A 144,179-nucleotide genomic window follows, 5' to 3' on the forward strand; every position below is an offset into this window, starting at 1 on the left:
CTTTACAAAATTTAAAATGTTTTTAAGTTGTGGCTGCAGTAGGACAGTCAAAATCAGGAGAATAGGAAAAAATTCTGCATTCTTTTTGTTTCTTTGTTTTTTTTTTGTAACAAAATAGCAGATAAGCACTGTAGTAAAAAAAATATAAGAAATTAAAAAAGACAGTGCTCCTCTGAAGCAACAGCAGGGGTGAGGTGCACAAAACAAAAAGAAGCAATGTTAGAAACACTGAATCTTAAAATGGCTCTGTGTAATCAGACTGTCACTTAGATAAAGGTACATGAAAACTCTGTAAACACAAAAGAAATAGTTACACCTTATGTAAAAATTGATATGGATAATGTTATGGAAGTTAAACTATGGAAGGAATGTGCATTTGCCTCAGAACATGTGTAATGTATATTGTAGAAGGAGTGAAAGAAATGCAAACCATACCATGCTACTTAATTAAAATCCTATTAGGGCTCCAAAGGGAGCCACAATAGGTTGTGTTTTCTTTTTCAGATTGCTGTGTGTTTTGGGAGCAGGAGTTAAAAGTGAAAAGTAATCAGAACTCTGGTAAAAGTTGATTGTGTCCCATTTAAGACAAAGTCTCTGAGCTGCTAATGGCTTTAAATCCAAAAACAAGCCAGAAAGCATCTGTGAAAATGCAAATTACCTAACTGATAAAGAAAGCAGCACAAAGGAGCTGCAGATAAAGGACATACCTGGTCAGCAAACAAATTGTCTAAATAAAAGGCATGGTATAACAAGATAACTTTAATAAATTTAATGATAATAAGTACCCCTGTAACAATGTATAGTGTGTACAATTTTTGGAAAAATCCTTTAATGTCATATGGTAATTATGCTTCTCAGTTATTACCTGTAAATAAACTTAAAGCTTAACACAGCAGTAAAAACATTATAAACTTGGTCTGCTGTATAAGAAGGGAAACTGAGGTACCCCACCTCATGGATTTAATGACTAAACAGTGGGATAATTTCCCCATAACCCTTAAAAGATAGAAGTCATTGAAACCTGGCCTGCCTATAGAATAAACACAGGAAAATATGGGGGTAATTCCTCTGTTTTGCCTGCAATCAGCAAGGGTATTTGTAAAAGAAATATTTTAAGCAATAATCTGCCATCCCAAAAGGGGTAGAAACATGTTCTTTTTGTCTTTCAGAAAATCAGGAAAAGCTGATGCCAGCTGAAGAGCAACCCAATACCATGAATCTACTGTCACAATAGAAATTATGTTTTATGTTCTATGTTTGTTTTGTCTTGTTGCTAGCATTGTCGTGTGTTTAAAAAAATACTGCAGACATGCAGGTAATTAAGACTAAATTAAGCTCTCTGACCCAGCTATAGGACGGCCTAATACAAAAACAAAGAAAAAAAAAAAAAAGATCACTGTTTGATACTTATCAGTACAAATGGATGCAATATGTTTCTAGCATTGTAAAACCAGACCTATTAATTGGGGAAATTGTTGTCAAAATTTCTGGAGGCAAAGGTATGGAAGGTTAGCCCACTCCCCATATTACACATGGGATCCTTCTGGCTACCCTGGATCTCGAGCCAGTGGGCTGGGGAGGGAGGGAAGCTATTGGACACTAGAGGTTGTACTGACTGAATGGACTCCTCAAAAGTGAGTGTGCCTCACCTTGCCTGTTGCCCCAGAATCTTGTAGTAAAGATATATCACTAGGATCATGTATGTGGGATGAATTGGAATCACAAACTCAAATTCTCACACAGTACCTTCTCTTGAATAGGCTACATAGAAAGTGACACTGATGATGATAAATCTTAGTGTCAAAAGGGGGATTATGTTGGATCATATTAAAGAAGTTCTGTATTAAAATCACAAATGAGTTTGATTCCCCATAGTTTAAATTCCAGGGTAGCACTAATTAAGAGGTCTCTTGGTTTTTGGTCTCTTGTTTTTACTGTTTCTCTCCCTCTCTGTGTGAAATTTGCAAGCTGCTAATTGTGTTAGTACATCCTAAAACAGAGTCTGTTCTCAAAGCAATACTTTGTAACAACAACTACTCACACAGAGAGAGACTCAAAGCGATACTTTGTAACAACAGAAACAGCACCCAGAGACTCCCCGCCCTTTTGTTGTATTTATCTCGCTTTGTTAACCATTGTGATTAAAATAGAGATAGAGGATGTATGTGATGGATGCTTGGTGTGGACAATAAATGAACGATCAGGGAGGTGCCAGCCTAAGAATCCAGTGTCGATCGGCCGAAGAAGGCGTCAATTGGAAACAACCAGAGGACCCCCGGAGGGCAGACTGGAATCCACCCAACAGCCTCAAGAATGGGAGAACCGAAGAACAAGATAACATCTGGCAGCACGGAGCCGTCAGGAATGTGCCATCTGCTGATTGATTCAGCAACAGTATGATGAAGCTATTCCTATAGACTGGCATAGGAAGAAATTCCTATAAAAATGGACTCTAGAAAGTGAGAACTTTGGGGTCTGATTCTGCAAACCAAATTCCAGGAGCACCAGATGTGCATCTGACAAGGCCCTGCTCCCTCCTCGTGTCCAGGCCACCTGGCCAGTGGCTTGGCACGAGCAACTCTAAGGCTGGTAACTATGATAACAACCTTGCAGAACCTGTGTGTGTGTGTTTGTATGAATGAATGGAATGTTATAGCTATAACTAACTGCTTACTATGATTCTTTCTGTATTCACAATAAATGTGGCATTTTGCCTTATCCCCTTTAATAAGATCCTGCTGTTTTTTAATTTATTGGTATAACACTGTTTGGTGCAGGGACTGTCTGTTGGTTCTGTGTTTGTACAGTGCTTAACACATAGTGATCCATGACTGGAGCTCCCAGGCCCTATCATACAAATAAATAATAATACTAAAGATACGTACAGTACACTATAGATACTGAACACAGGGAAACATCCATTGGCATTCTCAACAGATGGTAATATCACCAATTTTTTTACAAGCTTGTACTTAAAGTATGACACCACTTAAGCACAAATGTTTAAATTCAGACACACATGCCAAAAAGATCATAGTTAGTTTAATAAAGCACCAAGAAGGGTTCTTTCTGCACAGGCATTCCCATTCCATCAGCACAGCCAACCAAGAATTTAACTGAGCAAGGCAGCACAAGCATTTCATTTTAATTTGATAGTTTTAATCATATGCTGCTTTGAAAGGTTCCATGAATGGATGGCACAGTGGTTAAAGCATAGCATTGGGCATCAGGAGAAATGGGCTTGATTCTGGACTCTGCCAGAGACTTTCTTTGGGACTTTGGTCAACCCATTTAATCTTTGTGCCTCAGTTTCCCATCTGTAAAACAAGCAGTATAATACTTTGCTTCTGTACAGGATTAGTCTTAATGATTAGTGTTAGTGCTTTAGAGCTCCTGAGATGGCCGGTGCTACAGAAGTGCAAAGGCTTATCAGTAATTAAAATGGGTTAAAAACACTGTGGCTTTTTAACATACATAATCTTCCTTTTAGTGAGCTCTCCTGAACAGGGCAGGAGCATGCTGCCAGTTTGCCTTACTTTAGCAGCACAGAAGGCCTGAGCAAAGATTTTGTTTTCCTCTTCTTTCTCCAGCATTGCAAAATGGATACTACTAAATTAGAACCTCCCTGCCTTAGTAATAATAAAACCAGGAGGTCAGATTTAAAGTGCTCTGTTTGCCCTTGTGGTTCTTGGAAGAACTCCCAGTCTCTAAATCGACAGTGCAGCTGTTCACAGAAAATTATTCAGAAAGATTAATAAATTCTGTAGCTGGTTCTCAGAATATATAGCGAGTCAGACAGTTTGAAGTACCATATGGATCAAGCTGTTCAGCTGAAACAGAGACTAGGCACCTTTTTACCGTGCTGCTGTAATATTTAATGTATCAAATGTAGGTAGGAAACTATACTGGAATGTAAAGGAAAGAAATTTCAGCCCTATCCAGAATGATTTTCCCCCTAGTGTCCTAAAATGATCTAAGGGGCTGGGGATTATAGATTGTGACTGTCATCATGCAACAAAAATGCTATCACACATTTCAGAACTATTGGCTGCCCTCACTCAAATACACACAGAGCTTTAGCATGCATAGAGGTGAAAACAGAATGGCCCCTTTCAAACCATACAATAGGCACAGGCAAGGCAGTAAGGTGAAACCAGCAGGGCCAACCCACACAGAGCTGCCAGTATTAAATCCACCCTATAAACAAAATGCCTTCTATACTTAAAACCTCCAGAAGCCCTGAGGTTTTCAGATGCACCATTACCACTTATGTTGGTCTTGTGGTTGTTAGAGGGTTCAGAAATGGAATTGATCCTTTAGTGATTTAGACTTGGTCAAATGTGATGTTACTCTTTTATCTTTGGGGAAGAAAAACTTTGGCAACAGTTCACGGCAGCCCCAAAATGAAAAGTCTGATTTATTACCTACACAGCACTCAGTGACATGGGAAGAAATGATACAAGTTAGACGAATACTGGTTCTGTAACAATCACAATCTTGAGCAGGAGGGAATCATCCTCACCAAGGACTTTGTGTGCAATACAAGTTTAAACCTCAACTTCTGATACTGTCAATCATACTAAGGCACATCTGGTATGGTGGGTGGGGACATGAACTGCTACAGAATCCAGAGAGTCCATTTCACTTATAAGCAGGCAGGATTAGCACTGGTTCTATAACTGAAAGCCAAAAACGTGGTTCACAGAAACTGTGTGCTTACATGTAATTCAGTAAAACTGAATGCACTGGGAAATGTACTGCAACTGGCTCTCCAGGGTTCTGCTCATGCAGGAAAGTTGGGAGAAGAGATTTTGAAAATGTCAGAAAATGAAAGTAAAAAGTTTAACAGGTCAAAGTGGCCTGACTCAGGAGCTAATGTTTGCTCTTCCAGCCTTAGGTTTCTAAGTTACTGGACACCCAACAAACTGATTTGAGCATGACGTAGTATTTACAGATCTGGATAATGTAACTGCCCAGTTTAACCACATGGTTTGGCCCCCTGCAGTGCTTCGAGGTGCCTAGAAATAATTGCTGCTTCTGAGAACGAGACCCAGTAGCGAGAAAGAACAAAAACATTAGGTAAGATCCATTCTATGAATAAACGTGTTTAAGGTTAATGAAATCAGATTTTTTTTAAATGTAATCCCCTTACCACAGTATCTGAGTGTCTCTCAGCCTAATGTATTTATCAGCACCCATTATGCATCACTTCCGATTAAGTACTGTTATAACCATTTTACAGATGAGAAACTGAGGCACAGAGCAGCGTAAGGGCTTGTCTACATAGTGCTACAGTGAGCTCCAGCGGAGGTGTGAATTGTAATGCACACCAGTGTCTCACACACTAAATGGCTCAAGTGGGCCCTGCTGGCGTGCACTAAAAATTTCAAACAGTCCTGCATTAATGCACACTAGGGAACTTTCAATGCATGCCAGCAGGCCTGCACAGGCCACTTAGTGTGCAACACACTGGTGTGCATGAGAGTTTACCCGTCCTGATGGTGCGCATTAAAGTACCATGTAGACAAGTCCTAAATGACTTGCCCAAGGTAATATAGGTAATCTGTGGCAGAGCAGGAAACGTGAACTTTGGTCTCTCGAGTCCTAAACTGGTGCTCTAACCACCAGACCATTCTTCCTCTAGGATAGCCAGAGGAGTCAGCAACTTCAGATACATGGGGCTCACGGCAACTCAGTTCAACTCTTGAGACATTCGTTATGGAATTACAATTAAAGGCATAGTGCTGATTTATGCCATATAGGCACAGTCCTTGGCAAGGGGCTGTGCAGAGATGCACCACCCCGATTTTGTACCTGGAGACATTCTGTCTGAAGAAGACAACATGCTTGACGCCAATGCACAAAAGAGCAGCTCACTTCCTCCCTCCCCATGCCAGTCATGCTCTGCAGGCCAGTGTGAAAGGGGATGCGGACATGGCATAGAGTCAAATTCAGCCTGCCTTTTCTAAGGACCACAGGGGCAGGAGGAGAAGGCTCTCCTTATGACTTTGTCCCCCTTCCCTCACACATTGCATATACATAGAAGGGACTTGCAAAGTCTGGCCCTTAATGTGCATGCCATGTGGCAGGGCTAGGGTTGATGAGGGAAGAAATGGTTACCTACCTTACAGTGACTGTGGGTCTTCAAGATGCATCGTCTTTACCTATATTCTATTGCTGGTACTTGAGTTTGGATTCTTTTGCCCAGCAGTGGTTGTTGAGGGTCACTTCTGCACCTTGAGTGTCTTCATGCTTCCAACCAGGGCATAAAAAGCAGAGCAACCCAACCACTTCTCAGTTCCTTCACCAGCAGACTCCATGACTTATCAGATTCTGTAATAGCAGGCAGGAAATGCTATGCACATGGACAACACATCTCAAAGAACCAGTTACTGTAAGGTAAGTAACAGCTTCTTCTTCAAGTGCGTCACATGGATTCCACTGCTGGTGACTCACAAGCAGTGAGTGGTAGGAGTCTACCTAAACAATGATTGTAGCACAGCTCTACCAAAATGAGCATCAGATCTTGACACTTGGAATAATGCTGGGTAAATGTGCACTGAACCCCAAGCAGCTGCCTACATAGCTCTAGTGTTGGAACATTTCTCAAAGAAATTCAGAAGCTGCTTGCACTCTCACAGACTGAACTGTCATTCTCCCTGCTGGGTCTATGTTGGCTAATTCATAGTAGAGGAGAACCTCAGAGTTACGAACTCCAGAGTTACCAAAACTTACTGGTCAACCACACACCTCATTTGGAACTGGAAGTACGCAATCATATAGTAGCAGAGACAAAGAAACCAAAATAAAACAAATACAGTACAGTGCTGTGTTAAATGTAAACTACTAAAAAATAAAGGGGAGGGTTAAAAAAATATTTGACAAGGTAAGGAAACTGTTTCTGTGCTTGTTTCATTTAAATTAAGATGGCTAAAAGCAGCATTTTTCTTCTGCATAGTAAAGTTTCAAAGCTGAAGTATGAAGTCAATGTTCAGTTGGTAATTTTTGAAAGAACCACCTTTGTTCAGAGTTACAAACAAGACGCTTTGTTCAGAGTTACGAACATTTCAGAATTATGAATAACCTCCATTCCTAAGGTGTCTGTAACTCTGTGGTTCTGCTGTACAGAGTCTCTGTGTTGATATGGCCTGATCTTTTATAACTATCCCTATAACTGATGACCAATCTTGGGGACATCCTAAATGGCTTAGTTCTATCTGAATAGAAAGAGTGTTCTCTCAGAACACCTTGGGTGTGAAGCTCATTATTAGTTATTTGAATTACCAATGTACCTATGTGCTAGAGAAACTTAAAAGACACTGGCTTTATGGCTTATTACAACCATCTAACCCACTAACTGCTTTTTTGTCCTAGGACTGCAGAGGTGTGAACAAGGTATTAGTGGGACACTTCATTTTGAATAGTCTCTCACAATATGAGTTACTTATACTGATCAAACGTTCCACCTTGTATTCAAGCTGTGACCGAGTACTTTTCCCAGACCCGACAAAGAGGTCTGTGTAGCTCAAAAGTTTGTCTCTTTCACCAACAGAAGTTGTCCCAATAAAAGATATTACCTCACCCACCTTGTGTCTCTAATATCCTGGGACCACCATGGTTACATCACCACAATTAAAACTCAGCCTCAGCTCATGAGTTCCTCTAAGCGGTCTACTGAGGAAACCTCCCTACTGGCCTTAGAGGCTGGAGATGAGAATGAACAGTCCTCCTCAAGAGGATCTGTACCAGATGGTGTGCTGGGAGCATCCTGAAGCTGCTCTCTGGTTGGTGTCACTTATGTTGCTCTTTACTGGTGTTGAAACATACCACCGATGGAGATACCTTAGCTATTGCTGCTGGTGGGGAGGCCGGTACCCAACAAAGCAGTAGGTCCTTTGATGCATATAGGAATTTGGTGCTGAATATGTCTGTGCCTAAGTCAGATGAGTGGATGACGTCAGTACCAGAGTAGTGTACCGGGAGCCTTGGAGCCAAGAGGCAATTTTTGTAGTATCATGGAACATGGTCTAGAGGCACAGTCACTGGCAACTGACTGGGTATCAGAGACCCATGCTGGGCCTTGTGCTATCCTTTTCAACCAAGGATTGAGAGGATTTGTGGCTCTTCAAGGAAGGAGCCTTTGCAGGAGACTTTGATCTCTTCTCTTTCTAGTCTGGGTGCCCTTCTCCCACAGCAGGTGCACCTATTGCTCAGAAGTTTCTGCCTAAGGCATTCCAAAGTCTGCAGTGACCTCTCCAGGAGAAGAAACACGCATCTGATGAACTGAGCTGTAGCTCATGAAAGCTTATGCTCAAATAAATTCGTTAGTCTCTAAGGTGCCACAAATACTCCTTTTCTATTTCCACACTAGACTCCCTAGCTCTTTCAGTTATCCTAGAAAAGGATTTATATATGGCACATCTTTCAGCTATGTGCCCTTAACCCAGACACACTAAACATCTAGTGTGACCATCATTAAGAGGCATTACTGACTGACATTAAGGACAACTCTTAAAGCCTGGAGATTTGTGTTTAGTTATTGTGACTGATCCCATTACCAGAACAGACTTTCAGGGAAAATAAAAAAGATTTCTACTTATGAAGAAAGGAAATTAATTGCTAAGTCTCAGGTTACAAAACAATGGTAAACTACACAGCAAGAGAAGAGGCTTGGAGACTGCAAGGTTCAACTCTCACACTGGCAGTGAGCAGCAACTGAGAGCACTTGGGATCACCCAGCCCTTTACGCCCTTGGCTGGAAGGGAGAGAACAATCAGGCTGCAGCTGTGGTCCTCAACGGACACGGCTGGCCAAAAGAACCCAAACTTGAGCACGTTGGGCACAGGGATACAGACAATGGAATATATATGAACATATATATGGACAAGTCAACTGAGATTTTCATGTACAGAAGTAAACATGGTTGTTTGCATTTTCTTTACGGTGGAGTGAGGTAGTGGAAAAGGAAACTTCAGTACAAGAAAGTGATCAGCACTTGAAGGAAATCTAAATACTTCAGGAGGTTCTGCTTTCAAGAGATGGTATTCTTCTGATTTCTACTGAACCACTACCCTGCCTAGTAAGCAGTTGGGAAAATGAAAGGTTGGAAATGCCATTGTTCAGATGGATTGCAAAACTCAAGACCCAGAGATTCCTATTCATTACAGAACTTTGATATGAAGGTGTCCCCCTTAATATTCTAGCTAAATTGCAGTTCGGTAAGAAATTGTCCACTTACAATTCCAGTTACATACAATACCATGATTATAAACTCTTGTGTAGCATTGCACCAAGCTGTTGTGAAGCTGGCAGGCCTCACGCGACACCCTTTTAGGAATAAACTGCATCTCCATTGTATTTATCACCTTAAGAGTATTTGGGGATATCATCTTATGCACTACTGCACATTCTCATCACATTTATCCTTTTGAAGTTACACACTCCAGACCATGCTGCATCCTACAACCTGTAAACTGAAAATTGTAATTCGTAACCACCAATATTTCCCCCTCATTATATTTTCCCAACTTAGCAAGGAAGTCCTTAGAAATGCCTCCCATCCCCCTGCCCAAATGCAAGGTTAGGATCCAAACGGTTTGATTCATGACTATCAAAATAGGCAGTCAAGCAGGGGGGGAGGGAAGGATGATTTTCTTAAGTCTTCTATACGGTCATTAAAACAACAAGGAGTACGGTGTCACCTTAAAGACTTTAAAGAATAAAGCCTTTAAGGTGCCACCAGACTCCTTGTTGTTTTTGTGGACACAGACTAACACGGCTACTCCCTGAGACTTTACACAGTCATTGCTTCCCTGAGCAATTTCAGCCCAAGATGTACGTTTTGGGACAGTTATACACCATTGACAATAGTGGCTTTGAATGAAACCAGAGTCTCAACTTTAGCTATTACTAGCGTAGTTGCAGCACTTACTGAGTGCATAATGCTTTATAAACATTAAGCCTCAACATGTCCGAAAGGTCTATATTATTCCCCATTTTAGGGAAAGGTAAAAGTGAGGAATGGAGGCTTTGCAAGTTACCCAAGTCCACACATGCAGCAGGCTAGTTGAGGAGAAAGCAAGTGTCCTGACCCACCACAGAGGTCCTCTACCTACTAGGCTACTCTGCAAATGCCTGTAAAATTCAGCACAAGAGTCTTTTATACAGAAAAAACTCCAGCTATGCTCAATTTCTTGACAATGAAGCAGTGAAATAAGCAGAATGTGTAATGTTTCTATTTTACCCTCAATTTTCTTGTTACTTTCAAATCTCTGCTTATAAAACATCCATGAAGCAACCTGACTGAATACAGTCAGCTGCTGATTATATTGTAAAGTAGCATATACTGATGAAGTTTATTACCTCTTCTCCTTAGTGAAGAGCTTTTCTTTTAGTAAGCCTCCTCATCTACGTAAACATGCTCAGAAATACTAAACACATAGTCAGAATATAAAGCAAGGTTGATACCAGTGTTTCACCATTGAATTTAATGAAAACTGCAGTTCAAATTCTATTCTTACTTTCCTAGCCTCAATCCTCTCCTTTCTCCCTTCCCCTGCCACCCTACTGCAAGCCTCAGAAAGGAAACTAAAACATTAGCTTAACCTTTTCTTGTGATGTTATAACATGACAGTGTCCTATTGTGGGGAAAAAAGAATAAAAAATAACCAAGTGTTAATTTCTCCCAAACATTCCTGAAACAATTTTTTGCTGTACTATAAATAAGACTATCACTGTACTTGAACTTCAGGAACTTTACTAACTAGGCCAGGAATTCCTCTGACGATTAGATAAAAGCTGTTATGATGAAAAGGCAACAGTATAAAAACCCCAAGACTCCTACACACATTTCATTCTTGAAAGTAACCCTAGTGAAGATTGTCATTCAATATAAAAAACATTTTTATTTCTCAATATTAACTAAATTGAGAGAATGTTAACATTAGTATGTTGTTTTTAAAATACATACACTAGTAACTTGAATTGACCTTGCCCTACACTTAGGATTGTTGGGAGATATTTTGGATCTCCAAGTTTAGGAATGGAGATGTTTAGATTACAGCAGAGAAAGGTGCAAGACTTTGCAAACATGGGAGGATAAGGATTCAATTAATAGTTTATAAAAGGTCCCAAACTCTTTTTACTTGCTTTTTGGGATAAGAAGTGGTCCTCTAAAATTCCAACATTGCAATATTAGGTACAAAGTTTGGATTTACATTGAGAAAAGTGTGTCAAAGTACATACAATACTTGTGACAACAAGCTCAAATGTTTGGGGATTATTTGGGAATGCTGGCTAGTCAGGCCACAACTGTTTGACCTTGAAGTGTTAATGCATTATTGCACTTGTCTGTAGCAGCGCTTGTTTCCAGGGGAGCTGCTGAGCAGCTGTCCCATTTGCCAGCAGGACGGGATGTTACGATGAGTAAGAGAATGTGTTTAGTCAGTGGCACAATCCAACTTTCCAGACATGAGAACTATTCGGATTTGAGGGCACTATTTACTGCTTTGTGGTCCTGTGGTCCAAAAGTTGAAATTACTTTTAAAGTGTGTAATCAAGACGTAGAGCTATTTTAAAAGCTGGGCTACAGTTAGCACTTCAAACAAACTACACGATTTTACACTATTTGGGTCAAATTAATTTTATTATGCTCGATGATGGATTGCCACCAGTGCAACATCCTATTCACTGTACATTTCAAAAATTCACATACTAAAAATTTCAATTTGATAAATGGAAAACTGAATGATTGAGAAGTTCTTATGAATTCCATACGTACAATAAGTGGCTAGCTGATATTGCCTATGCACATAGTGTCGAGATAACTAGCATGAGGCTTTTAGTAATTGCTAAGGCTATCTGGACGCAGTCATTTAACTAGAGTATATAGAGAGGCCTTCATTACAATGTTTAGCGATAGTGAATCAATGCCATGAAACACTATCTTCTGCCCACAGTGCAAGTGGTGGAGCACTGAAACATGCAGCCATGACATTATTTTAGCTTAATTGCAGTTGCAGTCTTCATGCCTAGATTTAACCATACATATGCAATTTTAAGCAGATATTAATTTGGACTTTGTGCAATAAAGTGGATATATTTATAGAAGAACAGAATCAAATGCCTTCTTTGCTTAGTGATCCATGGATCAAACAGTTATCCCAAGTATACAGTGTTTAACTTCCAGCTCTCCCAACACAGGGAATGGAGATTTCTTGATGAATGCTAATTATGTATTAAAGTACAGAAATCCCAACTCTATATAGGTTAAACATACCCTATTAAGCAATGTATTAGGAGAGCATCTGGGCCTTGTCCACTTAACTTTAAAATGCCCTTAATGCTATAAAAGAAAAAATGCTTGAAGTTATATCAAAGTCGTAGAATATTCTCCATATGCACATTCTTAAACCCACTGGGCAGTAGCTTCCCAGGCCTCACCCATAGTCAACGCAGAATGCTCAAGCCATTACAGCAGCAAAGCCAGTAGAAGTATTTCTGGCAGCAGAGGGCAATGTGAATATTACTGGAAGAAAATGAGACCACTTGGAAGAGACTTCCAAAGTTACATGCTTAAGTTACACTTGGAAGGGAGTTAGCATCGCTGGAATAATTTAACTCCTCTCACACCAGTTTTCGGCAACATAACCTTTTAAATTCTTTTCTTCTCACCCGATTAAGTAATTGATTACTAGAGACTAGATAGCTGGGTTAGAAATCCCAAGCCACATCATGCAGGTCCAGCCTGTCAAGATCAGGCCAACACTGGGTTTCAGTCAATACAACTCTGGATAACTTAAATGTAGTTTGGTACCTTGACTATAGTCAGAAAGTCTCAGGATTTTATGTGTTAACTATACTCCAAATATGACTGACTTATCTAAACATTCTGTATCAGTGAGATAACGTGGTTCTGTAAAAAGATTTTCTACCTAAATCTTACTGCAAGTGCAATAATTAGTGCTGCAGACATTAAATACTCAGGCTAGAGCAGAGTAGTGTATTTTAATAGGCAGATACTCCAATTTTTACCTCACTATTAAGTACATCTTATATAAAGGTGAAACCTGTGAAACAAGAAACCCATTTTCCAGTTATGTACTCAAACACTATTCTTATGAATAGGCCCTTGATCTTTATCACAACTCTTGGTCTTCAAGCCAACGTATGCAGACAGAATATTGCCATAATAAAGTTCAGTACATATTTAAAATGTATAATCTGATTTATATGCTTTTAAACTTTTTTTTTTTTTTAAATGTAGGACTGGTGTCTTAGTGTTTGGTATTACCATAACCCATAAAGACTGCAAAGTAACACCACGTAAGTTTACTTTATTAGTATACCAGTGCCCTACACATTTAAAAATGAATTTAAACCCAACATTATTGAAGCAAGCATTAAACGCAGCCCTTCAGCCCAAAAAATACATAAAATTGATTTTAAAAATAAATCAAATGACTGTAGCAACAGCCAGATTACAGTATAGCCCCAGAAATTTAGACTCTTCCTCATTCTGAAAGACAGCTGGCAACAAGGACAAAACTGGTTTGTATCAAAGATGCCTTCACCATTGCTATAGCAAAAAGCCATCCTGTTTAATCTCAGGCAGAGAGTTTCCTAATTAAAGCCTTCAAATATCACTGCTATCCAATATCAGACAATATTGCTACCGTATAATGGTAAGTTATTAATTTTTATAACTAGCTGTGTATTTTTGTAGTTTTATGAAAAGCATACTGCTAAGATTTGAACAACCACAATGTTGTGATGTATTGAAAACCGTGCAATATTATAATCAGCCTCAACATTCATGTAGCATTGTATTCGAAGTGAAGGGGCTCAATAAACTAAGAGCTGCATCACTTAAAGAATGTAGTACTATACTAGGTTTTAATAAGAAAATTTAGATACAGAAAAGTAGGGTATGAAAATAGTGTTTTCCTTCTTGCATTATAACTAAATTACATTAAGGTTTTTGTCAGTCTCACATATTACATTTAAACTCCCTTATTGATGGAATGGAAAGTATTCACATGTACACTGAGCATCAAGATGTAAACTTGCACACATTAACAGGGAGTAGCTTTGTAGAGGATTATGACAAACCTTTACAGATTAAATGAGGTATTGCACAGATTAATAAAAAAGCAAAGGCAACAAAAATATACAGCAAATTGGTAGAACATTTACATGATAATTTTACAGAATCCATAGACAGAAAGTAGTGTTTAGTATTTCATTCACCTTAAAAAATATATATATATATAATATAATATATTGATCAATCATCCCATTCGTCATCATCCTCAAAGTCTTCTTCATCATCTTCATCCTCATCTTCATCTAGAAAAGGAGCAACAGTCATTTGAGTATACAGAATTTACATGACAAAAAATATTACCTTTCCATTAGAAATCAATCCAGTAGCTGCATAGCTGAAATATGGTTACTAGCATCACAAGAAATGAAATTCACAACTCTAAGTTGCTCTTACTATCAATACCTAATATACAAGGTTCCAGTTCTGGGTGTTTTCTTCTCCAGGGAAGAAAAACAAACACAAAACAAAAAACAGTTTTTAGATATAGTGGTAAAAACGTACTTTCCAATACTCCTGCCCACCTGAGTATTGAGTGAGGCAGGGTGAAAAACATGTTCTAGATTAGGTTTTCTACTTGTGCAAAGAGGAAAAAACAAAGTTAGATGTTTGCCTCTCCAAATTTAAACTCCTACCAAAGGGGTTTCTTCTCCCTTCAAAAACAGACAAAAGTATTTCTATCGTGTCCACGGAGCACTTGTGGTTTATGGAATAGTTCTAACTTGTGTGTAGAGCTATATCTGCCTATGCATGAAGTACGTATCAGTCTTCAAATAGTATTGATTGCTGCTCATGGTAGTGCAGTCCAGAATTGCTAAAATTTCTAGAATCGTTCTTTGACTTTGGCCAATCGCAGCTCCCACTGGCCACAGTTCGTGGCTCCAGGCCAATGGGGGCTGTGGGAAGTGGCGCAGGCCAAGGGATGTGCTGGCCGCCCTTCCCGCAGCCCCCATTGGCCTGGAGCGGCAAATCATGGCCAGTGGGAGCAGCGATCGGCCGAACCTGTGGACGTGGCAGGTAAACAATCCGGTCCGACCCACCAGGGGCTTTCCCTGAACAAGCAGTGGACCGGCTTTGAGAACCACTGTGCTAGAGTACTGCAGGTGGTCCAGTGGCTTGGTCTTGTATATTCTGTTTCACTATACATCTAGAATTCAATATAGTCATCAGGAAAAAAACAAATGTAATTAATGTTTCATGTTCCACTGTATGTTAACAACTACCCTTTGACAAACCAAAGCAAAAGTTCCCACAAACCTACCTGAAGAATGAATGGCTTTGCTCCTTTTCTGCATAACCTCCATTAATGCACCCACAATTCCTGAGGTGGGTGCAGCTGTGGGTGGCAAGGGCTCTTGGCCATCAGATACCTTGAAAGAAGAATACAATGCTATGATATAATTAAACAGAGAACCTTTATATTTCCAGGCAAATCCTCTTTTAGAAAACTGAATATTTTTCAATTATGGAGGGAGATTAGACGTTTGTTGAAACTACAACCTCCGATATAGCTAGAGCTAAGAAAACTAAGAAAAAAGAAAGCTCGGAAACTCCATGTTTTCTAAATGTAAGTTCTTCCACTGTTTTTTGCACAACACAGTTCCAGTTAGTCAGTACTCTGACACAGTGATGATTAAATACATACAACTAAACTCAGCAAGCCTTATCATCATCAGGAAGAGACCCCACACGGCTGAGGGAAAGTTCCATAATGTATCGGAATAGGCAAGCCTTGTTCAGTTGCATAATGGTCTATGTTCAAGATAACTGAAAACTTATTACATTTTTTTGCTAAAGTTTGTTGACTAGGTCTAGTCTAGGCAGATAAATCCTGCATCTCCCTAGTAGGGATTTATAAAATTGCATACTGCACCCATGTATTAACAAGTCTATTAATATTTATACATCTCCATACTTCTGGACGGTACTTTACAGAAAGACCTAGTCTGTCTCAAAGAGCTGAGAACATGCTCAGAAAAACCTAGAAGCAGACCAGGCAAGGATCCGGGGTAAGGAAAGAAACAAAAATAATGTGAGTATTGCACTATTAACAAATGTTACAAATTCAGGTGTTTTTGTTTTTTTAAAGACTGCGACGGCAAGACGAGAGATGGTGCAGAGCGGGTTTGAGAAGGGATCTGACAAGAATGAGTATGCCTGCCGCACTGGAAGAGGGACTGTAGGAGCTAAAGATTGAGAAAAGTGGTCAGAACGAAGGGTGTTTGTATACATGCATTAGGAGAGGAGTTGAAAGCTGGGCAGACCTGTGAGGATGTGGAGTCTGAAACTCATGAGTAAAGATAGGGAAACAGTGAAGAGAAGTGGAGCATAAGGAGAAATCCAGATGGTGTCTCCCATGGAACTCATCCTCTACAGTTCTTCAGAAAATTTTATTAAAGCACGGATGCTCCTGGCAAAGGTCACCATAACCTCATGTGCCACACTAACATTACTAAACCAACATTTAATAAAAATGTAATTTGATTGCAGCGTCAGAGGTGTAGGGCTGCACGTTGAGTCTATACTAGATAATTCCAATAAATTAAATTTTAATCTGTTTTCAAACTAAAATCTAGAAGATTATTATTATTACTATTATTATTATTATTACTACTAAGATTATTATTTAAAAGTCACTGAAAAAGAGATTTGATTTGCCTAAAAAATAATGGAAAAACCTCCTGTAAAGATTTCAGAGGTGGGCCAAAAGTCATAAATATTGAAAATGGAGAATCAATTTTAATTATGGTGTGACAACAGCCAAGACATAACATTAAAGAAAGGTGGCTTAGGATTTATCAAAAAACAAACAAAAAAAATATACAACATGTCAATTCCCTACAACTCCCACCAAAAACAAACAAAACAAAACAAAACAAAAAACAACCCATTGGCTATTGCTCTAAATTAGTTTTGGAAATTTAGAAGACAAAGAGTAGATACTTACAGACTTCAGCTGTATACCCTGTCGTATCTGGTCTAAGAGCGCATCTCTTCCTGAGCTGGACACAGGTCGACTGTTCTGTTCTACTTTCTTTAACTGGGCACCTTCTCTGATTTGATCTAAGAGTGCTGCTTTGTTTCCTGCAGGAGCTGGAAATTGGTTATCAACCTCTGAAGCGAAGCCAGGTGGTGGAGGAGGACCAGGAGGGGGAGGTGGAGGAGGAGGTGGCGGAGGTACATATGAACCACTTGCTGATGGTGGAGGCGGTGGAGGTGGCCCAGATGGTGCAGATGATGAGTGCACTGGAGGTGGAGGAGGATACATCCTGTTTGGAGGAGGAGGGGGCACTCCTGCACCTGGTCTAGATGGAGGTGGGGGTGGAGGTGCTGCTGTGGGAGCTCTTGAAGGAGGAGGAGGTGGAGCTCCTCTTCCCCTTGCAGGAGGAGGAGGAGGACCTGAGCTATGTGGAGGTGGTGGTGGTGGAGGAGGAGGGGGTCCTCCTCTGGATGGTGGCGGCGGCGGCGGAGCTGAAATAAAACATATAAGATAGTGCCTAGTTATATACTACACAAAATTCTTATCCCACGTCATTCCATCTGAGATGCATGGGAAGGAGTAAAACATAATGCCAAAACACCTTTGTCATGTCTCTAACAAGGATCTCTGTGCCTATACAAAGTTTACTAGTCCTGATCTTGGTACGCTGAAAATGTGTCTTCTTTCTCATGTATTTTACAAGAAAAGAACTGATATAATACTAGCTATCAGCACTGCACTATGTTTGTAAAAAAAAAAACCAAATAAGTCATAAACCATAAGCTGGGTCTTGATGAGTGGCTTGTGTTATCATTGGGTAGGAATTTCCCTGAATATCCATAGTCCTTTTTGTATAGGGAAATATTTTAGGACGTTAACATTAAACTTTCCAAGACATTCTCCTCAGATACACAGGTATGATTTCAGGAATATTTAGTTTTTGCTAAATTAAGGGTGAGCAGGTAGAAAATACTCATTAAATGGAAACCTAGTCATTTCTACAAAATATAAAAAAAATGCACTATTGCCCATGTGATGTTTCAACTCTTACAGTTTGAGCTTCACCACTCTAAGTGAAGCTGAAATTATAATTAACTTGTAGATGCTGATTTGTTTTTTTGAACTGCCTTTCATCTTGCTCAGATCATGAACAATTTATTCTTTATAACAATATCCTAATGTGAAAGAATGACAGAATGAAATGACTTCTTAGATGTCCACCTGAATACATTTTTGATAACTTTAACTTAACTGAATTTTGTATCAAAATGAGTTTATTTGGACAACAGTTATCTTCCAAAGCATAGTTTCACTTTACTTTCAACTGGGCTTCTTCTAATAGCTTGTGTGATATTATAGTTTGTGTACTTTATTTAAATACTTAGCTATATGGATGATCTTTAGGTTGTTTGAGAAGCGTGTGCATTCTTTTAATTTGTTATGCTTTGGAAGAAGGCATGGGGCTCTGGATGAAGTCTGTGAAGTCCTGGGGCTCTGGATGAGGGACGTACAAGAGGAGGAGTTGAAGGTGTAAACTCAGCTCCTCTGTTCTGCGAAATGCAGAGCTAGAGCTCCCTCCCTGCCTCGCAAGAAGGGGGAGTTCATGATAAGAGTTTCCTAAAGTTTATGACCAGAAGGGCCATTATTAATTCTATATTACAAGGAAAGGTGAAAAAATTAGGGCTGTCAAGCGATTAAAAAAATTAATCGCGATTAATAGCGCTGTTAAACAATAATAGAATCTCACTTATTTAAATATTTTTGGACGTTTTCTACATTTTCAACTATATTGATTTCAATTACTACAGAATACAAAGTGTACAGTGCTCATTTTATATTTATTTTTATTACAAATATTTGCACTGTAAAAAACAAAATAAATAGTATTTTTCAATTCTCCCATTACAAGTACTATAGTGCAATCTCTTTTTATCACGAAAGTTGAACTTACAAATGTAGAATTATGTACAAAAATAACTGCATTCAAAAACAAAACTGTGTCAAACTTTAGAGCCTATAAGTCCACTCAGCCCTACTTCTTGGTCAGCCAATCGCTCAAATTCACAAGATATTTACGTGCCAAATGCTCTACGGATTCATATGTCCTTTGATGCTTCAACCACCATCCAGAGGACATGCATCCATGCTGATGACAGGTTTTGCATGTCCTCTGGAATGGTGGTTGAAGCATCAAGGGACATACAAATCTTTAGAGCATCTGGCACATAAATATCCTGTGATGCAAGCTACAACAGTGCCATGAGAATGTCTGTTCTCAGTTTAAGGTGATATTGTAAACAAAAAGCGGGCAGCATTATCTCCTGCAAATGTAAACAAACTTGTTTGAGCGATTGGCTGAATAAGAAGTAGGACTGAGTGGACTTGTAGGCTCCAAAGTTTTACACTGTTTTGTTTTTGAGTGCAATTATGTAATAAATAAATAAATAAATTTGTAAGTTACATTTTCACAACAAAGAGATTGCACTACAGTACTTTTATGAGGTGAATTGAAAAATATGTTTCTTTTGTTTATAGTTTTTACAGCCCAAATATTTGTAATCAAAAATAATACAAGGCGAGCAGTGTACATTTTGTATTCTGTGTTGTAATTGAAACAGATACATTGGAAAATGTAGAAAAACATCCAAAATATTTAATAAATTTCAATTGGTATTCTATTGTTTAAACACTGCGATTAATTTTTTTAATCACGATTATTTTTTTTTTTGAGTTAATCGCGTGAGTTAACTGCAATTAATCGACAGCTCTAGAAAAAACCTAATGTCCCTGCCAATATGAGCTGTGAGAAATTCCTTCCAGACCCCACATCTGCTGACCTTTTTCCTTTGAGCATGTGAGCAAGACACACCAGCCAGGCATCTAAGAAAGATCATTATCTGTACCTCCTCAGAGCACTGGTCCATCCCATCTCGTCTCCAGAGTTCAGATGTGGCCAATTCCCAATGCTCCAAAGGAAAAACTACCAGAACACATCTGACCAGTTATGCACAGGGGGTGGGGTTGGGGCTTCCTGATCCCTGTGTGTGACTGGCTGATGCCCTGAAGAATGAGGTTTGATTATAGTCAAATAACCAGGAAGAGGAATTTGAAGTAGGAACTGCAGGAGACACAGGTGCCTCACAGGGTAGATTCAGGGGCTCCCAGCCATTCCTCCTGTAGGTGAAGCAGGAACAGCATTGACAAGAAAATGTGTGCGCCAACCAAGTTCAACATTCACTTCCCCTCCTCCACAAGGAAGGAGGATCTCTCCTTGCTATTACCTCCCCCTTCCTTCCAAAAAGGGAGAAGGAGGATATTCTACTCCCTGCCCAAACCTCAGTTTCATAGATTTTTTTTGCAGCAGAAATCAATGCTGCAAACATTCTTGGTATTATGAGAATGGGCTTTATTGGGGAAATTTTCCCCTTTGGCCGCTAGAGGTCACTGTCACCATATGTAACATCTTCAGTAAGAGCTATGTATATTTTTCTGGATTACTGAAAAAATATAGGTTTCAGAGTAACAGCCGTGTTAGTCTGCAGTCGCAAAAAGAAAAGGAAGACTTGTGGCACCTTAGAGACTAACCAATTTATTTGAGCATGAGCTTTCGTGAGCTACAGCTCACTTCATCGGATGCAATGAAGTGAGCTGTAGCTCACGAAAGCTCATGCTCAAATAAACTGGTTAGTCGCTAAGGTGCCACAAGTCCTCCTTTTCTTTTTTTGAAAAAATATACAACTTTGCCATGCTTCAGAATTTGTGCTGCCGCCATCACTTGTTGCAGTCCACTTTCCTTGACAGAGTGGTGTTAAAATTTGACTTACAGAGAAAACTTTTATCTATGTGCATTAGATTCATATCTAGAGGGGGAAAAAACATGCCATATCCCCGACAACACAGTGAAAGCACCAACCTGATGACTGTGGAAATAAGAGTCTGAAGTTTTGAGGCTCACTTGCACGCAAAGAAAGAAACTTGTTGAACAAATGTTACATACTACCAAGTGAATGGCTGAATGCCTTATGGATTTTCAAAACTGTACAACTCAAAGAGCGAGAGTAACCTCACACCAGAAAACAGAATGACAGAGTATCTGAGTTTTATGAGGAAGAAAAGTGAGTAAGTGAAACATTCCAAGCAAAAGATAGCTTTTATCAAGACTGATATAACTGAACTAAATTACTCTATTTTTGCCAATAGTTATGTTCAAAGTTTCTTAAAACCTTCTAATGAAAACAGCCTTGCTAAAAAAAACCCCATCAATTCTGCAAGAGTTAGAAATGAAACCTAAGACAGATGACTTCTATTTCAAAATCAGCTAGCAGCAGAATGGACTCAAACTCTACCCAGCATCCTGTCAGGCCTAATGCCATCGATAAGCACAGAAAATCTTGCAATAAAACACAGAAAATGAAAAATTCCAGGGGGGGGGGTGGAGGGGGAGAAGGAGGTGGTTTTGCAGTGAAAATCACAAAGCACTTCAAACCGCAGTCAAGGTTAAACATTACCTTGTATATTATATATAACCATTACAGATAAAAGCATTCTAGCTGACAAAGTTAAGACCTTTAGGACTATTGAACTACTTCTAACACAAAGGAGGCCCCCACCTTATTTGTCATGCATGCTAACACGAGGCAGCAGCTTTTTGTTTGACTACACCCATGCAAAGTGGTGGAACTTTAAGTTAATGCACACGTAGTAAAAGCTAGTATTATACGCTATCTGTAAAACACCAAGGACAAGTAAAGAAACACCTCAAAGATTAACATGGCCAGGCAGTTTCAAAATTTGGTTCTTCATACATATTTTAAGTTTAAAAGAGAATCAAACTTTTAGAGGAGAGAAATACAATTGGAAATTTGCAAATCCAATGTTTTGATATAAAAAGTCCTAATCCAAGCCAAATTTCAATAGTAAACCAACACTGAAGGGTAGTTTTTGATTATATTTTTTTAGTGTCACAATTACTGTGTATTTTATTGTTAATAAATGAGTTTTTGCCTAACACTTCTTATCCATTAAGTAAGGGTCACACAGTCACAACATACATATTTTTTTAGTGACAGATGCGTAAATGACAGCTCAGTACATACCACTCCAACGTGGGGGACCTAGAGAATAAATGTAACAAGTTACCATACTCTGAACCTGTAACTGGCGAACAAATATGAAGCAATTTACCAAGCACCCTGAAACTGCTATAATTCCAACAGCGTTAATACCGGTACTCCTTGAAAAATAATCAGGAAATTATTTTGAATTTTGATATCATCAATCTATTTTTAGCAGAATGACATGTCACATTACATCCTCCCACCACTACCTGATCACCCTCTACAGTGTGTATGGTAACAACCACTGTTTCATGTACTCTGTGTATATAAAATCTCCCCACTGTATTTTCCACTGCATGCATCTGATGAAGTGAGCTGTAGCTCACGAAAGCTTATGCTCAAATAAATGTGTTCGTCTCTAAGGTGCCACAAGTACTCCTTTTCTTTCCACCACTAGTAGTTACATTAAGATGTTATGAAAAACAGCAGAAAAATATGATGGCAACAAATATTTGAATGGAGAGAGGTAAATAGTGGTGTTCCTCTGGGGCCTGTACTGGGACCAGTCCTATTCAACATATTTATAAATGATATGGAAAAAGGGGTAAACAGTGAGGTGGCAAAATTTGCCGATAACGACCATGAGTAGTTTTGTAAGTCCAAAGCAGACTGCGAAGAGCTACAAAAGGATCTCACAAAACAGAGTGACTGGGCAACAAAATGGCAGATGAAATTCAAGGTTCATAAATGCAAAGTAATGCACACTGGAAAACATAATCCCAACTCTCTCTCTATATATAAAATGATGGGGTCTAAATTAGCTGTTACCACTCGAGAAAGAGATCTTGGAGTCATTGTGGATAGTTTTCTGAAAACATCCACTCAATGTGCAGCAGCAGTCAAAAAAGCAAACAGAATGTTGGGAATCATTAAGAAAGGAATAGATAACAAGACAGAAAATATCATATTGCCTCTATATAAATCCATGGTAGCCCACACCTTGAATACTGCATGCAGACGTGATCGCCCCAACTCAAAAAAGATATATTGGAATTGGAAAAGGTTCAGAAAAGGGGCAACAAAAATGTGTACAGGTATCTTCCGTATGGGGAGAGATTAATAAAACTGACTTTTCAGCTTGGAAAAGAGATTATGGGGGGGAATATGATAGAGGTCTAGAAAATCATGACTGATGTGGAAAAGTAAATAAGGAAGCGTTATTTACTTCTCATAATACAAGAATGAGGGGTCACCAAATGAAATTAACAGGTAGCAGGTTTAAAACAAACAAAAGGAAGGATTTTTTCACACAACAGACAGTCAACCCATGGAACTCCTTCCCAGAGGACATTGTGAAGGCCAAGATATAAGAGGGTTCAAAAAAGAACTAGGTAAGTTCATGGAGGATAGGTCCATCAATGGCTATTAGCCAGGATGGGCAAGGATGGTGTCCCTAGTCTCTGTTCATTCAGGGAAAAATTCTGTTCATTCCCTCAGGGGCACCCAGCACTGACCACTGTCAGAAGACAGGATACTGGGCTAGATGGAACTCTGGTCTGACCCAGTATGGCCATTCTTGAATACATTAAGTAGTATTATGCTGGAAATGGCTCATTTATGAATAAAGTTCCAGTAGAAACTTAACTCCAAGACCCTTTGATTACCAAGCAATAGTTCCACTACTTGAGTTAAAAGGAGAACAATCTGCAGGCCTCTGTATATTAGAAGGTACATTACTTACTGTACTAGTAAGCTTAAGTTTGCAGACGCACATCTGTCTTACATTTGATGATTCAACCATGTTCTTTACCTTGAAGTGACAGCAGCAATGGATTTCTTGAATCATATCTTTAAATATTTATGATTTTGCAAGACCATAAATATGCAATGGAAACTACTTTAAAAATTCAGATGGGAGATATTGCATAGCTTTGCAGTCAGTGAAAGTGTTACTGAAAATTACTTATGACATGCAAAACATTTTGAGGATAAAGAGAAATATTTTGGAACTATACTCATGGATGACACTGGGACACTTATGTAGTGTTCTGTAATGCACAGAAATCTCAGACTCAATGTCAATGCAAAAGCATGAGAAGACTTCCAGAAACTGCTTCACATCAGTAACATTTTTTAATCCTTAAGTCAAATAGCTCAGTCTGATGCATTAGTAGCAGACGACTTACCTTGCCTACGCAGCTCATTTTTAACAGCTTCTACTCCTCCTGTTTTTTCAATGAAATCATAGATCACCTTCGACGTTTCTTTGTCTTTTAATTGAGCCTCTGAAATTCCACACAAATCAAATAGTTTTTTCAGTTCTGGGTCCAAGTTGTTCACCTGCAAATCAGACATGTTAGTACTATAATTTATTTATGGACACTGTTTTCTCACCTGAAGTAAACAAATTGAAAAAATATTCTTATTTTACTTATAAACCATTTTGGGGGGTTAAAAATCCCATTTAGCTAAGAGGAACAGCTAAACAAAAAATGAGACTCAAGCACAGATTTCTGTGCTGAATTCCTTAAGAAGAACAGACTTTTCTTGGTGCAGAAAGAAAATATTAAGCACAAAATTTAAGGATTAGCTAGCCTTCTACAAATATCCCCCCCCCCCCCCCCAAATCCTTTTAGTATTTTCCCTCCACATAGAATTTTTCCAGAGTGCATCATTCTGTAGCATCCCAGTAGCCATGATTTGCATGGTTTGCGATGGAACTTATAGTTTTTGATGCCATTCTTGGACAATTTAGTCAAAAACATGATGCCTTTAACCATCTGATGTTATGTACAATACTGAAGTTACTTACATCAAAACCTGTGTTTGGATCCCAACCAACGTGCCCAATGTGTCTAAAAAAGCAAAATTAAAGAAATACATTTAATCCATGTTAGGGAAATGACAGTCTTGTGGTTAGAACACTGGACTAGGACTCCAGGAGCTCTGGGTTCAATACCGGGTTATGCCATAGTCTTTTTGTGAAACACTGGGTAAGTCAACAGTCAACACCTCTCAGTGCTTCAGCTCTCTATTTGTATTATGCACTATAAAATAATTTTCCTCTCACCTGTTTTCTTGTTCACCCAGATCGCAAGTCACACTCATTTGGTGGAGAGGACCGAATTCCACTACTTTTGGTTACTGAGTGTGGCATAAATTTATGACTCTATACCCCAGCATAATACAATGGTGTTAACTGGAGGCTTGCACAAACATCAAGGACAGATTTTAGCTTTTATACAGTAACTACACTTCTGGCTACTATTAAAGTTATTTATTGTCACATTCAATACCACACAGTGGGAAAGTATGCCGGCCCTCCTTCTTTGGGCCACCACCATTTTTGCTCTGTTTCTTTTCCTCACCAACAGCTCCTTTCTCCATTTCTCTCCTTTTCCTTCTCTTAGTGCTTCTGTTCTATGCTGCATTTCCTTCCCTAAGCAATTCCCAGTTCCTATCAGCCCAGGCTTCTCTCCCACACCCCTACATCCACTAATACAGTTCATGTTGACATTTACGTGCCAGCATTTTATTTAACATTCCCAAGAGATTAATAGGAGACAAGAGTTCACACTTCTCCAAGCCACTGTTTCAGGCTGCCTGCAGAATCAGGAAGGCAGCACTACATTAGTTTACAAGCATTTCATGTTTGGAATGTCTTCTGACAAAAGCAAGGGTTTAAAAACACCTTTTTAAAAATCAAGCTGAGATTCTGCACAATCTGAGTAAGTCATGACAGTCACAAAAATACATCAGGTGGGATATCCAATTGAGAAACAGCATACTTCAGATTAAGTTCATCAAGACAGGGACTGCCTTCATATATGCCTAGCGCACTGGGGTCCCAATCTTGGTTAGGGCTTCTAAGTGCTACCCTAATACAAATATTCCCTTACAAGAATGATACTTTTTGGTCTTAAAGCCTGTTTTTAAGCAGCAAAATTAGAAGTCTTTTACATAAGATGGGCAAAATGAACAAAAGTCTCGTCTAAAAAAAACCCCTTATTAATCATGCTATTATTCTAAACATTCATATGAAGTGACATGAGCTATCTCTAGCTAAATCATTTTATAAGTGTTTACATAAACTTATTGTCTCATATAGCAATATGAAATATAATTACATATACAATTTACTCCTAATACTTATTGTACAAAGTCAGATGAAATTAACAGAGAAATTAAACATTTAAGCTAATTCCATATTTCACACTGCTCCTCAAAAGTCTTACAGATGGTGGACAGAACATCATGACAGACACTAAATTAACATGTGTATGCTCATTTGTTTCTTAAATATTCATAGTCACTGCTAGTGGTATTAAAAACAATTAAAAAAAATCTTTGGAAAAACAAACATGGAGAAATATCACACAGATTACCTTTATGTATTGACCAAATTTATTTTGGAAAATGCTATATTACTCTTTCCAATAAACAAACAAAAATAAATTAGTATGAAAATGCTAAAATATTTCACATACAAGTTTTATGATTGTGTGTAAGGTAAGGCCTTGTCTACATAAGAAAGTTTCAACGGTATAATTAAGGGTTGTTTTTTTAAACCAATTTAGTTAACTCATGGATGCACAACTAACTAAATTGGTTTCAAACAACATCTTTAGTTAGCCAGGTTCAACGTTGATTTATACAAGGTATACGTAACATGAATTATGCTTAGAGTTGGCAGAGAAGCCAAATTTTAGGTTTGTGAAATTTAAGTTTCAGGAAATATTTTTTGGCCTGATGAAAATGTGGCATTTCCAAAACAAAATATATACCCTGAGATCCCCGGCTGCCTGCCTGGCAGGTTGAAGTAGAACCAAGGACCCTGAAAGCCTTCACAGGTGTTGACTGAAACGGACATGATTCTTATCACTTCAGTGCTGCTCACCATCAAATAACAGTGATGAAACCGACCAGATTCTGGCTAGTGTGACAAGACACTGTTTCATTTTTGATGAATCAGCAAATTCTGATGAAAAAACGTTTCATTGGAATTTTTCCAACCAGCTCTGATGCTCAATAGTTCAGTACTTTAACCACAGTACTTATTTATATCTATACTGGACCAAATTATGCAACATCTACTGTGCTGTCTTGACAATATCAAGCATTAGAACTTCCCTATGTTTGTAACAAAAGCAGATATTAAACATTTATCCCACAATACTAAGTCACTTTAAACAGGGAAACTTATGTATGTATGTATGTACACGTACACACCCCCACACAACACACCCCCACACACTACACACCCCCCCACACTCCAGAATAAGACCATGTCCCACCCAAGTAAAAAACAATGGAAACATTTTATAAATTAAATTTCTTCACTAGGAATTTTGCCTTTGTTACAGATATCTGTGATTAGCCACCGGTTTGGCCACACTAGTGCACAGTCAGTGTTGGTTTAAGCAACGATAAACTCCACTAGTGCAATTGATAATTTATTGTAATTTTGCTTATCTATGCTATGGATCTGCATCAGCGGAGCACCATCATTAGTGGGCCACAGATAGCTGAAATCTCCAGTGTAGACCAGGCCTGATGGTCATTTGAGTTTTTCCTTCTTTTAGGTTACGCAGTTCAGTTTTTCCCTATTGTCTCGTTTTCTGGCAGTAGTGCTTCTTTTATTGTTTATATTCTGGTCGGGCCAAGGAGCCTCAGTCACAGACTAGGGCCCCATTGTACTAAGCACTGTACAAACAGATAAAATGATTCCTGCCTCAAAGAACTTAAGCATCACATTTGGTAAAAGGATACATTTTATCTTCTCTTTCCTCACCTTCACTGAGCTCTCACTATATTCCACATTCTTTCCAAACACTATTAAATGAGATTGCTATAACGTTAGTACTACTAGTTCCATGGAAAAGTTTACCAGGCTATCCCAGCGTGCTAGTGATGGAGGATGAGGGTTCAACAAAACAGGATTGCTCGACAAGGGCATAATCCCACATTGAAGAAAACCTTGATTTTGCATTAAGGGAATTGAAGGGGATGCTTTCCGTAGCTAACCCAGGGTCTTTAAATTCTCATTGCTATAATATGACTATGAAACCTAGTGGATAATCATAGAAACACAGGGCTGGAAGAGACCTTGAGAGGTCACCTAGTCCACCACCTAGTCCCCTGGGTTTTTGTTTGTCTAACCTCTTAAAAATCTCTAATGACAGAGATTACACAACATCCCTTGGTAATCTATTTGAGTACTTACCTATCTTTATAGTAAGATTTATTTTCCCTAATATTTAACCTAAATATTCCTCCCTGAAGATTAAGCATCATCCTCTTCATAACAACCTTTTACATATTTGAAGACTATTACCAAGTCCTCCCCCATCCTGCAATCTTCTTTTCTCAAGACTAAAAACTGCACATTTTTGTTTATTAAAAGGTTTCCTCACAGGTTATGTTTTCTAAACTTTTTATCATTTGTATTACTCTCCTCTGGATCTCTCCAATTTGCCCACATCTGTCTTTAAGTGTAGTACCCACAATTCAAGCTGAGACCTCACCAATGCTGAGTAGAGCTGAGAAATTACCTCCCATGTCTTACATACAATGTTCTTGTTAAACACATCCCAGAATGACATTTGCCTTTTGTGCAACAGAATCACCACTGTTGACTGATGTTCTGTTTGTGATCCACTACAATGCTCAGATTCTTTTTTGCAGTACTGCCTAGCCAGTTATTCCCCATTTTGTATTTGGGTAATTTGATTTTTTTTCTTCCTTAGTGTAGTACTTTGCACTTGTATCTATTGAATTTCATCTTGCTTATTTCAGACCAATTCGTCAAGGTCATTTTGAATTCCAATCTGCTTGCAACCCCTCCCAGCTTGGTGTCATCTGAAAATTTCATAAGTATACTTTCCACTCCATTACCCAAATATTAACTAGTACCAGACCAAAGATGGATCTTTGCAAGACTACTAGATATTCCCTCCCAGAGTGACAGTAAACCATTGATAACTATGGAGTACTTTTTTTTAAACCAATTGTACACTCATCTTATAGTAATTTCATCTAGACCCCATTTCCCTAATTGCTTATAAGAATGTAATGTGGGACTGGGTCAAAAGCCTTACTAAAAATCAAAATATATCACCTCTACGGCTTCCCCTACATTAGGCCAGTAAACCTGTCAAAGAAGGAAATTAGGTTGGTTTTGGTATGCTTTGTTCTTAACAAATCCATGTTGGCTACCACTATTACCTTAGGTTTCAGAGTAGCAGCCATGTTAGTCTGTATTCAGAAAAAGAAAAGGAGCACTTGTGGCACCTTAGAGACTAACAAATTTGAGCATGATGCTCAAATATATTTGTTAGTCTCTAAGGTGCCACAAGTGCTCCTTTTCTTTTTACTATTACCTTATTATCTTCTCGTTGACTAACAATTTATTCAGATGTCTTTCTGAGTACGAAAGTTAAGCTGACTGGTCTATAATCTCGGGTCCTCTCTGTTCCACTTTGTAAAGATAGGTTTCAGAGTAACAGCCGTGTTAGTCTGTATTCGCAAAAAGAAAAGGAGTACTTGTGGCACCTTAGAGACTAACCAATTTATCTGAGCATAAACTTTTGTGAGCTACAGCTCACTTCATCATTTGTTAGTCTCTAAGGTGCCACAAGTACTCCTTTTCTTTTTGTAAAGATAGCTTCCATATTTGCCCGTCTCCAGTCCTTTGAGACTCTCACCAGTCCTCCATGAGTTCTCAGAGAATCACTAATAATTCTGAATTTGAGCTAGTTCCTTAAGTACCCTAGAGTGAAATTCATCAGGCTCTACAAACTTGAACACACCTAACTTATTTAAATATTCTTTAACCTGTTCTTTCCTTACTCTAGCTTGTGCTCCTTTCCCCCTTATTGTTAATATTGTGGTAAGCATCTGGGTCACAATGAAGTTTTTGGGGAAGACTGAAGCACAACAGGCATTAAACCCCTCAGTCTTCTTGGTGTTATCTGTCATTACTTCTCCTTCCCTGCTAACAAGTGAACAATGCACACTTACTTTTCAAAAAGCATTGAGATTAAATCTTGTTAAATTACAATTCAGGAAACAGATAAGAATTAATCTAAAATGGTATGAATGTGAAATTTTTAAAAAATAATATAAGTGAAATAGGATCTAACATATTTCATGTGTAAAAAGAAATGAAATTAGAAAAGAACCGTTAAGCTATATAAAAAGATACGACACCTAACAAAATGTTAAGAGGAGGCTCTGTTGGCTAAGCAGTCAGTTTGAAATTTAGGGCTAATTTGCTAACAACCTTTTAAATAAACCATATTTATGTGGCTGAACTGTTTTTCTAAGCGGGAAACAAACAGTAATACAAGTGTCCTTACTGGAAGTTGCTTGGAGTTCCAATATCTGCCTTTGTCAATTTCTTCTTTTTCACTTTTCCTTTTTTCTTGATCTCTTTGGTATATGAAACATTGTTGACTTGTGAATTATAAAATCTGTTAGTTGTAATTTCTGGATTTTTGATATCAACAGTTGCCATTGGTAGATTTGGACCTATGAAGAGAGGACACGGATTTCACTACTGTACTATACTTAACCAAAGTGGATTACACGTTTAACCTACCAACTGGATCATTCTGCATTGCTGACATACACATATTGCACCCATTTGCTCCCCAAATGTGGTACTCTGCTTGAGTTCTGAGTGTAAGTAGATTAGGAATCAGTAGAGATGCTCAAGATAAATTATTCATTATTCAGGACTGAACTTTAGTCTGATTTGGGGTACTGCCGTAACAATTTCACAAGCAGGACATTTGTTTTATGTCATTTTTGTGTAGAAGAAATCAAACAAAATCAGAGTAAGAAAGCTCGTTCATTCCATGATTTTCACTGAAGCATAACAGTAAGATTTGCTTGCACATAGATCTGTGTTTGAAATATGGAACACTAAACCCTACGTAGTCAGTAGCAGTGTACTACCACCATCATCTCATCATATGGCCAACAATGATGTCTAGAGACAAGAAACCTCAGACTACCAGAGTGTCAGCCTGTGATTGAAATATTTATGATGGATGCCTGTGATGTTCACTGGACCCTAAACAATCTGTTTTTAAAAAAGACAGTAGCTAGCCAGATAGCTACTCTGTTTCTGAGATTGACAGCAGCCAAAAATTAAACAACTCTCCCAAAGCCAATTCCAACTTACTTTACTCATGTAAGCGGCCCTGTTGACATGAGTAAGGCGAGTAGGATTTGGTCCTCTGACTCATCCAGTCAATATTTCCATTAATAATAAAGAGGATACTAATGTAGAGGAGTGTAATGACATGTGGGACACTACTGGGCAAATTCTCAGATGGTGTAAGCTGTCATCTCTTTATTGAAGTCAATGGTGCTATGAGAATTTACCGACTGAGGATACACCTGTACATCAGTACAAACCAATTCTGTTAGTGAGTCATTCGTTTGTACTATTCATTCAAGAGGAAATATTAATGTAGTAGTTCAACTGATTATATGGGAGAGTTTTATGCTTATTTCCATGGGTAGTCCCATTGATTTTGAAACATTTACTCCCACAGTTCAGCAATCCACATGAAATTTTTTTGGAAGGGACATTAAAACTCATGCTTCAAGGCCCAAGTTAATCTACAACTATTAGAGACCAGAACAAGACTTAACATCACAGACAGATTATCCCACATCTACCTCTTACAGGGTTTTTACACCTTCCTCTGAATTTTCTGTTGTTGGCCATTGTCAGAGACTGGATTAGATGAGCCTCAAGTCTGATTAAGTATGACAATTCCTAGATTCCAGGATAAGTGTTCATAGGATTGGGCTTTAATGTTGTATGTATATGGCAGCTGCAAGGATCATTCTATCTGGTCCCTGCTCAAGCTCAGGAAGGTACGTCACTGGTGGATCAACTGACTGTCAACCGAATATAACCTAAAGTATCAGATATCCTTAAAAATCCTTTATAGTCTTAACAATGCTTCCATTTTAAAATTTTGTTTGAACCATGGGCAATTTCACATCATATGATAAAGACTGAATAATGAAGGTATGGAAACAAAGGTAAATCTGCAGTCTTGAAAAAGGAAAAAAAATAATTTTTAGCTTGTTTTTCTAGAATATCTCAATGTAGAAAAAAGTCATCTTCCAAATACACCTGTCTGTGTTTCTAGAAGTCATTATTATTTCTCTCCATCTTCAATTATTCATAGGTGGAGCTGACAGCAATGCCGAAAGTTAAGGCTGCTCAACACTTTGCATTATGAGACCCTATTTTCAGTTGCTTATAACTTTAGAAAACTTTCATCTTTTGGGCTGAAACCGCATATGCCTCAGGCAGACGTGCTTTTGAAAAGTTTTGGCTAAAACAGTTCCATCATTTCAGAAAACAAAATTTGGGAAAAAATCATTGGTCTTACCCATGTTAAATTCCTACAACTTTTCATTGACACACACTAAAACCTCTGTGCTTTGAAGCAGGAGCTTGAAGTTTGGCAGGGGATTGTCATAGTACCAGGGATGTGCATTTTACAGTCCCCATGAAAGTCTCCCCAAATTTATCCAAGCTATAAGCCACTGAAAAGTCAGTTTGCACATGTTCAGTATAGAGGTTTGTTAGAGGCTGGTAGCCAAAATCCATCCCCCACTGCTCCTGCGCCATCTCCAGAGTGGCTGAGCATATTCCATCCTGAGGCTGCAGGAGTGGGTAGGACTTTCTCAAGAACTGGATCTCACAGCAACTGAGGGCTGTTGTGGTATTGGCACCAGAAATGAGAGCAAGACTTCCTTCTGTTCAATGCCCCTCCTGCTGGCTCCCAGACTGCATGGAGAAAGAAGCAGCCTCACTGGAATGCAGATAGATGAGGAAAGAGGGTGGGGGAATAGAAAGAGGACTGGACAAGCTGGCAGGGAAGAGGGTAGAAGGGGCCAAGCCAGAGGAAGAAAAGAGTGACAAACAGAAAGGTGTGTAGCCACTACAGGATATTCCCCTCCAAAATTTAGAACTGAACTGAGGATCTCAACATTCCTTGTCTATCTAGCAAATACAATCACACCATTAAAGACAAAGCATACACACAAGGTGACTGATTAAAGTTGTACAAGCAACCTTAATTCTGGTATTTCTTAACTTTTGGGTACTTGACTTTGCAACTTTAGCATACGTTCTTCTAACAGTTGTTTTGGATGTCATATTAAATATCAATTGAACATCTGACTTTGATAAGCTGAAAAAATAGAGCACTATGTACTAACAACTAGAAATTTTTTTCTGAAGGCAACTGACTATATTCAAATACGGATATTCCTAATACTAATGAATTCAGGAATTATTTATCTTACATTTTCCTTAATATAAGAAGGTTATTAAAACGTATTTTTGGTAGTATTAGCTAATAGGTCTCCTTTTTTAGTTGCCTGTTTTTTTAGTGGACTTTCCTTAACAGGGAACGATTTTTCTCTGCACAGCCTTGAATACGTTAAGTATTGTTTGACTCCTGAAATTTGTCCTTTGAAAGAATGCTTGTGTATTATTTTTTCAGAGACTTACTAAATATAAATGAAAAAAAGATAAAATTCAAACTAATTGTATGCTCAGTGGTTACTGGGGCAGTGAGTACATATTACTATAGCTGACAGGATTTTGTAGAGGCACTGCATATCACATTTAAAAACTGTACTTTAAAAGCTTACTGACTCACAGCCAAATCTTAAAGCTGAACTTATATATAATCTTGAGTTCTGTAATAAAATTTTGAAACAAAATGAAATTACATTTATATTTACATGATGCATTAACAATTACATGCTTCCAAACTGAAGTCACTACAGAAATATTACTTAACTATTGATTTTACTCTTAGTTTTCACTATGCTATTTGCATGATAGCAGTAGTTTTAATATATTACTCTTAAAAAAAATTATTCCAAAAATCAAATGGAATTTGTAACATTGTCTTGGGAGCGGGGGAATATATTGCATTTTCTTTTGAGATCAGAACATTTCGTATCTCACCTTTTCTGATAGAAAGGCTAAATCTTCAAATATTCAGTATGTTGAATATATGCTGCCCACATACCGTATGTAAAATGCTATAACTATAAATGGTTGTCCATTCAAAGAGTTAGATAATTTCATAATTAATCTTTATTCAGCTGTAATATTTGAAATGTTAGTCAGGTTCCCTGATATTAACAACACCTGTTCCAAAATTCACAGAATAATTTTTAGCCAGCTGAGAATGCTTACCGCCAGGTTTAGACCTTAGTTGTCCATGAGGAATACAAGAACCTCTGCATGAACTATCATTTTCTTCTAGTACTGCCATATTTATATCCAACAAAATTTTCCCCATCATAACACATGCACCTTCCCCATCAGCTGTAGACAACTCAATAAATGAAGATGAGAGAGGCAAATAGAGCTCATCATTTGGAAGTACTTGACAATACAGTGGCCCTAAGCATCCACTGATGTTAATATCTGTGGTATCTTCTGAAGCGGCTCCAGAAAAAGTAGTACAAAACATTATTTTGTATTTTATAGAATCCTCTGTATTTTAAAGCTTTGCATGTCATCTGTCCCAGAGCGCAGACAACTCTAGAATAAATCTAATTGGTTGTAGTGCTGTATTACAGCTGAAATAAAAATTGTACCACATGGTTCTTAGAAACCTAATTCTCTGACAAATCCCTTTCTTTTTTCATCCATAAATTTTACCATGATGTCAGTATAACCAAGGCAACTCCTTCAATTTGCATAAAGAGACTTTGCTATTACCAATGAGAGTAAAACAAATCCCAGTAAATTACAGGCTATGTAATGCATATTACATAACCATTTATGCAAATTTGGTTTTAATTCTGCTTGAAAACTTAAATCCTTAATCCTAAAGGTCATTCATAACAGAGGATTTTTTTTAATTTGAAGTATAGCTCTACAGACAGCCTTCTCTACATGTGCAGAAAACTTCAGAGACTTTTAAACATTTTGGGTGAGATTCTGGCCCAAATCAATGGCCACTAACTTTAACGGGGCCAGGATTTCACACATGTATTAAAAAAATTTTATATATATAACGATTTTTATAAAAGGTTTTGTGAACTGGAATATAACCATTTTATATCTATATCCATCTATCTATCTAAAAATGATTATATTCCAGTTCACAAAACCTTTCATAAAAATAATTATGCGCTGAGACAAAAAAGTAAAATATTTTTTCCCAGAAGAAGGAAATGTATTTTTGCTTTTTACTAGAACCTCCTAGGAGCTGGAGGAAGTTATATGAAAGAACAGTTACTTAAGCTGCAGTGACTGTGGTTCTTAGAGGTGTGTTGTCCATAGGTATTCCCTTCTGGTGCATCCCTTGCACATCTCAAGTTGAGAATATTTTGACCAGCAGTATTTGTTGTGGCCATCCCTGAACCTTGAGTACCCTCGTACCTCCTCCTCTTCTTGAGGACAAAGTGTGGAGCGGGGCCAACTAGCCTTCAGTTCCTTCACCAATACAGAATCCAGGTATTATCAGACTTTGTAGTAGCAGGAAGGAGTGCAGGTTGTGGAATACATATAGACAACACGTCAAAGCCCCCCACTTACTGTAGGGTAAATCACTGTTCTTTCTTCTTTCAGTGCTTGTCCATGTTTATTCCACTTTGGTGACTTACAACAGTGAATTGATGTAAATAAGGAGGGTGCTTGAAGTCTACCAGAATAGTGACTCTAGGATAGCTTTGCCAAAATGGACATCTGACCTAGATGCCTCAAAAATGCATGTAATGATCCCCATGCAGCTGCCCTACAAATATCAGAAATGGGTACATTTTTCAAAGAAGCTGCAGAGGATGCCTGAGCATCCTCAGAATAGGCCAAGATCTGTATGTAAAGGAAGGTCTAATTTAGCTAGCTTATAACATGCCCTAATACAATTAGCTACCCACTTAAAGCCTCTGGGTGAATATTACCTGACTCTTCATCCTATGGATAAAGGTCATAAGACTTATTTGGGATCTCCCCAAGGTTTTTAGTTCTATTAAGGCAAAAGGAGAGGGCTCCAAATGTATCCAAGGTGTGAAGCCTATCCTTCCCTTGGTTGGCATGGGGTTAAGGGAAGACTGAAGATAAATGAATCATCTGATTCAGACGGAAGACAGAACATCTTTGGTAAAAATTTAGGGTGGGCCTAAGGAGAACTTTGTTTTGATGGAAGACAGTGTATGATGGCCCATTCATGAGTGGCTGCATTTCCCTACTCTGCAGGCTGATGTAATTGCCACTAGGAATACCATCTTCATGGAGAGAGGAAACTGAGTGCAATGAGATCCCAGGAAGGAAGGGGAGCTTTGAGGAAATGAGTAGACTAGGCTCCTCAGGAACTTACCTACCTTCAGGAGTGAGAATACAGTGTGCCTTTTTGTAATTGAGAGATTAAACACCTATAGTCTACTGAGGACCACTGCGCCAGCCAGACTGACCATGGTTGATGGCATCACATTAGTGAAGTTCACAGATCTGTCCCAAACCTGCAAAATCCACAAATCTCTAGGGTGGTCCCGCAGGTGACAACAGCTGGGGGACCCTTTTTGCATGCTGATGGAGAGTTTGAGACCAGTGACTAGGGTGCTTTTGTCCATCCTGGCAAGATGGCTGAAGAGCATGCAAAATGACGTTTGAATATAACGAGCGAGATCATGAGCTTCACATGAAGTCAAACCACTCTACGCTCAGGATTTTGTGCTCACAGCGTGTATGGAATGCCTTTAACTGATCCAAGTCTGCCTGTAAGAGGGTCCACGTTTCTGTATAGCAATGTGGGCAGAATGCAGGTTTGATAGATCCTTGTCTCAGCATAAACTTTTTTGCATCCATAAATGGACTTCATACAGGAGGCAGCAAGACCTATTCATTGAGCAACATCTGGTTTGCTGGAACTGTCTGAATTCTACTTGCAGCCTTGGTAGAGGAACTAGTTAGTGCTCTCCATAGTACTCAAGTGCCCCTGCTCTGAGGGCTCTGGTGGCCCAACTCCAAGGTTCTTTACCTTGCTCTTCTGCCATGAAATGTTTAACCCCATAGTATGGACAGCATCTACCTGCCAAAGTCTGTCTCCTTCACAAGCAAGGCAGTGTCGTCTGTGTAGTCTTGGTTGATGAATGCTTCTTGACCAAACTGATTCTGATGTATGAATCGGCAAGTTCCAACATCTAGTTAATAGCTCAACAGAATAGTGGAGGAGTGAGAATGCACCCATGCCACACACCTGATGTTGTGCAGAAAAGTGGTGAAAATTGAGGACCAATGCATACTCTTGCACCTGTTCTGGTATTAAGATTTTGCACTAGCTTTCCCAGAATATCTGGAATGCTAATTATCAGTATGAGCCAAAGTGCTGACCTTTTGGTGGAATCAAAAGCCATTTTAAGGTTGATAGATGCCAGGTGAAGCAGGTGGTTAAATTCTCGCTGCAGCTCAACCAGAAGCTGGAGGGTAAGAATAGCATCCATCACTGACCATCCAACAGTGAAACCTGATTGTTGCACACAAACAATACCTATTAAGGAGTACCTGCATCCTACCAAGCGGAATGTGAATGAACATCTTTCCAGGGACCATTAATGCTATTGGCCTATAGGTGCACCACAACGTGTGAGATGCTTGCCCTTGTTCAGGGACATTGTGATGCCATCTTTCCATTTTGCTGCTACTCTGATGTCCACACTTAACAATAGTTGATGCAGGCCAGTGCTCACTGGTTCCAAGGCACCTTTGATCAGCTTGAGTGGAATACCATCAGGTCTGTTCTGAAACTTTTGGATGGCCTTTTGTAATTCCAGGGACTAACACTGATCCTCTGTCACTTGAGCATCTGAAGTGGTGTGGTTTGCCAGGTCAGGTAGCTCTGGACAGTCATCAACATGTTTGTAGTTCAACATGCTTTCATAATGTGTTTTCCATCTGCCCAGAACCGTGTCCACTGATGAGGAGGGACAGCAATCTGGTTTCGTAATAACGATGTTAGAAGGCTTTTATGGCTGCCAGCCAGGAGCTTGATTGGTCCGTACGCAAGATGTACATTGTTACTCTTAGGCCATCCTCTGCTTCATCAGCCAGGGGTTTGATGTAGATCTCATGGTCACGTTTTGCAATGGGCCAGAAAATGCCTTTGTGTTTACATTCCTGTACATCTCGCAGATTCCATGCTTCTACTTTTGCACTAATATCACACCTTAAGTTTAGCAGTTGGTAATGTTACTCCTTCAACAGTAACTTGATTGCTTTATGGCAAATGGGCCTCTGTGGCAATAACCGTTTTGTAATGGGTGAGTTCTTTGACAAACTGTCCTGTACCCAATGCTGTTTAGTGTTAATGCATTCCATGTGGTGACATAGAACACGCGTCTAACATCTGGTTTGGACCATCAGGAAGCTGCAGTCATTGGGGTATTTCATTGTTCTGGGAAACTGGAATTAGCAGTAGCATTATTGATGGCTGACTAGACTGTCACCAGATCTGCCTACCAAAGTTTCCTGGGCCAACTTGCTGCTTCCAGGATTATTACCATAAGGGGTTTCCTAAGCTTTCTCAAGACGCTTCATATTAGAGGAATTGGTGGGTAGGCATACATTACCCTCAAGGATCCTGGGATGAGGAATGCAATGGATTGTGAACCAGAGCTCAGACCCTCCCTGGAACAGAAATTGACATTTTGCCTCTGAGGAAGTCCACGACTAGAAGCCCTCGCTGGTGGAAGTGTTCTGTATGATGGAATCCTTGTCTGAACATTTGCGATCTCATGAGAACTTTCTGCTGTGTGATTTGCTAGGGTATCTTCTTCTGACAGGTGCAGAGCTACTAAGGTGATGTGACAGCCTAACACACCAATTCCCAACAGAGAAGGAGGACAATCAAGCCCTTGCTTGTTCACATAGAACATTGTTGCAGTATTATCTGTCATAGTTCGGCCCCGGACCATGGGCAGGAAAGCTACACAGGCTAATCAAAAAGCTCTAGAACATTTATATGTAGGGAAGGATTAAGTCTCCTTGAGTGTCCAAAGGTCTTTTTGATTTGGTCTTAGTGAGCTCTCCACAGGATGCAAGGACAGCTGTGTAATTAATGATGGGCTTAAACCAACAAGTTTTGCAGAAAACTTTTTTGGAATGAAATTAATATTGTCTGATTTTTCTGATACCAGCTACTTTAAAGAATTCTGATAGCAAAACCTTTCAATAAGTGTCACAGTTTAAAATATTTTCTTCTTTTAAAAGAAGAACGAAGGACAGTTCTGCTTCCCTGTTGATGTTTATGTGTTTTCAGCAGGGAAGACTGGACAGGCCTAAGACATCAAACATGCTCAGCTCATTCCTTTTCAGGCTCTTCCCTGCTATGTGGCAGCCTCTTCAGCAGCAGCATTGGCATGAGACCAACCAGGTTCCAAACTCCTCCCCAGGACTTGCAGAGTAATTCCACTGCACCACAGCATTTCCCAGGAATCACTGCTTTCCAGTTTCAATCCCATTCAGCTCCCAGTGTGCTCAATATCAAAGGTGGGGTAACCCTCTCCCTCACCTCTCCACTGTGCACATGCACATACTTGTGCCTCCTCCTCCTCCTCCCCACATCTGAAGAAAGATCCACCCCTTATGCAACTGCTTGTTTCCTCAAATCCCTTAGAGAGGCTGAAGGGATACCCCCCTTCTGTCTTCAAGTCTTTCTGGTGAAAATAGCATGCCTCCTTTCTCCCTGCAGCCTAATGCCCGACTGCCTTCTCCAGACCTATGGATGAATCCATCCCCACACCACCCACTGCCTCCCCTCTCTCCTAGTCCATGGTAGTGGTAGAAGTGAAAAAGAAAGCATCTTTCCTGGCCTGACTGTTTGAAGTTTCTCCCCAGGCCCCATGGATCAGTCTGGGGTTGTTATGCATACCGCATTTAGTGCTAGATGCTCCCCAAGCCCTTGAAAAATATTTGGGAGTGAAGGGGCAAGCCATCCAGCCCCCATTTCTCGCCACTGCCATCCTGGTGTGGAACTGAAGGGGGACTTCTGAATATACACAGGCTCCCATTACTCCTCAACCCTGTGCAGGGGCCTAAGAAGTGAAAAAAGGGACTTCTCCCAGCTGCCCATTGCTTCCTGGCTCCATGCAGAGACTCTGGGAGAAGAAGGAGACACTTCTCTGGTCTTAAACTCAAACAGCAACTCTTGTGCCTTGAGAAAATTGTGCATGTGCGCTCTTCCACTCAGTGCAGGGCCAAGAGTGATGTCTCGTAAGTACTGAACACGAAGACAAGGGAGTGCTACTGACCAGCATAACAGAGAAATCAACTGTACACAAAGTGCTGTCAAATGGATAAAATAACCGAACTGAGAAGGAGATTTTTTTGCTGGCTTTGCAGTTATTGTAATCTTAGATGCTGCAAATAGGTTGAAACAGTTTTCTGGAAGATCAGGCAGAGCACATGCCCTCAAGTTTCTAGTAGCACTTTGAGCTGAGAAGACAGTAAACTTCACAAAGTGAACTAAAGCCATTTTGTCTTCCTAAATTAACAGGTAGTTCCAATGCCTGTTCTGCTTTTACAAGCAGCAGCACAAAACTGTCAAGACTTAGATCAATTTCACTGTTGCAGTTCAGAACCTTACAGATACTTGTGAAAGATGAGAATGTCAATTTTACACTGTTAAAAAAAATCACTGCCTATTAAGACTTAAGCACTCCTGTTTTTAAGATAAAAAGGCCATCCCCTCTGATTTTATTGTTGTTTGCAACTTGATTGCTGCAATTTGGAATTCATTTGTATATGACTCTATGGTTTGCCTTACTTGTAAACAATTCCAAACCTTAGTTCTGATCTCATTCAATAGCTGGCCCCCATCTTCACTGGTAGTGGTCATGAACTACTGTACAGGTAAGTAATCATGTAAACATTAAAATTCTGATTTACTGGAATTGATCCTTTCAGGACTGTTTAATACAACCATTAGGTTACGTTAAAGAAAGCCAAAAGTCAGCGATTATGTCTAAATATGAAGGAGTTAAGAAAAATGAACTGCAGTAACCCTATGCAAAAGCTTACCATTCAGTGGGTCCCGTCTTTTTTCTGTTAAAAAGACAAAACAAAAAAATATTTATTCAAAAGGTAAAACCGAATTCTTCAACATTACACATATCTCCATAACTTGTAGTTTTACAAATTATAAAGACTTCCTACATTTGAATTTTACTCTTCTAGTAATATACAAATTATCCATAATTGCAATTTTGTTTTATTTTAGTAGTTATATTTTTTGTCCAAGAACAGAGGAAAAGATACCAGATTTAGCCCATTTATAAACTGATTTAAATCTGAAACACAAAGTTTAGCACAACAGATCAGTGAAATCATGTATATATTATGAAAGCCCCCGATCCTGCAAGAGTTTACAATTGGGACTCCTCATGCTTACAGCTAAGCATATGCTTAGTCTTTGGAAAGTCAGGGCCTTAGATTATATGCCACAGAGAGCCGAATCACAGCAAAATTAGAAATTACAAAACTATAAAACCCACATTAGGAAAGAATTAGTTGTTTGAACAGTTTACACTGAGTAGGACTGTGTGGACCTAACTAACTTTTTTTCCAACTGAAAATTTGATTCAGGCCAATTTGAGGCCGTAACATTTTGTACGGTGACGTGTTCAAATGTTAGTTTTCAAATGAAAAATAAAAAAAATGTGTCTGATGCAAAGATTGTTAAAGCAGACTTCTAAAGAGAATGCACTATACTCTGTAAAGTCCTCTCTGAACAGACACCATGCTTTAGTCATTTATGTAAAACTACTCACAATCTGAAGTGCTTATATAGTGCCTTTATCAGTAGATCTCACAGCACTTCACAAAGGAAGCATCAACCCCATTTCACAGATGGGAAAACTGAGGCAGAGGTGAAGCAACTTGCCCAAGGTCACCCAGCAGGCCAGTGGCGCTGTTGGGATTAGAATGCAGGTCTCCCAAAGTCACAGTCCACTGCTCTATCCACTAAGAAACACTGTCCCCACTGAAGCAGAAAATATTACCATTTTGAAATATTAGAATTTAATTGCAAGTATTCATATAGATCTAAAGCTGAACAAGCCTAATAGGGCCAACTTGGCCACCAACCTACGCCAACCTAACTTTAACAAGCAGAGGGGTCAGCTTTGATGTTCAACTCTACCATTTAAAATGGCTTTCCCTCCAACAATATTATTCTCTTCTTCACCCATATGCACTCTTCTGTTTGTAAATGCTTATGTGTGAGACATATTTGGGATCAGCTCATTTCTTTTTTGGAATTAAAGTGGGAAGGTTTATTTTAGATTTACTTTATTGCACAAATTGGTGTGTATTTTTATTCATCTATATTAGCTTCCTGATCATCTCTCCTAACGCAGCAGGCAGATAAATATGAAGTTTCTGGTTTAAAAGCAGCCTTGATGTTAAAGGCACTGAGCGCCCACACTACAAATGAAGTCAACCGAAGTGGCACGTACTCAGCATTTTTGATTAAGTATGGATTTAAGATGACTAACTTCTTCAAAGCAGGGTGACTAATTACAACTTTCACAGCTACCTATTTTCCAGTAAGGCAACTGAAACTGAGCATAAAAGCTCTGGTGAATAGCAACTGGATTGCAGGGGAAGTAGCAGCTTTCCTCCTGCAGTTAGATGTTCAAAGAAAAGCTGCCAGCTGTTACTCTCTAGAAATGGCTGGACGGTTTTTAAGAGGACTCTAGAGATCTAAATTGGGCATCAGTGTAAGACTTCTAGTTCTGTTCCTTCAGAATTTAAGGTAAAGGCAGGTAAGGAGATCTTTTCAGGGGAGGTGAAGGGAGAAGGGACTGACAAGAAGCAAAGGGCACAGCTGCACGTCTACAAGAAGGTTAAATGACCTTCCCAGCCAAAACCTGTAGCATTTTAGAACAAAAAACTCTCCCTAACACCCCACAAACCAATACAGCTTGGGTGTAGGGGTGGAAGATACAGTAAAGACTCTTTGCTCCTATTTCCTTTTATTTTATCCATTTAGCTACATGGGCTAAAGACTTTTGTTTTGTGGGAGTTCTCAACTGTGCTTAATTAGGAGTCAGTCACAGCCATGTACCACCAAAAACCTCCGATCACCCAATCAGAACATGTTCAGTAATTGTTCTTTCCCTCCATACTACCTCTCATTTTATTCTCTCCTTCCTTCACCCAGATTCTCTTTCTATCCATCCATTCCTCCTCCAACTCAATTTCTTTCTCCTCTTGTTTACTACCCAGTCAATCCATCCTCCTTTCCTTGTTTACCTGCACCCAGTCCTACCAGACCATTCTGCTACACTCTTCCCTCCACACTGTACTTTCTCTTTTGAGGAACACCAGGGGCCTCCCCTCTTCTTCCTGTCTTCCAAATCTCTATTTTAGCCTTGCCAGATGAGCTCCTGGGGTAGCTGTTGCTGCTGCTCCTGGGCACCTCTGTTAATCAGTGTCCTTATCACATCCCAGCACTTCTAGTAGGAAGCGGTTGGCAGAAAACGGGGAAGAGCAGGAAGCAGCAAGTAGGCATTCTATGTGCAAGCCTCAGCTCCAAGACCTAGTTCACAAGGGCATAGAATTGTCCTGCTCAGCCCCTGCCAATGATGAAAAGCCTCAAGGGACACCTGGAAACTTTCCCAGTAGTCCTGCGGGCTAGTCAGAGCCTCCCAGGAGTACTTTGGCAGTGTGACCACTTGCCAATATGTCAGGTGGCACCTGTTCCATGTGAAGTTTATTTTGAGATATACACTAGAGCGGTAGGATTCTTGTAAAAAGCAGAAAAAAATGAACATTCCAGTGTTTGGCATTATTAAAATAATTCCTTGGAAGTCTAGAGTATCACCCATTACCAAAACTGCTCAATATTTATGACTATTCTAATACCATGTGCAGACAGCACTAAGAGCATTAGAATACATTATTTCTACATCTGATGAATCAAGGTGGAGATACATCAGAAGCATTACGTAAACATATCAATTTACTAATCAAGCTATACTGTGTAGTCTTTAGATAAGTGAGAAATACAGTAGCTATAATTCAAACACCCAGAATTAGATAAAATCCTGTCTGAGGTATATACACATTCATAACTCCATCTGGTGGCTTGATCTGAGAACTTCACGAGTTCTGTACATGAAAGGAAAAAAACCTAGAAATGAATTAAAAAGGAGAAAACCAAACAACTGAAAACTATATAATTAAGTAGCTGTTGATTATGTAGCGTTTTAAATTAAAACAGAGAAACTTTACAAAAAGGATGAATAAGTCACAGTGTTACTATGGTGCATAAAACATGAAGTTCAAACACACAAAGCGGTACAGGTTAATAATGGCATGCTTATATTGTGTTGTAAAGTAAAAGTGTCTTTACATGAAAAATACTATATTAAAAACTAACATTTTTATGAAATCATCTTTTTTCTGTATTTTTGAAGAAAGTTTACCATGGCCAACATCGTTCAGAAGTCTGCTTTGCAGCCATATATGAATAAAGGCTTTTCAAGTTTTAAAATATTGCTTTGCTTTAGTATCATCTTTATGAGAGTGAAACTTGGGGCTTGTGAGAGTTGCAAGGCTGATAGCCTTGGAGAACATATTTACCCAATGAACAGTTAAAGCACAGACACCATTCCTGCGAGTTTCCACCACTGTACCTCACTAACACATTCTAACTCCGGACGTTCACAAAAGGACTTAAGTTTTGTGATGCCAAGTGTCACAATACCTAACTTTTAAGTGCCTAGCTAATCACAGGAACTACACTGCAGGTGTATTCAGGTTTTGGCCTCTGATTGATTACCAATTGTTAGGGCAGCAGATTTGTCACAGCTTTTTTTTTTTTTTTAAAATCAAAAATAATGGCACAGTCATAGTAAATTTAGTAAAAGTCACTTGACTGCTATCTGATTTTTGATAAATATCCTCTTTGCGTCATCAAGGGGGCATCAATCATTCGCAGCAGCACCATCTATCCCCGGAGCCACAATCCTAAACTTGGAGCCAGTGTCCCTTGGCGCTGGACATAGCACACTGCTCTGGGTGTTGCAACCAGGTTCATGGGGGTTGCAGCACCCTCTAGGTTTCACTCACCCAACCCTCCATCATGATGGGAGGGATGGTTGGACCATACCTGGAGCAGGGAGCCAGCCCCACAGGACACAGGAGCTGCAGAAGCCACCACTGTGGGATGAGACACTGACAGAGAAAAAACTCAAACGGGGGAGACAAAAGTAACAAATTTTCTGTTTTTTTTTTCATGCCATAACACGCATGTAGCCTTACCAATTGTGACTAAGACATTTCTCCACTAATAACTCGATTGATGCCAACAATCAATTTCACATGGACTACTGGACACACCAGATAGTAAGAGATTTCAGTTACTAATCATTTGGGCCAAATTTAAACAATAGAGTTAGTTAAGAGAAACCCAGAAATGAATGGCTGGTCAGTTTAATTTGCCCACAATTTACATAAAGATTTCCAGTTCACAAGCAAACTTTCTTTACCCCTTCCTGTCTGTACTTTCAAATACCACATATTAGAGGAGCTTCAAATTGCAACGAAACTTTAAGAGGAATAAACTTTTGTATTACCTTCAGGAAATTTGTACTGTATATTTTTCTATATCACACACATGAAATAAGCTTACACAGGGAAATTAATGCCTAAATATGGCAATAAGTTCTTAAATAGCTTTCAGATATAGAAGCATCAACTAATCCCCCAGACACCCATAGCCTAGCCTCAATTTAATGACATGTTAAATTGAATATTTACCAGATTTTCTTTGCCGTCGTCCAAGCAAATCAGTTATTGTTTTCCGGAATTTTTTAGCTTCTTCTTCATTAGCAAAATTAAGACCAACCTGGCATGTCTGAAAGAAAACATCAGTTTTTTCCCCCCATAGAGACCAAGAAAGTTGTTTTAAAGTTTTCTAAAAAAAGCTTAAATTGTGAAATATTCTAAAAATTAAGTAAACAGACTTTGTTTATGAAGGAATAAGCTAGAAACAATTAAGACTCATCACCTTATAGTTGTAAGTGAAGAACGTAGAAGCAAATATTAATGTCAAATTTAAAAACATTCAAATTGTGGATTTTTTTTAACAAGATGTGTGAAGTCCCATTTTGTCATATCTGAGCAAAATTTCAAGTACAAAGAATGACAAAAATGAAAATTTTACGTTAAGGGTACATAAAAATTGCTTATGTACTTGAAAATGCTCGTTTGGTGACACTAATGAAGCAACTATCAGTTGCAACTGAGGATGTTACTTCCTTGCCAGAGAAAGAGCACATTAAAGAGGTTTTTTTGTGCTCCTGTTCCATTCGTAGTTTAGATGTTCTATTTTATCAGTGACATTAGAAAAAGTTCTTATTTATAATTAAATCTGCAACAAGTTGCTAGAAAGAAGATACAGGTAATACTGTACTTTATAAAATTGTTTGATTTACAAAGTGAAAGGTGAAAAAACATATGAGATATTAAAAAGTTATTGTACAAAGAAAAAAAGCAGGACAAACATTTTAAAAATAGCTATTCAAGAATTAAGTTAATATTGAAACTTACATCTCCAGCAAAGGTATGAAAATATCCTTTAGGACTATTATATACAAAATTATTGTACAGTTCCTGCTCCCACAAGAGTTTCCCATCCTGGAAAGGAAAGAAATGCAGATACTGAAAACTGAAGATAGTAATAAAAAAAGAATGACTAGACAAACTTGTATTGCAATAGTGCTCAGAGGCCACAACTGGAGACCACAGTCCTATTTTGCTAGACACTGTATATGCACAATGAAGAAGAGATGGTGTCTTCCCCACCGAGCTTACAATCTAAGTCAGATGATTACTGGAGCTTGCAGGAAAGCCAAATTATTCTTACAGGTTACTATATTATTGCCCAAGTTTCCAGATATTATCAAACTATATCCTTCAAAATTTTATACATATACAAGGACACTGGTCAAAATTTAAATAACGGGACAAAATAAGACGGGGCTATGGAGCCTTTCATTTATAGGTTGCGGTGTCATATCAAGGTCAGGTTTGTAACAACTGGAAATAGTTATCTTCCAGAGGACTACGAAATTTCACCTTTGCGAAGTGTTCTAAAATGTCTGAATGAAAGGTGTTACAAGAGTGCAATATCAAAAGAATAGGTGGTCTCAGCCCAGTGCCTAATGATCAAGTGACAAAAATCACAGACGTACAGCTCCTCAGCGCTCAAGTCTCTTTTGAGCATGGGATTTAGGCACCTTTGAAGGCTTTATCTCTGTCTGAATTGACACACATTGGCAGGGTAGAATTAAATATCAGATAGTTACACAGCATACTTAAATATGAAAAATGCCCCCAACAATTTCCTCCCCTCCCCCATCATAGAAACGTGGGGCTAGAAGGGACCTCAAGATATCATCTAAATCATCTCTCTGTGCTAAGGCAGGAATAAGTATACCCAGACCATCCCCGACAGAGGTTTGCCTAACCTCTTCTTAAAAACCTCCAAGGATAAGGATTCCACAACCTCACTAGTAACCTGTTCCAGTGCTTAACTATCCTTACAGTTAGGTTAGATAATAGGAAAAGCATTCTATATCTTCCTTGCTGCTGGGGTGAAAGTAAAACACGTGACTTACTGGTATGAGGGCCGGCGCCTCGGGCGGAAGGGGCAGGGCTGGGGGGGACAGCGTCCCCCAGCCAGACCATCCACACTAGCTGGCCCACGCTGCGACAGTCCTTTAAGCAGGGTCCTTTGCCGTGGCAGTGCTTTAACATCGCTGCCCCTGCATCAGTGGCCCTGCTGGTAGGGACCTGGCAGGGCCGCCAATGGGGGGTGGGGGGTGGGAGGGGCACAAAAGGGGCAGCGATGTTAAGAACAGCAGGGTGTGGGCCGGTACTGTCGGCCACTTTTTACCAGTATGCTGTACCAGCCTGTATTGGTTTACTTTCACCCCGCTTGCTGCAAACTAAGAGGACAAACAGGGAGAACGACTGATCACTGTCCATTTTGTTAACCTTTTTCATATTTGAAGCTTGAGTCTCCCTCATTCCTTGCCTTCTCTTCTCTAGAACTGCACCTGTTTCTTCTTTCACCTTTCTTTACAGGTCATGATTTCTAAACCTTTTATCATTTTGTTGCTCTCTTCTGGTGTGTCTCCAATTTGTTTACATCCTTTCTGTAAGCGTGGTGTCCACAACTTAAAGTGGAGGCCTCACCAGGGACAAGCAGAGCTGAACAATTACTTCCCATGTCTTATGGCAATCCTGTTAAATACATCCCAGAAGGACATTTGCCATTTTCACAACAGCACACACTCGTGTTCAATTTGTGACCCATTATACCACTCAGATTCTTTTCTGCAGTACTGCCTCTCCAGTTATTCCCCATTTTGTATTTGGGCATTTGATTTTCATACTTAAGTGAAGTACTCCATTTGCCGTTACTGAATTTCATAGTGTAGATTTCAGATCAATTCTGCAATTTATCAAAATAATTTTGAATTTCAATCCTGTTCTCCACAGTGCTTACAACTCCTCCAAGCTTGCTGTCATCCACAAATTTTATAGGAAGACTCCACTCCATCATCCAAGTCATTAATAAAAATATTAACTACTACTGGACCCAGCACAGACTCCTGTGGGATGCCACTTGAGAGGTTCTCCCAGTTTGACAGTAAGCCATTGATTCTGAATACAGTCTTTCAGTCAGTTATACACACCACTCATAGTAATTTCATCAAGACCATATTTTCACAGTTTGCTATCAGAATGTCACATGGGACTTTATCAAAGTCTTACTAAAATCTAATAGGCGTAATTCTTGCATTACTCACTTTATAACATCCCTTTATGTAATTCATGCAAACAATTCAAGGAAACATTTAATATAAAATGACCTTATCTTAGCAAGTAAAAAATTAGACAGAGAAATGTTTCTTACCTTGATGTCAAATATTCTGATAAAATAAGACCTTTGTGGATTGTCTTTTACAAGGCAGGCTACTCCACAGCATTTTTTTGACCACATGGCATTGCGATCTGCTGCATATATCTGGACAACTGCTGAAGACATTGTCTAAAAAAAGATGAGAAAGTTCACACTGGTTAAAGCTTAAAATTAAGAGTTCCACATTCCTTCTTCTAGAGAAACCTACACCTAGTTTGATTCTATGTATCAGGCAGCAGCAACAAATCACCAGTTGTCAAGCTCAGGTGGTCTAAACTTTTTTTTTTTTATATCATAGAAACAGACTAACGTCAGAAGGGACCATTATGATCGTCTAGTCTGACCTCCTGCACAACGCAGGTCACAGAATCTCACCCACCCACTCCTGTAACAAATCCCTAACCTATGTCTGAGCTACTGAAGTCCTCAAATCGTGGTTTAAAGACTTCAAGGTGCAGAGACCCCTCCAGCGAGTGACCCGTGCCTCATGCTGCAGAGGAAGGAGAAAAACCCCCAGGGCCTCTGCCATTCTTTCCTGGGGGAAAATTCCTTCCCACCCCAAATATGGCGATCAGCTGAACCCTGAGCATGTGGGCAAGACTCACCAGCCAGACACCCAGGAAAGAATTCTCTGTAGTAACAGGGCATATTTACTGCTAATAGTCAAAGATCAATTAATTGCCAAAATTAGGCTATCCCATCATACCACCCCCTCCATAAACTTATCAAGTTTAGTCTTGAAGCCAGATGTGTCTTTTGCCCCCACTGCTCCCTTTGGAAGGCTGTTCCAAAACTTCACTCCTCTGATGGTTAGAAACCTTTGTTTAATTTCAAGTCTAAACTTCCTGATGGCCAGTTTATATCCATTTGTTCTTGTGTCCACATTGGTACTGAGCTTAAATAATTCCTCTCCCTCTCCGGTATTTATCCCTCCGATATATTTAGAGAGGGCAATCACAGCTCCCCTCAGCCTTCTTTTGGTAAGGCTAAACAAGCCAAGCTCTTTGAGTCTTCTTTCATAACACAGGTTTTCCATTCCTCAGATCATCCTAGTAGCCCTGTGATCAACCAATATTCTGAGGTACTTCTCCTCCTCTGTTACTTCCAAGTGATGCGTCCCCAGTTTGTAACAATAATTCTTATTAATCCCTAAATGAATGACCTTGCACTTTTCACTATTAAATTTCATCCTATTACTATATCCTTTTGTAAGATCCTTTAGATGTTCTTTTAAAAAAGAATAGGATTTTGAGAATTCTTAACCAGACACCAGCTAGTAGAAATAAATACAAGCAAGAAGCGGATAGGTAACTGGGATGATGGTACAGGTGATGGAGTTAGCATCTGTTTGCAAAGCACCTATGCAAAAGTTAATGGGAACGTGAGAACACTCAATAGAGAGAATTATTTAATTGACTCAATTAGGACTTCCTTACACTAGGATTTTTAATAATGTTTTCACATGTTAATTAACATGTTTCCTGTCAACTCTAGAATTTATGATGAGGTTAGTTAACAAACAATTAAAAACAATTGAGGAGTGTCTCCAATGGGATTTTTTTTAAAGATGAGAAACAGCTTCATTTTTCAGGTTTCAGAGTGGTAGCTGTGTTTGTCTGTATCAGCAAAAACAATGAGAAGTCCTTGTGGCACCTTAGAGACTAACAAATGTATTTAGGCATAAGCTTTCAAGGGCTAAAACCCACTCCATCAGATGACTGGAGTGGAAAATACAGAAAGTTTTGCTTTTTTCTGCAGCAAGTAATGTTTTAGAAACTAGGGAAAAGCAGCAAATTCCTATTCTTCTGCATCAACCACCAATGAGGGCCACACACATGGCAATTTATGCTTTCCACTGATACTCCACATTACTCAACTTCTGCAAGATTGATGCATAAGTAATTCTTAGTCTCATTTCAGGATCCAGAAACTTGGAAGCTCTGCTGGCAAAGCTCTTAACTTATTCATATTTACTGTACCAATAGATGTTGCAAGTCAACCACTATGAATATCAACTATTTGAGTCTAACTTCAAAGCCAGTTTATTTTTCCAGTTTATAAGAACTGCCTGTATCGTAGCCTGAGAACATTGAACCAAGTCTCAATTTTATATATCTCAGAATTGTAGTACTGGAAGGGCCCTCAAGAGGTCATCCCCAATCCAATCCCCTGCACTCATGGCAGGACTAAGTATTATTTAGACCATCCTCAACAGGTGTTTGTCTAACCTACTCTTAAAAATCTCCAATGATGGAGATTCTACAACCTCCTTAGGCCATTCATTCCAGTGCTTAACTATGCTGCCAGTTAGAAAGTTTTTCCTATTGTCCAATCTAAACCGCCCTTGATGCGATTTAAGCCCACTGCTTCTTGTCCTATCCTCAGAGGTTAAGGAGAACAATTTTTCTCCCTCCTCTTTGTGACAACCTTTTATGTACTTGAAAAATGTTATGTCCCCTCTCAGTCTTCTCTTCTCCAGACTAAACAAAACCATTTTCCTCCCCAATTTTCCCTCATAGGTCATGTTTTCTAGACCTTTAATTTTTTTTTGTTGCTCTTTGCTGGACTTTCTCCACATAATTTCATTTAAAGTATGTTGACTGATGTGTCAGATTTTTTTTGAAGTCATCCAATTTCAAGAGTTCAATTTCTGACAAAACATCCTGTGACATTCTGCATTCCAAAGCACCCCATATTTACCACAGTGATGTAATTATGATATGTTTTGTACAAAATATGCCTTGAGGTATTATTCTAAAAGGCTTGATCTGCTAAACATTAATATCTCATTGGATAGTATGTGCTGTCATTGTATGTGAAGTTATAAAGTTTTGCTATGTATGTGTTACTGAAAGATACTGTAAACTTGGAAACACCCACAACTAGCCTTTCAGGTACAACAGTGAAGAAGCTAGACAGTGCTAATGGCCCATCAATAAAGACAATGGACCACGGAAAAGGCTTGTCCTCACCTGGAAATCTTTCAGACAGCCTATGGATAATGACAGGTTTCAGAGTAGCAGTCGTGTTAGTCTGTATCCGCAAAAAGAACAGGAGTACTTGTGGCACCTTAGAGACTAACAAATTTATTAGAGCATAAGCTTTTGTGGGCTATAGCCCACTTCATTGGATGCACAGAATGGAACATATAGTAAGAAGAAATATATATACATACAGATAAGTTGGAAGTTGCCATACAAGCCGTGAGAGGCTGATTAGTTAAGATGAGCGCTTATCAGCAGGAGAAAAAAAAAAACTTTTGTAGTGATAATCAAGATGGACCATTTAGACAGTTGACAAGGATCCTCACACCTTCTTGTCAACTATCTAAATGGGCCAGCTTGATTATCACTACAAAAGTTTTTAGTCATCGGAGGGTGCCATTGATATTGCTCATACTGGAAAGAAGTTATATTTTTATGAGCACACCACATTTCTTGGTCCATGAACCAGGTTTGGTTGTTTATTGTTACATTACCCTTTTTTTATGCCAACACATATATGTTGGTTTTATATAATTTCCACCAATCATTTTTTTTTACTGTAAATTTATGGTGAGATTACCTTATTTTAAATTTCACTTTCCTTTTTTAACGAGGGTACCCCATTTTTATTGGGCTTCTATTGTTTTCTTTCATTCTAATTCAGGTATTTATCATAATTTATTTTCTTCTGAAACTATTTTATAGGACCCTGTTTCATTTCCCCAGGCGCTGACATATATTACCAGATATACTTCCTGTGCCTTTCCACTGGTTACACCGGAAAGGACAAGAGTGCACTGGCGTATGGTACGTGTACGCACTTGCATCTTCCAGGTATCTTTGAATGACTGATTAATGTAAGGGTTTTGTTTTTTAGTTTCACTACTACTGAGGGGGACACCTGGGCCTCCCAGAGGCATTCCCTAAGTTAGGCAGCAAAACAGCCTTTTCAGACCCTAAAGAATTAGTCCCAGACATACATGAGAAACTTCTACTCAATGTACAACCAACCACACTAGAGCATATAAAGGAGAAGGAAGAAAAGGAGGAGAAAGTAGGACAACCTGGGTGACCACTCCATCTGAGTCAGATTAGGAGTTCACAGCAGTTTGGATAGCCAGGTCTATTCCCAGAGGGATGACATCCTAGGATCTAGATAGAATATAAACATTCTATAGGAAAAAAGTGAACTGAATGTACAACACAATGGTGTCAGAACAAATCTCTAGACCAGTGGTTCTCAACCTTTCCAGGCTACTCTACCTCTTTCAGGAAGTCTTATTTGTCTTGCGTATTCCAAGTTTCACCTCACTTAAACTAGTTGCTCACAAAATCAGACATAAAAATACGAAGTGTCAGAGCAAACTATTATTGAAAAATTGCTTACTTTCTCATTTTACCATATAATTATAAAATAAATCAATTGGAATATAAATATTGTACTTGCATTTCAGAGTGATACTTGAGCCTGTTTTTCACTTGTGGGCTTTGTCTGAAGCCTGAGCCCCACTCCCTGGGGCTGAAGAATGTAACAGCTTCACAGAGCCCCCTGTGGTGTGGGGTCCTGTTCAAATGCCCAGCTTGCTACTCTCTAATGCCAGCCCTGCACTTGCAATCCTCCTGAACCCATCCCAGGATCCCCGTTGGGGTCACAACCCCCAGGTTGAGAAACACTGATCTAGATGAGTTGAGTACCCCCTGGAAGATCTCTGCGTACCCCCAGGGTTGAGAATCACTGCTCTAGACAGCTTAAACCGACAACTTTAAGTATAAACTCCTATTTCTCTCAATGGAATGAACTCCGAAGCCTGCTAATTGCATGTTTAAATTTCAGTGTTAACAATTTCACCTGAGTAAAGGAAACAAAACAGAAGTTGGGTAATCATATGAAAAACTGCACAAGGTACTGTGACTGATCTCATTTTATAGCATCCTAAATGGATGGAGCTTGTGCAAGTATTTGGCAGTGTGGTTTCCAACTCCACCATCATTATGAGGGCTCTACTATTAGACTATACTGTTCTTGTCTCATATTTGTGTTTTCCAATAATCACTTTCACTTCTTGGTAAGACTCCTTAACATAGGAACATGATAGTACCGGCCCTTCAACCTGGCCAAGTATTCAGAAGATGCTTAGCAGCAACTGGGAGAAGTTCTCACTTTCTACATCATCCTGGAAAGGAATTCCTCAAATACACCTAAAATGTATACACATCGAGTCTGGTATCTCATTCATTTGACCTTCCTGGAAATGTTTAGCCACCAAAAAAGAATTGGGGCAGGAAAGCTCCAACTACCCCGAAGTCTATTACTTATTCCTTGGAACCAGAAGTTTTGTTGTAACTATGTTTAAAACGTAAGTCTTAAGCTATGTCTACATTTAAAATGCTACAGCTGCAGCACTGCAGCTACACTGTTGTAGTGCTTCAGTACAGACACTCACAACAGGAGGGGTTCTCCTCTTACTGTAGTTAATCCACCTCCCTCAGAGGCCTTAGCCAGGTCAAGAAAAGAATTTTTCTGTCAACTTAGCACTATCTACACCGGGGTTAGGTCAACCCAGCTATGCTATTCAGGGGTGTGGATTTTTCACACACCTGAGCAACGTAGCTGGGTGGACCTAACTTTTCTGTGTAGACCAGCCCTTAGATGTTGAGAAGGAAAGGACTGTGGGGAGGAGCGTCATTAGAGACTAGAAAGGTTTCCCTGTCTAAAAGTTTATCATCCTTTCTTCCCAAGACTGCATCTGCACTGGCATAAATGGGAGCTACGATATTATGTCACCCATTCCCATTGGTGCAGTTTGAGCTACTCTAGCTACACTCCAACTAGAGGTTAGGCATTTTTGCAACTTGAGCAGGGCTAGATGACACTGTACAGCTTCAACCACTGCCATCACCGCTCAAATTACAGGTCTCGTTTTTGCCAGCATAAACAAGGCAGAAGAAAGCAACAGTCCAAAATGGCAATAAGGAACTTTGTATCCAATGGAGAACCTCTGTACACTGATCTCCCATTCCCCTGGACCTCATGAAGTGGGACAGGCTCTGGGATTCACACGAAGAGAAGGGACGGGCAGGAACATAGGCTGAGAAAATATACATTACTCCACCACTGGGGCATGGAGAATGTCCAACGGCAATAGCTCCAGAAGCTGTATAATATTTCTGTCATCTCTATTAAATGTTAGAGATATCCTCTAAAGGGTACCCTCCAGGGTGAGCTGCTAAACTCTGCTGAGGAGTTTGGAGTGGGGAAGGTGGAAGAAGGGTGACAAAGCTAATGCAGATGGCTCTGGCTTCCCACCCATACACCCATCCAGAGAGCCACAGGGTTTATGGGCTGGTTCAACACCCTGTTCCACTTTCACCCCGATGGAAAGATAGTTGAGACAAGGAAAAAATCTCAGATTTTCTTCTCAACCTCTTCTGGTGGGTCTTCCTCAAAGGAGGGTTGATCAGCTACGCAAAATATATTAATCAGAAGGCTTGAAGAGTGCAATGACGTGTTTACAGCACATATGGAGATTTTCCTGTGGATAGACACATTTGACTTTTGGGTCCTTGAAAGACCTTACAGTATTTTGAAGCAAAATTTAGATCTCTCTTCGATGACTTTTAGATTGTGCAGCTACCAAAGCCTGGCTTTGGATTCTGCATTTTAGCATCAGGTGGTTTCCTGAATCTTCATAGAGGACATTAGTCCCACATTTGGCAACGTTCATTTATTGTAGCTTTAGATGCTATTTTTTGTGATTTAGATAAAATTGTATGAACTTTAACTTTAAAGCTATTACAGATTTTGATTAATGACCTGCCAGTATTTATTGTGTTTTTAAGTTAATTGTGGATTTAGATGGATTGACTGCTGAGGGACAAGATTGAGCCTTTAAATGAACAAAACAAACCACATTTCAACAGCAGTCCCCCTTAATGCATTTATCTTAAAACACCGTGTACAGAGTTTTTACTAGACAACCTTTGTTGTGGGCTCTAATTTAAGACAACCTGTCTCTCATAGCTGAAATGTCTACTCTACTTGAGAGTTGTGTTGTGAATATACATTGCACATATGACTTTTTATGCTCTCTTTACTGTTAACTTTCCAATTTTTCTGCCTGAAGTCAAGAGTATTTATTGAGAGAGAAGTCCACAACAAAAGGATGCTGCAAACTTTTACTTCACCGTTCAAATAAAGGTGACTGAGGAAGTGCAATGGAGAGCTACCACAATACTTCAGGTGACTCAGAAAATGTGAAGGATTTTAAGAAGGGGTAGAAAAGAGGTCGTGTCTAACACATTCACTCTGAAGACAAAACATATTTAAAAAACTAAAAGGCAAGGGACGAACAAAAAGACAACCCAACCCTTTGCAACAGATTCTCAGTGCTTCTCCAATCAATACAGTAGGAATAGAAATCATCTGCAAAAGTTCCCTGCTCAGGATTCCCCAGGTTGTGGAAATCCCCAGTGACCATAAAGTCACGCCAGAGGGGTTGGGGGGAAGAAGAGGATGAGTGGCTGGAGATGTAACTCAAACAATACAAAGTTAATGCTGAAGAACATGGAAAGTTGAGATTGACTATTTTAAGATTCCTTCACCTTCAGTGTTCCAATTCCAACACCTTCAGTGTTTTATAAGGAGAGATTAAAGAGGCTAGGACTTTTCAGCTTGGAAAAGAGGAGACTAAAGGGGGGATAGGATAGAGGTATATAAAATCATGAGTGGTGTGGAGAAAGTGAATAAGGAGAAGTTATTTACTTGTTCCGATAATATAAGAATTAGTGGCCACCAAATGCAATTAATGGGCAGCAGGTTTAAAACAAATAAAAGGAAGTTCTTCTTCACTCAGTGCACAGTCAACCTGGGGAACTCCTTGCTTGAGGAGATTGTGAAGGCTAGGACTATAACAGGATTTAAAAGAGAACTGGATAAATTCATGAAGGTTAAGTCCATTAATGGCTATTAGCCAGGATGGGTAAGGAGTGGTGTCCCTAGCCTCTGTTTGTCAGAGGGTAGAGATGGATGGCAGGAGAGAGATCACTTGATCATTACCTGTTAGGTTCACTCCCTCTGGGACACCTGGCATTGGCCAGTGTCGGTAGACAGGATACTGGGCTGGATGTACCTTTGGTCTGAGCCAGTATGGCCATTCTTATGTTCAAATTTTCATTAACTGGGAGCTCTCTCTTTTTTGGAGAAGTTGAAAAGGTAGGTATGTCATTGATTTTCATACTGATGAGTTTTCTCCGCATGGTTTATCCATAGGTTTTGGTTAAATTAACAGTTGTGACGCTTTATATTTAGTTTTTAACTTTGAAGTTTTTAAGATGCCTTGAACAGGAATACATCTAGAAGTCCACAATAAAAAAAATTAAATAAAAAAGGCATATAATTTCTTAAAAAGGTCAGACTAAAATTACAGACCATTTTAAACTGGATTTTTTTGTACGGGGAAAGAGAAAGCACACCATTTATTTCAATGAGATACTATTTCACACTTTTATTTGCAGAAACGTATCCACAATCTATTCCATAAATTAAACATACTGCTTATTTTTCCAGTGAAGCTGCTTTCAGGATGTTTGTAAGGATTTTAAGTCACCTGTTATTAAGAAAGTTACCATAGACACCCCACAAATTCCTCCTTGAGAAGATGCAGTATGATAAGCAACTTCACATCCACATTTTCTGAAACATTCACATTTTTGATCATATATAGCCTACACAACTTGCAAATGTTATTAATGTAGTTTGGTAAGCACTCAACCTGCTATATTCAAGGAAATAGCAATCCCCATCACTTTCCCCAATATTCAGACTACAGGAGCTGCTCTTATTGTGGTTCACAAAAGTCCTACAATTAGGATGTGGCTAGACAAAATACCAAATTCCAGTTCAAATCAGACAACCCCAGGACTGGTTCAAAGGGGGAAGGAGGGGGGAAAGGCCCTTAACTAAACAAAGCATAATTTAAACTTCCTCCCCACCCCCCCGCAACCTCAATCTCTACCTAGAAAACAAATATTACTGAAGCATTCCAGAAACAGGATGCAACCATAAACATGTTCCAGTACGACTATGCCACTCAAAGCTCTCTCGTAAATATTTGACTAAATCATCTCTCTGCCAATTTGTCTACAAAGATTTACTGCACTAGATACCAGCCTGACTTCCTTCTACCAATAAAGAGTGGCATGTGAATATTGTAAAGACCTGTTTACATCATTCACACATATAACCTCAAGTATATTGTTCCCGCCTATAAACCTACAAAGTATGAATAGTCAAAATGCGTAGCTGCACGCATAAAACATAATAGTTGTGTCATGCTACTGAAGTTTTAAAAAACGGCTACTTTCTCATCACTGTTGTTCTTTGAGATGTGTTGTTCATGTCCATTCCACATTAGGTGTGCGCATGCCGCGTGCACGAGCGTCGGAAACTTTTTCCCGTAGTGGCTCCCGTTGGGCTGGTGGGCGCCCGAGTGGCGCCACTGCACCATGCATATCTATACCCCCGCCAGCCTGACCCCCTCCGGTTCCTTTTTGCCGGGAACTCCGACAGAGGAGTAGGCGGGTGGGTGGTGGAATGGATGTGAACACCACATCTCAAAGAACAGTTACGAGAAAGTAAGTAACCGTTTTTTCTTCTTTGAGCGCTTGTTCGCATCTATTCCACATTAGGTGAATCACAAGCTTACCTCTGGAGGAGGGTAGGAGTCACAAAACAACTGCTCAGAGGACCGCTCTGCCAACCGCTGCGTCCTCTCTGGCCTGCTGGTTAACTGCGTAGTGGGTCGTCAAGGTGTGCACCGAAGACCAAGTGGCTGCTCTGCAGATTTCCTGGATCGGGACCTGTGCCAGGAACGCCGTGGAAGTCGCTTGCGCCCTGGTCGAGTGGGCCGTGACCTCTGGGGCCGGAACACCTGCGAGCTCATAGCACGCCCGGATGCAGCTTGTAATGCAAGATGAAATCCACTGCGCCGACACTGGGAGGCCTTTCATCCTCTTGGCTACAGCCACGAACAGCTGCGCGGATTTGTGAAAGGGCTTGGTGCACTCCAAATAGAACGCCAGGTACCAGAGGAGGAAAGCCTCGCGACAGAGTGGTGAGGAACGAGCCCCGCCCTGTTTGTTTATATAAAACAAGGCAGTAGTGTTGTCTGTCAGAACTGACACGCTGTGACTACTCAAAGCGGTGTGAAAGGTCTGGCAGGCAAGACGAACCGCCCTGAGCTCCTTCACGTTGATATGGAGCGACCGCTCTTCTCCGGACCACAACCCCTGCGTCATGAGGTCCCCTAGGTGAGCCCCCCATCCGTGGTCTGACACGTCCATCACTAGTGTCAGGTCCGGTTGTGGGGCGGCAAAGGGGATGCCTTCGCAAACCACAGGCTGGGACTGCCACCACAGCAGGGAGACCAGCACGTCCCTTGGGGCTGTCACTACCAAGTCCAGGAGGTCCCTGCCCAGGTGGTATACCTGAGCGAGCCACGCCTGCAGAGTCCTGAGCCTCAGTCTGGCATGCCTGACCACGTGCGTGCGTGCATGCTGCCATGTGGCCCAGCAGCCGCAGGCAGCACCTGGCCGTTGTCATTGGAAACTGGCGCAGGGAGGCCACCGCTTGCTAGATAGCCCAGCATTGGAATGCCGGAATTCCACTCTCCATGTGGGTACGAGCGTGGACTTGGGGACGTTGACCAGGAGCCCCAGCTCGCGGAACAATCTCAGGGCCACCTCCACATGGCCGCACTTCTGCCTTGGATCGGCCTGCCAGGAGCCAGTCATCGAGGTATGGGTTCACCCGGATTCGCTGCCTCCATAAGAAGGCTGCCACCACCGCCATGCACATCGTGAACACCCTTGGGGCCACGGCTAGACCGAACAGGAGAACCGCAAACTGGTACTGTTCTTGGCCCACGGCGAAGCATAGGAACCACCGAAGTGCTGGATGGATGGCGATATGAAAGTATGCGTCCTTCATGTCAAGGGTGGCGTACCAGTCCCCCGGATCCAGAGAAGGGATGATGGCGCCCAGAGAGACCATGCGGAACCAGATGAGTACACCTTTCTGCCAAAAAGGTCCAGGCTTTTCGCCTCCTTGGCCTTAGGGGCCGGGGCCTGCTGCCCATGGCACTCCCTTTCATTTACCGCTGAAACCACTAGGGAGCATGGACTCGGGTGGCAGAACAGGAACTCATAGCCCTTAGCTGGGGCAAAGTATTTAAGCTCCACTCCTTTAGCTGTTGGAGCGCTGGAGGCCGGGGTCTGCCATATAGTCTTATAGTTGGACTGAATGGTCTTCATGAGCAGGAGCGCTATTCTGGATGAACCTTCGGGGCTCAAAATGTCCTCCTGCTCAACCGTCTCCTTGGCCTGCAACCCCAAGTTTTGGGTGACACTGCGCAGCAATTCCTGGTGGGCTCTATGGTCTATCGGCGGAGGACTGGACATCTCTATACCCGCCATCACCTCATCAGGGGAAGACAAGGAGATTAGCTGCTGCTCAACCCCCTCTGGTTGGTCCTCCTGCTCCCCATTTCCTGTGGGAGGGGCCTCCGGCTCAGGCCGGGGTGGGAGTCCATGGGACAGCACCGGGCTCAGTGCCGGTCTCTCCGGTCTATGCTGGGGGGATGCTGGAGGCCTGGATACTGATGCCTCCGGCACCGTCTGGCATCGGTGCAGGGACCAGGACCGCTGCACCGAGTAATTTGCCCTGGATGGGGCCCCTTGTCGGTCCTGATAGGCCCAGGGGTCCAAAAGGGCCAATGGCCTGGCGGCCCCCATTGGGTTGCCAGCTCCCGAGGGACCCTGCTGTCCGGGGCCCGGTGTGGGTAGCTATAGCGGCTAGAGTCGGCACCGGACTGCAGCGATGCCGATCGCAAAGGCCATGGCGGTGTCAACAATCTGTGCCGGAGGGAGAAGGAGCGGCTCCTGGGTTAGCGGGAGCGGTACCGGTATCCCCGGGACCGGGATCTGGACCGGGACGGGAGTTCCTTGGACTAGGACCGTCTGCGGGAGTCCTCTGGCGAGGGCCATCTCAACTCCTCCTGGTGCCAGTCTCTGGGTGGTGCCGGAGAGCAGCATGCCCTTTCCGGTGCTTCTTCGCGTTGACCTGCTGCCGGTGCCGCAACCTCCTTCTGGGCCGCTGGCAAGCTCCGCAGAGTTGGAGCTCGACCAGGACTAACTCCGGGAGCGATGCCAGGATGGTGTCCTCAAGCGGCACACCATTGCCGGCTTACCCCTCGACGGCACTCAAGGCATGGGTGCTGGAGGGTTCTCCTGATACAGGAGAAGGCTCGCTGCCAACAGCTCGATGAGGTCCTTTGCAGCCTCAAAGGTGCCAGGCGTAGAGGGCTGATCCGTTATGCCCTCGAGCCCATCGTCCGCACTGAGCTCACTTAGGTCTGGGCTCGGTGGGGCTTGTGCTGCCGGGACCGCCGGTGTCAGCGCTGGTACCGTGGCCTTCCCGCTCTTATCAGCGCTCGGGGCCTTGGGAGGCACTGGCCTCCTGTGCGGGCAAGAACCGCGCCTTCCTTTAGGCTGCGCCGGGGGCTGCACCAGGGAGGACGAGCAGCACCGGGGCCTACCTTGGTGCGGCGGGGCCCACAGTTTACGGTGCTTAGCCAGTGCCAGGTCTCTCGATGGCTCCGGGGCACTACGCACCGAGGAAGCCTGAGCCGGCGTCGGGCACTCCAGGCCCGGCGGCTGCAATGCGGCCTCCAGCAACAGCTGCTTTAGGCGAAAGTCTTTCTTTCCTTCCTTGTCCTTGTCTTAATCGCCTTGCAAATCCTACACCATACAGCTTGATGTCCGTCCCCAGGCAACGTAGACACGAGTTGTGGAGGTCACTAACTGGCATAGGTTTGCGGCAGGTGGCGCAAACCTTAAAGCCGTGGGCCTGCGGCATGCCCCACAGCCTGGGGCAGGTGCTGGAGGCCGCTATGCACCTAATGACTTGAGTGTCCACAATCTGTATATAAACGAACTGATAACAGCTACTCTAAAGGCTAAGGGACTGCTCTTCTACGAGAGAGAGAGGCTGTTCCAGCGCCATCATGGACGGTAAGAAGGAACAGGAGGGGGTCACGCCTGCGGAGTATGTATGCACGGCGCAGTGGCACCACTCGGGGGCCCCGCCAGGAGTCGCTAAGGGAAAAAGCTTCCGACACTTGTGCACACCTAACGTGGAATGGACGTGAACAAGCACTCGAAGAAGAAGTTTCAGTTACTTCCAAGAGAAAAAAATCAGACGTTGTAGACTGAACACATGTTCCTTGCAGGTGCTCTTCTTTCCTACCCCATAGGGCAGTATGTAGTTAATACTCTAAGAAATTCAGATATGCCCTGCCTTATTAAAAAACTTTTTTTTCAAAACAATGGATGTTGAGCAATATTTAAGTAACAATTTCTGATATGGGGTTTAAATCTAGGACGTAAGGAACATTTCCTTGAGCTTTTTCTGTTAATTTGAAGGAATTTGAACCACCCCACCAGTTTATTAATAAAGACAGTCAAAAACCTGACATTAAGCATTTGGGCATGTAGCACATTTGGCTGCCAGCACTGTACTTAGTGGACCTGGATGGATAATTTTACACCAAATCCCTCACAGAGCCGAACAGAAGTTCTGTATGGCTTTGTCCAACTTGCTGTATGGCTTGCGACTTTTGTAGAAGTCACAGCACACAGAGCAGTGCTTGAGATGGGGTCTGTTCTGTCTTGGAGTGGAGTTTGCTTGCCCATCATGGACAGAGCCATCCCAGCAGAGGCAGAGCTTGAAGATAGTGGACTTCATCTGAAATCATCCTAAAAGAGAAGCGTAGGTGGGAGTGGGGCACCAAAACCCACAACAAACAGAAACTCAGTGAGTTTTCTTTCCTTTAGATTCAACAGCCACAAACCTTGGTAAGTGTGCCCAAATACACTTCAATTACCTTACCTAGTTAAAACATGGAGAGGCAATTTTCTCTAACTGCATTCCTGCCTGATATTAATACAGTTAGCCGCCATTGTTACTCATCCATCTATTGGCCTACTATTTTTGGGTGGGAGGCACAAAGACATACTTCCATCCAGAAAGATTTTAGCTCCAGAACTGAGGATATGCACTTTCCCTACATTAGGTATCCAAGCAGGTAATGTTTGAAGAATATCAAAAGGTTCCAGTGTTAATCTCTTTAAATGTGACAAGATTTATCCAAGTACAGCACATTCCTTTATTCCTTCAACAGCTACATGTGTGATGAGTGGTTCTTATCTAAAACCCCATTTTTCAGAAAAAAATAGCTTAAAACATTTTTGGTAAAACACACAGACAAAACCCCAAAACAGCACGCATTGTCAGATATAATTTAGGAAGATGCAGACTGCTTTTTTATCTGAGACATCTTTAGGTTTTAATAAGTCACAAGTCTATGGAGTGCTTTCCACAAACAAAAACGGAAACCAATAAAAGACTCAAGTTTCCCTGTGCCATCCTAGCCAGAAGTTACTCATCTTATGCAGGAATGATGGTTCTTCGAGATGTGTGCCCCTATAGTAGGCCAAAAACCTGACGGGAAGAAATTGTCTCAAGTAAAATTGTATCCCATTTTGCTTATTTTGCCTTATACTCCATTTTGTTAGCTTTGAATTAGTAAGAAGAAATTGTTTTGAGTCTATTCTTTACTGATTGTGTTAATGATTGTTTTTAGAAGGATAGAAGTTTTATGGCTGTAATTGCCTTATTTACTGTTTGGTGTGAGTGAAGAATGTATGGCAATTAACTGAGAAAGGAAAGTCAGCTAGGCCAGATGGTCAAGAAGGGAATGGAGGAGTAGAGAGGTGTCAACTTTCACCCAGATGGCAGACTGACGACCCTAAAGCAAAAGCATACACCCCAAGGACAAGATAAAGAGTGAAGCCAGAGGGACAAGATAAGAAACAGCTGTGGATAACTCCCAGTAACAACTCAAATAATGCCGATTGGAGCAACCTGTCTCCTGGGACAGGGAATACACTGCAAATGCCCACCAATACTGGGATGAATTCTTTGCCGTTATGACACTTTTTGAAGCCTGAGGAGCCAGACATATCCTTGTCTGGGGGGGGTGGGGGGAGAGGCTCACACCAGGGTTGGCGGGAGGCTAACCCTTTCTGTTTTTCTTTTTCGGCACAGCCAACTTAAAAAAACCCCAACAATTAAGCACTAAGAGAAAAGGTGCGTCAAAGCAGCAAACATTTGAAAAACTACAGAAGTGAACTATCCACGAATGGACAGCTCTAGCTCCGTCTCCAGCCTAGAGTGGTTGAGAAGAACCTGAGGAGTGAATGCCAGCACACATCGGCTAGACTTACGGCTGGAGGGGTACCACACAATCAGTACGGACTGCTACTGAAATTCTCTGACAGACAGCACGGAGACATACACACACCTACAGTGGAGCACTTATAGGGACACTACTCAAAGAAGAAGTTAAAGATTATTGCACAGTGGGTTTTTTAAAGAATTCTATAACTCACACAACATGAAGATGCAGAGGTGTTTTAAACTACTAGTGTGGGAAAGCTAAGTCAAACAGATGGGTTTGCATTCAAGTCTGCACACAGAGAAAGGGTGGTCATTTTAATTGCACCACAGGAAGTTTCATACTCCTTGTCCAGCTGCTGTGAGAGTTCTGTCTCCTGCTGACACACAACTTAGTTTTTATAGTGAAAAACCACTGTTATGTGAGGTCATTATCTTAACAGAGAGATTCTCCTCTTATAGTTAGCTTGCGTGCTGTGCAGAGCTTTGAAAAAGAATATTGGTACAGCAACCTTGAACTGGGCTGTATTTGATGGGAAAGAAATACAAGGAACAACAAATTTGTTGTTATCCTAGCAACATTGGAGTAATTTTTCCCAGAAAGTTGTGGGAGAAGAATAACCTCTCTCTCCAAGTGACAGGAATCTGCTCAAGGACTATGGCAGTTTCCGCCTATCCCCTCACAGCCCATATGGTTCAAAACCCTTCCCTTCCCCACATTTCTTCCCCTTTCCTCCTGCCAAGTGTCCAGTTTACCCTCCTCCCAGCAAGCACTTCATTTTCCTCAGTGTCTCCATCAAATCCTTCCCTTTCACTCGAAAGGATCACTTTCTGCAGATGCTCTCACCGGTTTCCCATTCACCATGGTGTCTGCCAGAATTTAAAGACACGCAGAAGAGACCTTTGGAAAAAAAAATACACCATATCTTGTACCATCCTTGCATATCAAAGCAAAATAGGCATGTCAAGGTTCCTTCCCCACTCTGAACTCTAGGGTACAGATGTGGGGACCTGCATGAAAATCTCCTAAGCTTACTTTTACCAGCTTAGGTTAAAACTTCCCCAAGGTACAAACTATTTTACCCTTTGCCCTTGGACTTCCATTGCCACCACCAAACATTTATATGGGTTTATTGGGAAAATGGTGTTTGGAAACAGCTTTCCCCCCAAAATCCTCCGAACCCTTGCATCCCACTTCCTAGGGAAGGTTTGGTAAAAATCCTTACCAATTTGCATAGGTGACCACAGACCCAAACCCTTGGATCTGAGAACAATGAAAAAAACATTCAGTTCTTGAAAAGAAACATTTTAATAGAAGAAATAGTAAAAAGAATCACCTCTGTAAAATCAGGATGGTAAATACCTTACAGGGTAATTAGATTCAAAACACAGAGAATCCCTCTAGGCAAAACCTTAAGTTACAAAAAAGACACACAGACAGGAATAGTCATTCTATTCAGCACAACTTAATTTCTCAGCCATTTAAAGAAATCATAATCTAACACATATCTAGCTAGATTACTTACTAAGTTCTAAGACTCCATTCCTGTTCTGTCCCCGGCAAAAGCATCACACAGACAGACACAGACCCTTTGTTTTTCTCCCTCCTCCCAGCTTTTGAAAGTATCTTGTCTCATTGGTCATTTTGGTCAGGTGCCAGCGAGGTTATCCTAGCTTCTTAACCCTTTGCAGGTGAAAGGATTTTTCCTCTGGCCAGGAGGGATTTTATAGGTGTTTACCCTTCCCTTTATATTTATGACAAGGCACAAAAGTTATTTTAAAACCTTTAGACCCAATTAAGTGAAGGCACAAATTCTTCATAGGCCTACTCTATGTTAGTATACTTGCTAGTGTAAGGAAAAAATAAATTAAGGGTCCAGAGCAATACTGTACTTGTTAAATTGTCAGTGGGAGAAGGTGAGAAGTTTGAACACCAGGAATTCCTGTCTCATAATTCTAGCTCAGGAACTAACTGCCTGTGCCTTTGGCATGCTACTTAATTCATTTTCCCACATAAAAAGTGGTGATGATTACATCGCAGAGGTGAGGTACACATTTGCTGGTCTGTGAAGTTCTTTGCATCAGAGTCTCTATCATGGTTAATATTCCTAGGGGGTTTGGAACACTTTTCAAGAGTTCTGACTCCACAGACTTTGATAACGTTGGAATAAAAAACAGCTCAGAGCACTTTATAAAAAGAGAAAATGTTGGTCAACTAAATTGTTTTTATTAAAGCTATCACTTTTATGCCAACACAAACAAGCACACCCTTCTTAATATGAACCAACTTCCAGAGAAGGCTAATAAAAGTAAAATCACTATGAATGACAGCCAAAGATATAAGCATGCCACCAGTGTCCTGACAGCTCACTCAAAAGCAAACCCAATTAATGTATATAAAAGACATAAGGATATACAAAACAAAAGTTAGGCTTGCTGAAATATTTCCTCTTAGTTCAGTAATTAATGTACAATAATTGCTTTGTTACTAACTAAAATCAGAGATAAGCAAGTCAGTAAATGTACATAGGGTCAATTTATAGCAAAATGTTTGAATCTGTTAAGATGCCTACCCATCCTCAAAGGCCAAATTTTGAAGGGCAGCTGTGCTTTTGGAAAAAGTAGCAAAGAAAATTTAGCAGTTATAATTACATCATCATTGGATGGATTCAAAAGCTATTGTGCACCGTGAAGACAAGCCGTTCTTGTACAAATCTTAGCAAGTTTGAATTGAAAAGTACTATAATTCCTTTTCAAGTACGATGTACTACAAATGTAAATTCTTTGTAGAGACTGTGGGTTTACTTACTGGGTTGTTTTTGAATTTTGTCACATTGTTCATTAATTTCCTCCACACTATACATCTTAACCCTAATCCTTTTGGTTGTTTTTCTTAAGACTGAGGAAGCAGGAATATTAGGGAGGAGACTCAAAACCAAGTGATGAAACACAGCGAATTACCACATGGCTAGAAGTCATCCTGAACTCTCCTCACAAAAACCAGGACTCTATAAACATCCACGGGGGAAATTTTCGACACAACAAAAATGAAAGCAGAGCCCTAAAAGAAAGAGGAGACTTAGAAAGGAAACCCTGAGGTCTGATGAGAGACACCTAGGAATTGTCATCCACGTCCAAGTGATAGCCAGGATCAGGAATAAAATGGAGAATTATGAAATAACCTGCCAACAGAAGTTTCATCCAAATACTCAGTTTCTGTTTTGCTTATACCATGAAGCATGAGGGTTGTATCACGATACATGATATCATTATACACGTATCAGACACAGACTATGAAAAAGTTCTAGTTTTGAATTTTGGAGTTCTGGATTTATTAATTTTTTGAATCCGACTAACCTCTGTCTCAGTGCTACTCTGTAACAATAAGAAGTTAATAAGTAACTAGTTAAAAAATATATATTTCTTTTAATCAAATTTTAAATTTTTTATTCCTAGATTCTTGTCATGCAAAACAGTAATTCTTTCATTTGCCATTTGTTATTTTGTGTGTTTGATATATTTTCCCCTTATTAGGCTCCTCTCTAAACAGAATGCTTACTGAATGAAGTCATACCAGGGTAATATTTGGATGTAGTTACTTTATTGATGGGGAATAGAAATAAGGAAAATTGAAACCTTGAGATGCAGCTTGCCAAGCAATGCAATTTTCAGATACAACAGGAGAACAGAAGCTCAGAAGCCAGGTTGGACTATTATGAAAAAAACATCAAATATGGGATGAAGAAAAGATAAATTAACTTTGAGTAATTGTAACTCTAGTGTTATTCTTGACAGCATTTGCCTTTTTAATCTGACATCTATTAACCACAAGCAGACATCACAAGGGGCACAGTAGTCTGAAAAGGTTGATAACCACTGCTTTAAAGTGCTACAACTATTCCATTCGGGAGGCAGGATAGCTCAGTGGTTTGAGCATTGGCCTGCGAAACCCAGGATTGTGAGTTCAATCCTTGAGGGGGACATTTACGGATCTGGGGCAAAACCTGGGGATTGGTCCTGCTTTGAGCAGGGGGCTGGATGACCTCCTGAGGTCCCTTCCAACCCTGATATTCTATGATTCTAAGAATGGCTCCATTCCGAAGAAACAGAATAATCTTATATTATCAATTATAGAAAAGTGAATATGTGCAGTAATTTAAATCCACAAGCCCTGAACACAAAGAAAAAAGGAATTTTCTGTTTGAGAGAGTCCACACAACTCCTGTTATAGTTTAACAGACATGGTTACTTGTGAAACTTCTAGCTAAAACGCTAAATTATAAGATATTTTTCCATATCCAGTATTAGTTTTGATACCTTACAACACAATGTACCATCACAAACAGAAAGCAGACTCTGTACTGATGATAGTATCAATGTGCGCCTCTGCTAACTACAAACTGTGGCAGACAGACAGGCAGCTTCTCAAGTTGGTAGATCTCAAATCCTTTAAGTCTATAGATCAAAGATCAGCACTTTAAATTCTGCCTGGAAACCAATAACCAGCCAGGATAAATCTTGGATACACTTCTCTGAAGGGAAATCATTTTTTTTTAAGCAACGTAAGATCAACAGTTTGACTTAAGAACTAAAACCATGGAAACATGTTTATTTAGAAGACTAAAACATGCATAATTACTATATCATAACAAAAAAGAAAAATACCATAAGGATGCTAATAGATTCTAGAACAGACTGACTGATTTTCCATCTCTATGAACAACCAACAACCACCACAAATGAGGTTATATTTTTCTAAACAAATATAACCTAAAAACTAGCAGCTCAGCACTAATGAGTAATAGTATAACAGCAAACTAATTTGCATATGACTGAGCACTGAAGAGGTAATATAGCAGTCAGGCTTCAGTATGATTCCCGTAAGTGTGTTAATACGTTTAAGCAACTTTAAAATTTCAACTTGAAAAAAAAAAACAACAATCAATGACACTCTTAATATACCATACTGTGTACTAGTATATGACATATTTGATTTTAGTCCAAGGAAAGCTTACCAAGCGAAATAGTACTCCAACCAATCACATTTGCTTCCTAGGTTAAGACTATTAATTTGAGTAGCTGCACATATATTGATATTATATAAACCTTGTTAAAAGGAAATTATGGTTCAAAGTTAAGCACTCAATTGTTAGGAAATCCAGAATTACGGTTGTCCATTCAAGAACAGTTTTCCAGTGCACCTGTTCATGAGTATTTGCAGCTTTGTGCAATATACTGATCAGTGAGTTACAACTGTACATTATGTCATAAAACATACAACCAACCTGAATTTAAGTTTTGTCCAGAAGTGAATTTTCCCATAACAGATACTGTTACAGCCTTCAAGGTGTCAATAACGCCACTCAGGTTTGTACTAGTTACCCACTGCTCCACAGAAACAAAAACAATATTACGCAAATTAGAAATACAACAAGCTTCCAGTTTTTACTATTCTGACCCATAAAAAACATTTGAAGTTCACTCAATTTAGGAAAGACAAGCTCTGAAGACAAAATACACTCAATACTTTCGACCAAACAAAAAAAAACCCTCAAAACCACACCACATTTTTTGCATTAAGTACAGATTTCCATTTACACTTTGCTATTTACTACTCCTTTGGGCTAGTCTTGTGAGTTTTTTAGTTAATTCAGACTACAGCTTGAAGCAAAAGAGTGCTGAGTGTTAGCGTTTCAGCTTCAATTCTACAGCCAAATAACTCTTAGGGAATATTCTCCTTTCTGTACCATAGTCGGAATGAAATATGAAAACAAAATTTTCAATCTGAAGTTCAATGGAAATTTAGTCAACAAGTATCACAAGTCTAAAGAATATCAATGCATACTAATCACATTTTAGATCTGAAGTGTTATATACATCTATATCCATTTATGCAAGTATTGGAATCTTCTTAATTTACTGAAATTTATGAGAGACTGTTGAACGGTTAGTGGCCCTCTGATGCGACAGAAAATGCAGCAACAGTAGTGGAGACAGGTCAAGGACTTGTCAGCTCTTGCATAAATGGAGGACTTCAGAAATAAATTTTATGGTTTTACTGTGATAGATGTACAAATTGCATGTCAGCAATATATCTCACGTGTGCAGCAACCTGCCTCACTAGTTTAATCAACTGAGAACCCTCATCTGTGCTTATTTAATCATTCAAGTTTAGAACTACACATGCCATTCATTTCTTCTAATTTAAAGAACTGATTTGTTGTATCAGCATTGGGCTTTTTGCCAGAAATCAAGCTAATGCAATCGATAATTCTGCAGTAACATTTAAATAGTCTACAATTCAAACTGGAACTTTGGTTTGTGATAGAGTACAAATTCATAGACTGAAAAGATGATGAATGGTGGAATATAATGCCCAAAGGTGCAGGCCAAGGTTATCACTGCCCAAGGTAGGTCAAACTATAAGGCATTTTCTATTTCTACTGTAGGCCTAAAATCCTTCATTCCTAAATAAAGAGCCTGATTAGTGTAAAATTGGGACTAATTTGTAAATCGATCACCTCAACTTTCCTCTTCCCAAAATAGGTACATGGCAATTGCTAAGTACACCAAATAAGTTTAACTGACTAGTGAAATGACTGAAGAATCATTTAGTCTTATTTTCCCTCTAGGAGAAAAAGGTCGTTTGGTATATACTCTTAACTATCAACTAAAGTCAGCAGCAGAGACATTTGAGTAGTTTCATTTTTCTGATCCTATTGTTTCCTTTTAACAAAAGGAAGGAGGAAGCTAATCTGCGGTATTTCACTTTAAAAACAACTACCACAAAACCACACCACTATAGGAGGTTCATAACTTTCTTCCTCTGTTTTCAATTACCAAAAAAGGAACTCTGTCTTTATATAGAGAGGAGCTTTCTCCAATGTATCTGTGCATATTCAGCATCATAAATAAGCTGGGCAGAATTTTTTTTTTTTAATAATTGACATGTCAATGTTTATTTTTAAGCATTTTTATTTTTGTTGATTTATATTTTCACAATTGTTGGAAGTTACAGTGGGGACAGTCAGTGGGGGGAGGTGAGGGGAGATGAGAATTATTTAATGACAGATGCCGAGATTCAAAAAGTTAAGGCTTTTTAACAGTTAAAACTGAATTGTAAGCATCACATTGCAAAATATACAAAGCAAATATCCTTAAATCAAATTCTAGTAAGTTCTCAAGTAGTTTTCTTACTTTGTTCATCTGTACATTTCAGTTATTACCTATGGAAATATTCTGTCTGGCTTTGAATGTATACAGTGAAATCAACATTTACTGATAAAAATCTAATCCTTCCAAGTCTATTCATAAACCAAATGATGTTTCTCTTGGCTTTTGCTGGGGACAACAGTGAGCAAAGGAAGACTGTCTACATACAAAGTCTGACCATATTTTAGAGAAAGAGATAATAGTAATGAGAATACAAAAAAAAAGGAAATAAACTTGCATTACATTCAAAGCAGTACTACAAAGTTCTGTGGTTTCAAAGCTCATCTTGAAAGTAGCTGTTGATCCATCATCCATCCAATATTTGTTCCATTAATGTATTACTGGTAAGTCAAGTTTTTATACACTTCATAAGAACCTTAACATTCCATATTAACTTTAAGGCATATATTTTAAATTTAAGTCAATCAGCACAAAACCTAGTTCCAAAGAACACAATTTACTCATCTAACATATAAAGGGTTCAAGTTTACCGGCATAACTTATCTAACACAACTTACCATTACCTTGAGAAGTCAGCAAAAAGACACTCCTTACTGAAGGTTATTTACATGGAAACTAAGTTTCAGCTGTTTTTCCTATAATTCTGTCTAAAAAGACTCAGATTTTAAAAAAGATAAGACAGGTATTTTTCCATATTTACAGAATTCAAACAGCTACATGAAAGTTCCCTTAGTTTTTCAAAATATGAGGGAAAAAAATCTCATTTTTAGAGGGTTAAGGTTAGGTATAGAAGTTTCTACACAAAAGGAAATTTTAACATTATTAGCATGTGAAAATATATGTTAACATTAAAAAATGGAAAACCTGTGAGGAATATTTCTCACCTTTGACCATGAGCCTTGACAGAATCTTCTAGCTTTAGACTGGCCATATCAAAACCATAGAAGATCCACCAACTATACTGCTCAGCAAATTTATATGAAACAAGAATGCCAGATGGACATTAAGGGCCATAGTCTGCTCAATAAAAACCACTAAGATCTTTTGATGTAGACCATAAGAATAAAGGTATCAATGGAATGGGGGTGCAGGTGTTAAGAAATGTTGACAGGATGTTATGCTTATTAGTGTATAATGCCATCACAATCTTTAAGAGGAATCTATCATGAGTTCTTAGCCCTACTTTATCCTTGTAAAATCTGAAACAAAGTGAAACTGCCATTAGGGCCTGAAATCCTGCAAACTGAAATCACTTTCCTGGTTAGTGACCCTCGATGCAAAAAACACCCCAAAATAAGCTCAAAGGAACTGAGAGGTCCAAGAGACACTTTCATCAGCTTTTTCAGGACCATATTAATATTCCACAACACAAGAAGCTTTTTAATAGGAGATTCCTAAGATGACTAGCTCCGCATCTATGTGACAAGGGGCTGCAGAAAAGTCACCTGCTGTTAACTCACCCATGGAAGGTTGAGCTAGCAGCCAAACATACTTAAGTTAGACTCAGTCAAGTTGTGTGGGACAAGTAAGGGGGCCATACTGGAGTGGTACAGCGCAAACAATCCTCCTCACCTTGGCTCTCCTGGTACACTGCTTCTGAGATGTCAAGAAAATCACAGCCCAGGTTGGATTCCATTAATTTTTGTTTATTGCCTGAGACCTGTCCCTTATTTTTACTAAAAAGATCCCTTACAAAATCTGAGCCTCAGTTATAAGTTACCACACAGCTCTTTCTAAACAAGCACATTTATTCTTAAGGTGAAAGCATTACAGAAAAAATATATTAAAACAAGAAAAGAACTTGCATGCATGGTAATAAGCTTACCAGAGATCACCCCCAATTCCAATAAGGTCTCCAGTAAGGGTCAGTCCTTCAAATCACACCAGCAGGTTTTTCTGTGGTTACAACAAGTTCATAACAGATTTAACTCACACCAAGCATACCCATACAAAGGTTAGTCTTTCCTTTATTCAGCCTTTGCCTATTATAATCTTCAGGTTCCGGGAATGGGTAATCAGTAGACAGTTGTCCTTTCCTCAGGGGACAGCTTCAAAAGACTGGGCTTTCCCCTACTCCTAGATACTTCCCAGGAAATCCACTTTACACATATTGTCCCAAAAGACCATTCTTGTCTGCCACATTGTTCAATATAGTCCTTTAATTTTCAGGCCCACAATAATATAGAACCTTTGCACTAGACTCCAAAGATACTCAAACTTAATTCAGTAAGGGTTTTCAAGGATATTGACATCTATCACACTAACGTCCTCCTTCTTTGTCAAGAATATAGCTACAAGGAATGTTTTGTGACACAAAGGCCACTTCCACATTTGCAGCGCTTCCTGATCCAGTAGGCAAGAACTGGTAACTCCTTCCTTGTTATGTAAAAACATGAAGTGGTCTGAATGTTTCAACTAGAGATTCCAGATCTCTGTCATTAAACCATACAGTTCTACCCTCATCTCTAGAATTTATGTGCAACTGCTATTTTTGGAGAGATCAAGTTATTTGGGTGTGGTGTCCTTGTGTGTTGGTCCCCACATATCAAGTTGGATGCATATGTAGTTGAATAAATTTGGATGTCCATTCCTAATTGTCAGATGTCCTTGAATTAACAGTACGACATTATCCAGGTGAAATGTAAGAGTGCTTGTCATGCTGGCTTTCACACGGATTTAATAGTCCACTGTGGCTGCCGCACAAGGGGACATGCCACGTGCACTAAGAATAGCCATGAACTTTAGACCCAACTTTTAAAGCATGGTCTGACCAGTCATTTGTTGACTCATGCTCACCCTTTTTAACAGACTAGCAGCATTCTCGATCCTGTCATAAGGAAGAACACCGAGTTCAGCTACGTCTAGTAGGACTCCTATATACTCCAATTGTTTGCTTAATACAAGGTAAGACATTAGGTAGTTTAGCATGAACGTAAGAGACCAACACTCCAGTGATGATACAGTTTAACCTTTGACAGACTCCAAAGTGGCGCCCCTGATCAACCAATAATCCAAAGAAGAAAATGCATGAACTCTGCAGGTACAAAGCACAGCCTTTGCCTTTCCTCCCATGGAGGAAAAGGTAGATGAGTGAGATACAGACCCAAGAAATCAGAGTGTGACTTCTGTCTCCTTTTCAAAAGGCAAAGGAGCCACCACTTGTTTCCCAAATTCTCTCCAGTGCAAGGCAGGTCATCAATCTCTCTGGACTTCTTGGTGAAACCCCAATGCTTGCAGCCAAGTGCTCTGTGAGCATAGTCAGCTGCCTTCTATATTCACACCTGCATTAAATGCTGCCTGACCCAACATGGAGCCAGGTTTTTGTTTTTTTAAGTTTTCCAACATTTCTCTTGAAGAAGAGAATGGACCAGAGTAAAGGCCTTCATACTAAAGTGCACCTGGCTATAAAGACCTAGTAGTCTATGATGCAGGGGGTTGCAGATACAGTCCAGCTTCTTCCCTTTAAATTCCAGTGGTGCATCTCAGGATTCTGGGATGCACTATCACGAATGTGGCTGATCTTTCCTCTAGACACTAACACTTCCAAACTCTTGTGGGGAAGGTGGGAGATACATCTAGCAGTCTCCTCAAGAGGTACACACTTCTTTGACCACTTCAAGAGAGCAGCAGAAGTTTAAAGAGGTCTGCAAGGTAATCCAAAAGAGAGTGTGAGGGCTCTGCAGTCCTACTGGATGGCAGTATCCAGATCAGATACCTCTTACTGGATATGTCTTCACAGCAATGTAAGCCTCAGGCTAGTAGGACTCAAGTCAGCTGACCCATCTCAGGGAACCCTGGGCTTGAACATCTACACAACATTTTAACTCTAGTTTAAGGATTTTCTGACCCATTCTTAAACCTATAGTTCTGGTGTCTACACTGCAGTGCACAGACCTGAGTCAAACAAAGTAACTATCCCAGAGAGACTGGTGCCCCCCACCCCTCCAGTGTTGACACTCTAGCCCTAAGAATGTGTTGCACTGTGGGAAAAATCTACTGCCCACCCTATTCCCTAACTTTGATGGTGCTACTGTTGGGACTCAGGACCCTAAAGAGCACATGAGTACATAAAGTGCTTAATTAGCTACTTTGATGGCTGTCTCAATAGAATGACTTCAGTTCAATAAAGCTTTACAATGAATGAATCTAATTGAGAATTGCGCTATTTGCCTCTAAACTCAGTCACACTGAAAGGAAAATGCCCATGTGCACCTGGCTCTAGTGATAATAAGGACATCAGTCTCTAGAGCTGTCAAACTATTAAAATGAAACTTTGCAATGCTTAATTTTTAAAATGGAATGTTCAATTAAGGTGTTTTTGTTTGGTTCTCTTATTTACTATTGTCTGTTTTGAAGTTTGTAAAATCAAGATTTCAGAAGAAAAAGCATACACACACCCCCCAAGCCTGCTGCCAACAGTGGAACAGTAAAGTGCACCCCCCAAAGCTTGGGATGCAGTGTGCTCCAGAACTCCCCGGGGGATCCCTTATCACTGCCCCTGCTGCACTCTAGGAGGCAGGGATAAGTAATCCCAGAGGGGTTGTGGGGAATTTGGGGGGCTGGCTCCCACTCACTGCCATCATAGTGTGCTCTGCCCAGCCGCCTCTACACATGCAGACCCAGAGACAGCAGGGGAGCCTGGGAGCAAGGGACAGAGAGCTCAGTTTCACATATTTCCACTTTCCCCACCCAGCCACAGCAGTGACTCTCCCTTTGGAATGAATCACACCCAGTCCTGTCCAGAGTCTGTCCATATTCCTTTCAACTGATCAGAAGGGCATACAAGAGTGAGGCACTCTGGGTCTACACCAAGAGAAATTTTCACCTAAACACGCAGTGACACACGTGGAGCTCCTCTGAAATATTTTATGAATACTGTGTGCTGACCTGGTATTTGGGATGTTTATTGTCTGAAATATACCACTTTAGTTTACTAGCACGCTGTAGGGAAAGATGAAGAATAAGCTAAGGATAAGCTACCCTTTAGCAAACACCTGAGGGTCGTTACAGGACAATAACAGAGCCACTGGCTCCAAGGAGCTTGGCTCAGCCTCCCATTGAGCCTAGAGACCCGGTTTTGACAAAATGAGCCAAAAGTCCGGGAACTGACAAGAGGGTCTCCCTCTCAAAAAGTGAGATAGTTATTTGGGGAAAGCCAGGATTCCACAAGGGTGTCTGAAGAAGTGAGGCTTGCCAAGGCCACCATAACAAGATGGTAGGGCGTTAGGTAAAACAGATGTGTGGTTAGAGTATTTATTGTTTTAAAATCCTTTCCTTTTAAGTACTTGGTTTCCACTATTAAAATTAAATACTTTGGTTTAAAAAAGGCTGCTTGGTCACTGTATTCACTATTCACAAAGAGAAGAAATGCAAGTGCTGGGAACGGTGAACCGCAGCCACAGGGAACTTAGGCGCGCCATGCCTGCAGGCGCTCCAGGTAAACAAAACAACAATGTATTAGATATTCAATTTAATGATTTCATAGAGTGTAAAATCAACAACTTTTGGTGTACACCTGTTTATAAGCTGACCCCTGCTCTTTGATGCCTCACGTTTTTATCAAAAATATTCGGCTCATGAACGAGTACATACAGTATGTTGATGCCATTTCCAGCTATGTAAAGATATGGAACATAAGAGAGAAGAAAGAACTTAAATGCTTCAAATTATTTTATGATTAGCACATGGTACTTTAAACATTAAATACTGCACTGATATGAAAGTGCTGTGAAAAGGTGTCACAAATGTACATATTAAACAATCACTCTATTCTCATGACTAGAGTTGGATGGAGAAAGATAATTCTGTTTCAGTATGTCAAAATATGGTTTAGTTCCACTTTGAAACAAAACTCAAATTTCAGAATTCTCTGCAAAAAGGAGTGGAATCCCTGCTCCAGAGCAGTGGACTCTGGAAGCTCTGGCCTCAGGGCAGCCCATAATATACGTTGCTGAGGAGCCCCTTCCAGGGAGATGGAGAGGAAAGATGAGAAACTCTCAGGAAATTAGACAGGTTTTGAAATTTGCCTTGCAGGCAGTGTTCCGTCAGAAGTTCAGTCAAATGTAACAGTGTCTGTGATTTTAATCAGCAGATTTTAACAAAAAAACTAAATTATTCCAGCCAGCTCTAATGATCTGAACATTTATAAACTGTTGCTCCCATCCCTCCCACGTAATTTTAATGGTATTAACCTTTCATTAAAGGCACATAAGAATTGTGATTTTGAGACTGTCAGTATTAATTTATAATGTAGTTCTTTTCTGCAGACTCTGTTGCTTTCTATTTGGACAGAATATGAAGAAAATGTAAGGTGCTTCATTGCCTTGTAATAAACTCTTGAATGCACTGGTTCAATCTATTAGAAAGTTTTGAAATATATGTAGGAAGGGCCATACATATTCTATGGCTGTGGAGTAAGCACAGAACCCACACTTGCAGCTGTGTGATAAGAAGGTATCATTTTAAAAGGCTTTTAGCTCTTTCAGTTGCAGAGGAAATCTTACAAACACGAACTGAACATAAGCCCATGGAGAGCTGTCTTGAAGAGTTTGATCAGACAACACAAAACAGCTATAAGAGTTCTTAATTACACAATTCATCTCAATGGGATGTTAACGCTGAAATCGAGTGTCAATTTAAATATTTGTTAACTATAAATTGCCTCAGGAGGTTGTGGAATCTCCATCATTGGAGATTTTTAAGAGCAGGTTAGACAAACACCTGTCAGAGATGGTCTAGATCCGGGTTTCTCAAACTTTTTCTTTCTGAGGCCCCCCAAAAATGCTATAAAAACTCCACAGCCCACCTGTGTCACAACTGTTTTTCTGCATATAAAAGCCAGGGTCAGCATTAGGGGGTAGCAAGCAGGGCAATTGCTCAGGGTCCCATGCCATACCATCCTGAAAGGGTCAACATTACCAAATTTACCAACAAATCTAAGACCTCAATGTGGACACCCTACCTTTATCACTTGGAAGAGATAATCAACCAAAAGCCATCTTTGTGCCTATATGCTAGCATGGGCTGAAACCCTCCAGGTGACACTACACTTATTTTGCCTACCACCTTCTTTAATAAATCTGTCCCAAAGAGGTGTGTTAGACCTTTACAGCTGAAAGTTTAGCACAAGAGTCAATATCAAACAACGGTAATGAGGACACAGATAAACCCACATATTTGAGATGTCAGCACCATGTTCTCCCCAGCAGTAGTGTCTAAGGGCTTGTCTACATTGGCACTTTACAGCGCTGCAACTTTCTCGCTCAGGGGTGTGAAAAGAGCGCAGCAAGTTTTAGCACTGTAAAGTGCGAGAGCAGACAGTGCACCAGCACTGGTAGCCACGCTCCTTGGGGAGGCAGGGGTTTTTTAGAGCACTCAGAAAGCTGTCTCCCAGAGCTCTGCCACAACTACACAAGCTACGTTAAAGCGCTGTCGCATGTAGATTAGCCCTAAATCTATTACTAATATAAAAGAGTGTTTAGGGTGACGCTGACGTTCCCCACCAGCAATGCATCCCATACCTCTTAGTTTGATTTTACTAGCTGTGTAAACAGGTCCAAGTAACAGTAATAGCTTGAAGTCTGACAGAACATCCAGTACAACGTATTAGTGAGCTAAACTAGTAAAAACAGACTAGTGACATATGTCCCATCCAGACTTGGACCTGAACGCAAACTCATGTGCACAGTCAATCCAGTCTAAATCCAAGTTATTTCAGATCTCAAGAAGTTAGGTTAACTTGTCATAGTGAGAAATACTTGATTGTCTGCAGAAAATGGCAAGTGCTCACCAACTAGAAAAGTGAAGAAATACCATGTATGTTACAGAGAAGAAAGCATGCATCAGCACAGCACACAACTTTAAATACTCTGACGTTGAAGCCTGTCAGGTCACTAGTACTCTAGCATCTGCCTTATGTTTCATCTGTCATATAGATGCATAGCACAGCAATTTGCGAGGATGATACAGGAGGAGACAGCGTTAAGGATGATGGTTGTGGAATACTGAATGGTCCTAATGCCCCCAGAGCACTACACTCAAGGTATCTGAAGACTCTAATCCAGAAGATTCCATAGGCAGACTTTAGTTACAGGTCCCTACAACAATAATAAAGGTGTACCTAATTGCAAACTGGAGTGTGCTGTGTGGTCAGTAGAGCTAGTTGGGAATTTTTAGATGAAACTTTTTTTCATCAGAAAATGCTGATTTGTCAAAACCAAAATTCTGTGGAAATGTATTGTTTTGACAAATTTTTTGTCAAAAATGTCTTGCAGATAGATCCAGGATGGTATTTCTGGTCACAACCAGCAAAAAACATGCACACAGAGCCTAATGGTTAGGGAACTCAATTGGGTGTGGGAAACCCAGGTTCAGGTGCCTGCTCTGCCTAATTTAGAGCAGGAGACCCATATTCAAGACTATTATCCCAGGTCAGTGCCCTAACCACTGGACTCTTGGCTATTCCAGGGTAGAGTCTGATTTTTTTCTACAAAACAAATTTAGGCCTAGTTTTCATTCTGATACAGAACAAAACCAAATGCTGAAACCTCAATTGTTTTTTCAAAATGTAACTCCTGTTTTCTAGGCAGTCCTACTACTCAGACCATAATGAAAGCATAATCTTTCTTGAATTCCTAAAATCTTCAACCAAACTAAACAACAAGATTCAGAGTATGCCACAAATATGAACAGAATCTAAGAAAAGATGGGATAAATCCAGTGTTGTTTGGCCACCATGGTTTACAAAGTCAACCCAGAAGAGCTGCCATCGGCACTGACATCCTGAGACCGTCAAATAACTACCTGTGTTTCACAAAAAGAAAAGGAGTACTTGTGGCACCTTAGAGACTAACCAATTTATTTGAGCATAAGCTTTCGTGAGCTACAGCTCCTTTTCTTTTTGCAAATACAGACTAACACGGCTGTTACTCTGAAACCTACCTGTGTTTCAGTTTGTCTGCAAAATGTGAATAGTGGTGATTACCTCAGAAGTTGCTTAATTCATCAGTGTTTATGAGTTCTGAGTGCCTCAGAGAAAGCATTATAGGAGAGCAAAGTATTAAATCTCAATGATTAGAGTACCAGATCAGACAAAAACTGTTAGCTTGGCTAGAAAGTCTTAGATGTAGTAGAATGGCGTGTAAACAAACAATTCTCCCCCAGGAAGTATCTCTTTTTTTGTTTTTAAAGAGTAATTCGTATTTTTTTTTTTAAGCCAAGCCACTAAGTTTTCTTCTGTAATCAAGCATATATGAATTCACTGACCTGATCAAATCTTATTTCTAGACCTCCAAAACATGTTTAAGCTTAATTTACTATAGTGCAGTTTAGTGAGTAGCTCAAGTAGTTGGGTGAAGCTGGCCCTAAATTTACCCTCAAAATCTTCTCATCTTTCCTCTTCCTTTTCATGCTTTATGACAACACATTTTGAACCATCTAAACACCTAGAATAAGGTAATAGTAATTTAATTACTATAATATAATTTTATGTAGTCTGCCTGCATGCAAATATTGCATACTTCCAGTTCAATCACCATATTTCCCATACTTCCCTTACAATTTAGAAATTAGTCAGTTTGATCAGACCTCACTTAAAATATGTAACCTTTGTGACTTCTGCTAAGACTTGTGCATGATACACTATTTAAAAATAAGTATTAAATTATAATATAAACCATACATACAATAAAAATATAATATAAATTATAAAAATATTAGGTGCCTATTACTGATGTTCTAGGCACATGACAAAGAATAGCATCAAGTCAATGTACCACACTATGCTGTAGACTATCAAGGAGTTTTATACCAGATTAACAAGGGCTGATTCTGAAAATCTTCAAAAATTATGAGGAGTATTCCATAGATCTGTTTCCTCTTTGCCAAAGATCTGAACAGTAATTTTTCCATTTTTGCAGCCCCAAGCAGCTTATCCTCTACCTTTAGAATACAAGATGTCATTTAAGAAACCTGAAACTAATTAAGGTGGCTAGGACCAGGTATATGAATGGCTTTTAAAATCTTTTTATTGTATTTTTGGATGAACGCAGCAATGGAGTTACTGCATTGGCAAGTCTGAATCCATTGTTCAGGCTAACAAATTCATGTGAACAGACAAGCTAAAAACAAGTTAGACCCAACTCTGCTAACAGTTTTCCTGTAGCTTTATGAATTCAGCTTTGTCCTACTGCAGGTGCAATCTGGCCAGATTTGTTCAACCTTGTCAACTAATTAAACTTTTCTACCGGAAGCTGCAATAGCTCTATTGTTGACTAGCTCCCATACCGAGTCAGAGATTAGCTGCACTGCATACTGGGCAAGCCCTCATCACACATACCTACAGAAGTACTCAGCAGCAGGTAGAGGGAGAGGGGAGGGGGAACTGAGCTGCCCACAGCATTCGGAGACCAGCGGTTGGAAAAGCAGGTCTGAGCAGATCTGCACCACCCAGGCCAGTGTAATTAATACCCCTGCCCCTCTCCCATAATGACATTCCCAGCTCCTCAGCAGTTGAAGTCCCTAAATCTGGCCCAACTCCCGAGTCCTCCAGAACCAGCAGGCGTAGACGCTGGCTCCATTGCGCATGGCAGCATCCCAGGAGCCAACAGAGGGGGAGAGGGCGAGGCCTGGCGGAGAATTTCGGGGAAACGAGCCCTCCGTGCTCTGCTCGGGGGAAACAGAGCAGCGGCGTTTCCTACTTCAAGAGCCCAGGGAGAGGCAAAGAAGCGCCCAGTCACCTGCGCCCTAGGAGGCGGCGGCCCCTCTCCCCAGCTTCATTCATTCCTCACGCCCCTTCCCCCTGCTGTCCCCCGCGAGAGGCAGGAGACCCCCGAGCAGGGCACCGGGCCGCTCTGGGCGAGACATCAGGCCGCCCAGGGAGCGAGCTGTCCCTGTGCCTCCTCGGGCCAGCGCCCTGGGACACGGGGGAGCACCTCGGCCAGGCAGCTGCCCACAGGGCCCGGCGAAAGGCCGCGGCACGGAACTGCCCCCACCCAGCACAGGGAGCCCACCGGGCAGGGCCGGGCCCCTCTCGGGGTGGATGAATGACCCCGCCCGAGCCCTTGGCCCCCCGCCCTGCGCTCGGCTCCTCTCCAGGGGCTGCCGCCGCTGCCCCGGGCCGCGCTCTGCCCTCGCCGCCCGGGGCTCACCACGCATTTCTTGCCCAGGAAGCCGAAGAGGCTCTCGTTCTCCTGCGGGGTGAGGAGCAGCGAGCCCACGTTGCAGACCCTCCGCGGCGGCGGGGGCTGCTGCTGCTGGCTGTTGCTCATGGCCGGGGCCGGCCGCCGGGGCTCCGCGGTGCCCTCGCCTCTCGCCGTCCGCGTCCCTTGGCCCAGCGGCCTCACAGCGGCCGCATCGCGGAGTCTCCTCTCCTCGGGGGGCAGCTGGCGGCGCCCGGCAGCCCAGCGGCGGGGCGGGGCAGCACCGGCTCCCGCGGCCCGATCGCCCCCACCCGCTCGGACCAGCACTAAACTTCCAACTTCGCCCCGGCTCCCACGGCCGCACAATCCAACATGGCAGCGGGGGCGGGCGAGACCACACGGCACCGGAGCGAGAGGGGAGGCCGGGACTTGCGCCGCTGCCGCCGCCGCTGCCGCCACACGCTGACGGAGCCCGGCCCCGCCTGCAGCCCCTGTGCTGGGCCGCGCCTGGCTGGCGGGGAGCTGGTGCCGCTAGTGAGCGGCGCCGCCCTCACCTTCCCCTTAAATACCTGCCCCGCCGCCTGGTCCGACCTGCTCTGCCTGTGCGGCGGGGCGGGAGCGGCCGGCCGGCCGAGAGGGACCTAGGGCGGTGCCGGGCTCTTGCTTTGGGCACTAAGGCGCTTGCAAGGATGCCAATGGGCTGGGTTGGGCGGGGAGCCTGCTGCGTTGCTAATGCCTGGGTGGGTGCACAGAAGGTGGGGAAGCCTGGGTTGGTAATGGCGGGGCGGGGGGAGCCCGGAGTTGTGAGTGGCCTGTGGGGGCCAAGGGATGGGGGGAGCCTGGTTTGCGAATGGCCTGGGGAGCAAGGGATGGCGGGCTTGGTTGCAGAAGGCATGGGAGAGGGGAATGGTGTGGCGAATGGCTTGGGGGGAGGGGACAAGGGATGGGGGAGCCTGGGCTGAGAATCACTTGGGGATGAGGAAGCCATATGTTGTGAATGGCCTGGGGGAAAGCCTGGGTTGCAAATGGCCTGGGGATGAGGAAGCCCTGGGTTGTGAATGGCTGGGGGGAGGGGCCAAGGGATGAAGGAACCGGGATTGTGAATGATCTGCGGGGAGGGGTTAGGGGATGGTGGAACCTGATTGCAAATGGCCTGGGGGGCAGGGGATGGGGAAAGCCTGGGTTGCAGATGCCCCCGGGGTGTCAAGGGATGGGGAGGTGCCTGGGTTGCAAATGGCCTGGGAGGGTATGCGGTGTGGGAACCTGGGTTGCTGATGACTTCTGCCACTTCTTCTAATGAAGCTCTGTATTAGCTCTCTGCTATAGAAATATCCTTGTGTTGGTTCTAATCTGCAATGTGACAGTTGCAGGTAACATTCACACACAGGTTTGGGGCCTGATTTGGCAACTGTCTCTGAAGTCAACAATTGCTGCGGATGTTCAGCTTCTCTGTAAATCAAACCCAGGGTGCCTGATTTTGCTCGCACTGATGCCAATAGCATGCACAACAACAACAGCAAAAACCCAACAACTCCAAGGAGCAAGGGAGAGAGATTTGATCCTTAAGTCCCATTAAAATTAACTGGAGTGTGATTGATACATTTTCTTAGTTGTAAACTATTTTCATTATCTATAATTGGTGTATGACTTTTCAAGGAGGTTTTACTTTATGGAGTATTTGAAGGGGTATTGGTTTTGAGTGAAAGGGAGAAAAGGAACATTAGATAGAAGTAAAAAAGTTAATGCAAGGTAATTTTGTAGTGACCTGTAACTTAAAAATTCTATGAATTTTTTTCTTTCATTGTAGGAAAATTCTCTTTCCAGCATACATCTGGCAAATTTTCAAGCCAATCTAATTTCCCAAACCAAAGTTGTAGTGTGGGTAAAATAGGATTTTACTGGGAAATGTATACAACCCTAAATGTAGAGAGGCTATTACAACTCTATAATAAATCACACATGTGGAGGGCAGGAAGTAGGATAATGGGATGTTAGACTCTGAAACACAGGCCCTTTGAGGCAAAGGAACTTTCCTCTTAGCTAGTACTAATGGCTTATTTTCTTCACTTCACACTGACTCAACAGACATTCTAGGCTTCAGAGTGATGCAGACAGGTGATCCTGGAATTTTATTATATAAATACTGCAGTTCCTCATCCCTCTTCTGTGTAAGCTTATGCACCCTCTGGACACATGCTGAGAGAAACATTTTAGTGGAAGCCCCTTATTAGAACATTGGCAGCATTACATTGACTGAAAATATACACAAATGATCAGACATGGAAATACTTTACAAGCTACTGCAGCTGTTTTTGTCTTACAAATAGTGCACTATTTTGTAGCCAATAGCTACTGTAGATAAATTTATAAACCTGGCTTTACTGCTGGTCAGACCATGTACTGGAAATTTGACAAACCTCCGGCCATTAAAACCTGGGCAGATTCATCTTTTGTATTGTCCCTTGTTCACCCTGACTGTTGTCACATTTTCCCCGCTTCCTATTGACTGTTCCTCACTTCCTGTATTTCTTCCATCCATTCCCACACCTGAGCGTCCTGGGCTACTGGCATTATTTCTTCCCCTGTCCAGCAATCATTCCGAACTGTTAGAGAACCTTCAAATTCCAATATTCCACTTCTGTTATTATAGGGTCCTCACCCAAAGGATCTTGCTTACTGTTTTAATTGTAGTAGATAGGTGGGGAGAAGTGACTATCATTGTGTGAATCCCATTATTTATGCAAAACGCTCTTCTGTTCCTGCAGCATTGTCATAGTACTGGGATAGAAAATATCAATAATTGGCCAGGGAATCACTTTTTTGTCTCTTGTAATGGCATTTGCAGCACCAACAACAAAGAGCTGCTGTTCCCCAGTCCCAAATAAATCTCCTCCTGCTAGGTCACCAACCAGAATTATGAGCTACTGTTTTAAGAGGTTGCAAGGCTCCTGAGAAAAGCTCTTAGGGGGATTGCTGTTTTATATATTGCCCAGGTGGGCTTCTGAACCTTAGATTTTTTTTCCTGAAAAGTTCTATTCCTGTTTCTCCTGGGCTTTGTTCAGGATTTCTCCCTTGTGCTCTTAAGATTCAAGCTGAGTGGGTCACTGGTGACAGTGACTACAACTCTGTCACTATTTGTGGGAACTGGTGGCTGTTCTTCGAGTCATGCAAATGTATTTGTTTTTTGAACCTACTTATAAAAGTGCCCATCACATAACACCATGACATACATCCTTCAATATGAGCAAGTTCAGTTATTTTTGTAGGCCTATTTTATAAATGTGAAATTTTAGTAATTTTTTATTTCTTGTTAGAGGACTTACCTTTGTAAACAAAACGTATCTATTAATATCTTGATTGTGGTAAGGTATAGCTTAACTTAGTAAAGCATTTGACACAGTCCCACATGACATTCTCGTAGGCAAATTAGGGAAATACAGTGTGGATGACATTACTATAGGGTGGGTGCACAACTGGTTGAAAGACTGTACTCAAAGAATAGTTATCAATGATTTACTGTCAAACTGGGAGGGTGTATCTAGTGGGGTTCATCAGGGATCAGTCTTATATCCTAAGTTCCCTGTAAGCCTATTAAGCACCGTGCAGGCACTCAGGGAGCCTGCCTTTCTCCTGACCTGTTGTGGCTGGGAGAAAGGCACCCCTCCTCTGGCCCCAACCTAACCTGGCCCCCTGCCCAAACCCAGCCCCTGCCCAGACCTGATGGGGGAAGGTTGCCTATCCTGCCGTCCTGCAACCCCACCTCCTCCCGGAGCTGCTACGGCAGGGAGAGGCACCTCTCCCCACAGCCCAGCTGCTGCTGTGAGGAGAGAACGCTCAGGGGAATCCTCTCTCCCTGCCATAGCCCCAGGGCAGCCTGCACCCCAAACCCCTCATCTGTGGCCCCACCCCAGAGCCTGCACTCCCAGTCGGAGCCTTAACTCCCACCCCAACCCAACCCTCTTCCCCAGCCCTGAGCCCCTTCCCACACTCCAAACCCCGTCGGCCCCACCCCCACCACGTGAATTTTCTTATGTGCACCAATATGGAGGTCACACATCACCTCCATATTGGTGCACTTAACAAAATTCGTTCCTCACATGTGTGGGAAAGATTAGAGGGAACACTGCTTATATCCAGTTGTTAACCTGAAACTCAGAGTAAATATGCCAGCTACAATTCTGGTTTCAGCAGCAGGATGTTTTCACCCCTCAGGATCTATCACCTGGGGTTAGATAGAAGTTGGTGCGCCTCCCACCTCCCTTTTGTGGTGTAGTGGACAAAAGAGATAGAGGATTTTTCCAAAACAACAACAACAGATTTATTTAAGGGCAATAACAACAGGAACAGAAAAAAAATCATGAACCATAACCAAATAACAAGTGAGTTGTGGTTTAACAGAGGTGAGTATAAAACTCAGGCCTGAACTAACCCAAACCTTTGCAACAACTAAACAAAAGACAACAAAAGAATACCCCAAGATACTTTGCTGTCTCTAGGTTTTCTTAACCAACAGGAATGAGGTTAAGATGCATTTGTCTTCACAGGTGATCCACGGGCTCATGGGATGTGGAAGCTGAAGTAATGGGACCCGAAGGTGAGAGCCCTCAGACTAGTCCCAAAGGTAAGATGTTGGAACTCAGGAACACGATGTTTAATGTAAATGACTAGATGTTAGTAGTCTTTAATTTCTTTACAGCTGCTGGTGACCGCACAAAAAAGACTGCACCTTGACTGTCTCTATAACGGACACCCCCCAAGCAATGGTTGCTCAGACTTATTTAATTTAATTTTTTTAAAGACGCACACGACAAAGTTCTAAGGTAAGTAGCTCTACAGGAGCCAGTTAGAACTAAGTAGGACAAGTAGTAATGGGCTTAATTTGCACCAAGGAAGATTTAGGTATTAGAAAAAACACGCTGTAACTAAAAGGGTAGTTAAGATCTAGAATAGTCTTCCAAGAAGTATCCTCGTCATTGGAAGTTTTTGAGAAAAACTTGGACAAACACCTGTCAGGGATGGTCTAGGTTTACTTGGTCCTGTCACAGTGCAGAGGGCTGGATTTGATGACTTCTCAGGATCCATTCCAGCCCTATATTTCTATGATTCTATGAATTCTGGTTATTAATTTGCACAAAATCTTTTATGACTTGTCATTGGTTGTGAATTAAATGTCAGAATTAATCTGAAATTATAAATAAAATTAAAGAAAACACAGAGAATAGAGGTGGAGAAGTCTGTTTAATATTAAAATCAGTCTCCCTGCATTGCATTGTCTCATAGATAGGGCCCTACCAAATTCACACCATGAAAAACACATCACAGACCACGAAATCTGGTCTCCCCCATGAAATCTGGTCTTTTGTATACTTTTACTCTATACTATAAAAGTACCCTATACTATAGGGTAAAAATATACAAAATTACACTGCATTTCTAACACTGGGGATCCCGACCCAAAAGGGGTTCATAAGGCTATGGGGGGGGGGGGGAAGGTCACAGTATTGCCACCCTTACTTTTGTGCTGCTGCTAACGGCAGTGCTGCTTTCAGAGCTGGGCAGCCGGCCAGCGGCCACTGCTCTCCGACCACCCAGCTCTGAAGGCAGCACAGAATTAAAGATGGCAATACCGTGACCCGCGTACTTGCAACTCCCGTTTGGGTCAGGACCCCCAGTTTGAGAAACACGGACTCTTAAGGGCTTTACATGTTTATATTTTGCTGTTGTAAAATACCATTCATGTTCGTTACAACAATGTGAAATTTAAGATTTAAATATCTGAAACCGTGAAATTGAAGATTTTTAAAATGCTATGACCGTGAAATTTACAAAAATAGACTGTGAATTTGGTAGGGACCTACTCATAGAATATTTTGAATGCTTTGTCAAGTCTAGTTTTAAATGCCCAAAGTGACTTCCATTACATCCCTTTGGAAACTCATTAGGATTTTTTTTTATTGAGCCAAATTTCCTTTCACTTTGTTTTTTCCCATTACTGTAATGATAAAGTGAACTTTATCAAAATGTGTTAAAGCCCTACATGACTGTGTAATTTTTTTAAAACACGAATTCAAGATAACTGCTACACGTGGCAGAGTAATGTTTTTTAATTTTTCCAGCAGACCAAGAGATAAGTGATTTGGCCACAAGAACAAATAAAATCAAAGGCCAGTGCAGATCTTAATATAAATGTCTTTTTGTTCAGATCTCACATTTTCAGATCTCAGAGAAGATAGAATCTAAGTGACACAACATATGAAGAGCAAGAACATCATAGTTGCTGCCACATAAATATAATTGGTGGAGACCTGAAGTGAGAATGTATGATTATTGTAGCCACATTGAAAGAGGACATCAATGGTATAGTAAAAAAAAATGGGAGAGTGTAAGGGGGACCATGTTTCCCTCATCGTCCTTGTGGAGGATGTTACTCCATTTCCTCCAAAACCACTTGTGGTAACCAAGAAAAAACTCCAGTTGTGGTTGAAGATGCGGTTTGAGCTGTGACAACAAACACTTCTCTTTTTAGGAAAACAGCATTGTTTCCCCCAAGAGAGAATTTGTCTGACAGAGCTAGTTGTTCAAATGGCTATTGAATCAATGAGGAATAGATGTGTATATAGTTATTTTACTGTCAGGAGATTAATTCATTCACTCATTTACTCTCTGGGTACTGAACCTTTAAATATATGAGGAAATGCCAGCTTGTTGCAGAAGCAACTCTGAAGTATCTACTATTTTATTGTTCCATTCAGATATAATCACTGTATTCTTTTTCCCATGGAGACTTTATTTTCTCTTTCTTTCTTTCTTTGAAATAAAAGTTGGTAGATTGTGGTATGCAGGTTTCACTCTTAACTGAAATTATGCCAGAGAAAGTTCTGTCACAGAAAGACATGAAACAGCCATACAGCCTTAACATAGGTACTAATTATGTTTTACTTTAATTAGTCAGTAAAGCCACTGATAATTCTCTGAGAGTCCTGGACTGGGTTACTATTAACAGGAAGCATCTCTTTTTGAACACTGACAGATCTGCCGACCACATGGAAGTGCACCCTAGCCACCAGAGTATCCCGACTGAAGTCTGAGACTCTGTGTGTTAGGACAATAGGGTTTTTCATTACCTTTCACTAACACCGCTGGGGTGCCAGCTGGAGCTGTGTTTTAATTGTGCCTGCTGTTCATTTCTTCCTGCTTACTGTATCTTTTGTATATACTTTTAAACCTTGATCTGTTTATTTTCAGATAAAGAAGGAAGAATGTCCATGTTTGTACCCATTCCAGTTTGCTCAGCAGAAGACAGCACCAACTTAGTTTTAGCTATAGAGCCAGAAGATTTCACTGACTTGGAACGTACTAGTGAAGAATAAACCTAGTGGTGATACTGATTTGACCCTAGAATCACTAAGGGGCAAATCCAGCCCACTTCTCCATAGCAAAGAAGAGTCCATGTGCAGTCCCTGAGTGGCATGGAACCTTGTCCTGCATGAGCCCCCTGTTCAGTGATAAGGAGAGGTAACACCAGTTTTTCTGGCAAGGAACCTCCTATCTCTGTTCCTGCACCCTTCCTGCATAGGAGCTGCACAAGTGTCCTGGCCATTGGGCTGCAGTAACCTTTGTGGAGCAGTTCAACAGCTGCTCTACAGAGTGGAGGGAAGTATTTTTCTTTCCCTGCCCCACCACACATCAGCACATCACCACAGGATTTTTTGGACAGTTGGCGTATTGTTTGTATTTTGAGCTTATTTTGTTTAGCTGATTCATACCTTGGCGGAAGTGTGATTTCTGATTTTAAACCTGGAAACAATGAATAACTATGTGCTTGATTGTATATATTTATTTTGATTTATATTCACATCTGTGAAAAAGGGCACCTATTCCTGTCTATAAGTTTGACAATTCTTAAATAATACAGAAATGAAAAAGAACGTCCTGTAAATCCCTCTTCAGCCTCTAATCAGTATATTTACAGTAACCAACAACCCCACAGCAAAACTTTGGCATATTGCCATTTAATTTTCTAGATAGGCCTCACAATCCCTCAAACTGATTGTCACACCGTCTGGAGTGGCGTATGACTGGGAGTGCCTACCTCAGGGCAGTCTGTCCGAACAGGAGACACCTCAAGCTGGTGATATGTTCTATAATTAGATTTCACCAAGCCAGAAACAAATATGAACTCCTTGATCAAGCTAATAGGTTTACCATGGAGTCACAGACAGTCCCCTAAGACTCTCCGGTCTATCTTGCCACCCAAACAATCTGGACTTAGTGATAAATGGTCACTTTCACAAAAAAAATCTCACAAATTGTAGGTTGCTTCCAGTTCCAAGAGACCAGGCACTTACCACAGATCAATTGGTACCCTAGATCTTACACCACAGACAATACTTATAGCCAATCCTGTGTGACAAAGTTCCTGCTCTACCTTGGTGGGTCTTGTGCTTATTGATGGATTTGCTCTCCTTGGAGCTTCACGGCAACCCTCAGCTTGGCCATTTTTCTGAACCCACAGTCCTCCTGTGTCTGACCAGGAGTTGGGAGGATTTGGCAGAAACCTGGCCCGCCCCCTACTCTGGGTTCCAGCCCAGGGCCCTGTGGAATGCAGCTGTCTAGAGTGCCTCCTGGAACAGCTGTGTGACAGCTACAGCTCTCTGGGCTACTTCCCCATGGCCTCCTCCCAACACCTTCTTTATCCTCACCACAGGACCTTCCTCCTGGTGTCTGATAATGCTTGTACACCTCAGTCCTCCAACAGTCCACATTCTCACTCTCAGCTCCTAGTGCCTCTTGCTCCCAACTCCTCACACGCACACCACAAACTGAAGTGAGCTCCTTTTTAAAACCCAGGTGCCCTGATTAGCCTTGCTTAATTGATTCTAGCAGCTTCTTGATTGGCTGCAGGTGTTCTAATCAGCTTGTCTTAATTGTCTCCAGAAGGTTCCTGATTGTTCTGGAACGTTCCCTATTACCTTACCCAGGGAAAAGGGACCTACTTAGCCTGCTCTCCTGCTGCTGCCCTCTGGTCTGGGCTTTCATTGCTTTTTGTCCCTGCTTTTGGCTTCCCCCCCGACCAGGCCAGATGCTCTCCCCCCATTTCTTTTCTTTTTGTTGTTTTTTTCTCTTTCTCTGCTGTTACTAGAGTGCTGGCCGGCTGCCAGTCGGCTGTTAGCCCCCCGTGACCCGCCCTCAGACGCTGCTGCCGCTCCAGCTGAAACAACGCCCCCTGAATGGTGGGGGGGCCTACCGGCCCGCTTCCCCAGAGCGGGGGAGTGGAAGGACCCAGACCCAGCCGCTTGCTGTTTGTCTGCGGACCCGTCTCCGGTCGAGTGGACTCTTATCACTTGCTCCGGCATTTCTGGAATGCTGCTGCTGTAAAAAAGAAAGCCCGGAACAGACAGAGAAAAAGCCATCCACCGGAGGAACACCGCCCGGGGAATCTACAAATCGCAGTGGAGGGGGCCTAAGACTGAGTAACTTTCGAACTGTGCTCTTGACTGTGTCTTAATTGTGTAGGGACACAGGGGGTGTGGCACGGAGCTACCCCCTGATCCATCTGTGTCCTCCCAACCCCCACACTATGATCTTCACCCCCCTGCACTCCACCACCACACTCCACCGTCTTTGCTGGCTGTCTAACATCTGCCTCTGGACTCAGCTGCTCGCCCTGATTCCACTGTGTGGGCCAGAAGCACCAGCCAACCAAACAGGACTCTCTGGACAAGCGTACGGTGGTTCATGTGCCCCACCCCCGAATTGTCCACCCCACAGCTTGTCCCTTTCTACCTGACCCCAACTCCTGTTAACCACCTGCCACCACCCCCGCTGGGGCATCGGCAATGGAGGGCACCGGGGTGACCTCCGCCGCTGCCATGCCCATCGCCTCCCCAGACTCTAGGGAAGCCCCACAGCCGGTGGGAAAGGCCAGGGCAAGAAGAAGGGGAAGGGCCCCGCTAAAACCACAGGGCCCTCCATGGCAGGGGCCACCCCCACTGCTGCGGTCCTGCCACCGACCACGGTATCCTTCCTCCTCAGCCCCCAGGACGTACACCCAGGTGGCGGCAGCCCCCCTGCCTGCCGCCTTGTCATCTCTCCCGCCCACCGCCTCCGCCACCATCAATAGCGGCCGGGGCCCCTTTCCCACCATGACAAGGAAGCACGGTGTCCGATACCTCCTGGTGCCCGCCTCGCCCCATGTGGAGACCTACGTGTGGGCATTGGCAAAGGTGGTGGGGCCCTCGGCCATTGGGGCGGCCTCCAAAATGTACGGGAAGGTCGTCTTCTTCTTAGCATCGGAGGCTGCCGCCCAGGAAGCGGTGGAGAGGGGCCTGGCGGTGGAGGGGGGTGTTTGTCCCCCTAGAGCTGCTGGAGGACCTGGGCGTCCTCCTGGTCCTGACCTCTCTCCCTCCTTTTCTCCCCAATGCTGCCCTGCTACCCACCCTTTCCACCCTGGGGAAACCTGTTTCTGTTATCAGCCCTCTCCCATTGGGCTTCAAGGACCCCATCCTCCGTCACATCTTTTCCTTCTGCCGGCAAGTACAACTTTTACTGCCGTCAGTGGCGCATGACGGAGTGGCGCTCGAAGCGTCCTTCCTAGTCCCCACCAGGGGACCCGTTACCGGGTGTACTTCTCCACGGGGGAAGCCCGGTGCTACGTCTGCCGGGTGTCGGGGCATGTCCAGAGGGACTCCCCGCTAGCCCGGCAAGGAGGGGCACCTGGGATCCCCGAGACCCGGCAGGACATTGGCCCCGTCATTGCCGATGCCCCTGGCTGCCCGGTACCCGAACCTGCTCCCCCCTCCTCTTCGGACCACCGCTACTCCCGCTCAGGCCCAAAGGGCACCTTCCCTACAATGCCCAGACGAGTGGGAGAGCCCCACCCTCGCTGCTGACAATCTGGCGGGGCCTATGGAGGAGGGTCTGGCAGAGATACCACCAGCATGGGAGAGAGCCTGCCCCAGGGAGAATCCTCCCTCCCTTATGCTACCCCACCGTTCCCCCCCCAAGTCCCTGAGCCATCGCCTTTACCCCCTGACACGACCCCTGCTAACCAGCCCCCAGATGATGCCATGGAGGGCTGGGCCCTAGTCCAGGGGAAGTGAGGCAAGCGGAAGGCTCGAGCTCCGCCACATCTACCTGAGGCGGAGGCCCCCCGGAAGACCAGGAAGGAGGGCACCGATGCCGAGGCTTCCGCTTTGCCCACGAGTGCGTCCCACCCACCGGTGTCAGCCAGGAAAGACACGGCAGCACCCACCGGAAGGTAGTGTCTCCCCTCCACGGGAGACCCTCCCCTCCAAGACCCTCGAGGAAGCCCCTTCTGTCCTGACGCTACCCAAAGCCCCCGTGAACCTGGAGGCAACCGTCGTGGCGGCTGCCAGTGGGGAGAACCCTGGGGCAGCGGAAAGTGTCCTCTCCTCCATGTTTGAGGAGATCGAGGCCTTAGATTTGACCCTGGTCGCCCAGGGGGAGGACGACCTTTTGCCAGCAAATCTCGATCTGGGCGATCTCACTCCACCCCTCTTTTCCCCATGCTCCCTCCCCTTAACTGCTGCTTCTGCTCCCACCTCCGAGGAGCCCCTGACTCCTCCACTGACCCGGCCACTGATGGCATTCTGCTGACGACCACCGAGCCTGCTCAGGTGACAGCTGGCGCCATGCGGCTGGGATACAAGTCGCCAGGGGAACCCCCCGTTGGTGCGGAGTAATCGATTTTCTTCCCGGTCAGGGGTCCTACAGAAGATAATCCACCTCCTGATGCTGTGGCCACTAAATCCACCACAGAGTGCGCACCCAGTGTCACTGAGAGCTCCCTCCCCACCCCCTTAACCCTTGAGCTTGATCGGGAGGCGCCACCATCCAGCTGCTTGCCTCCCAAAACCCAGAACCTCGCCTCTGCCCCTGCCCCTGCCCCTACCCTATCCAATTTACCTCCTGCAATGTCATTGCCCCCCGGGGCTGTTTCCTTCCCTTTCCCAACCGATGACCCCCAGGGAGCAGCCTTTGTGTTCTCCTGCCCCGACTCATTAGGAGCTGCTATTTTCCCTCCGCCGCCCCCTATCGCCCCAGAGCTTGAGGCGGGCCTAGAAGCTCCAGCCCATCAGGCACCCTGTCGGGGGTCTGCACCCTGCTTGTCCGTTTTAGTGGACCACGAGGCTGCACCAAGGGTCCTGCCGGGGAACAACCGGGAAACTATAATCCCACCCGCCCATGAGCTGCGAGGAGAGCTGCGGAAGTTTTTAGAGGATGTCTGTGGCTCCCGTAACAAGGTACAGCTTGTTCTCCAGCGATGGGGGGACTTTTCTCAAATCCTTCGGGCCACAAGGGCTCTCATGGGGGCACGTAAAGGGACGGGGAAGCAGGATGCCACGGCCTACTGGCAGGTCCGCGTCTTCCGTGAATAATTACTCACCTACGGGATGGGTCATGGACTGTTGCGCGGCCCGCTGGGAGATGCAAGCGTCCCTGCCAGTGAGGATCCCCCCCGGCCCTTCCGATGACACCTCTCACCATCGCAACGTTGAACATCCGGGGTTGTAGGATGGCTCTCCACAGGTCCCAGGTGCTCTCCTTCTGGAGGGAGGGTACTCTGTGGTTTTCCTGCAGGAGACCCATACGGATCCAACCGCCGAAGACAGTTGGTGGCTGGAGTGGTGGGACATGGTCTACTTTAGCCATGCCACGGTTCAACAGGCTGGAGTGGCAACCCTGTTCTCCCCCGACCTACGGCCCGAAGAAGAAGGGGGCTAGGGGTCGCCAAGGCCGTGCCGGGTCGCCTGCTGCATCTCTGGGTCCATATGGAGGGGCTCGTGGTTAACCTCATTAACGTCTATGCCCCGACATCGGATCCAGAGCGGCTGCAATTCTACATGCAGGCATCCGCCTTCCTCGGCACCTTAGATTCTCACGAGTGCCTGGTCCTGGGAGGGGATTTTAATACCACCCTCGAGGAGCAGGACCGCTCGGGGACCGAGCAGAGCCCAGCCGCTGCGGACACCCTCCGGGAAATAGTCGAACATCACTCCCTAGTGGACATCTGGCATGACCACCACCCGGATGACACTTCCACGTTCACCTTTGTCCAGGTGGAGGCCCATCTGTTGAGCCACTCCTGGTTGGACCGCATTTATTTATCACGCTTCCATCTCTCACGAGCCCACTCCTCCAGCATTCGGTTGGCCCCATTTTCTGACCATCATCTAGCCACCATGACAGCCTCCCTCTGTGCGGAGAGGCCGGGGCCAACCTATTGGCATTTTAACAACAGTCTGTTGGAGGATTTCTTTGTGACGTCCTTCCGGAAATTCTGGCTGGCCTGGCGAGGGCAGCAGCATGCCTTTCCCTCAGCATGGCGATGGTGGGACCTGGGGAAGGTGCGCGCCCGGCTTTTCTGCTGCGACTACACCCGGGGCACCAGCCAACAGAGAAATGCGGTGATAGAGCAGTTGGAACGGGAGGTCTTAGAGCTGGAGAGGCATCTGGCTGCCAGCCCCGAGGACCCGCTCCTCTGCGGAGCATGCCGGGAGAAGCGGGAGGAGCTCCGGGCCCTCGAGGACCATTGGGCCCAGGGCGCCTTTGTTCGATCCCGCATCCACCTCCTTCGGGAGATGGATCAGGGCTCCTGCTTCTTCTATGCCCTGGAGAAAATGAAGGGGGTCAAGAAACACGTCACCTGCCTCCTGGCAGAAGACGGCTCCCCCTTCACGGAATTGGCAGAGATGTGCGAGAGGGCCTGAGCCTTCTACGCAAGTCTTTTCTTCCCGGATCCGACCGACCCTGGCACTTGCAGAGTGCTCTGGGAGGAGCTCCCTACAGTCAGCGCGAGCGACCGAGACCAGCTAGAGTTGTCTCTCACTCTGGCCGAGTTCTCAGAAGCCCTCCATCGTATGCCCACTAATAAGTCTCCAGGCATGGATGGGCTGACCGTGGAGTTCTACTGCGTGTTTTGGGACGTCCTCGGCCCAGACCTAGTCACCGTCTGGGCCGAGTCTCTGCAGAGTGAGGTCCTCCCTCTTTCGTGCAGGCGAGCCGTGCTTGCCTTATTGCCGAAGAAGGGGGACCTCCGCGATTTATGAAATTGGCGTCCCATCTCGCTCCTCAGCACGGACTATAAAATTGTAGTGAAAGCAATCTCACTGCGGCTAGGGTCTGTGCTGGTGGATGTGATCCACCCAGACCAGACCAACACCGTCCCAGACCGCAGTATCTTTGATAACCTATTTCTGGTTCGGGACCTTTTGGAACTCGGGCGTAGAGACGGTCTGTCGTTCGCCCTCTTGTCCCTAGATCAGGAGAAGGCATTCGATAGGGTGGACTACGGGTACCTCCTGAACACTCTGCGAGCATTTGGCTTTGGACCCCAGTTTGTGGGTTTTCTCCGGGTGCTGTATGCCTCCGCAGAGTGTCTGGTTAAGCTCAATTGGACCCTGACTGAACCGGTCAGCTTTGGGCGAGGAGTATGGCAGAGGTGCCCCCTCTTGGGCCAGCTGTACGCTCTGGCGATCGAGCCCTTCCTCTGCCTCCTCTGCAGGAGGTTGACAGGGTTGGTGCTGCGGGAGCTGGAGCTGCGGCTGGTCCTGTCGGCGTACGCCGATGACGTACTCCTCGTGGTCCAGGACTCAGGCGACGTGGCGTGGGCGGAGGCTTGCCAGGCCATCTATTCGGCAGCCTCCTCTGCCCGGGTCAACTGGGTCAAGAGCTCTGGCTTGGCAGTAGGAGACTGGCGGCAGGCAAGCTCCCTCCCACCCGCGCTTCAGACCATCTGGCGGAGCGCGGGTCCGCTGCTCTACCTCAGCGTTTACCTTTCTGCCACGCATCCCTCTCTGCCGGAGAACTGGGAAAATTTAGAGGGTGGGGTGATAGAGCGGCTCCGGAAATGGACGGGACTACTCTGATGTCTCTCCCTTTGTGGGAGAGCGCTGGTGCTTAATCAACTAGTCCTGTCCAAGCTCTGATACTGGCTCAACACCCTGGTCCCGGCCCCGAGTTTCCTGACCAACCTCTGGACATCGATTCTGAGGTTCTTTTGGTCAGGAATGCACTGGGCCCCTGTAGGGGTTCTTCATCTACCCCTGAAGGAAGGAGGACAGGGCCTGAAGTGTCTGCACACTCAGGTCTGCGTCTTCCGCCTCCAGGCCCTACAGAGGCTCCTTTATGGTGCAGGCAGTTTGGCGTGGAGCACACTGGCGCACGCCATCCTGCGCCACATCCGAGGGCTCCGATATGACCGGCAGCTCTTTTATCTCTGTCCGGGAGGTCTTCCGCGAGACCTCTCCGGGCTGCCGGTCTTCTACAAGGACCTCCTCCGGACTTGGAAACGGTTTTTAACGACCAGGTCCATGGCGGCCACCGAGGGGGCAGATCTCCTCGCGGAGCCCCTGCTACACAGCCCCCAGCTCCGTCTGCAGGTGACGGAGTCCCACTCGGTGCACCAGAGCTTGATCCTGGCAGAAGTCACGAGAGTCGGAGACCTCCTGGACTACGACCGGGGAGACTGGCTGGATCCCCTGACGCTCGCTCGGCGCATGGGGCTCTCCAGACCTCGTACCCCCCGGCGCGTACTTCAGGAGGTGAAGGCTGCTTTGCCGCCCGCTGCTAGAGCTTACCTCGATCGGGTCCTGCTCGAGGGCACTCCCCGCCCACCCTCTACCCCAGGCCCGCCGGACCTTTTATTGGGCCCCTTCCCCGTAGACCCAATCGACCCCCTCAGCCCTTTACGGCAGCCGGTATGCTTGAACTGCAGCCGGTATGCTTCCAAACCGCGCCAAGGAAACATCTATACATGCTCGTGCTCCACACCCTTCACACCCTCACCCTGGTGTCCCGCCCCGACACAAAGTGGCGAGACCTTCTGCCACCTTTAGAGGGTGAGCAACCCCGGTGGGCCAGCCTATATTCCACCTTGGTGTTAGGATATAGATATTCAGGCCTGTTTGTAAAGGCCTATACTCTAAGAATTTAGGTGTATTCTTATCACTTGGCTAGTTCTAGAGGTATAAAAGAAAGAAATCACTGTCTGCCGGTGTAAGGGCCTTCTCTTACTGTGACAGTTTGTGGCCCTGTGCTTAGGCTCAGGCCTTTGGCTAAGCAGCAGAGGCAGTCATAAGCTGGGAAGCGAACGGTCACATCCTCACATTCCAAACTAGTCACACTGAAATAAGGTGCTATTCGGCTGTTAGGAATACAATCCTGTCCTGATAGTTCCTATCACCTCCAGAGAAAGGGAAGTGCCTAGAAAATGTAAAAGGAAACTTAGTTTGATAGCATCCTGTCTGGCAAGAACTTACTTATCCATAGCTGGGATGTGAAATCCTCACTTCTGTATTGTCTTGTCATTATAGTTCCCACTTTGCTGTTGTTTGTCTGTATAATCTCTGTCTGGTTCTGTGATTGTTCCTGTCTGCTGTATAATTAATTTTGCTGGGTGTAAACTAATTAAGGTGGTGGGATATAATTGGTTACATAATCATGTTACAACATGTTAGGATTGGTTAGTTAAATTTCAGGAAAATGATTGGTTAAGGTATAGCTAAGCAGAACTCAAGTTTTACTATATAATCTGTAGTCAATGAGGAAGTGACTGGGTGTGGGTGGGGGTGGGCATGTGGGTGTGTGAGATGGGAACAGGGAATGGGGGTAAGAAAATTGGAATCATGTTTTGCTAAAGGGGGAAATGGGAACAGGGAATGGGAGTAAGGAAGTTGGAATCATGTTTGGCTAAGGGTAGGAATGGGAACAGGGACACAGCTGTAAGGCTCTGTGGTGTCAGAGCTGGGAAGGAGGATACTAAGGAAGGAAACTGGAATCATGCTTGCTGGAAGTTCACCCCAATAAACATCGAATTGTTTGCACCTTTGGACTTCGGGTATTGTTGCTCTCTGTTCATGTGAGAAGGACCAGGGAAGTAAGTGGGTGAAGGAATAAGCCCTCTAACACTTGATTCCGAGGCCCGTCGTGGACATCAGTTGGCAGCTCCTTCACGGAGCTGTGAACATGGGCACGTACTTGGCGCGGTTCAACCCATCCCGGATACTTGTCCCTTTTGTGGTGTGAGGGAAACCCTGGCACACGTATATTTGGAGTGCGCCAGGCTGCAGCCCCTGTTCCAGCTTCTCACAAATCTTTTATTATGTTTTTGGTTGCATTTTTCCCCTCACCTTTTTATTTTTGCACTCCCCATCCGTGGCCTCACAAAGTTGCGGGATCTCCTAGTTCTCCTCCTGGCCCTGGCTAAAACGGCCATCTGTAAAACCAGAGAGAGGAGGTTGGCTGATGGAGTTTCCTGTGACCATGGGGCCGTTTTCCAATCCTCGGTCCGTTCACGTATCCGGGCGGAGTTCCTCTGGGTGGCGTCCACCGACTCCCTTGATGCTTTTGAGGAGCGGTGGGCGCTGTCCGAGGCTCTCTGCTCGGTGTCCCCGTCCGGCTCCCTTTGTTTTGACCCTTTGATTGGGTGAGATAGTAAGGGACCCCAGCCCCAGCCATTGCTGCTGCGGACACCACCACCTTAGAGGGGTCCTTTCACACGTGGGTGCACGTGCGCCTCCCCCCCCGGGTTGTCCACCCCACAGCCTGACCCTTTTGTTGAGTACTTTCAGAGGAGGGAATTGCTGGTGACACTCGGGCGTGGCGCCAGGTAACTCGAGGGGGTGGCAGACCTTGAGAGTCGATGAAGCCCCCTCGCTCTGGACCACCAGGTAACTCGGAAGGGTGGAAGACCATGAGAGTCGAGGAAGCCCCCCGCTCTGGGCCCAGGCAAGCTTGAACGCTTCCCTCCCCTGAAGCTAATGAGAAAACAATTGTGATTGGTTGCAGTGTTACACATTGCATATGCTGTTGTTCTGTTTTGTAAGTGTGTTATGCAAATAAAAAATACATTACTCTCCTATAGCCATCTGGCCTGCCCGTGTCACACCTGTAATAAACTCTCTAAAGGTTTATTAACCAGGAAAAAGAAATGAGAGTTATTTAGAGGTTGAAGCAAGCAAACTTACAGACACAAATGAGTTATCTCAATCCTAAGAGTGACAGAATTGTAGTGGCAAAGAGTCCTGTGGCACCTTATAGACTAACAGATGTATTGGAACATAAACTTTCATGGGTGAATACCCACTTTGTCGGATGCCTGTTGTAGAATTGTAGTGTTATGTCAATTCAATTCATAGTGGACCCAGGGGTAACTCCTGAGGATCTCTGCCTGAATTTAAAGTCTCTGGTCATGTCAGTGTGAAAACAGCCAAGAGAGATGGAAAATTTTCCTGCAATTTTGTTTTATTTCCTTTATTCAGCTTCCAAGTCCCCAGAATAAGCTTCCTTGCACATAGAATTTCCAAGGTGCATTAACCAGTTGTTTGTATTGTGACATTCGTTCATGGCCCATCTGATTTTGATAGCCCTTCTGGGTGGGCAAGGGAGGGATGGAGATGGGGACGATTCCTGTGCTGGGTTCACAAATTCAGAGCAAATATTTTCAAAGTTATAAAGCAAAACTGACATACTTATTGCAAGGGCCCTACCAAATTCATGGCCGTGAAAAATGTGTCATGAACCGTGAAATCTGGAATCCACCGTGAAATCTGGTCTTTTTGCACTTTCACGCTATACTATACAGATTTCATAGGGGAGACTCTTCTTCCTGTAACTCGGGGTCCTGACACAAAAGGGGATTAAGGGGGGGGGTTTGCAAGGTTATTTTAGGGGAGCTGTGATCTTGCCACCCTTACTTCTGCGCTGCCTTCAGAGCTCGGTGGCTAGAAAGCGACAGCTACTGGCCAGGTGCCCAGCTTTGAAGGCGGCACTGCCAGCAGCAGCGCAGAAGTAAGGGTGGCAGTGGGCAGCTGGAGAGTGGCAGCTGCTGGCCGAGGGCCCAGCTCTGCAGGCAGCATCACAGAAGTAAGAGTCGCAATACCATTCCATGCCATCCTTACTTCTCTGCTGCTGCTGATGGTGGCACTACCTTCAGAGCTGGGCTCCTGGCCAGCAGCTGCCACTGTTCGGCTACCCAGTTCTGAAGGCAGCGCCACCATCAGCAGCAGAGAAGTAAGGGTGGCAATACCATGACCCCCCCAATAATTTTGTGCCCCCCACTTTCCCTGTGAAATTTCATATTTAAATATCTGAAATCATGGAATTTATTATTTTTAAAATTCTAGGACTGGGAAATTGACCAAAATGGTCCGTGAATTTTATAGGGCCCTACTTATTGCATAGAGTACTGACATTGCAAGTGAGATTAGTGCATGCAGCAATTTACTAGCATTTCATAGAGTCTAAACACAAAATACATCCTGATAAGACTAATACCTGTTTTGAGCAAAACTAACAAATAGGTGAACTGGTCTGCTCTCTAGCTATGAGTTTGCTAGTTCTTAGCTAATGCGTGCCATCTTGGCAAGAGCTGGCACCTGGTTTGCCAATGTCACACTAATATTATAAAAGATTTCATTAACAACTAAAAGCTCCCACTGGATTTGAAATGTGGATTCTCTTTTGTAATGTCACCAACCTCCTCACCCCAACCTGCCTCTCTCTTAACCAGGAAGGAACATGTTGGGGGAGAGAGTAGTATAATCTTCATGTTCATTCAAACTTCAGCCCTTCTGCTGAGACTACTAAGTATGATGTGCAAACAGTCCATTAAGGACTGATTCAATATCACTAGTTAATTCACGTAGGCCTCTGAACAGCTGTCAAATGGTAATGACGGTCAGTCAGTAAGTATCACCCCCTGGGTTGGATCCTCATAGTTGACTTGGTGGGTATCATTCATTACAATAACTATAGTTCTTTTTGATGTTTATCTTAAGAAAAATGGCAGTTTTCAGCCCTGAATGTGACATAAGTTCACCTGAACTGTTGATAAAATATCAGAAAAATAAATATTATTTAGCTCAAACATTTTTGTAAGGGTTTTTAATAACCTTCTAATATGGCCAGATTTGCATTAACTTCTATGCTGTATTTTCCAAGAGACTGGATAAAATGTTCACATCCATATTTAGGAGAGAAAATTTTCCTATAGAACATACAGTTTCCTGTGTCTTTGTTTTTGTAGAAAAAAGAGAATTTGTTTAACAAATATGGCAGCTTGTCATCTGTGGAAAAAGAAAAAGTAAACACAATATCTACCTTGAAAAGAGAGATGAAAGTGATATATAAGAAAATCACTTGCAAAATGTTATGCTGACTGCTAGGTACTGGGGATGAGTGGCTGGGAGGCTAGAAGATCAACAATCAGTCTTGTTATTACACAAAGTCTGAGTGAGTCTGAGAAATCTGCATTTTCTGAAGACTTGTTTAGATTCCAAAAGAAAGAAGATTCTTAATTAAAGAAGATTATACAATTATTTTAAGATCTTATGAATGTCTAGAAGAATGTTAATACAAGCAGCCAAATTATTCTAACTAGTGTTTTCATAGCTACCCTATCACTACACTTGATTAACTAGTCTCCCCTATTATAAACAATTGTTATGAAATGACACATAAAAATGAGGATGTGGTATGCAGATGCCCACTTAACATGCTTGCCAATTAATTCAAAACAATATGAAGGAGGTTGAAAAGTTGGGGCTTTTTTATTTTCTAGCAACTGTCTAGCTACTTGGTCTTATTGTTATTTATTATTTGCATTACAGTAGTGTCCAGAGGTCACAAACAATCATATACGAGAGCCAAGGTTCATCCCAAAAAGCCTTAAATATTACACTTGCTGTAGATGAACATCCACTGTGATCTTCCTATTAAAATGTTAAAACTTTTCAAGTGTGCTTGTAATTCAGTAATCATGGGTGCTCAAGTTGGACAGACTAGTCATCTAGCTTCTCTCTTTCTCTTCGTCCCTCTCCCAAAAATTGGCGAATGAATGTTACACAACTTTTGTACTGTGGTGAAAGTCTCTATTTTTAGGGTGTCAGAATTCATAAAACCCTTGTCTTAGTAACTTCAAATCTGACAGAAATTCTAACTCAGGGCCAGATATACTAATTTTGAGTTGATATGACGGTTTTATGGATTTTAGAAGAGTGTCAGAATTGGATTTATAATGGAAACTTACCTGGAACATTTGCGATGGCGTGTTTCCTGCTACTCCATAATATGCACATTGAGCTTACTTATTCAATGATGTTCTGTGTCCTTGGATTTTTCCACGTGTATAATAGATAACACCAAGTCCGCTGACTTAGAATATTTTTTAATTCGTTAGACTAAAACAAGCAGTTGCTTGGAGACTAGAAACATAAAACACAGACAATGAGGCTATCTGGGAAAACATCAATGCTGCTATATTGCCTTTTCATAGAGGTCAGGGCAATGAGCCAGAGGGAGGTTTGGTAGACAAATAGGAAACCCAGAAGAGAACCAGTTTGTCAGCATTTACAGCTGATTACCTTGAGAATAATTTTCCTTAAGTATAGACTGTGTTGCATTTGTTTAGGAGGAGTATGTTTGTTCAATAAACCTCCTAAAAACTAAGTCTATATTCTATGTGGTGTGGAATCATTTGCTCAAAACTGATGAACTAAGGGTTAATGGGATTTTTAACTATGTCAGCTAGTTTGTCCCTGGACTTGATGGGGAGTGAAAAGAGCCTGTTACTACAAGAACAAGGAGTATTCTGAGCTGAATACTCCTAGATATGAGAAGGCAACTTGCTAACATTTCTCACATAAGACAAAAGAGTCCTTATCATAGTTGTATATGTTGGGAAAGGTATTCTTAGGTTTGTGACTGCCAAATATTTTTATTCACAAAGTAGCAGAGAAGGAATGAGGAGAGACTTAAATTCAAATAGAGACTGAAGTTAGAAATAAAAGGAAGTCAGAAGGGAAAAAAAGTAACATGAGTGAGAATGTGAGGTGGAGTAAAAGGTGTAGCCGTACACTTAGCTAAAGTAGATGGTTATATCACCAAAAGGAAATACCAGGTGTAAACATTTAGTCTGGGAAATAGAAACATTTGTCCAAGAATTTAGTTAGCTAAGACTGAGAACTGGTAACTTGGTAGATATATGAGAGAGAGGATCACCCTTAAGTTAAAGAGAAAGACATTTCTGTACCTTAAGAGGATGATTTTGGATATGTGAGTGTTGTCCACTGATTCCTGTTGGTTCCAGTGACCAAACACAAAGTGTCTCAGACCATTAACTGAGAAATTGAATATTAACAGAAGAAGAAAGTTGGAAGCCCTGTGTCTCTAGCCAGCTGCCATTTGCCTTGTGCCATTGACTGCCAGCTGGAGAGCCAAAATACTGCCAACACAAAATACACTCATGAGCTTTGAGTGTGGAACTTTGCTGGAATAAAGATATTTGTTTCAAATGTTAATGTCAAGCTAAGATTTATTTGTTAGAATGCACATGACTTTGGTCATATGCTCATCTGCATAGATGCTGTGTCTGGCATAGATGTGGTAGGAGGCAAATGTCATGCCATCTTTATGCCACATTCCCACCCAACAATTTTGCTGTCAGACAGGGGCTCAGTTGTCCATTGATGTAATTTAGAGACAGCTCAAGACACCTTTAAATTATGTCCAGCTGTACTGGGCCTCAAGGAGTAGTTTTGACAGCCTAGGGTCACTGGAATGGAACAGTGTTACATTCATGCCTTCCTTTTCCCGGGCCATGTCCATATGCTAGGACAGGGCTACAAAAGAGGGCATTACATCAGCTCTATGCCATCTGGGGACCTTCTTCACGCTAGAGAGTAGTTCCTTTGCTGACTGGGGCAAAGCAGGTAGAATGCAAGCAAAGGACAAGGATCTGGCCCACAAATTCAAAAGCTGTAATCTGCATTTTCTGCAGAGAAGATAAAAATCATAACATTTACACTGAAAAAAGGTATCTGCTGAAATAAATGATAACTCACTCATCACGTTACTTGGATGTATCTAAACATTTGCCTCCTTAACTCTGTTTGCTTTATATGATAATGTTTTCATTTATTCAAAGCATAATGTAATCCATTATCTGCAGTTTGGTTAATTTTTCAGTGAAATGAATGAGCTGCCTTACTCACTATATCCTAATGTTATTTACCCTTGTTGTTTGAAGGGTAGTAATAAAAACAGTCTCTGATTTACCAAATGGGAGGAGTCCAGAGTCCCCTGTCTTAAATTATGTGGATGACTCAGTGATTTTGGGTCTCCTGGAGAAAAATCAGTCTGTGAACACATGTTTCAAAAGATTACGTTTATTAAGACTTTAGCTGCCACAGTGGGACAACTGGTACTATTGGAAAGCACATAGTAGAATGGCAAAAATATATTGATATATAAATAATATAAGACAGATATATTAGTTATATTTTGTCAGTCTATTAAGTGCCTTCCCATAATACCAATACTGTACTGTATTATTTACTACAGTGTGTCTATATACACTGTAGTCAATAATACAGCATATAAGAATAAACTATAATACCATTGAAGCCAGAGCTTATTTTGATTAGCTAAACATTTATTTTTTTAATTACAAGGAAAATCTTCTGTTTACAGTTTACCAGCTTGGTCTATTTTCTTCTCACTACTCACTCTCCCGGTCCAGAACCAAGGGATGAATATGTTCCTCCTTGGAAAGAAACATCTGTTACTCTGTGATAAGTGTTGGATGGACCATGTTTACAGAAAATTAAATGTAAAATCCTAATATGTTTCCTCTCTAAAGACTAAAGAATAGGGATTTTTTAATTTTATGGCTGGGTAGGCATTAAGCTGCAGTATCTTGGTGGACAGCCTTTGCATATTATATAAAACCATACATAAATTTAATAAGGTTGGGAGTTGTTGGGCTAGCGCACTTCTACTATCTAATCAGAAAGATGTGATATCTAATAGTACAGAACGAGCCAACACATTGCAATTGTTTAAATAACATTTGCCTGTGGGAATAATGGGTGAAGCAGCACAAGACAAGTGAAAAATAGTGTTTGTTTTTTCTTTTAAATAATGTTATTTCCTTTGCAAGCTTCGTTTGAAACAAATATATAATTAAAATGCAAATAAGTATCTTAATGCATCACAGTGGATGAGATTTTAAACATACAAAAGTTGGGAAATTCAGAGATACTCAGGCCAAATTCAGCTCATAGATTCGGTAGTTGTTGGTGTAACTCTACTGAAGTTAGCTTCACTCCAAATTTATACCAGTGTATCTGTGATCAGAATTTGGGCCAGGTACACGTAAATAATCCCCTCACCCATATATCGTAGCTTGTCTCTCTGTGCAGATTGTTAATGGTAAAGTCTTAAAATACATGTTCAATGTGACTGAGTTGCGGCAGGACTGAGTTGCTTCAGGAACCATACCTGAATTTCTTGACTTTTGTGTATTCAAAATTTCAATCATCACGTTTTCTTACTGTCATTAGAGATAAGCTCAGCGTAGAACACTGGATCTGAGCTCATGCAAATGTTGGGGAAGTTCAGGTCTAGATGTTGGTCCAAACAGTACAGCTCAGGTATGCAGTATCTCTACAGTAGGCCATTTGGAACAATAAACGGAAGAAGATTGAATTTTAAGTATGGATTTCAATCGGAATTTAAATCTCGACTCTAGCATTTGATGTCCTGCCCTAGCATTAACATTTTTTCTTGTTTCCTTCCGTTTCATTTATATTTATTTAAAAAAACAAAACAAAAAGAAAAGGATGTGGCTGAGAAAAAAGTGAAAACACCTAAAACCAGGAGACTATAATGAGAGCCCATCTTTAAGTTTAGTGACTGCTTTAGCAATGCCATAATGTTTCAGCTGAGTGTTTTTAGCTTAGGTTGTGTGATTATTTTTATTTTATATTCATTATCTGAAGAAGAAAAGGAATCTTCTTCACTGACTCCTTCATAAAAGTTTAAAGACAGCATTCCATTTTTTAATTTTGTTACAGTACATATGCTGGCATAGCAACTTCTTCCTATTGATTGTCTGTGAAGTGACTCAGCATGCTATTTCACTTCCTGGATTTAGTAAATATTTATCTGAATTTAGTTGAAGATAAATCGAGGTGGGAGAGGGCGGAGAGGGAATCCTTATTGTACTAATGAGACGTTAGATCATAAATTCCAAAGAGGATAATTTGCTGCCTTAGAGCCTATTCTATTAAAGTTAATGGAAAGATTGGCTTCAATGGGCGTTGGATAAACGCCTTGGACTATAATATGAGAAACAACAACAGACAACTATGCTGTTTCCTTCTGGAAGTCTATTATCCCACTCAGAGCCAAGTACAGGAGGAATGATGTTGTTAATTTTGGGCAATGCTTAACCATATATTAAATGACCGCTGCAGCATGTTGTAAGAAACACACATCATCAAGAAAGACACATCATTCAAAATGTAACAGATAAAAGGGGCAGATCCTTCAACTGGCATAAATTGACTTCAGTAGAGCTTTGACAATTTACATGAGCTGAGCATCCATCCCAAACAATCTAATCTTGCTTTCATTGAAATAAATGTGATTTTTACTATTGACTTGAATGAAAAGGCTTGGGCCCATAGAGACTTACGTTGTTGTCCAGTTAACAGTGCTTGAAGATCACTCACTACCAAGTTGCTCTACTGCTGTCCATTATAAAATCTAGACCTCCTACACTGGACCTATCAATACCATTGAAAGCATTACATTGAAGGTCAAAGAAAAGGTGCACTGTCCTTTTGATCAGGACACACAGGTGAATGAGGACAGACACAGGGATGGATTTTAAGCTGCAGGCCACAACATTATAAAAATTTAACATTGGAAAGGGGCACTATTTGTTCAGCTCCCCAAACCCCTTGAACAAGTGATCAGTCAGACCCACAGCAACCTGAAAACACAGACATATACAAAAGATGTGAAAATCCCAGACCAGGGTTTTAATAAATGACTGTGGGAAGCCAGAACCAGTTGGCTCTTATCTCTCAGGCTGGCCAATGGCAATGGGGCACTTAGGGAGGAGCGGCCTATCCCTGTATATACTCCCCTTTTATCTTAAAGCTGTCCAGTAACTTGAAGATCCAATCAAGTTGCCCATCCATTAGATTGGTGGATGGCATTAGATCTGAATGGCAGACTGATGGCAATTCATTTTTAAAAAATAAAGATCCTTTCAAATGCAGTGACTAATGAAGGGAAAACCTCAGAAGGCTCATAGGTTGGCTGGCTTTGGAGGCTTTTGCAACGTTTATCCAAATCATAGTTTATAAACCTTTAAATCTCTTTGGTCTGGGAAGTAGTCTCACAAGAACAGATTTCCTCCCAAAGTTTCTGTTGCTTTCTGGTTTAAGCCAAGTCAAAAATACTGCAAGAGAAGCTGTATTTTCACAGTGCCAGTTCTAAGGTAGCCCAAAATGAGGAAATCCAGAGCACCTGATAATTAATGGTTATTGACAGTTAACAAACATGACAGGCAGGGTGACAAATGAAGTTAACCAAGCATTTGGGAACTTCAAAACCAGCTTGGATTTGGTTCACTTTGAATTCTGGATGAAGGTTCAGGTGGGTCAATTCTTATTTTGTTCAAACTGACTTGGACAAAATTTGGAAGCCTGGATGTTTATCTAAGAATTTTCTGAACTATTCACACCTCTTCTGTGTGCAAAGTTAGGCTGGGAATCCCTTGAGAACAGGTTTTATGGAGCAATTTCTATTGCTTCATGTTTGTGATTAGGCCAGAAAATACCACACGAGCAGCCTTCTGGTTTCAATCTCTCTTTCTGCCAGGAAGCACTGAAGCATGTGAAAATGTGGGTGGAGTAGGTGATCAGAAAGTCTTTGTAATTATATTTTTATTAGGCTCAGTGTGACTACCAACAGTTTCTTGATAGGTATGTTTTGTCTGACAGCATTTATAAAACAAACAGAAGATTAAGTGAATATATTTGTCAAATATTAAACAGCAGTCATTAAATATTTTTGGTAAGACTGGGGTTATCTTAAAAATGGATTTTCATAGATCATTTTGTGTATCATCTCAAGTATCCCATGTAAATCCACGTACTGTGTTCAAGTTACCAAAATGGCATACATCTGATCAATTTTTGGGTGGCTGTGCTCTAAAGGCTTCTGACAAAAGTAAATGTTTACCTTGTGTTAATCCTCTCTGTAGAATTCTGTGGAGCGCTGAAGAAATATTAGAGACAAATGAAAGAAGAGTAGAATGAAACACACTAAATGAAGTCTAAATTCACTTTAAGAAAATTTTTTACTATCACCCACAAGATGGTGCCACTTCCTTAATTTAGAATGCAATTGTACTCTGAAAACTATGTAAAAATGATACTTTTATTAAATTAATCCCTGTGAAAAGGGCTATGGACAACATAAATCTCATGTAATCCTTCAGAATAGGGTTTAAGAGGGATTTAAATATTGCGTAGGCCTTGTGCTAGCCCTCTGCAAAATTCAGTCATATTTTTTGGCGTGAAAGACAAAAATAAGCTTCACTACATTGTGTTCTTGTTAGCCCTGAAGAGCTAACATAACTAAAAGTGAGTTGGATTCTGTTCCTTTCTGTGTATCTCCAAAATAATTGTTTACCAAATTCTAAAGAATTATATCCGTGCAAATATACTGAAGACAGCAGAACTGCACAGCTATTACTGATGGTATAATTTAAAAAAATGAGATTGCAATGTGTAACTGAGGGCATAGTTTGGGTTATAGAATTGTCTTTACTGGTGATGATTAATAAGGTGGAAAGAACCCAGCTTTACTTTCAGATCCCTACTGGGTTTTCAAAGCTGGCAGTTAGAAAAAATGTTTACTTATAAACTGAGTACATACAATACAGAAATAATTGAAAGACAATAAATATATTCACCCATAATGCCATTTTTAGTCACGTTTCAAACTAAAACCACATTTGGCTCTTTTGGGATGTCAAGTGCTGATCATGGTTGCACATTAGTTCATTATTCAAGACAAAAAACTGTAAGACTAAAAAACCTATGGTCTCAGTTGATTATAGACAATATTATATCCATAAAAACTATGTGAAAAGAACATTAAAGTTGAAAGTTAGGAGATACCAGAACTCAAGTGCTCCTCTGCGCCTATTCACCCCTGCTGTTCCTAGCTTCTGCCCCCTTTCATCTCTGCTCCTATCCATGCCACATCCTCCTGGCTCCTGCCCCACTTCCTCTCTGTGCCAATCCATCCCCTTGACTCTCAACCCCCTCTACTCCTATCCACCCTCCACAAGCTCCAGTGTCCCCTTCTCCCTTTGCTTCCCCCACGCTCCCCTTCTAATCCTCCTCACCCACTAGCTTGTGCAACCCACTCTCCCTATGTCTAACCATGTCTCACCCTCTGCATTCCAGTGTAACTGTTTCCTCCCACGTGGTGCCTGGGTGATAGCCAGGGCAGGGGAGAACTGAAAACACAGGAGAGAGAGCCTCTCCACACTCAGCACTGGTGCCTGACACTACAGCAGGCTCTGGGAGCAGCAATTGCAGGGAATCTCCTGCTTAGCTGGAGCATGCTCAGTGCAGATGGATGTTGGGGTTTTCAGATAATTTAGCTGCCAAACTCAAACCAATCTCTGCTGAGCATGTGCAAACTGAGATTTTGTGGAGCTTTATAGCTTGGCCAAATCTGGGTGAATTTTCAAGGGGATGGCAAAAGGCCCATTCCTGATAAAGGAACATTGTCCCCTTGCCACATTTCAAGCAAGGAGATGCCAGAGCTTGTCAGTGAAATGGTTGTAAAAATTTTCTCAATATGAGCAAAAAAACCCTAAACAAACCCATATTTTTCCCCCTAATCTTCCTCTTGGTTGAATTGTTTTTGAAGAAACTTTACAAAAATAATCATCCCGAGGGAGACTCCTGGCAAGGAAACTTTCAGCCTGAATGGTTCAAATTTGGCAATGTTATAAGCAACTGAAAATAGGGTCATATAATGGAAAAGTGTAGGGAAAACTCTAGGCATTGTTACCAGCTCTGGTTCAAATAACAACACTGATCAGGTTTGGTAAGGCTATTGGAGAATTCATTTACTTTTTACTAGAGCTGTCGATTAATCACAATTAACTCACGCAATTAACTAAAACAAAAATTGTGATAAAAAATTAAATATTTTGGATGTTTTTCTATATTTTCATATATATTATATTCTACGTTGTAACTGAAATCAAAGTGTATATTATTTTTTATTACAAATACTTGCACTGTAAAATTGATAGACAAAAATGTCCCCTGGAATGGTGGTTTAAGCATGAAGGAACACATGAATCTTAAGCGCAACTGGCACGTAATATCTTGTGACACCGGCTACAACAGTGCCATGCGAACACCTGTTCTCACTTTCAGGTGGCATTGTAAACAAGAAGCAGGCAGCATTATCTCCTGCAAATGTAAACAAACTTGTTTGTCTGAGCGAATGGCTAAATAAGAAGTAGGACTGAGTGGACTTGCAGGCTGTAAAATTTTACATTGTTTTGTTTTTGAGTGCAGTTATGTAACAAAAAAAATCTACATCTGTAAGTTGCACTTTCATGAAAAGAGATTGCACTACAGTACTTTTATGAGGTGAACTGAAAAATACTATTTCTTTTGTTTTTTTACAGTGCAAATACTTGTAAGCAAAAGTAAATATAAAGTGAGCATTGTACACGTTGTATTCTGTTTTGTAATTGAAATAAATATATTTGAAAATGTAGAAAACATCCAAAAATATTTAAATAAATGGTATTCTATTATTGTTTAACAGTGTGATTAATTGCGATTAATTTTTGTAATTGCGTGATTAATAGCCATATATTTTTTAAATTGCTTGACGGCCCTACTTTTTACCAGTGGGAACCGAATGTGTATTTAAGTTAGAGAGGTAATATTTTCATAAGTGCTTAAATGACTTGGGAGCCTAACTCCTATTGCAGGTCACCATGATTTAAGCACGTAAGTCTCTTGGGCGCTTAAAATTTTACTTGAGAATAAAATCCAAATTGCTTCTACTCACATGGCTATAATTAGCTATAATAGAGAAACTAAACAGGCAAAGAGTGACTAAAATGGTATCAGTGATACTGTTGCACAATGACACATCATAGAAACAGAACAACAGGGAGAGGTAATTTGGTTAAAAAATGTGGGTGACTCCAAATATGAGGCAACTTATTATCTTGTGATAATTACCCACCCATACACCTGAATTCTTCCTGTCTCAAGTGATGCCCTAAGCTTCATCTATATTTTAATCTTTGCATATCTAATTTTCCAGTGAACCTATTCAAAACATGGACCGTATATAACTACATTTCCATCCCACTACATGTTGAAAGACATTCAGTTAACTTATTTTTCAAGTATTTGCATCAACCACAGTCATTTATATGACTTTCAGCAGCCCCGTAGCTGTATACGTATTCGATTAGGTTAGCTGCGGGCACAGGGACATGTCCCGATCTCAGTCATACAGGATGTTTCCACACCTTCTGAATATTCCACTTTTCTTATGATAGTTCCAATTTCTCCTGATCATGCCTTAGGCCTACTGAAAAGACATGCTGTTTGTGAAATTTAAATTGAAGACTAAAATCAACTCAAAATTAATAAAGAGTATTTTTTGTTTTAAGAACAATAACAAAAATTTCATACAGCTGTTGGATTACCGTTAAAAGGAACTCTATATTAAGGCTGTAAAACATAGGCTCTTCAAAATTTGTAAAAGGAAAATCACTGACAAGATTTGGTAATTACAAATATAAGGCTTTGGACTTTGGATAACAAAAATCCCCTGACAAATCCATATTTGCAGAAGATAAAGAAATGTTGACATTAAAGAATCCTAGCATGCTGTCCAGCCCCTCCGCTCCCCGTAATAGATTAAGGGAGTAAAGTAGGATAATATAGACTGACATAAGATTGAAATATAAAAGTGAAGGATTGCTAAGGATGAGATTAAAAACTTTTATAGTTGCAAATCATTAAAATATAGCTATGGATTGATGTGCTAAAGCAGTGGCCCCCAAACTTTTCAGGGTCGCACCCATCTTGCCCCTGTCCACGCGCCCCTACCCCCCGCAAGCTGGGGTGTGAAAATGTATACAAATCCAAGTGCCAAACTGGAGAACCACCTTATCAGGAAATGAAGGAACAGGACTGAAGGACCACTCCAACGGATCAGAGTAGATCAAAAAGTTTCCATGCAGCTTTTAGGCATTCCACTCTTGTGAATGTTCTTTTTAATTTCCAGTTAACTAGCCTCCTCATTTGTGTGTACCCCCGCTTTTTGAAATTAAATGCTACTGTGGTGGGTTTCTTTGGTATTTTCCCCCTTACAAGGATGTTTAATTTAATTACAGTATGATCACTATTAATGAGTGGTTCAGCTATATTCACCTCTTAGACCAGATCCTGTGCACCACTGAGGACTAAATCAATAATTACCCCTGCTCTTATGGGTTCAATGACTAGCTCCTCTGCATCCCATCCTGAGGTGAAATGTTCCCAGGCCAGATGAGGATAGTTGAAATACTCCATTATTACTGGGTTTTCGGTTTCAGTAACTTCTCTAATCTCCCTGAGAATTTCACAGTTATCGTCACCATCCTAGTCAGGTGGTTGGCAGTATATTTCTACTGCTATACTCTGATTATTCAACCATGGAATTTATATCCATAAAGATTCTGTGGTACTGTTTTATTCATATAATATAGAAATATATTTGACGCTATCCTTTCTTTCAAATATAGTGCTAGTCCCCCATCAGCATGACCTACTCTGTCATTCCTATATATATTTTACCCTGGAATTACTGTGTCCCACTGATTATCACCATTCCACCAAGTTTCTGTAATGCCTATTATATCAATATTCTCATTTAATACCAAGTACTCAAGTTCACCCATTTCAATATTTAGACTTCTTGCATTTGTATACAAGCACTTATAACATTTATCAAAATTTAGTTGTCTCCCTTCATGAGATATAATTGAATGTGACTCTCTTTCATTTGACTGTTTTTCTTCAGTTCCTACCTGTATTTTATCAACTTCTATCCTCTCCTCTTAAATAGGGTATAGAGAATTCCTGTTAATAGATAGTCCCCTATGAGCCATTTCTGTCCAAACTGGGTAGTCCTCCACACCTGTGGCTTTCCCCCAGCACTTAGTTTAAAAATTCCTTTAGGATCTTTTTACTTTTACATTGCAGCAATCTGGTTCCATTTTGGTTTAGGTGGAGCCCATCCTTCCTGTATTACAGGCTTCTCCTTTCCCGCAAAGTTCCCCAGTTCCTAATAAACCTAAATCCCTCCTCCAAATACCATTGTCTCATCCATGCACTGAGGCCCTGAAGTTCAGCCTGTCTAATTGGCCCTTCACATGGAACTGGAAGCATTTCAGAGAATGATATCATAGAGGTACTGAACTTTAATTTCTTGCCTAGCAGCCTAAATTTGGCTTCCAGGACCTGTCTTCTACTTTTCCCTATGTCATTGGTACCTACATGTAGCACAACCATTGGCTCTTCCCCAACGCTGCGCAGAAGTCTGCCCAGCTGTCTCGAGTGATCTGCAACCTTCACACCCAGCAGGCCATTCACCATGCAGTTCTCCTGGTCATTACGAACCCACCTACCTATATTTCTAATGATCAAATCCCCCATTATTATTACCTCTCTTTGCCTAATAATAAGGGCTCCTTCCCCCTAGAGAAGTATCTTCAGTGCAAGAGGATAGCATGACATCATCTGGAAGGAGGGTCTCAACTATGGGATCATTTTCTTCCTCTCCAGCTTGATGTTTTCCTTCCGTGAGACTTTTGTCTTCCTTAGCAGCACAGAGGCTGTCAGACTGAGGGTGGGACCACTCTACTGTGTCCTGGAAAGTCTCATCTATATACCTCTCTGTCTCCCTTCACTCCTCCAGTTCATCCAGTCTGGCTTCAAGAGCCCACACTCTGCCTCTGACAGCCATGAGCTGCTTGTAATGAATGCACACATATATCACCTGCCCACAAGGCAGGTAATCAATCGTACATGCTGCATTCAGTGCAATAAACTGGCTAACCCCCACTCTGCTGCTGGACTTCTGCCTGCATTATTTTTACTGTTGCTGGGGTTTTTGTTTGTTTGTTTGTTCTTTGTCTGTGGTGATTTTTTTGGGGGAAGGGGAATGCGTATTATTGGCCTAAATGTAGAGAAATTTTTTATCTGTATCTGTGTATCTGGCTCTCATGCTACCTCTCTAAACTCATTCATAAAACTCCCCTGTCTGCTGCTTCAGTTTGCTAGCGCCTCTGGCCACTTACGAGCTGTTTTTTTAAGCCCCTGTTCTCCCTGAGTTAGTCCTGCCCCCTTGTGAAGGGATCCTAAAGGGGTTAGGGATTAAAGGATGATGGGCAAGAGCCTCATTAGGAAGCTCTCAGCTTTGCCTAGCAGACTGCGAGGCTCAGCACACAGCCCCTCAAACAGACCACACTATGAACTTCAATCAAGCAGGCACACAGTGAGCAAGCAAGCTCACAGCAACAAACAAACTAGCAGACCCCAAACTCACACAGGGTTACAACATTGCTCCTCCTTCACCTGGAGAACTCCCTTCTTTGCTGCTCCTAGTCACTAGCTCAAATAGTCATTAGAACAGGGACAAACTTGATCTTCCACCTCCCATCTGAGTGCTGTAACCACTGGGTTATAGAGTCAGTGTCTCTTTTGTGCTCTCTATTTCTCTCTGACCCAACTGATATTTATTTATTGGGGTGAATCCAACAGATCAGGATTGAAAGAGAAAAACAGAGAGGCTGACCCAAGAAGAAGTGGTGGGATGTCATAAAGGAAGACAAGGAAGAAGAAGGATACTGCAGAGCAGGAGGTCAGTAATGCTAATCCAGAGTCACCTTCTGAGTATTGAGAAGTGTAAGAACAGAGTTTAAGATATCCAAATCTTGTCAGTTATGATTGTTGCCATTAAAGATAAGTGAAAAATCTGAAATAAATATAGGAAATAGAATACAAAAGAAGTATTGAAACCACATGAAGGTTTCATTTTTTTTATCGCATGTGGTCCAAATTTGGTGCAGATATATTTGAATTAAATAGGAAGGATTACTTCTTATGAATGAACTCCTGCTCTGATTTTTTTTTAAACTGAACTATTGCACAACACATCAAGTAGCAGTGTATGATATACTGCAAATTGCAGTTCGCTGGCCATGGGAGTCCAGATAAATGAATAACAGATATTGGCCCATGAGTAGCCCATTTTGGTAATTCTCTCTGATATATCAAGTTAGGCACACTGTATAAAGCATCATCATCCCATCCAGTATGTTCGCAGAAAAGTCAGTACAAATGACAAAGAATTGTATACCAAAATAAACAAATAAAAATAAAAGCAAGTTCTGATGCAATCAAAAAATCCATTCTTAGTGCTGTAATAATATTGCAGGACACCTCACAATACTATAGTAAGATCACCATTTCAGAGACTAATGACGGAAGAACAAAAAATGTTATACCGTACAACAAGCTTCTTGAGACTAAATAAATAAATACAAATAAATAACCTTGAAGTAATTGCAGAAGAGCCAGAAACTAGAACAGAAGATATACTATTACAAAACATCCAACAGTTACCCCCACTGCAAGTGGGAGAGAATGATAAATTTCAAATAGATAGTGCCTGGAAGCTTACCAAGGTAACAGCTATTCCATTTGCACTAAGGTTATATGTCAGAACCACTGCTGAGGGTTAGTTCTGTAAGATGAACAGAAGATATACAAACAAAACCAAAAGGCTGGCTGTTTCTTGAAGGTATCCACAATGCCCGTGCACTCACAGAGTAACAGAAGGCCATCCAGGACTACAATAAAAATCCCAGGAGCAGCAAGCACTAGCTCCTGGTGGCAGAACTACCTCAGTGGCCAAACAGTGCAAAGCAGAAGGAACTGTTTCAAGACCAAATAGTGGCTGCATGACCACAAAGGTTCTGAGATGACAGATCTTTAATAAGGAACAGAATAATCTGTCGGGAGTCAGGTAATCAACCTTGATCTCCATACTAGATATCCTGTTGTAAGCAGGGTCTGAATGAGCTCTGCCCCGATAGCTAGTGATGAGCTGGGGAGGGGAAAAGGCTTCAGGACCAGACTATATTTACATGAACACACCCACTCTGCCTAGGTATGAGCAGACAGTGCTTTGTTGCCAAAGTGACCAATTTTGGATGGTGTTGGGTTAAAAATTACTTTAGTATTGAAGGCAGGGGTATTGAAATGTTATCTTAATTGCATGTGTAAAGGGCAGCAGAACTGTAGTAGCCTGTTCTGATTGAGGGGATCACCCTCAACTTAATTGAACTTGCTGAACAGAGGGCTCAGATACCAGACCACTGTGAAAAGTAAGAGGGGATGTCCCGGCCTGGAGGTGTGGGCTCTGCCTAAGGTCCTAGGCCTGGCTTAAATCATCCCGCCGCTCTGTTCAAAGACAGAGCTAATTAAGGCTCCATTAGGAGTCTTTGTTTTGTAACGTGCTCACTAGAGTTGAAATCACCTCTTGTGGGACCAACATTTCTGCCCAGCCTGCTTCCACCACTAAGAACTGAAAATCACTGAGAGATGGGTGGAAACTCAAGAGACCGACCCCCAGAGGTCACAGTAGAGAAGGAGGTAGCAGCAGAAGGTGATGGTGTGCATCAGTGACGGCTGGCAGGGTGGCCGACGGAACGGCAAGCGGCCCACAAGAACGGAGCAGCCAGCAGAGCAGCCAGCCAAATGACTGGCGGAGCAGGGCAGCCAGCAGCGTGGCACAGTAGCTGGCCAGCAGGGTGGCAATTCCAGAGCAACAGCTAAGACAGCAGAGTAAGGAAGGTGCCTTCTCCCCCCAGACTGGGAGGTGAACTCAACTTTTGGTTGTTGGAATCAAGAACTTGAGGCAAAAAACACTGTCCAACTCACTCACTTTGCTCACGGTTTTATGTTTATGAACCCTGCTTGTGGCATTTTCCCAAATTAATGCCAGGTTACTTCCCTCCTTTCATTAAAAGTTTATTTTCTACACTCAGACTCTGTGCCTGTGGGAAGGGAAGTATTGCCTCTTAGAGATGCCCAGGGGTAGAATGTAATTTTCTAAGGTTACTGGGTCGGAGCTTGAGCTGATTCTGTGTTGTATTATTGAAAAGGAACCTCTAGATATTGTTCTTGGCCCTGGTTGCTGCTGACTCCACCTGGTAAAAGGGTTACACCTATTTATGTATGTATTAATAACTGGATGTATTAATTTGTGATTATTATTTTTGTTTGGTGTTGTGTTATGTTTGCATTTGACTTTTCAAAATGGGACATGAGGAGGGAAATGTGACAGTAGTCATCAGAATCAGTAGATACTGAAACCTGCCATGTGACAAAGGTGTACCTGTAACCTTTTGTAACTCTGGCACATACCATGTGACTCGGACCAGGCAATAAAGGCCAGTCCCTTGCCAGCACTCATGTCTGTCATGCCTTTGTTACAACATCTGAAAGCCTGAGATGTCTTAAGACAGTTTCTTTGAAATGCCGGACTCTTATTCTGAGTCACCATAAAGTCAGGTGCTAGTACCCTGAATAGAGATACATAGTAACTTCTGCTAACTCATAGTGGAAGATGGATCTTGTGGCCTCCAGTCTTGCTATAAAAGAGGTTTAAGCCTCCCTTGAAGCAAAGAGAATTAGGGGCTGTGTCAGAAGCATTTCTGAAGGGACTGTTGAGAGTGGGATGATAATTTAGACTGAAGTTTATGTGTTGTTATTTGTATTTGAGTCACCAATAAAAGCAAACCCTTCGGGGGGCTAAATTTGGACTACATATGGTATAGGCATAATCTTTTCAGAGCAGGGTGGGAACTTCAGCTGTTTACAAGCTCTTTACAAATAGCAGAGGTATAAAATAAATAGTGAGGGCAAGGTAGTTTGTTTTAAAGTATCATTCCGGATAAATGCAACCTATCCCCTTTGGAATGCCTAAGGACACGGGTCATTGTAGGAGGGAAATGATCTGCTACTTGAATAAAATTTAGACTGCCTTAAATTATTGAACCCCTTTATTAGCTACCTGACAAATAAATTTAAATTTCTAAATTATGTCTCCTTAATTAATACAGGTTTCAGAGTAGCAGCCGTGTTAGTCTGTATTCACAAAAAGAAAAGGAGGACTTGTGGCACCTTAGAGTCTAACAAATTTATTTGAGCATAAGCTTTTGAGAGCTACAGCATGCATCCGATGAAGTGAGCTGTAGCTCAGGAAAGCTTATGCTCAAATAAATTTGTTAGTCTCTAAGGTGCCACAAGTACTCCTTTTCTTTTTAATTAATATACTTCACTAATTACTAATCCTTCTAAGGATTTAAGACTGTCAAGAAAATAAGAAATCCTGATGTACGAAAGTGCAGGTTCCAACCTGAGTCTCATACATGTGTTGTACAACAAATACTGATAAAAATTGATCCTTTGTGAGATTACCTACATGGTCTACATGGTGAATATAATACCCTTCTAAAGTAGAAATGATAATTTATTTTCTTAGACAAAACTCAGTTCAGCCTTTACTATGAAGCCTCAACTCCATAATTAGGAAAAACATTCATCAATACATTTGAGAGAGTGCAGACTCATGAGATCTATGATTTCCACAGTTCTAATCCTAGCTCTGACAATAAGAAAAGGAGTACTTGTGGCACCTTAAAGACTAACCAATTTATTTGAGCATGAGCTTTCGTGAGCTACAGCTCACTTCATCGGATGCATACCGTGGAAACTGCAGCAGACTTTATATATACACAGAGAATATGAAACAATACCTCCTCCCACCCCACTGTCCTGCTGGTAATAGCTTATCTAAAGTGATCATCAGGTTAGGCCATTTCCAGCACAAATCCAGGTTTTCTCACCCTCCACCCCCCCACAGAAATTCACTCTCAGGGTGAGAAAACCTGGATTTGTGCTGGAAATGGCCTAACCTGATGATCACTTTAGATAAGCTATTACCAGCAGGACAGTGGGGTGGGAGGAGGTATTGTTTCATATTCTCTGTGTATATATAAAGTCTGCTGCAGTTTCCACGGTATGCATCCGATGAAGTGAGCTGTAGCTCATGAAAGCTCATGCTCAAATAAATTGGTTAGTCTCTAAGGTGCCACAAGTACTCCTTTTCTTTTTGCGAATACAGACTAACACGGCTGTTACTCTGAGCTCTGACAATGGCTCCCTCTATATTTTTGGTCAAGTTAATTAGCCTTCTCTGCATCCCACAGATAAAAGTGAAGATAATATATACATATCTCGTTGGGAGCATTGAGAGAGTTAATTATTGAATGTTTGTAAAGCATTTTAAAAATGAAAAGTGCAACATAGATGTTAAATATTGTTAACATATAGTGTAAAAATAAATGAGGACTAAATCGTTCAGGAAACTGGTAATGGGATAGAGCCTGTCTAATCAAGGTTGCTTTAATCTAGCTCAAGACAGTAGTCACCAAACTTTTCCACAATCCAACAGTTATTCTGTGAATAGTACAGAATGAATTAGTGTTCTCAGACCAGCTCCTGTACAGCCACGTGCAAAACCTCACCTAAACAGAACAGGATCATCAGGCTATATTAATTACCACCATCAACACACACAACTCCCATGATTATTTTCCAGTGGTGAATTTAACTCAGTATAGTCTGAAATTGTCCAAGTCTACTGACCATCAGAGCATATCCATTTACATAGGCTGCTGCTTTTGAGGAAAATCAGCTTTGTATGTTGGGGAAGAGGTGTTCTGTGGACAGCTTCATTTTATTTGTTTTTGCAGTTTACGTCAGGAGCACCTATGGCCAGATTTTCGAAGATATTTAGGCACCTAGTATGATTTTCAAAAGCTCCTAAACAGGCATTTAACCTCCTCGCATGCTTTTGAAAATCCCAGTAGGTGCTTATCTGCATCTTTAGGCACCTAAATTCCTTTAAAAATAGAACCTTGGGTAGGTGCCTCTTTTATTTCTTGTATAAATCTAAAGAGATAAATGTGGGAAATATGAAGCCAGGATTAGTTGTCCACAGAATGAACTCTAAAAATATCTAGGTAACTGTAAAACAGATTATATTCCCTTCATTCTGTGGGGAATACCACCCCATTGTGACCCTGCAGGAGCCAAGAATGTCCAAATCTATCACCACTCTTCCACTAGCAAAGCATTCTCACTTAATAGCAGGCCTACAACACAGCCTCCACCGCTTGTGTCTTACCTCCATCACTCAAGCTATAGGCTCATATCCAACCTGACCCCGCTGATTTATCTTTTCCAACTTCTTGTTTTAGACTGTTTCCTCTTCATTCTAGAACTTAGTCCAAAAGATGCCAGAACTACATGCTGGTGAGTTACCAAAGCAGCCCCTGGATGTCATGCCTGGTAGCAGGGCTGAAGTTCTACCATATGGGAGTGACTGATACAGAGATACTATGTATGATTTGCAGTTTTCCTGCGGATCTATATGGGTAAGTAGAGTGAGCCTAAGCAAATCTGCTCCCAGGGAATAAACTGGAGTGGTTTAAGGCAAGGATAATAATTAATGCATACCTATCTCTCATGTAGCACTTTTTGTCAATAGATCAGTATAATTATTCCCATTTTACAGATGGAGAAATAGAGGCACCAATCTGGCACCAGCAGTCAGAAGGCAGATTCAGTGATGAATCTGAGCATCAGGTAGCAATGAAGTGCTTGAGTTTATTAAGACACTTCATATGGAGGAAGGTCAAGAATTCAAAGGTGGGAAGAAGAGATAAGCTGAATCATAGAATCATAGAACATCAGGGTTGGAAGGGACCTCAGGAGGTCATCTAGTCCAACTGCCTGCTCAAAGCAGGACCAATCCCCAACTAAATCATCCCAGCCAGGGCTTTGTCAAGCCGGGCCTTAAAAACCTCTAAGGAAGGAAATTCCACCCCTCCCTAGGTAACCCATTCCAGTGCTTCACCACCCTCCTAGTGAAAAACTTTTCCCTAATATCCAACCTAAACCTTGCCCACTGCAACTTGAGACCATTACTTCTTGTTCTGTCATCTGGTACCACTGAGAACAGTCTAGATTCATCCTCTTTGGAACCCCCTTTCAGGTAGTTGAAAGCAGCTATCAAATCCCCCCTCATTCTTCTCTTCCGCAGACTAAACAATCCCAGTTCCCTCAGCCTCTCCTCATAAGTCATGTGTTCCAGTCCCCTAATCATTTTTGTTGCCCTCCACTGGACTCTTTCCAGTTTTTCCACATCCTTCTTGTAGTGTGGGGCCCAAAACTGGACACAGTATTCCAGATGAGGCCTCACCAATGCCGAAGAGAGGGGAATGATCACGTCCCTCGACCCACTGGCAATGTTCCTACTTATACAGCCCAAAATGCCATTAGCCTTCTTGGCAACAAGGGCACACTGTTGACTCGTATCCAGCTTCTCGTCCACTGTAACCCCTAGGTCCTTTTCTGTAGAACTGCTGTCTAGCCACTCATTCCCTATTCTGTAGCGGTGCATGGGATTCTTCTGTCCTAAGTGCAGGACTTTGCACTTGTCCTTGTTGAACCTCATCAGATTTCTTTTGGTCTAGTCCCTCTGTATCCTATCCCTACCCTCCAGCGTATCTACCTCTCCTCCCAGTTTAGTGTCATCTGCAAACTTGCTGAGGGTGCAATTCATCCCATCCTCCAAATCATTGATGAAGATATTGAACAAAACCAGCCCCAGGACTGACCCTTGGGGCACTCCGCTTGATACCAGCTGCCAACTAGATATGAAGCCATTGATCACTACCTGTTGAGCCCGACGATCTAGCCAGCTTTCTATCCAACTTATAGTCCATTCTTCCAGCCCATACTTCTTTAACTTGCTGGCAAGAATACTGTGGGAGACTGTATCAAAAGCTTTGCTAAAGTGAAGGAATAACACGTCCACTGCTTTCCCTGCATCCACAGAGCCAGTTATCTCATCGTAGAAGGCAATTAGGTTAGTCAGGCATGACTTGCCCTTGGTGAATCCATGCTGACTGTTCCTGATCACTTTCCTCTCCTTTAAGTGCTTCAGAATTGATTCCTTGAGGACCTGCTCCATGATTTTTCCAGGGACTGAGGTGAGGCTGACTGGCCTGTAGTTCCCCGGATCCTCCTTCTTCCCTTTTTTAAAGATGGGCACTACATTAGCCTTTTTCCAGTCATCCAGGACCTCCCCCGATCACTATGAGTTTTCAAAGAGAATGGCCAATGGCTCTGCAATCACATCAGCCAACTTCTTTAGCACCCTCAAATGCAACGCATCCGGCCCCATGGACTTGTGCTCATCCAGCTTTTCTAAATAGTCCTGAACCACTTCTTTTTCCACAGAGGGCTGGTCAGTTCCTCCCCATACTGTGCTGCCCAGTGCAGTAGTCTGGGAGCTGACCTTGTTCATGAAGACAGAGGCTAAAAACGCATTGAGTACATTAGCTTTCTCCACATCCTCTGTCACTAGGTTGCCTCCCTCATTCAGTGAGGGGCCCACACTTTCCTTGACCTTCTTGTTGCTAAGAAGGGGATGCTGAGTCATGGAAACTTTTTAAAAACACAGTCTCAAACTATATGAATACCTCAAATAAAGAAACAGTAAGAGGATCAAAAAAGAAAGAAAGAAAAAAGCCACCATGGCTAAACAGAGTAAAAGAGACAAAATGACAGTTTTTAAAAATTTGGAGTAAAATCCTACTGTGGAAAATAGAAAGGAACATAAACTCTGGCAAGTCAAGTGTAAAAATATAATTAGACAGGCCAAAAAAAGAATTTGAAGAGTAGCTAGCAAAAGACACAAAATCTAATAGGATTTTTTTTTAAAGTACACCAGAAGGAGGAAGCCTGCCAAACAATCATCGGGGCCACTGGAGGAACAAGGTGCTAAAGGGGCATTCAAGGAAGACAACACTATTGGGGAGAAGCTAAATGAATTCTTTGCATCAGTCTTCACTGTGGAGGATGTAAAGTCAATTCCCACAGCTGAGCCATTCTTTTTAGGTGACAGATCTGAGGAACTGTCCCAGATCAAGATATCAGTAGAGGAGGTTTTGGAACAAATTGATAAATTGCTGGGCTGAAGGGGCCCCCTGTGCTGGGGGTGGGGGGTCCCAGAAAAGGGAAGGGTCTGGGGTGGAAGGGCAATGGATGGAGTCAGCCTGTCGCTGGCGTGTTCCAGTGGTGCTAGGATGTTGGTGGCCAGTGTGGTGGCAGGCGACACTGGGGTGGGCTGGGGTCGCTGCTGCCACTGCTGGAGACTGAGCCTTAGCTCCATGATGCCGAGCAAGAAAAAGAAATAGACCGTGTGCTTCCCGCCGGTGAGTGTGGGCCCAATTCCTGCTGCCGGCACCAGGTGCCCCGCTAACTCCCAGGGCTGACCTGGCCCCCAGGCACACGTAACCTCAACCCCCTGGGCCGGCACAGTGCCCCCCACGTGACTGAAGTGTGGGGGCCCCCAAAGCATGGGGCCTGGAGCAGTCGCCCCAATTTACCAGACCCAAGGGATGGCTCTGTGTAATGCCAATTTTTAGAAAAGGCTCCAGGGGTGATCCCGGCCATTATAGGCCAATAAGCCTAACTTCAGTAACAGGCAAATAGATTAAAACTGTAGTAAAGAACAGAATGAGCAGTCATATAGAAGAACATGATACGCTGGGGAAGAGTCAACTTGGTTTTGATGATGTATTTATTTTGCAATTACATGATGCCTTGTAGGTAAAATCCCCTCTTCCCTCCCGATCCTGTCAGTACCTCAATAGTTAAAAGTACACCCATTAGGAGGAGCAAACTTCTAATACAAACACAGCAGCAACTGCTCTGCCAAAGTTTTCTTCTACTCACTGGCTTTATAGAGGTGAGTACCAATATTGTTTACTTAATTAATAATTGTAAATGTCAATGTTTTATCTTTTGTTTACAGTCCAGTAGTGAGGAAAATATTTCTGCAATGTTTTCTCTTACAGTGTCTCACCTCTGGGTTAATTTTCTCTTTATTTTCCAGCCAAATAGCTGTGTGATGCTTTACGCTTTGATGCATAATAAATACTTTGGTTTAGAATATTGATCTGAAACAGGCACCTCAGAGACACCTGGTTAGAAATAAAATTCACATCTGAGAAACAACAACATTGCTTTGACTTCAAATATATTTTAGAACAGTATCAATCAAAATGTTATTTAAAAACATAGAGCTGGGCATTCAGTGTCAGAGACATAGAAAATAGACTGTTGGGTGTGGATCATATATTTAAGATTCACTAAGAAATATATTTCGCCTCTTTGTTAGTATCATGAAAGCACTAGTGAGGGTATGGTTTCAAAATGTGAATATAGCATGCCATTTGCTGACTTGAAAAGAACTTCACCAATCCCTTCTTATCAGTCCTACCGTAAAACAGTATTTAATGAGCTAAACCCAATGTCCTGTTTATGAACATCTTCTCCAAAATCATCTGGAAAGAATTCATTGGACTATTGCTTGACAATATTCTGAAATCTTCTTACCACTGCTGTGTGTTAACACACTGCATCATGCCTCTGCAGACACAGGGATATTTGTAACTCATTTGTTGATGCAGGCTGTGGCATGCCAGAGAAGCTACATACAGTCCTGGAAATAAGATATAAAATGTAACTTTACCTTGGATACTTTATATGTATTATTTATCATATTGCCTAGATATTGCCTATCCTCTGTTCGGCAAAGTATGAATATTTTCATTCCTAGTATCCAGAGGTTAAGAAACATTTATAGAATACAAAGCAGGTTTTTTTTTTATCATTTTAAAGTGAACATGAACAATTATTTTAAATTTAGACCAAGGTGTTAAGAAATATTAACTCATTATGGGCCATATTTTACTCTCATTTACAGGATAATAAAATCTGAATAACTCCATTTGCCTCAATGCAGTATTTCCAGATTTACTCCTCTCAAATGATTTCACTAGAGTTTCTTTGAATTTACACCATTCTGAGAGCAGAATTTGGCCCAGCATTCACTGAAATTTGCTTAGCATGTAAGTCTAAGTCCTTACTTAGTTCACAAAGTAGGGAAAAAAGGCCCTAACAACTGTGACAACCAATATCACTTCACATGGGAGGCAAAATGCCGGAGGCACCTTCCTTTATTGTTCGCAAAATATTTCTTTGGACACAAAATGAAATCAAGTTAAGCTTTGGTTTGTAGGTAATATTGTTTATACTTTTAATACATACACTGAAAAATAAAATAACCTTCTATATGTTTGTGTCCAGAGTCAGATGTAGAGAGGCAGGTGAAATTGAAAACAAATGCACATAAAACTTTTTCTAACTTCAATACAGGCTCAGTTGGAGTTGTGGGTCAAAATTCAGGTCACTGCTTATTTCTAATTCATGTATGAAATAAAAAACAAAGTGATGAGATATTCTAGCTTTTTCTCAGTCTCCTCCACCCAAAAAACTTTCATTTTGTCAGCTAGAAGCAATGGAAAGATGGGACATGACATATATATGCCTATGCCTTTGCGCCAGTTAGAGGATTAATGTAATCCAAGGTCATTTGTCTTGCCCTATTATTCATCCATAATTCATGGAAGTTAAAGAGGGAAAGATGCTCATGTGGCTAAAACTGGGAATCGGGGGATTTACATTTCATTCTTGACTCTGTCACTGATTTGTGTGTGACCTTGGGCAAATCACTTAATCTTTTTGTGTCTCAGTTTCACAATATGTACAACGGGGATAATAATATATCTCTACCTTACAAGGTGTTGAGTATTACTTAAAGGTTGTAAAGCACTTTGAGATCCTCGTATTAAAGACACTATTGAAGGGTAAAGTATTACTATTATTAGAGGCACAACGTAGGGTAGGTAATATCTTTTATTGGACCAAAATATATTACCTACCTGACCTTGTCTCTCTCATATCCTGGGACCAACACAGCTACAACAACACTGCAAACTATTATTACTATCAGAATTCTGAGCCAGATTCTATGGAAAACCAATGACAGGGAGCTAAGAGAGAGAAAAATTCTATTAAATTACCTTTGCCATTTCCCCAAGATCATTACGTCTGTGTGTGTATGTGCATGTGTACTTGCTTTCCAGCTGAATGGGCAGGGAATACAGTCCTGAGATCTGTACAGTGCCTAGAGGATCCACTTGAGACAGAAGCCATCCATACTGAGGCCTGTGAAACTGCACCAGTCAAAGGGCCTTGTTCCCCTCTCTCTTCCCAGGAAGCTGCCCTGCCAGCGACAGTTCTGCCCACTGCTGATCCCACCTCTTCAAGAGGGGTTTACAGTGAAATGTTAATGCAGCCTCTTCTCAGGAACAGACCAGATTCAGCAATCAGTGAAGCTGCACTGGTCAATATGAGTTGGCTGCAAGTGTAGACAAGGACAAGCAGAGACTTGCATTCATTGAGCTAATCATGGTTTAGGCCTGCTTCAAGTGTACTGAAAACTCTGTAGCCCAGATCTTCCTCACTAACCCCACTGTTAGTGCCATATACATGTTAAACAAAAAGGGAGCTTTCCATAACTCCACACAAGAGAACCTTCAGGACAGAAGAAGAATGCCTGTAGCCTGAAGCACTGACTCTACTGCCTGACCCTGTCCACAATGTAAATAACCTGTACACCAGAGGGACTGGATTCTTAATGTCCCTGGGCAGTAATATAAGTTTTGTGACTTTTCATGGAATTTCTCATTTTATTAAAACGAATGAAATAAAAACAAATAGTTGTGTGTAATAGATGCAAATGCCACAGGAAGTACAATAAGAACAAAAATCGATATTCTTCCATTGCTAACCCAACCAATTGTTCCAGGTACTGCAAGTATACCTAAAATCTCAGTGATTTCACATGCATAATATTGCAGCTGTAGAACAAAGATTCGCGTTTCTTGTGTTGATTTGTTACATTAATTTGTTCATACTTTAAATGATGATTTGTATTTAATTTAAACTAGTTGTATGATAAACTAGGGCTAGATTCTATTCCCCTTATTCCCGCTGACCAGTACCTTACTCCACGGGTAACCCTACTGAAATGAACAGGACTACTTGGAATAAGGTACTAGTCAATTTGAGTAAGGGTGGTAGAATTTGACTGCTAGAGACTAGCTTACATACCATAGAATATAGATCCCATATAGTATTAAAAAACATTTTGTTCAAAGACTCAGATTTCAGTGAAGTCTGTAATACCATGAGAAGAAATATGGGTTTAGTGGAAAGCAACATAACCTTACAAGAGTATACCCCAAATGCTGGTTCTTTGATCTCTAATTCCCATGCTCATTTACAGTATTTCCTGTTAATTTAAACAGTATCATGAACCACACATCACAACAAGAGTAAAACTAAACAGGAAATGCTCAAGCAGACCTTTGGTCTCAAAAGTGACTTACTAATACTGTATAGTCTGACAAAGAATGTCTTTTGGTATCTTTCATTTGCTTTTAAAATGAATTCACTGCTCATGAAAGGAGTGACAGTGCTGAAAACTGAAGTCGATTTGGCCACAGAAAAGACATTCTGGGCCTAATTCCCCACTACCTCACAGCTTGTATAGGCTCTTGCACTTGTGTAAAGAGCTACCAGATGAGAATGGCAGCATTTTACACGCATTCTGCCCAAGATTTGCACTGTTGTAAATGGCTGTACAAGTTGGAAAAAATACTACTCCATACCTTGCCATTATGTCTCTGCACTGACCCAATAGTGCAAATTAAAAGTTGACTTGCAAAAGAAAAAAATTGGTCATATATTCTTTTTTGCTTCTTAGTGGTTTATAAACAAACCCTGGAAGGTTTTGTTTGTTTGTTTTTTCTGCTTGTTAAAAATAAGAGATCTTGTCTAGCCTGGAAGCCAACAGTGACTGGAGCATTTGTGAAATAATTATATCTTTTATATCTCTGTCCATTGTGAGAACTCATAATACACTCTTTTCCTCTTTCCCCTTCCCTAGGTCCTGCAGTAAAACTAGGAAGGGCAAAATCTGACATATTTCCAAAGTTATTTTTAAGAAGCAGAATATATATATATATATATATAAAGAAATGGCACAAACTCACATTTTAAAGTTATTTACAGGTCACTTTTAAAGAATAGTTCATTCTGAAAAGTTCTCTGTAAAAATAGAATTTGAGGGTCCATATTTATTGTCCCTAACTAATTTTGACACCAAATATTTTCAGTTTATAAGTAAAAAATATTTGGTTTAAGTGCTAGTTATACACCCTCTCTGCCCCACACTCCCGGGATCCACAAGTCCAGGCGTTTTTCTTTCCTTCTCCTCCTCAATAACAAAGGTATTGCAAGCCAAATGCTCTCTTCAGCTACAGGAGAAAAATGTAGTAAAACTATTCTTTGTCTTCAGTGCACAAGCGTACTTACTGTCATTAAAATTTAGCTCACAATTTGTTGATGATAGACAAGAAACAGAATCCAAGTCTCTCTCTCAGTTATATTTTTGGCTCTGTGGGGCTAACAGGAATGAAAACAAGTAAAACATATTTGTGTCACTGAAGTGTGCAGAATGCAGATATGACTACATATAAACAAGAAGCAGATCAATTGAGTAAGAAATTGCCATTTTTACATACTGACTTCTCAGCATAGAACCACATTTAAAAGGATACAAGCGTGAATTCTTAATGCCCTTTCAACCCCCAGCCTTTCTGCTGAGACTATGAAAAGGAACTAAATTATTGCAAGTTGTGGTGGCAATTTTCTAATGTGGACATCTGCCACTAGGAACTATACTGAGACCAGGAGCTCATTTCACATAGTCCACCATATAGAGTTCAACCATTTCTTCCCTTGGCCAGATTTGAACCGGTATTGCACAGGTGAAAAGTTCTGTATGCTATCACCTGAGACATCTAACCCTCCAAAATAGTGTACCCTTAAACAATTGCACTAACTCTTGCTAAAAAAAAATATAGTATGTTTATTATTTGGCTGCTAGAGAACTAGCAGTTAGACAAGGTAAACATTCACATGAACTAGTAGTATCCCCAGATTTATTTTAACAGTATAGCTATTAATCGTGGCTCCATTCAAGTCAATGGGAAAATCTGTCATTGGCTTCAGTGGAGCCAGGATTTTACCCATTGTCTCTGTACAAACAAGGAAGAGCACATTTTCTATTCTATTCTATTCATGTTCTTATGCTGGGCCCATCCTTGTGTGTATTGAGAGTTGTATCTGTTTTTGATACGTGCTTTGTAAGAAACACAAACAGACAATTAGTGCTTTCCAAATGTAAAATGAGAAAACTGCAAGGAAAATAAGTTCTATATGTTCTAAAATAGGTTCTAAAAGGAAATCATCAATACTGAAAAAGGGGTTTTAAATAAATATATGCATACTTGACAATGGCATTTCATTAACGATGACTTCTTGTTACACGTGGCAAAATTAGAGTGTGACAAAACATGATCTGGAATTCTCTTTAGTACATCCAATAACAAATAACAGCACAACTTCTGAATGCCCTAGTATGTGTATAATTTCTCCGTATTTTTTCACATAAACAGAGAACCTGAAACATAAAAAGCTATGTATTTAGACACCTGATCTCTACAAATCTGTAATGTTTTCCAAAGGTGGCGAGAGCTGACTCTAAGAATTCAAGAGGGAAAGTAAAAGTGAACAATATGAAGAACATTCCAACAGTTGACCAGGGTGCCCAGTAGATACAGTAAGTGACCTTCCATAATTTATACTCTTCCTTTTTCCCTTTCTTTTTGTGAAATTTCAGTTTGAAAAATAGGAACGTAAACTGAAAAGGGAACAGGCAAACATATAGCATATTACATCTCAGCTTACTAACAACTGTGAAATATGTGACAGTTTAAAAATACATTGGGCCATATCCCACTCAATTTGCTCATTTGAGTAGTTCCGCTGAAATCAGTGAGACTACTTTCATTTAATAGGGCAGAGAAGATCAGGATTAGTCCACTGTTCCTGAAAGACCAGTAGAATGTATGGGCCAAGTGGTATACTGGTGCGTTTGGACTCCTTTAATAAGGTGATGTGACTTGGTGGTAGCATAAATATCACCTAATTGCAGCCACTCTTATGTTAACTAATCTTTTTTATATTGCAACAGTTAAATAGTTATGTAAAACATGCATAATTGCAGAGGCAAAATAATAAGGTTGTCATATCTCTCTTCTAAAAATGTGAATAGAGGATTGTAATTTTAAAAACTCATTTATGCTCAAACATTAATAGGCAGTAGGTTTCAAACAAAGAAAAGGAAGAACTTATTCACACAATGCACAGTCAACCTTTGAAACTCATTGCTAGGAGATGTTGTGAAGGCTAAAACTATAACCAGGTTCAAAAAAGAGCTAGATAAATTTAGGGAGGTTAGGTCCACCAATAACTATTAGCTAATATGGAAAGAGATGCAACTCCATGTTCTGGGTGTCCCTAGTCTCTGACTGACAGAAGGTGGAAGTGGATGACAGGGGATGGATCACTCAGTGATTGTCTGTTCTGTTCATTCCCTCTGACTACCTGGCATTGGCCACTGTCAGAAGACAGGATGCTGGGCTAGATGGACCTTTGGTCTGACCCAGTATGGCCATTCTTATGTAATTCAAGGTTAAGATTCCTGTACCATCCTCATCTTTGTGCTCTCATTCCCAGCTATTTTTCATTTTGCAATCATAGATTACAACAGCATGGGTTTTTGATGACGTGACCCACGACACCCTTTTATCAGCTGGGGTATTGCCAGTTTTGCAGAGATTTACACTGCACTGAGAGGTGAGCCTGTTGCCCACATGTGAAGGGGGCACACCATGCAGGTTAATCTCTTGCCTACATTTGGAGTTTAGGGTCTCCGATCAATACTGGAAGGGTGAATGGGGTACATGGGATTTCCAGATGACATCTGGATAATGGATGGGAACAGAATAGTGTATGTGGAAAGTAAGATATAAGGTTTCAAAGTGCACATACAAAATTTCAGGTGGGATGGGGGTATGTGTGAGAAACTTCAGTTTAGGGATCAAAATTGGATTTATAAAGTGAATTATAGTATAGCTTGGAGCATGAAGGGAACTACCATCACAAGGCAGTGGTAAAACATGCATGCTCTTTCTTTTTCATGTTTACTTTTTCAATCTCATGAGATTTTATCATGAGTATCACAATATTTGGTGTTTTTTCAAAGTCCTAGCTCCCACAGTCCTGTGATTACATGAGAATCTCAGCTTTCATTTAACAACAACAACAACAACAAAGTACATTTCTAGCCTTCATTGTTGTGAGTGAAAAAAGCTTGAAAACATGAAACATACAGGCTCATATGCCAGAAGAATCCAAATAAAAAAAAATCCAAATGTGTTATTTTAAAAATCTCATGATTTTTAAACTAATCTCATGATTGTCTGATGTCTGATTCATGAAATATAGGAGCTGTCAATACTTCAATCTCTTAGTTTCAACAAACACAATATAAATAACAATAAAGCACATAATACTCTGTCACTGGTGGACTTTATGTGACACTGGCAAAGAATCACACAAAGAGTCACTTTCTTCTAACACAGAGCAAGGAACTCTACTGGACATAAGAAAAACATTGTTCCTTCTAAGGCCTTGTCCACACACAAAAGTTGCACTGTTTTAACTATACTGGTGTAGCTGAAGTGGTACAACACCCCTAGTGCAGATGCAGTTATAGTAGTATAAATGTACCTATGTCAGGGTAGATAATAGGTTATCCAAGTATAAGGGCTAGTCTACACTGGCAACATTAAAGCACTGCTGTGGCTGTGCTTTGACGTGTCTTGTTTAGTCGCAGCGCAGGTCTGAAAAACCACCTCCATGAGGGGCATAGCTCCCAGCACTGGGAGCGCTGTCTATGCTGTCTACGCTGGCGCTTTACAGCTGAAACTTGCTGCGCTCAGGGGGGTGTTTGTTCTTTCCCCTGAGTGAGAAAGCTGCAGCGCTGTAAAGCGCTAGTGTAGACAAGCCCTTAGGCACCTTTATATTGGTATAACTGCGCCCACACTACTAGGGGTTGTGCCAGTGTAACTATTTTGGTCAAAATTCTCACCTCTAACTTAAATAGTTATACATTGCGGATAGGTCACGCCTAAGGCTTTGTCTAGGCTAGGTCTTAAAGGTGTGTTAGTTAACATGTGATAACTAACATTTTCTACGTCCAGTGTAGACAAGGCAGTACATACTTTAACATGTTGCTAAGCTTGTTTTAAAGCCTAAATTCCCCTTGACTTTAACTCAACCAGCTCAGTATGTATTAAAACACACACTGCCTTGTCTATCCCAGAGTTTTATAACATATTAGTTAGTAGGTGTTAGCTAATACGTCCTAAGAGCACACCTTTAAGACCTTTAAGTAGCCTAAAGCTACTCTCTCTGCTTCATTGCAAAGCTTGTGCTTCCAACCTTGCCAGCCTTCTCCTGCCTGGCTCCTGCTTACCAATTTGAAGAAACAGTACCCAGACCTCATAGTAAGTGGAAAGAAAGGATTGGATATCCCTTATTTAGAAAGAAGAATCCTTACGTTACAGGGACAAAAATAATAATGAGATAAAATCACATCATATTGTTATGACCTTTAGACCCATACCTTTAGAACACTGAATATTAACTAAAATACATGGTGGGTGGTTCTCAAGTTTTAGTAAGCAATTATTTGAAAGAAGAAACATTCTTTATTTTTGTGATTCTTTGACACAAAATGCCACACGTGATCAATCTGTGTTGGTAAAAAAATTATTCCAGTTCTTTAGAATAACTTTTTAATAGAAAATATGTCCATAAATATGACTCATTTATCCAGTAGAGATGGAAAGATTTGAGATTCAAAGACAATTAGGAACAAGGATGGTAAAATAGAAAAATAGAAATGTATTAATATTAAACTTATAGATTATAGTTTCTCAAGAAGTCAGTATACAGACAGTGGAGTATTACATGGGAGATTACATTAGAGGGCTATTATTTTATAAATAGACACTGAAATATCAACTGTCATGAGGAGTATTGGAGTCCAAATAGCTCAAATAATCAACAAAAGTGACAAGGTAGCAGTTGGTTGTCTGGAAGAGATCAAAGAGACCAGGTGAATGAGATCTTTTATTGGATTAATTTCTGTTGGTGAGAGAGACAAACTTTCAACAGAGCTCTTCTTCAGGTTTCTGAGTAAGCGTGAAAGCTTGTCTCTCTCACTAACAGAAGTTGTTCCAGTAAGAGATATTACCTCCTGGTATCTCTAATATCCTGGGACCAATATGGCTACAACCACACTGCATGCATGGAAGAAGTCAAGTTAGATGTAATCACAATTTAGGAGGGTATTGTTCTATTAGTGGTAAAAGTGTAGCTCAATCGTTTGCGGGCGGGGGGGGGGCATAAAGGTGTTTCTTTTAAAGTAAAAGAGAATAACTCCCCCCCTCTCAATTTCAGCTGATATCAACCCATTGCGAGTTGCATACTTTGATGGAAAATATTTAGGCACAGTGGACATAAAAGTTTATTTTAAATTAACAGAATTTGCTTGGGAAAACTGTATTGTGAACATTTTTATTACATAAACAGTGAAGGAAATTCACAGAAATTTATCAATTTTTTTTTATTCAGTGAGGAGCAATTATCAGTGATTAAAGGATATACTGTAATTAATCCAGCAGCCTCACAGTCCTACACTTCAACATATGCAGACATAAATAGCAAATTGCACTTAATTTTGTGCTTTGAGTGCCTGATCTGAAGCCCACTTGAAGTCAACAGAAAGACTCTCATTGGCTTCAGTGTGTTTTGGATCAGGTCCTTAACTCTTAGTTTATGAGGGGCTGTTTTTGTTTTTAGAATATAGAGCAGAAACATTGACAGCAGATTCTGTTTTGAGAACACTCCAGGAACAAAGAAAGATAGGCATGTCCTTTGAAAGTTAAATGAATGATGACAAAGTGTCACCGAATGAGAAAAACAGGCAAATTTGAACCAAGATTCACAATTAACTGCAAAATGGAATCGTTAGTGCCTGTGCTCATTATAGAGCTAGGGATTGAGGCAGTCCAATTAGTGCTTATGCATGAGACCAATAAACTCACAGTCAGGATAAACAACAGTGGCCCCAGTAATAAAAGATGTTTTGTACATGTTTAGGAGATTGTGTGGTGCATTTGTGAAACAGTAGGTAATTGTATTTTCCCTCAGTTTTTCAGCATCAGAGATGAACCTTATTTGTTTTTGTAAAGACTTGCTCCACTTGGCCTCAATCACTGTTCTGAAGTGAAAAATAACATCTGCAATAAAATCGCAATTTGTAAAAAACAATTTTAGGTCAATAGATCTAGATTGGTTCTTGTTCACAATACAAAGAGTTTTAGGAATTCTCTCTGTTTATAAACAAAGTATTATCATTCAGTGACTAATGGTGAGAGGTGTTTAATGAACAATGCCTGCGACCACAATATGCATGAGTAAACCTATTAAAGGTATTCAACATATGTTGACTGAGAACAGATGAGAGCCTTCTGGAGAAAGAATTCCTTGCTTTCCTGAAGGTTTCTGTGCAAATGAGACTTTTTACTAGCTATAAGCAAGGAGAAATTACAGTTATAATGGGGCTTGAATAGTAAACATTATTTTTATTTATGTTGTGGTAAGTGCTTCAGGATCCCCATCAGGGATCAAGGCCCCACTGTCTAGGCACCATACAAACAATCAGATCATTTCAGATAAAGAGAGGGAGAAGGAGGCAGGAAAGTTGCAGGGCCGAGGGGAGGTAGAGAAGGCAGCTGTCAAAATATTTCAGAGTGTAATGAAAGGTACGTTCTATTTGTTTTTATGTGTGCGTTCCAACACTTTGGCTGGGTCATTCAGGGCTGCTGCCATCGGTAGGGGAGGGTAGGAAGTTTGGGTCTCATCTTAGAAGGGGTCCTCCTTGTCATCCTCCCCAAACTTGTCAACAGGTTGATAGCTTAGTACTGATTCTGTCACTCATCTTTCCCGTTCTCCTTACTGTAGCAATTGGCTAAGGAAAAGAAAAGAGTTGGAGAGGCGGCAGGAAAGGAGAGAAACAGGGGCTGGGGAGGAGAATGGTTGCTGTATCAGAGACAGGAGGCCAAGGGAGTGGAATCAGGAGGAAAAGCAAAAGACAAGGAGAAGGGACTGGTGAAGAGGGAGAGACACATAATACTAGAGGCTAGAGGATAAGAATGGCAGGGAGGCACAAAAGACTAGGGGACCAGTCCCAGTCCCAGATATATCACTTGCAAACGGCAACACTTCCTCAAATAATGTACAAACTGGATATCCTTCTACTTCATTGTACCCGCTGTGGGTAATTGGGGAGGGTGCACTTGCAGTCTGATGGCAGATCTGGTCTCACAATCTGGTCTCACCCACTTCCAGTAATATTTTAAATAAAAATCAGTTCCTCTTTTTCATAGGTACTTGACACTTCCATGGATGATTTGTTGAGTTTAATATAATTAATTCTCTTTACCATACTGATATCTAAGTTACATACAGTATAGCAACTAGCCTTCCCACTTTCAAGAATCATTAAGAATGTCATCCTTCTGACCTGCTGAGTGATTATAATTCTTCCACCTACTCCTTTAGAAAAATGATGATTTTGTACCACAGTAGACAGTAATAAACATGGGCCTTATTCTTTTCTTAGACATGTGGTATACTGTATATTACCACATATCTGAGTTCTCTTGGTTAATCTAAGTGAGAAAGACACCCTATGCTTTAATTATAATAATAATAATTATTGCCCTATTTGTATTGTGATGTATTTGTATTGCGATGACCCCAAAAATACACTTTTAGGTCCCAAAAGGTTACCTCCTAAGTAAAACAGATGGTGAGTACACAGGATATGCAGGGAAACTGAAACAGAATAAGTAGGATGCTTTTGTTTAAAAATTATTCTAATAGTATTATATTATTAAGTCAATTCTTGTGTCTTCATGGAAGTGAGTCTTTCAGAGAGGTTTGCATGAAGAGAGGAAAGTGTCTTGGCAGAATGGAAATCAAGGAAAGGCTGAGTATTGGAAAGTGCTTCCTGACCTGAGAGTGAAATCGACCAATCTGTAGAATAGTTTCCCCAGGTACACGCCTCATCCTTGAAGGCATTTAAACACTGACTTATTTTTGTCCTGATTATAGTTTTGTCTTTGTCCATAACTGTTGTGAGTACAAAGTTAAAAAAGAAACTCAACATAAAAGCCATATCTTTGACACAATATCTGTCCTTGCTGTGAATACTGTTTTTTTAAAAAACGTCTCTTCTTGTTTTTGTTTTCAGGGAAACCATCGCATTAGCCCCAGCGAAAACAGCATACCATGTGCAATTTGTGGATTAAATGGATAGAAATTACAATGCTGCTTATTATGGTTGATGGCCAACTGTACAAGCAGGCAAAGGCCCCGCTGCTACTCCACAAACCTTTCATTGTTGTTTGGAATGCACCTACGGAACAGTGCAGGCTGCGGTATAAGGTGGACCTAGATCTCAGTGTTTTTGACATTGCATCAAACACCAATGAAACTTTGAGTGGATCCAATGTGACAATCTTTTATCACACTCATTTGGGGCATTACCCCTATTACTTAGACACTGGGGTTCCTGTCAATGGAGGGGTGCCACAGAATGAGAGTCTGATAAAGCACCTTAACAAAGCTAAGTCTGACATTGACCATTCCATACCCATGAAGAAATTCCAAGGACTTGCAGTCATTGACTGGGAAAACTGGAGGCCCCAGTGGGACAGGAACTGGGGTAATAAAACCATTTATAGAAATAAGTCTCTCGAACTGGTTAGGAGATGCCATCCTCAGTGGTCAGAGGACAAAATTAGGAAAGTTGCTAAGGAAGAATTTGAAAATGCTGGCAAAAGTTTTATGAACAACACTATCCTTCTGGCTGAGCACATGAGACCGAATGGTCTGTGGGGTTATTATCTTTACCCAGACTGCTACAATTATGATTACAAAGAACATCCGAAAGCTTACACAGGTAGATGCCCAGACATTGAATCTTCCCGCAATGATCTTCTGCTTTGGCTGTGGAAAGAAAGTACCGCTCTTTATCCATCCATATATCTGGATTATATATTGAAGTCAAGTCCAAATGCTCTGAAGTTCGTTCACTATCGGGTTAAGGAAGCAATACGTATTGCCTCAGTTGCTAGAAAAGACTATGTTTTGCCTGTTTTTGTTTACTCCAGACCATTTTATGCCTATACTTTACATGTTTTGACAGAGGTAAGCAGACATATATAGAAATCTAAAGATTAGCCACGCAATCTCTTGGAAAAAGCATATCCTAGGACTTTCTCCTTGTATAATAACAATTATAGATGCATTTCTGTTTCATATATAGAACTATCCTGGTAAAGAAAGACACTACAGTCATGGTACAAAACACTACAGCTTTCAATAGAGATCCTGCTGTGGTTTGGTCTATTACTGTACAATAATATTGTATCCTTTTTATGAGAGTAATTTAGAAGAAAGTACAAAGCAATTGTTTCCTTAAGTAATTAAATATTTCAGATTAATTCTTCATCTTGAGAAATGGAGTTGACAAATCTCAGTGAAGTTTGAAATCCGCTAATATTAAGGGAAGATAAACGTTCATGAGAAAGGAATCTCAGGGTTGAGTTTATTTGTTTTCTTCCCAAAATGGAAGCTCCCTTGGTACAGAAATTAATGAGACATATCAACTAGGTAAGCCCAAGTTTAGCTTGGCGTTCCTAGCTCCTGCATGAGAAAACTTGCACAGAGGCAGAATGTGACAGCAGGCTTCTTAGAGGAAGGATGAGTGTGTTCTCCTGGCCATATTGTTTTCTGAAAGTACAGTATGTCTGATCATGCACAGTAACTGAGTATCTGGGTTTTGGCTTTTTAAATCTACTGTATTACAAAAATACAATTTCTGTGTCATGTGATGCCTCTTCAGCCAATGATAATTGAAGGAAATATTTTAAAAAATACAATCAAAATATGCAGGTTACAAAAGAAATGTACAGACATCAAGATTTCTGATAACATTGTGGTAATCATAACCCTTGTCTTGGATCTTGTCTATGCAACTGCTCAGAGCATGTAATTCCTGAATGGCTTCCTAAATAGCCTTTTGCTATAGGCTGGCCAACCCTGGATATGGAAGGATTTGGTTTGATCCATACTTGAGGTGTGGACCCAGTTGGAGGGAAGGGAGCTCCCTCCCGACAGAACAAATAGCCCTCTTTGGATACTGATGCGCCCCGCCCCGCCCCACAGCCCCACTCTTGGGTCATGGAGAGCTGTGGTGTTCCCCATACAAAAATGGTATCATGGTTGGTGGCTTGGAGTGTCAGGGGCTCAATATCAGGGCTGTATCCGTCTACTTTCGGTTGCCATGGGTGTGTGTGCGTATTCAGTCCCACAGGTTCCAGAGTGCTCCCATCTGACTGCTCCAGTTTGGAGCTATGAGTGGGGGATTCCTGTTGGAGCTGTGCAGACCCAGGCAGTCTCTCTGGCTGCTTAGTGAGGAAACGCAAGGTATACAGCCACCTTTTCAGAAGCTTTCACTAACTTTGTGTGCCTCAGCTTGTTAGTTCTCAGCTGGAGACTCCTCCATGAGGCATTGGAGTTTCAGAGATACCGAGGATATTTTTCCATGGGAACTACCTGTCCTCAGCACCTCTGACAAAATCAGGCACCCAGGGGTGAAATCCTGGCCCCACTGAAGCCAATGGGAGTTTTTCTATTGACTTCAGCAGAGTTAGGATTCCACCCATGGTGTCTCCATCTGAGAACTCAAAATAGAGGCACACAAAGTTAGTGAATACTTCAGCAAGCATTGGCTCCAATAGGTATGTTCATCATAAACATAGATCTCGGGATTAAAATGAAAATACCATTACCACTAGCTAAACATCCTATAATATGAAATCTAGCACAATTATATATTATGCAAACCTTCGAACATACGAGGCTGTACAAAGTTAATTGTTTACCTGGACCTAGCTTCCACATTCGATAATAGTAACTGAAAATGATATTGCCCATAAGTTACCCTTTTATCCACTGGGCTGTATTTTAGTTGCATATCACCTTCTTTTCCAATCTGGATGTTTCAGAGATCTTTTCTAAAACATTCAGCACCTGTGTGCACAGCCCATTCACAGCAGGGGGAAGCTCCTGTGATGAATATTCAAATATATACTTTGTAGTGAAAACAAAATATACATCGTCAAAGACTGATCATGGGTACCAGGCTTGTAGCTTCTCCGGACTACATATTTGGCAGCATGAGCTCTATGAGTGCAGCTTGGGGACTGGCAGGCTTTTTATAGATAGAGCACCGGAAAGAGCTCCAAATGCCAATGATCAGGAAAACAATGTTCATGGTTTTATTGTTTTAAATCTATTGTTTCACAGCCCTGATGTCCTCAAATGATTTTATATCAGCTCTTGTGAAACATAGTTGGACACTGTTACCTACTGTAACCGCACACTCTGCACTGCTCCAGTAGCAGACAGGACAGCCAACTGTAGCTCAGAGAGTCAGCGATTCCTTCCCAGCACCCTGAACCCTGGGGAAAGTCGCACTTCTTTTTCTGGAGCACTTTACATCTCCCTATAACCCCCATCAGCTACTCTGGGCAGCAAATATAGGAGGAACAGAAACAAATCTACTCACACCCCCCACTCCGCCTTGCTAACAATGCAGAGTAGCTCCCTGTTCTCTTCCCTATAGTCATAATGTGAGCAAGGCTGAGCAAGGGGGGAGGGTAATAGGGACTTTACTCCCCCTTCTGCCCTACCATGGCTGAGCAAGAGTGGGGCAATCTAGCCCTATGGAAATTTAGCTTTTGTTTGGTTGCTGACAGAATAAGATGTGGTGCACAAGTACAGTAACATGTACAGTGCTAAAGATACAGCAAGTGCCACAATGAAAAAAATTAAGTTGAAGCAACAGTTGTGGGAACCACCAGAAAGAGCTGCAGGTATAAGAGCCCCACGAAAGACAAAAATTCCGAGGCCAGAAATATCCCTGCCATTGGGTCCCCCCCGCCTCATTTCTCTTTGCAAATCATTTGCCAACAGATCCTAACTTCTATGAATGGCTTTCCTATCTCTAAGTATTCACCACATAATTTATGCAAATGATTCTCTATATTGATGCTCTAGGGTGTTCAGAAACTGTCCCCCTAGACTACTTGCTATTAATAATGTGTGATCAGTGATTGAAGTTACATGGCATTGTTTCTGCTCCCTGACTGGAAGAACAAATCTTTTCATAAAGCAGAATGACAAATAAATCATAGAATATCAGGGTTGGAAGGGACCTCAGGAGAATAATGAATAACAGCGACTCTCGTTCATGTAGAAATACCTGTGTCCTCATGTCACGGTGTGTATTTGTACAAAGGCCATTCCCCATGAACAAAGCCACCTTTGCACAAATATTCTCCTATACAGAATAAGATGGGATATGACTAGATTGAAACAAAGAGCAATTCAAAATTTGAAGTAAAGATCACAAACATTTTTCAATACAAAATTGAATACCCAGCGAATCAAACTGTGGAAGGAGCCCTGGTGAGACAGGAGTTCCCTTTTTGTTTATACTCTACCCCAGGGGGCTAGTCCAGAACACCAGCTCAGGAGCAGAATCTTGAGGGTCTTTGGTTGCTGGGAACAGCATCCAAAACTTGGAACAGTACCTTGAGCATCAGCAGAGAGAGGAGGAAACCAGGGTATTGTAGGGAAATGTTGGTATGCTAAGCAGCTGTTGAGTCACAGGTAGGGGATGAGGGAAGATAAACAAACATCTTATAAAATGGAGCTTTTAAGTATTTTAAGTCCCTCTCTTTCCTCCGTATGGCTCCTCTAGGGCTCCTCTAGGGGTGGGGAGAGCAAGGAGAAGAGCATCTAACTACCTAGGCTATCTACTTATCTATGTACTTATGTGGCCACTGTCACCATAGGATCTGAGCACCTCACAGTCTTTTAATGTATTTGGCCTTACAGCATCCCTATGAGGGAAGGAAGTGCGATTATCTGAAGCACAGAGAGGCTAAGTGACTTGCCCAACATCACATTGGAAGTCTATGGTGATGGGAATTAAACCCTGGGGCTCCTGACATCGAGGCCAGTGACCTCACTACTGGACCATACTTCCGTAAAAGTCCATATTTTCTATTCTTCTTCGAGTGCTATCCCTCTGGGTGCTCCACTTTAGGTGTCGGTGCAGCCCTGCCGGACACTGCTGCCAAAAATCTCCGATTGATGGTGCAGGGACACACCGACACCGAAAGTGGAACACCCACAGCGACACACATCTCGAAGAACCTCAGAAGCTGCACAAAGTGAATAACCCTCTCTGTTTAGTTTTTGGTTCATTCAAACGTGTTTGATATATCGATCCCTTATTTTGTCTGACTGAGACGCGATCACCAAGTTGTTAATGAGATCGGAACTGCGTGTTGTGCTAGTTCACTGTACCCCCATGTGGTTGATTTAAAACAGTCAGGGTCCAGGATTTGTGGTTTTATAATCTTTGTGAAGTATTTCGCAGAAGAAAAGGGCTAGGGATCGTCCATTACCAAAAAGAAAAGGAGGACTTGTGAGACACCTTAGAGACTAACAAATTTATTTGAGCATAAGTTTCGTACTCCTTTTCTTTTTGCGAATACAGACTAACACGGCCACTACCAAGAGTTTTAACTATATCCTAAAGTCACTCAACTTTTCAAAGTTTGATCTTTTAGCCGAACATGTTTTTTACTGCTAAACTAAAGCCAATAAAAAACGCACCACCATTTTCAACATGAAAGTAACACCAGTGACATACCCTACTCTCTTCTTCTGCAGAAAGCACTGAACTATATGATTTTAGCTATAATAAAGTGCTCTCAAGAACTGCTTGGGTGATCAGCAGCACCACGAACTGCAGGTGAGCCCAATAACATGGCATAGTGCTGTGAAACCTACACGATGGACCAATAGGCAAACCCAGTTCTTTAAAATATCTCCATGATTTCCAATATTATTTCATCTGACCTTTAGTTAAAGGTCACCTTCACCACTCACGTGTCCCAGGAATCCTCCTCATATTCTTCTCCAATAATTCCGCACACTCTCCTTTTCCTCAACCACTGATTTGTGTCTTCACTTTCTTGAACAATAAACATTTCAGGACAGCAAAGTCCTTACTTATAAACTGCTAGGTGCATTTAGAGAGCTATGTGTGATTTTTAAAAAAACAATAAATAACATTAATAATAATGACAGGTTTCAGAGTAACAGCCGTGTTAGTCTGTATTCGCAAAAAGAAAAGGAGTACTTGTGGCACCTTAGAGACTAACCAATTTATTTGAGCATAAGCTTTCGTGAACTACAGCTCACTTCATCGGATGCATACTGTAGCTTATGCTCAAATAAATTGGTTAGTCTCTAAGGTGCCACAAGTACTCCTTTTCTTATTAATAAT

The 144,179-nt window shown here is 41.6% G+C and overlaps 2 protein-coding genes across 2 annotated transcripts in view; one reads left to right on the forward strand and one right to left on the reverse strand.

Annotated features, from left to right (window-relative positions):
* Positions 1–11,625: 11,625 nt before the first annotated feature.
* Positions 11,626–83,143, reverse strand: WASL (WASP like actin nucleation promoting factor). Its single transcript, XM_077834533.1, has 11 exons — positions 82,731–83,143; positions 49,129–49,263; positions 46,755–46,841; positions 45,963–46,059; positions 41,217–41,240; positions 30,496–30,667; positions 24,951–24,993; positions 24,325–24,478; positions 17,049–17,572; positions 15,363–15,471; positions 11,626–14,346 (listed from the first exon to the last, which is right to left on the reverse strand). The coding sequence occupies exons 1-11, from the start codon at positions 82,848–82,850 to the stop codon at positions 14,285–14,287; spliced, it is 1,527 nt and encodes a 508-aa protein (XP_077690659.1). The 5' UTR covers positions 82,851–83,143; the 3' UTR covers positions 11,626–14,284.
* A 54,894-nt stretch (positions 83,144–138,037) lies between these two features.
* LOC144259557 (hyaluronidase-1-like) overlaps positions 138,038–144,179 on the forward strand; it is a 9,350-nt gene continuing 3,208 nt past the window's right edge. The window contains exon 1 of the mRNA XM_077807841.1: positions 138,038–138,958. Within this exon, the coding sequence (XP_077663967.1) occupies positions 138,038–138,958 (921 nt within the window). The remainder of the gene's footprint in view (positions 138,959–144,179) is intronic.

Source organism: Eretmochelys imbricata, chromosome 1 (genome assembly GCF_965152235.1).
Source record: "Eretmochelys imbricata isolate rEreImb1 chromosome 1, rEreImb1.hap1, whole genome shotgun sequence".
NCBI lineage: Eukaryota > Metazoa > Chordata > Testudines > Cheloniidae > Eretmochelys > Eretmochelys imbricata.

Excerpts from the sequence above, each read along its gene's own strand:
- WASL (XM_077834533.1), bottom strand. The coding sequence starts at position 82,850 with ATGAGCAACAGCCAGCAGCAGCAGCCCCCGCCGCCGCGGAGGGTCTGC. Across the intron at positions 24,479-24,950 it reads ATCCAAACACAGGTTTTGAT|GTGAACAACTTGGACCCAGA; the intron begins GTAAGTAACTTC and ends TCTGATTTGCAG. Across the intron at positions 15,472-17,048 it reads AGGGTATACAGCTGAAGTCT|GTATCTGATGGCCAAGAGCC; the intron begins GTAAGTATCTAC and ends TCTTCTTTCAAG.